The 144,179-nt window shown below is 43.5% G+C and overlaps 4 protein-coding genes across 6 annotated transcripts; 2 read left to right on the top strand and 2 right to left on the bottom strand.

The window, feature by feature from the left end:
• The first annotated feature begins 16,507 nt into the window (after positions 1-16,507).
• On the top strand, positions 16,508-25,501 carry LECT2 (leukocyte cell derived chemotaxin 2). The gene is made up of 4 exons (XM_010981789.3): positions 16,508-16,832; positions 18,293-18,389; positions 19,852-19,997; positions 25,200-25,501. The coding sequence occupies exons 1-4, from the start codon at positions 16,787-16,789 to the stop codon at positions 25,364-25,366; spliced, it is 456 nt and encodes a 151-aa protein (XP_010980091.1). The 5' UTR covers positions 16,508-16,786; the 3' UTR covers positions 25,367-25,501.
• A 4,768-nt stretch (positions 25,502-30,269) lies between these two features.
• Positions 30,270-64,007, bottom strand: FBXL21P (F-box and leucine rich repeat protein 21). Its single transcript, XM_031449077.2, has 5 exons — positions 63,950-64,007; positions 35,296-35,662; positions 34,716-34,838; positions 31,586-31,757; positions 30,270-31,234 (listed from the first exon to the last, which is right to left on the bottom strand). Exons 2-5 carry the CDS (start codon positions 35,659-35,661, stop codon positions 30,591-30,593), a joined length of 1,305 nt encoding a protein of 434 aa, XP_031304937.1. The 5' UTR covers position 35,662; positions 63,950-64,007; the 3' UTR covers positions 30,270-30,590.
• Positions 64,008-73,576: 9,569 nt separating this feature from the next.
• On the top strand, positions 73,577-76,675 carry IL9 (interleukin 9). Its single transcript, XM_010981731.1, has 5 exons — positions 73,577-73,719; positions 73,836-73,871; positions 73,957-73,989; positions 75,167-75,298; positions 76,471-76,675. Exons 1-5 carry the CDS (start codon positions 73,606-73,608, stop codon positions 76,579-76,581), a joined length of 426 nt encoding a protein of 141 aa, XP_010980033.1. The 5' UTR covers positions 73,577-73,605; the 3' UTR covers positions 76,582-76,675.
• A 12,114-nt stretch (positions 76,676-88,789) lies between these two features.
• On the bottom strand, positions 88,790-128,452 carry SLC25A48 (solute carrier family 25 member 48). Of its 3 annotated transcripts, none has more exons than XM_031449080.2 (8): positions 128,236-128,452; positions 123,279-123,322; positions 119,771-119,842; positions 117,478-117,736; positions 104,309-104,566; positions 101,869-102,002; positions 94,808-94,937; positions 88,790-91,700 (listed from the first exon to the last, which is right to left on the bottom strand). In XM_031449080.2, exons 1-7 carry the CDS (start codon positions 128,327-128,329, stop codon positions 94,815-94,817), a joined length of 984 nt encoding a protein of 327 aa, XP_031304940.1. In that variant the 5' UTR covers positions 128,330-128,452; the 3' UTR covers positions 88,790-91,700; positions 94,808-94,814. The 3 variants fall into 3 exon arrangements, with proteins under 3 accessions (XP_031304940.1, XP_031304941.1, XP_064340364.1); XM_031449081.2 differs by having other exon boundaries at positions 91,480-91,543; XM_064484294.1 differs by lacking the exons at positions 88,790-91,700; positions 94,808-94,937 and adding an exon at positions 100,673-101,670.
• Between the last annotated feature and the right edge of the window lie 15,727 nt (positions 128,453-144,179).

Genomic DNA, 144,179 nt, shown 5'->3' with positions numbered 1-144,179 from the left:
TTGCTCTGAGTGCCAAGCCTGTCACGGGGAATTGTTAACTTTGATGGCCATTATGTAACTTGTAAACATGTGGGTATATCGTTATGGACAGTTCTGAGCGTCACTTTCACGTTAACCAGGGTGGGGAATCAAAGTCTTCGCTGTCCCCTTCTATGAAGAAAAAAGTTAACTGCCATTATTCACCTCCTACAGATTAGAAAGTATGTAATCCCAAAGCCAAAAGGGATATCTGGTCAGAGCCATAAACAGAGTGTCAAATCTTGAAAGAAAAAACAAAAACAAAAACAAAAACAAAAAACAACTATCAAGAAGTGAGATGATGCGTTTCACCTGGAATATTTTCTTCTTTTTGTTCTTATCTTTTCAAGTTTGAGGGTAAAGAGAGGCATTGTGAGAAAATAAGCTTTTTTTGAAGAAGAGCATAGATTTCCTCTGAGGATAATTATACAATTTTGGTTTTATGCATTCATCTCACAAAATCATTATTGGCATGATGAAGTGAAAACAATACAGTTATTAACACATTGATAGCTATACACACTTAAAAATTTTTTTAATACACACTTTTAATAGTTCATTCACATTATAAATATGAAATGGAACATTTAGACAGTTCTTACACTGAATATCAATATGAAGACAACTAATGTAAGACTGATAAAAACAATAGCTCACATTTCTGGAGGTATTTCCCATGGGCCCAGTCCTGTGCTAAGTGGCTTGTATGCTTTATCTCACCAAACAGAAGGAGGCTCTATTATTATGCCCAGGCTCAGCAGAGGGAAGTGAGGTGCAGGCAGGGTACATCACTTGCTCAATCCGCATGGCCCGTGAGCCATGGAGCTGGGATTTGAGCTCAGGCTGCTTGCTCCAGAGCCCGTCCTTATAAGACTAGACTGCATAGCCTGGGATTAAATGAGACATAATGCATTAAGGGAGTTTAGCCCAAAGCTTGGCACATAATGAGCTGCCAAATAAAGGCAAAATGAAGGACTTTTACACAAAAACAGACTAAAGCAAGCTGCAATTCACATACCTTCCACATCACTGAAGGTGCAAGGTGCCTGGGAGGACAGCTAAAGTAATGAAAGTACTGGGACCATCTGGTCGAGGGTCCCTTTTTGCTTCTACGTCTGTTTCACAATTATTCCTGGGTTCCAGCTCTGAATCACTCCCTGATGGGCGGGGTAGCTTTGGACTAATCACTGCTCCTCTCTGGACCTGACACTCTTCTGTAAAACAAGAGGATTTGGCTGGAATGATTCTTCAACTTTCCTCTTGCTCTGAACTTCTACAATTTAAGTCACCTCTAAGATTTTGCCTGTGAAAATTAGTCCAGGAGCCCAGAGGGGCTGATACTTTCCTTCAATATGTAGAAAAAGATTAACCACCCTACTAAGAAAGACAGCAATGCACTATAAGGATCAGCATTTTCCACAAAGAATGAACTCTGTTTCGATGGCAACAGGCTGTCGTGGCAAAACTGCAGGCTTCCAGAGTAGGCATGACTCAAAACCAGAGAGCCAGGGAAGACCTTTAGAATAGCTGATGGAATCAAATTATGCCAACAACTTTCATAACCCTGCTGCATTTCAGACCCAAATGCGTCAGTCCTGATGGGAAATGCACGCAGGCTGCTTTCAAGGGCAGAGGCAGAGGTTCTGAAGTCTGCTTAATGGCGCCCACTAGTGGAAGGTCATGTTGTGGCGATGCAGACTTCCTGGTCACAAGGTTTCCAACAGCTTTACAATGTCCAAAGTCCACCCATGCTCCCCGGGATAGGGAAACAGGTGAAAGAGGAAGTGCCTTGTCCAAGGCCATCAGCTGGTTAGAGACAGAGCTGACCTCTTGGCAGCCATTTTGGTCCACACAGAGAAGTCATTTTCTGTACAAAACACTGATGGGTCTCTATCATAAACTATCATTTAACATTTATTTGTTGCAAGATACTGGTCACCATATTAAAAAAAAAGTGCAAATTTGCTCTATCCTTAACCCAAGGAAACATAACATATCTGGACAGAGCCTTAGGTCTTCTGATTTTGTCATCATTTAATTTAATAACTGTGCAAATAAATGTTTGGGATCCTCTCGCCCATGAAAATTTTATTAGAGTCAAGTGGTTCAGAGAGAGAAATTATTGGAAACAAGAATTATTTGACAAATACTTTGAACTTCTCATGAGTGATCAGGATAGCACATTGCAAACTCTCAAATATATAAAAATCTGACAAAATCTACTAAGTAGTCTCAAAATAAGTGTATGGTTGTAGCACCATTTATTTACTGGATGATCAGCCAATACTTTAAACATTGTGTATTATCTGTATTCAAACAATGTTTAAGCATGTTAGGGAAATAAAAGCAGCACGTGACTCAGGTCTTCTCCCCAGAAAGGCTGCATGTCTTCGCAAGGAAATGAGATATATACAATGGATATAATATATATGATTGTAATTCTGAAATAATTTAAATGCCCCAGAAAAGTTTTGAGGGAGTTTCGAGAAGGAACGTCAATAAATTTACAAACAGCTAGGAGAACTTCATGAAGCAGACAGGACTCGAACTGAATCTCAAAGAGTGGGAAGGGCATTTAAGTAGAAAGAAAGGAGGAAAAGTGTTCAGAAAAGGCAAACTCACAAGGATGCTTAGTGGTGGTGGAGGCAGGAAGGAGTTCCTTGGAGAGAAAGAGGGTGTTCAAAGAAGTTCTGTCGTGTCTCATTTCATTATGACTTTAGTCTCTCAAACCTCTCTCAGTTCCCAGCTGGCTTCTTTCTTGCCTCTCTGTCTAGGCTAGAACTCACAGTCAGCACTGCGAATCTAGCTCGTCGACCCTGTGCTTTAGTTACCTTGCAACCTTCCTCTGCTGGTCATGTCCGCTGTTCCCACTCCTGGGCAGCCAGACACTCCTGGAGAGTCACAGACACTGGCTTCCTGAGACCCCGCTGCTTGGCAACCTTTTCCTTCATTTCCTATTTATCAGCTCCCGTGGACAGTCCAAACCAGGCTTAATCTCATGCTCATGGTCATTTCCTTGCCAACCAGACATTTTCTACTTATCTCAGAAGACTGAGGCTATTTGACATGGACTCCAACATACCTTGTCCCTACTTTAAAATGTTTCTTTATTGTCACTTATTCTTCATCCACGTTCCAATGTTCCAGACTACCCTCTCACCTTCACACATCACTTCCTCAGGCAAGACTCTATAATAGGACCCCTGACTCCCCACATTTTCAGCCTCTTGGAGAACAGAGCACTGTCTTTGCTTTTAGGCATTCTATGTGTTAGGTGAATGCGAGACACATAAGGGAAAACCTCTATTCTATTCAATTCTGGGGCTCCTGTGATTCCAAGAGACCCGGGATTAGCAATTGTCCTAGGGAGACTGTCCTTGGAGAAAGGAGAATGGATGTAGAAGAGCGTCTCAGGAGTCGAGGCCAGACAGTCATCACTGCATGTATCTGAGCTTCAGTTTTGGCACAGATGAGGAGCAGGGACAAATGAGGTAGTAAATGCAAAAACAAAAAGGCGCTTTGTTCTCTTTCAAAGAAAGAAACACACCAAGGAATGAAGGACCCTGAATTGTTAAATGGACGATTTATGTGTAACCCTTCTAAGTGTGCCTTAGTAATGTTTTCTTTTCTTTCTCTCTGTCTTTTTTACAAGGTTTTGGGAAGAAAGGGACAAACTGTAACTTTTGATAATAAAAGGATGTTTCAAAATATTCGATAATGATCAAAAAAACCCTAAGTCATTTAGTAGGTGATTTTTGTTTCAAAAACTATGGGTCAGAAATCCCTTTTCTAACTCGCATTGCACTTAAATGATAAACTGGAACAGCTGATCATTTGCTATTTGCTATTGAAAATGCGGGGGTCGCAGGCTAACCTGAATGCATACTTCCTTGTGGGATTCTGTTTGCTCTCACACACCACCCACTCTTTGCTCTTGCTTGACAGCCCTTCTGTTTCTGTATGGTTTGGCACTGGCAAAATGCAAAGAGATGTGTAGAGTGCTCATGAAATGCAAAACATGCTAATGAAACGTGGGAATTAGGGATTTTCTCCTGGACTCAAATCATTTCCATTATGTCTTATTTCTCCTCTAACGCCTCATCAAAGGTTCTAAAAAAATTGAACAGACCATAAGGAAAGTTTTCAATGAGATTGTAATTGGGTATATAAAATATCCATAAATTAAACCAACAAAATGAAATTTCCTGAAGTCCCATGAAGGCTCCCACGGCATGCCAAGCTTTGCTTCTGTTCTAGTTTGGCTTTTGAAGTGGAAGCACATAGTTACATTTTTATTCCTGAAACAAAGGTGATGGATGTTGTGATGGTTAATTTTATACATCAACTTGGCCAGGCCACGGTACCCAAATATTTGGTCAAAGATCACATAAATGTCTCTGTGAAGGTGTTTTTCAGATTAACATTTAAATCAGTAGACTCTGAGTAAATTATTCTCAAATAATGTGGAAAGGTCTTAGTGAATCAAGTGAAGGTCTTAAGAGAAAAAAGATGGAGGTCCCTCAAGGAAGAGAGAATTCTGCCCTCAGGTGGCCTTCGGATGCCAAGCTGCAACATCAACTCTGCCCTGGGTCTCCATCCTCCTGCCCACCTGCCCTGAAGATGTTGGACTTGCCAGCCTCCACAATGCATGCACCAATTCCTTAAAATAATACATACTCTCTCTCTTCGGAATATAGTATGAAAAGGATTTTGTGTATATCTATTCTATATATAGAAATAAATACATTGTGTTTTGTATACACATACCCACACATAGAGCCTGTTGGTGCTGTTTCTATGGAGAACCCTGACAGACGTTCAATGTGGAGAGAAAACAACATCTCCAGCAGAAACAAACTCTCTGAATTTGCAATTACAAAAGATACTTCTGGACTAGGGCTGTTATATTTTCCCTGAAAACTTCTGTTTACCCTGCTGTCTGGCAAACAGTTCAGTTTAGTAGAGTAATCTACTCTGCAGGTCACACTTTCTGTTATGTCCAACGGGTCTGACCAAGTTCTTTTTCTTGATAGTTCCTATTTAGCAGTAACAGACAAATATTATTTTATATCTCTGATACACATCAAAAAACAATTTAGAAGTAAACTTTGAGAACAGATAAAAACACAAGTGTATCTTGTAGAAGTACTTGCACAAATATTTAAATATCCAGTAATTACTTCCCTATCTTCTCTCATGGTATCCAATATGAATATTCCTGGAGCAGTTGCAGATCTCCCTAGGTCAAGTGAAATTTTAAAATTCCATCTTTATTGTTGGAAACAAGCAAATCTTGGGAGTAGCCTAGATTTATAAGGCCCTTTGAAATGCTTCATGGGCTCAGACAACTACAGGACCATCAACACTCCTTCCACCTGCACTCACCCTCATTCTCATATCCAGGATTGACTTCTGCCATGTTCTCAGTCTTTCCTGGCTTGCTTGCCTCCCTACTCATCTTCACATTCTTATAGCGCTCAGTTTAGTGCCTTGCACAAAATATGCACTGAATGTGAGCTTGAGTCACTGAACAGTGAAGCAGTACTGTAACTTTGAGAGTCATTCATGTTGACAGTTCCCTTTTTAGGAGGTATTAGTGGCCAGAGGAACATTTTAGTCCCCAAACAGGAGAGTATCATTTCTTTCATTGTCATAATCCACTTATTACTTAGTTTAAGATGTTCAGCTGGTCTGAGTCAATCAGAACAATGGCGCCAAGAATGTGTGTGTTGTAACCTCTGGCAACGTTCTGATGATGTCTGTGTGTGGTGCAATTTCAGGGTTCAAAGCTCAGTGGGCCAATCACATCTGTTTACCACGGTCTGGGGTAATCTAAGTCTTTGTTTTTCTAGGTGGCCCTGGGATATTTGCTTTCTGTTGATCAAAGTACTAGCAGATGGTGAAACTGGGTGAGGAAATATGCCCACTGTGGATCTGTAAGTATCTGACAGACTAAGGACTGTCTATTGACTGGGCTTAGTACATTCTGGAACCCTAAAATCAAATGAACAGTCCTGACACTAAATTCCCTGGCAGGATTTTAAAACCAAGAGACTCTCATTTGAAAATGATGGATTTAAATAAAGAGTAGGTCTTCCATGATTACACATTTGTACGCAGTGAGATAAAGAAAAGCTTTAATGGGAAAAGTTCATGTCTAATTTAAGTCTCATAGGCTAGAAAGTGATCTTATTTTATTCTGTGTAGATGACCACCACTGTCTTTTAGCTATAAAAGTGTGCCAGACACAGAGAATCAATTGATTCACGAGAGTTCTTGAGGGAAACCTTGGGTAAAATATTAGTGGTAAGCAATGAAGGCAGACATTATAATTTATGAGTTGTGAGAAGCAGATTCCTCATTTTTGATCCTTTGCCCTTAGTACACAGTAGATAGAAAGAAGAAGGACCACTACATTCTACATAGGTACAAGCATTTCCCCTGAGGTCATGGTTCTGATGGTCAGATACAGGCACACAACTGACTGAGCAGGAGAGAATTCAATAGACACTGTCTGAAAAACCAGACAAGACTATGAAATATTAAAAGAACTAAAGGAAATCATGCATAAAGAAGGAAAGTGTGATAACAAAGTCTTACCAAGTAGAGAATTTCAATAAAGAATAGAAATTATACATAAAAGAACCAAATAAGAATTCTACACTTGGAAAACACAGTTACTGAAACACAAAATTCTCTAGAGGGACTCAACAGCAGATCTGAACAGGCAAAGGAAAAAAATCAGGAAATTTGAAGATATGTCAGTTGAGATTATCCAGTCTAAGAAACAGAAAGGAAAAAGAACAAAGAAAAATGAACAGAGGATTAGAGACCTGTTGGGAACCCGAAAGAATACCAATATATACATAACGTTAGTCTGAGAAGGGCAGTAGAGAGAGAGAGAGAAATGGGCAGAAAGAATATTTAAAGAAATATTAACTGAAAACTTCTCAAAGTTTGATGAAAACATTAACTTACACAATCAAGAAGTTCAACAAAATCCAGGTAAGATAAACTAAAAAACTTGAAGATTGGACACATCATAATCAAAGACAAAGACAAAAATAGATTCTTGAAAGCAACATGAGAGAAGGAATTCTTCACATACAAGGAATTCTCAAAGAGGTTAACAGCTGATTTATCATCAGAAATCAGGGTGGCCAGAGGCAGTGGTATGACATAGAAGAAAAATACTAGAAGTACCAGAAAAAAAAAAAAAAAGCTGCTAATAAAGAATTCTGTATCTGGAAAAATTATCCTTCTAAAAATGAAGGAGATGTTAAGACATTCCTTGATAAACAAAAACTTAAGAGAATTTGTTGCTAGCATATCTGTTCTACAGGAAATGCTAAGTTAGCCTTTCAGGATGAAATCAAAGGACACCAGACAGTAACTTGAATCCACATGAAAAAATAAAAAGCACTAGTAAAGGTAACTACATAGGTGAAAAAAGCAATAAATATAAATCCATATGTTGATGAGCATACAATATATAAAGGTAATTTGTATAACAAAGCACAAAGGAGGAAGGAAAGAGTGGAGCCATACTAGGGCAAAGTTTTTGCATACTATTACAATCATTTCAGTATTAATCTGAACTAGATTGTTGTAAGTTAAGTCATACTCACCAGGGCAACTACTAAGAAAATAACTCAAAAATATAAAGTAAAAAAAATGACAAGGAAATTATAAAGTGCAATAGAAAATATTTATTGAACACAAAAGAAGGCAGTAAATAGATGAATAAAAAAGATTATTTTCAGATGACATGAACTTGTATATGGAAAATTCCAAGGAATTCTTAAAAAATTAAAATTGTAAGAGCTAATAAACTAATTTGGCAAGATTGCAGGATACAGGATATATATACAAAAAGCAGTTGTGTTTCTATATGTTAGGAATGAATAATCTGAAAATGAAATTAAGAAAACAATTTCATTAATAACAGCATCAAAAAGAATAAAATACTTAGTAATACATTTAACAAATGAAGTACAAGATACGTACCCTGAAACTACAAAACCTGTTGAAAGAAATTAAAGACCTAAATAAATGGAAAGACATCATATGTTCAAGGATTAGAAGACTTTATAAAGCTAAGATGGCAATACTCCCCAAACTGATCCACAGGTTCAAATCAATCTCTATCAAACTTTCATCTGCCTTTCAATTTTTCTAGAAATTATCAAGCTGATTCTAAAATTCACATGGAAATACAATGGACCTAGAATAACCAACATCATTTTGAAAACAATTTTAGAAGACTCATTCTTCCTGATTTCAATATTTACTACAAACCTACAATTCAAGTCTGAGTGGTACTGGCATAGGTTAGACATATAAATCAATAAAACATAACTGAGAGTCCAGAATAGCCAAATGAATTTTGACAAGGGTTCCAAGAAAATTAAATGGGGAAATAATAGTGTTTTTAATAAATAATGCTGAGAAAACTGGCTATCTACATACAAAAAAGAAAAAAAAGAAGAATTTGGACCCCTTACTTCACACCATATACAAAAATGAATTCAAAATGGATCAAAGACCTAAACGCAAGAGATAAAATTATAACACTCTTAAAATAAAATGTAGACATACATATTTATGACCTTGGATTAGACAATGGCTTCTTAGATGTGACACCTAAATCACAAGCAGATAAAGGGAAAAAGAAGATACATTTAACTTCGTTAAAACTAAACTCTTCTGTGTTTCATAGGACACTATCAAGGAAGCAAAAAGCAACCCACATATGGTACAAAATATCTGCAAATCATCTAAATGACAAGATCTTGTGTCCAGAATAAATAAAGATGTTCAACTTCCCTGGTTATGAGAGAAATTCAATTCAAATCCACAATTATACACAATTTTACGTCTACTAGGATCGCTATAATTAAAAAGACGGATAATAATATGCGTTGGTGAGGATGTGGAAAAATTGAAACTCTTATACATTGCTGGTGGGAATATAAATTGATGCAGCCACTTTGGAAAATAGTTTGACAGTTCCTCAAAAAGTTAAACACAGAGTTACCACATGACTCAGTAGTCCCATGCCTAGGTATATACCCAAGAGAATTGAAAATATATGTCTACACAAAAACTTGTACATAAATGTTCATAGCAGCATTATTCATAATAGTCCAAAGTGGAAATAATCCAACTGATGAACGGATAAACAAAATGTAGTATATTCATTCAATGAAACATCATTCAGTCATAAAAAGAAATAACGTACTCACACATGTTACATATAGAAGGACCCTGAAAACATGACAGCACACAAAAGAAGCCAGATGCAAAAGATCACATATTCTATGATTTCATTTACATGAAACATCCAAAACAGGGAAGTCCATAGAGTGAAAAAAGTAGATTAACAGTTGCCAAGGGCTGGGGAAAGTAGGGAATGGGGAGTGACTGCTAATGTGTAAGGCTTTTCATTCTGGGGTGATGAAAATACTCTAGAATTAGACAGTGGTAATTAGTGTATGATTTTGTGAATATACTAAAAAGCACTGAATTGTGTATTTTAAAAGGGTAAATTTTATGATATGTGAATTAAATCTCAATTTAAAACAGATTAAGTTTGCTAGTAAATATAAACATACATATTTTGTATATATTTATATACAAAAGTACATTGTCATTATTCCTCTTCCTTTTGCCCCATTTCCAAATCCTAAAGAAATATTGACAACCTGTGTCACCATGTTACCCTGTGGCTTTCTGTGTTATCTGGCCGACCTCCAGGAACTCCTGGTTGAAAAACATGGCCTAGGGAGCTGGAAAGGGAATCAAGGAGCAAGAGGTTTATGGGCCCATTTGGTGTCATTCAAAGAGGAAACATTTTCTAGTCCACTTTATCATGGAAAGGGAAAGAGATTTCAGATTGGATCACACAGTTGGTTGAAAACACTTAAAATTCTTCATCTCTTTTTGCTCTCATTCCACATTCATCAAATCACTTTCCCAAGGGTTTTAACACCAAGAAGGGAGCACATCCTTCCATTAGAGAGCAATAATCTCCACTGAAAGTCACCTATCGAGGTTGAGCCAAGATGGCGGAGTAGAGAGACTCACAGCTTGCCCTCTCCCACAAATACACCAAGAATTACATCTACAAACCCACTGAATTGCAAAGAACACCTGCTGAACTCTGGCAGAGTGTCTCTCACTTCTGTCTCCTCCATTCAGAGGATTCTCACAAAGTCCGATAAATAACAAGTGTATACTGTATAGCACAAGGAACTATATTCAATATCTTGTTCTAACTTATGTTGAAAAAGAATATGAAAATGAATATATGTATGTTCATGTATGACTGAAGCATTGTTCTGTATATCAGAAATTGACACAACATTGTAAACTGATTGTACTTCAATAAAAATAATTTAAAAAGTCACCTATCTGTCTATCTGTCTCTCTACCTATCTATCTCTGTACATTTATTAGGCTCCCTGTAACTTGATGAACTTGAATCACTCTCCCTGAATCTGAGTCTTAGGCACTGAAAAAACTAAGGGCCAGACTCTGGATTAAGGTAAATTCACCTCAATCAAGGATGACAAGTAGATTTTAATATATATGCTAACTTTAATAATTAAAAGTTGGGAAAGGCTGTGATGAGCAAGATCGTGAGGACATGCCTGAGTGTAGTCTGACAGAACAGCATGCTTGACTAATAATGTCTACCTTGCATACAGGCAGGAACATAATGGTATATGTACTGCATATTTGCTAACCTGACTTAGCATATGCTCCCTCAGGGGCTTCTAGCCAGAAAACCTCCTGGCCACATCCCTCGAACCCTGAAGTACTGCATCACTCAGGTAATAAAGTTGCATTATGTATCCACATTTCACCAAAGTTTTTCACCTTCACTAGTTTACAACTTAATTAAAGGCAAATCAAACCTAATACTGACTCAACTGTAAGGAACATAATCTGTCCCCTCCATTATTTCATCAATGAAAAAGGAAATAGTTGATTAGAAAAGGCTTCTTTAGGTTCCTATCTTCTAGGATAAGTCAACTACTTCATACACTAGAAAATTTAGAGACACTTCTCTATATTAAAATTATTTTTGTAATCAAATCCTACCCCCTTGTTTATTTCACCTCCCAAAGCAGTGGTGACTATCTCATACTTGTAATTCTTTCCCTTCTTTCTGTGTCATCACAGATTGTGTGTGTGTGTGTGTGTGTGTGTGTGTGTGTGTAGGGGGGTTGGGACAGGTAGGAAATATGATTTCAGTGTTTACTTAGCTTTTTAAAGTCACAGCTGTAAGATGCCAAGTGAGGCCTCATCATTAAGCTAAGGCTCCCGCTAGCCACAATGTGAGTATTTACTGCCTTCTTCAGTCTAATCAGGACGAGGCGGACCTCAGCAGAGTGATTCTGGATGCAGTTTTTCAGGTTTCTCTGTGCATTTGGTTAATAAACCAGTGGCTTATTACAGCCTGCTGTTTCTAAGTAGGTCCGTTCCAGTGAAACACCGGAGGAGGAGGGAGGGAGGGAGGGAGGGCGCCAGTGTATTCAGTCAGGGCACCCAGGCCAACAACCTTTGGTAAAGCACATTGGCCTCACCCCTTTCACAAAGGCCTTCAAACTGAAGATCAAAGCAAAGATCAAAGACACTGAAGAAATGATTTCCATGCCCTCTCAGCCATTCTTCCTACAGCTAAAGAGAACCAAAAAGGTTTCATGTAAATTTTACCCAAGTGAAAACACCCAGACATACACAACAATTTAACTTTCATTATTTAGTGTTCTATTGAAATGCTTGGTCTTGCACTTTTAGTGCTACGCTCAGTTGAAAATAGTACCTATTTGATAAAACACGGGTATGTTTCCAATAAGAGCAACCAGATAAAAATAAAGAGAAGCATAAGCCTAAATGTTAGTGGGGAACTTATATTTTATACTCTTGGGAAAATTTTAGGGTAATTTTTGTAATAAGAATGCATTACTTATAAAATCAGAGCAATATATATAGCCACTTCTTAAAAATCCATAGAGATATTATTAATAGAAGGATATAATATCTCAAAAGGCTTTAAGGAGAGCCTTAAAAGAAGAAAATCAAGGGCTTTCTTTGGCTAATAGATTATCAGAGAGAAGTAAGAGAATAGGAGAGACACTGGGCAAGGAAAGAAGCCTACATACTCACACCAGAGGTTTAAACACCTGTAACATTTATCTAGCGGGAGGGTATAGCTCACTGGTAGAGTGCATGCTTAGTATGCAGGAGGTCCCAGGTTCAATTCCCGGTACCTCTGTTAAAAAAAAAAATTATCTACAACAGAGCAAGGGTCTCAGAATCAGTACTTGGACATGAGTATTTTTGAAGTGCACATCTCACATATAAACATGACCTACAGGCCACCAGAGTCTGCCCACAAACATGTCATTCTTATGATGAGATCGTCTCAGGGCTTCCGTTACCTATCCCAGCCACAGGACACTGAAAGCGGACTGAGGCTTACATCCAATTCCACTTACTAGAAGATGAGAAGGCAGAGCTATATGTCCATCAGCAAGAATAGTTCTGAGTCCTTCCTGTGCTCTAGTTCAGCCCCGTAGTGGGCAAACCCGGCCATCTGTGAGATGCTGGGCCATGGCCAAGGGCTCTGTCCCAGGTCAAGGACACAAGGCTACCTGACCCACACAGAGATCTTCTACGACACCAGCTTCATTAGCCCACTGCCCTCACCAAACGAAAGAAACAGTCTGTCTGATTTGAACTGGAAAACACTGCCAATTATTGACTTTCAGGAACAGCTGCCCCGTGCTGTGTTAATGGTTAGGAGCAACTGACACCACCAAAAATTAGTAGGAATTCCCTGGTCCTTCTCATCCTAACATAGTCTAAGTTTTGGGAGTTTGTCAATCTCTATTAAAGTAGAATAGAAAGTGGCTATTTCCATAGTGATGTGGGTATGGTTTGGTACCATTCAATTCCATGAACAATTGTCAAGGCTTTGTGTTGAGGTTTGGTGGCAGAAGCTTTTTCTTCATCCCAGTATTGAGTCTAATTTTTCTTTATTTTACGTCCCTTGTATTGAGGACATCCATTTATACTTGCAGCACATCAACGGTGGTGATAATTTCACTAATTTTGAACAGGTTTCTAGACTTGGTGAAAGCTGAGCATAGTTAGCGGCACACATGCAATGATGCCAAATACTGCATTCAACACAATATATAGGAGTGTGTGTGGGCAGGGTTTCCCCAACCTTTTCTTCTAGCTAATCCATTCCACTGTCTTATATCTCTAAAACTTTTCTCCCACAAACTCTGTATTTTTAATCTGGAGGAGAATAGGACCCTATGCTGGGAGGTCATCTGCAAATTTATAAGTTGGCCATCTCTATCAAATAGTTTCTCTCCGTTGTTTTCAGGTTAAGATTAAATATTAATCGTTCAATATTGTTATGGTCTAAATGTGTCTCCCCAAAATTGTAAGTTGAAATCCCAATGCCAATGTAAGAGTATTAAGAGGTGGGACCTTTGGGAAGTGCTTAGGTCATGAGGGTGGAGCCCCTGCGAATGGAATTAGCGCCCTTAAAAAAGAGACAGAGAGAGCTTCACCACCCACTTCAGCCATGTGAGGACAGAGTGGGAAGTCAGCAGCCTGCAACCTGGAAGAGGACCCTGACCAGAACCAGCCATGCTGGCGCCCTGATCTTGGACGTTCAGACTCCAGAACTGTAAGACATAAATTTCTGTGACTTATGAGTCACCTCATCTATTGCGATCTCTACAGCTGCCTGAACAGACTAAGACAAACACAAAATATTAACATATCAAAATCAACTTGTTCATAAACTCCTGCAATTTGGCCTATCTTCTCACTTGGCTATTTTGGCATGAAGTCACTATCCACCTCACTGGAAGCAGAAGACAGAGTTACAGAGAAGCAGAGACAGCGTGGGAGTTGCAGATCTGACCCTTGCAATTGGGTGAGCTCTTATTTTATCTCAAGCTTTTCTAACAAGAGATGAGAATCATGTGTTGAAAGTAACTTTTAGTTAATTTCAATATAGGAAAAATAGTTTTATCACCACTGCCATCAAATTTCAACTAGAGCCAGTTTTAAATACTTCCTCATCCTGGGCCCCTCTACCCTTGGTAAAAGTGCTAAGAAAAATAGAATGATCAATGCACGAGGCATGGGTTGGGGGATGAGGGGTGGGAAAGAAACATGAGGTCAATTTACAATGCTGTTTGCTATGTCTTGTAAAAATTAAATACCCATTAGTTACAGTAGCCCAACAAGTATCTGTACTTCCACATGTGTTTCTTCGTGAAGTAGAGCTCAGAGAAGATACAGGTCTCCTTCAGACTTGTCTATTAACAGATCAGTGTTTCTAATCAAAAGATCTCTAACATGCAGCAACCAACTGAACATTCCTTACAATCACTGATTATACACAGAAAACAGTGACTCTGGCTTCTGGCCCTGGGATCCCACTTCAAAATGGACATTTGCCCACCCTTGTTCAGAACAAATGTTCAGTTAGATAGCTTATAGTTGCTTTAATTCCCCTACTATTTCCTTAAACACAATGGAGTTTAATTATTATATTCAATAATATTGAAATCTGGTGATTTTCTAATGTAAGGATTATGGTGCAAGTAATTTAATATGCTAATGCCCATTGTAATATTCTTAAACCTGTCAGTAATCAACTAGGCAACTGTAATTAAACATGTCCTTCATTTGAGTTATAAACAAAATATTGGGCATACCTTAGATTAGAGTTTCTCAACCTTGGCACGACTGACATTTTAGGCCAGATTATTCTTTGTTGTGGGGTCTGTTCTGTGTCTGGTAAGAGGTTTAGCAGAGCTGCTGGCCTTAATCCACTATGTTCCAACAGCACCCCTGTAGACGGGACAAGCAAAAATGTCTCCAGACAGTGCCGAATGTTCCAGGGGGACAAAATCCTCCTGGTTGAGAACCAATGTCTTAGATAAATATCAGTTGTCTAAAAGAGAACCTCTTTGGATGATTCTAACACAGCAGAACTTACTTACTTCCCCATAGATTTGAATTCCAGATCTGCTACTTCCCATGTGATCTTGGGTGAATTTACCTAATCAAGATGTGCCTTTGTTTTCTCCTCTGGAAGATGGGAATTATAATAGTGCCTACAATAGTACCTTCATGAAGAGTAAATCAAATGACCCATAAAAAGTGCCAGAAGAGTACTTAGCAAACAGGAAGCCCTCAGTAAGTGTGGGCGGCCACTACTGCTATTGTTAATGTTTTCATCCCAATTTCAGCTTTTAGAGGTTCTCACTATGCAATTCATGAGCTAGGGCTCTCAGGATATTCAGCTGGAAAGTAAAAATTCTGAGTAAGGACCGCTGCTCCTTTGAACAAGCAATATGATGCAGGGGTAAAATATAAATTGTGGAATCAGAATATTAAGGTCTAATTCTCATTTCCTTGGGATTTCCAAATCCCAAACTTTCTATCTTTAGGAACATTATCTGCAAAACAGGGCTGGGAGGAACATCATCAAAGTTGTATTTGAAAATGAACAATAAAATCTCTACTTTTAAAACTGCTCTGAAAATTACTGCGACATGTGACAGTTGGCCATGAAAACACTGCTCCCAGGGTCCTGTCTAGGGAGGGTAATTTACCAAGGTCTCCAGCTCCTCTGTGCTTTGAAATCCATCACCTCACCTGCACCAAAGACCATATCTCTCTCTGGCTGCTCCCCAGTGATGACTGCACTGGAGGGAGGATACAAAGGTAGGCCCATTCCTGGGAGACACAGACCTCCTCCATCCCTGGCTCTAGTGAAAATGAAATAAGATAAGCACCGAGCGGAGGCCTGACACATACGCTGCACTGTGCAGTAAGTACTTGGTACTATACTTACAAACATTAGCCCAGTTCCATATGTTAATTCCTCACAACTTTTGTTCTTAGATATCCCATGAAGGAAAAAGCATATTTGAATTTAGTAATATCACCTTATTGCTTGTGATATTTTGCCACACACAGTTTCACAAATCTAAGCATTTACACATTTTGTATGAATGTGTTTGATATTACATTTTGATGGATTAAATTATATTGTTATACCCCATGTATGACTATATGATAATTCATCTTTTCCTCTACTTATGGGTATTTTGGATGCTGTTAATTTTAGATTATTATAAATAAGCAAATATTTAAAAGCACATATTTAAAGGAAAGAAATATAATTTTATCAAAATAGTAAAAATTATTTGCAAATATTATACAGATGAAACATAACTGAGCTGATAATCCAAAAAAATCCAAGGAATATACTAAAGAATATGTTACAGAGGGTCATACATTATTAATGGTCTTTTTTGAAATATGTCCTACCTAGGAAGTGAAAGATAGATCTACTAGCAGATAGTAGTAAATGTTCAATTTTTCACATGGATATTCTTCCCCCAGGAGACAGTCACTCTTCACCTAGCCTTATCACTTTCTGTTAATATTTAGTCAGCATTTCCAATAAAGTTAGCTTCCTCAGATCAAAAGCTTTTACATAGGACCTACATGGGAACCAAACAGCTATCCATGGAATATTAGAATCTGACTTCCTACAATCTCCTATTTTTTTGTGTCTCACACGAAATTAATGAGAGATGCAGAATTCTAAGGCTAAGTAGCTAGAAGATACTGAGTCAAACGTGATCTCTCAAGAGAGTGTGGGGGCAACCCTAATTATCAGAGGAAGAAACATCCAAAGGGCGACCAAAGCCAAATGTTTTCCACAGAAGTCCTCCTTCTGGCTGTTCTGATTTCTCCTGGTAAGTCAAAGTTACAATTTTAGAATCTTGGCTATTTCTTAAGAACCGACTTCAAGGATAGATCTGAAAGTCATTAGTATCACAATCACAACAGAAAGTTGTATATTTGGTTACCAAAAATGGAACAGGAAGGGCACACGGGGGGAAGGGTTGCTCTCAAGATTTGCACAGGAATGTTCTGTTTCTCTAATGAGAGAAACAAGAGTGGGACGGGAGGACTTTAAGAAAAGTCCATTTTAGTCTAGGACTTAATTGTAACAAAATTAGAAAGTAAAAAGTTTGTGTAAGAATCTGATTTAGAAAATTCCTGATACAGAGGCTGGTGCGGATTAGAACAAGGGGAACACTCCCTTAACAGTCATAGCAGGAGAGAAAAATGAATAAATTAAGAAACTGTCTAATACATGCCTCACTTTCCAAGAACTATTAGTTGTCAAAGTGACTTGAAGCTTGGCTCCAAGGTATAAGACTTTTGAAATCCATCTTTTATAAGTATATTAAAGAATAAGCTTACTGGCCATATTCTGTAGCTTCTCGTCATAGCACATATATTAAAGAATAACAAAACATCCTCAAATGAAATCAACAACTGAATTAGCAGATTCTTGCTTTTGCTTTTGTTTTTGTTAGTCTGTTCTGAAGTGGAAGGATGAGTCTGCTAACGCGTCTCTCTGTGAATGTTAACAATTGGAAACCTGGAAAACTGAATTCAATTGAACATTTGTTAAGTACTTAAGATATTACATAGAAGTTGTACTGAAAACAAAGGTTGCACAAAATACACTGAGAGCCAGCCCCTTCCTCCACATTTCACAGCTTCATAGTTTTTCACATAATTGTTTTACTCCCTTCCCCGCCTTCTCTTCTCACTCCATTCTAGGCTAAACTGGTTTGATATGTTCTTATTTCTAAGAATCTCCTCTTCCACGTTTGCAAATATGAAAGAGATTTATTTAGTGTTAAATAAACCAGTTCAGAGTTTGTTTCTCCTTTAATTCAAACATTTTCTTGAATTTGATTATCAGGACTAGCAATAAAGAGCATTTCAAAGTTACTTTAAAACTTCTAGACTTACTTGTTTAAGATAAGCTATTTGATTATTTTGTTTAACCTAAACGCAGTGGTCCCCATGCCAAGCCATGAGCAAAGAAAATTTGAAAAGCACAATCTATACCATTTATTAGTAGACAATCTGAAACAAACTACAACAGTGAAGGTTAATGCTTATAAGTAAACACATTTACAAATATTTTGTATGTCAGAAAACAGATTTCTATGGCCAGGGAAAAAGTCAATTTCATATCTGAATCAGGAGTTAAAGGAAGTCTACCCCATAAACTAGAGAAAATTAGAGAAAAAGTATAGTGAAAACAATTTCTAAATCCACTGGGAGACACAAGGATAATGGAGATTGGAGGTACATGGTCAGGAAATCTGCTTCTCACGTTTCTCCTTTTTAGCACTGGCTGGACCATGGGCTACTATATGTGCTGGCAAGTCTTCCAATGAGATCAGGATGTGTGACAGCCATGGCTGTGGCCAGTACACTGCTCAAAGGTAACGGGGTTTCACAAACAACCATAAACTCTTTTGGCTCCTAACTTCTTTGCTTATTAGCACCCTTGCCCTAAACATCTCCCTTCTGACAGCAGGAAAATTCGGAGATGAAACCACTTACATTACTTTGTTTGGAGCAACTTTCAAGAGCACTGCTCCAACTCTGGGCTCTGAACTGGGAACAGAGCACTGAATAAGGAAAAGAGAGAGGGGAGCAAACTGTTCCCTCTCAACATTTTCACACGTTGACTCATCTTACCTGGTCCTTCCAAGGTGAAAAACATTACCATTCCACTTCATAAATGAGGAACTTGAACTGGGGCACCAAAGGGTTAAGGGACCTGCTGAATACAGTTGGAGGTGGTGAAGGCTGGACAGGGAGTCAGGCTTTTGGATCCTGTTCCCATCAAACCGTAGTGTTACTGACCCAGGCTCTGGGATGGGAACTGAACACCAGAGGCTGGCCTTCAACAGGTAATTTCTTCCAGGCAATGGGGGACACTCTTGTGAATTTTCAATAATGCACAGTAACACCTTGGGAGAGCCACTTTCTGATGAAATAGCCATGTGTCCAAGTACATCACTGATCTCCATCCTAACCACAGCAGAACTCAACACTCATATAGATACTACATACAAAGCAACCTCAAATACACAGAATAGGGCAAAGAGATGGAACATATGGGAAAATGGCCTCTGAATTATCAAAATAAGGCTCAATTAGTTCACACCCTAAAGTTTATGCACTTGACTTTACAATAACTTACTGGCTCTTCACTTGGAAACTGCTCAATGTTGCTTTACACATAATTCTAACAATTTCAGTGAATCTGATTTTCCAGTAGCTTAATAGAAGGGAGAAGAGGCTGCAATGCATAGGTATCAACAGTGAGGACTGTTAGAGACAATCTCAAGAAACCTCACCATCTGGGATCATTTTGTGTTTGTGCTCCACACACTTTAATAAACACAAAAGGTATTACTCACCATATTAAAATGCTATACACAGTAAATGATGTTTATAGAGACTTCTGGATCACTGAGAGAAAAGTAAGACTAGGGTAACATATGATTCTTTTATAATAGGTTCCCATAAAAAGACAACTCTTTTCTAAGTGGTCTTGAAGGGGTCAAGGTTCAGGTAGCTACAAAATTTACTTACATGGATTGCCTCATTTCCTCCAAATGCCGTATAATAATAATGGCTAATAGTTTTTAAAGGCTTCCTGTGTACCAAATACTATCTTAAATGCTTTAAGTTTTACAACATGGTTATTACTACTTGCAAGGAGGGAGGGTAAAATTGGCTAAACAGAGTGAGGAAACCTGGGACATCCCAACATGTTCCAGCAGCTTCAATTTTTGATACCCTAGTCTGGGAACAGTGGGCTAACACCTTGTTCCTGGGCAATAAGGTTCCCAGGGCAGTCCCTCAGTCTGTTCGTTCTTATTTACTTCCTAGAAATCATAGGCTTCACCAGGGTGTGGATGTCTTGTGCTCAGATGGATCTACTGTGTATGCACCTTTCACCGGAATGATTGTGGGCCAGGAGAAACCTTTTAAAAACAAAAATGCCATCAATAATGGTGTTCGGATCTCTGGAAGAGGTAAGAGATGGTGTATGTACCTGGGACACATACTGGAAATAACTGATGCTTATTTATGTAATGCATATCCTATGCATAGAAGTTTCATTCTTCCTTCAAAATGACAAAACCTAGAACATAAAGGACAAAGGTACCAAACTAAAACAGACAATGCATTTTCAAAGATGTTCCACACTTTCCCTGAAACCATCTTCTGTATGCATACACTCCCCATCTAACTATAGTTGACTGAACGGCTTTCTTTCTGTGGCCCATGTGGCTTAACAATCTGTGAGTGAAATCACTCTCAGCGATATTAACTATAATAAATACTTTCATTTACCAAAACCCACACAATTCGAAAATGCTGGCATTTCTACCTCAGTTGATGTGAAGTATTTTCAAACGCTCTATGTTCTAGGTAAAGTTGGGTCTCCTAGACTCCAGGCACTGGGCTTGTTGTCTGTTTTGTTCTATTGAGGTAAAACACACAGAGCAAAGTGAACGGCGGAACGGCTCCCTGAATTGTCATAAAGTGACAACATTCTGGTTACCCTAGACCAAGAAAAAGAACATCAGGTGCAGCCCAGAGACCCCTTGTGTTACTTTTTAGTCATTATTCCCAGGAAGAGCGATCACCATCCCGCCATATAGTAGTTTTGCCTGTTTTTGAAAAATCATACAAATAGAATTAAACAGCACGCAGTCTTTTGGGTGGGGCTTCTTTTACTCCACGTAAGAGACTTTTACTCCACATAAAGAGACTCACCCGTGTTTTTGCATGTAGTTTGAGTGCCTTCACCCTTATCAATATACTGTATCCCACTGTCTGAACGTATCTTCATTTATGTAATCATTCTTCTCTAAAGGGACATTTGGCAGTAAAGGCGATTACAGAAATGCTCCTGTGAACTTTCTTGTACAAGTCTTTTCATGAATATAAACATGCATTCCTGTGGGGAGTGGGGCCGGAAGACACCCCCCCACCAAGGCTGTGAGAAACATGTCCTTGAGAAACTATCTGGTGGTTATCCTCTCTAGGCCTGAAACCATAAGAGAAACTGCTGCCATTAAATGGAGTTCACTTAGTAGCCAAGGCCAAGGTTACTGAACATGGTTACTGAACAGGGAGCAGAGCTGAAGCAGTAATCAGATTCACCAGAAGCACAGAGACCTGGGGTATTGCGTAGTTCATGATGGTGACCCAGAAATGAAGAGATGGGCAGCCAATGAAAGCCTTCTTTGATTTGTATAAATAGAAACACTCTAGTCCTGACAAACAGAATTCTGACTTCAATCATCACAATATTAGTTCTCAAAACTTTCCCCCCGCCCCCATCAGCCAATTCCCAGACTTGAGCCAGTTCACAGGCCCAGGGCCTCTTGAACGAAAGGAATGCTGAGTCCTTTTGAGGAAGGGATCTGTCATACAGCCAAAATGTATACTTCCAGCCATCCCCAAAGGGATCTGCAGCCATCTAACAGGATGACTGTACAATGGGGAAGAGGAAATAGGCTTTTTAGAGATTATTGGACACTTGCTCAAAACTGCCACTAATTCCTCAAGACCCAAAAGGCCACTGTGGTCCAACCAGACTAGGGGCTTCTAGGGTCAGGTGATCAATGGTGGTTTTTTTTTTACTAGGGTCCATCTTACAGTGGACCTAGTGCATCCACACATCTACCCTGAAGTAATCTCCCCAGTTCCAGAATATACAAACAGCACATACAGTATAATAACAAAAAACCAAACAACCCAATCCAAAATTGGGCAGGAGACCTAAACAAGTAATTCTCCAATGAAGACATTCAAATGGCCAACAGGCACATGAAAAAATGCTCAACATTGCTAATTATCAGAGAAATGCAAATCAAAACTACAATGAGGTATCACCTCACACCAGTCAGAATGGCCATCATTCAAAAGTCCACAAATTGTAAATCCTGGAGAGGCTGTGGAGAAAAGGGAACCTTCTTATACTGTTGGTGGGAATGCAGTTTGGTGCAGCCACTTCGGAAAACAGTATGGAGATTCCTCAAAAAACTAAAAATAGATTTACCATATGATCCAGTAATCCCACTCTTGGGCATATATCTGGAGGGAACTCTAATTTGAAAAGATACATGCACCCCAATGTTCATAGCAGCACTATTTACAAGAGCCAAGACATGGGAACAACCTAAATGTCCACAGACAGATGACTGGATAAAAAAAGTTGTCATATGTAGATACAATGGACTACTACTCAGCCATAAAAAAGAATAAAATAATGCCATTTGCAGCAACATGGATGGACCTAGAGATTGTCATTCTAAGTGAAATAAACCAGAAAGAGAAATACTATATGATATCACTTGTATGTCCAATCTAAAAAAAGAAAGAAAAAAAGAGGACACTAATGAACTCATCTATAAAACAGAAAGAGACTCGCAGCCATAGTCAATAATCTTATTATTACTGGGGGGATGGGGGTGGAAGGGATAAATTTGGGAGTTTGAGATGTGCAAATGTTAGTTACTATATATACATTTTTAAAAAACCAAATTTCTTCTCTATAGCACAGGGAACTATTTTCAACATCTTCTAATAACCTTTAATGGGAAAGAATATGAAAATTAATATATGTACATATATGCATGACTGGGACATGTGCTGTACAGCAGAAATGGATATATTGTAACTGACTGTACTTCAGTTGAAAAAATGGAATCAATATACTCACAATCGGCAGGATGCTGAAGGAGTGGAATCACTGGGTTACTTTGTATATGGGTATCCTCAATTTTAGCAAATACTGCCACACAGTTTCCCAAACTAGTAGTACCAATTTACACTCCTACCAGGAGTGTATGAAAGTCCCAGTTGCTCCATACACAGTACTTGGTGTTATCTATCTACTATTTTCATTTCAGCCATTCTGATGAGTATGTAGTAGTATCTCATTTAACCTTAATTTGTATTTCCTTGATGGTTAATGAAACTGGGCCCCTTTTCATATTAATTGATAACATGGGTATTGTCTTTTGTAAAATGTCTATTCATGTATTTCACCCTGGCATTTTTTGCCTGTCTTTTTCTTATTGGTACATGGGTGTTTTTTGTATATTTTGGATACAAGTCTTTTATCAGACATATGTATTGTTAAGTATCTTCTCCCATTTGATAGGTTGCCTTTTCACTTAAAAAATTTTTTTTAATGAACACAAATTCTTATTTTTAAATGCAGTGTTTCATTGGCCAGTTTGTTAATCTTCTACAGATATTGCACTGATTTAATTATCATAGCTTTAATATACATCTTGATATCTAACAGCATAAATCTCCCAGCTTTGCTCTCCTTTCTGAATGCCTTGGAAATTCTTAGTTTATTTGCATTTCCATATAAATTGTAGAATCAGTTTGTTAATCTCCAATAAAAATCCTGCTGGGACTTTGACTGGGTTTGCATTGATTATATAGATCAAATGGAGAAGAACTGATACTTAAAAGCAATGTCTCCAATCAATAAACATGCTATATCTTCCATTTATTTAGGTCTTCTTGCATTGTTATATTAGTAGTTACATTAGTATCAATGTAAAGGTCTTGCACATATTCTGTTTAATATATGTACATAAGACACACCTTATTGGTTTTACTTAGATTTCTATAGATGTCCAACAGAAGTATAATAAAAGCCACATACATAATCTTAAATTTTCTAGTAGTTTTCACATTAAGTAAAAAGAAACAGTGAAATTCATTTTAATAACATATTTTAACCTAATATCTCCATATTATTATTTCAAAATACCATTAATATAAAAACTATAAATATTTTACCTTTTGGGGGTACTGTCTTCAAAATCCAGTGTGTATCTTATACTTAAAGCACATCTAATTCAGATTAGCTACATTTCAAGTGCTGACTAGCCACATGTGCTATTAGTTCAAGACAATTCTTTGCCTTACTTACATTTTCTGTCCACTTGACCTGTTTTCGCTGATAGAAGTGTGTTGAAGTAATAGAAGACTTGTGGGTTTCTATCTGTTTCTCCTTGTATCTCCTGTAGGCTCTCCTTCACATAGATGGTTTCTGTGGTATTTAGCACATGTATAGTTGTAATTGTTATACCTTCATTGGATTTAGCAATATAAATTGTTCTCTTCTATCTTGTTTCAATGCTTTTTTGGCCTGAATTCCACTCTCTGGTAAAAGGATCATAACCCTTGCTTTCTTTTTTCCTTACATTTGCAAGGCAAATCTTTCTCCAGCCCAGAATGTTTAGCCTTTTTCAATTACTGTTTCACTGTATACAGCACAGAATTGGGTTTTGCTTCTCAAACTAATTGGGAAATCTCTTTTTTTGGGTATATACATATATACTTATTGAAGTATATATAGTCAGTTTACAATGTTGTATCAATTTCTGGTATACAGCACAATGTCCCAGTCATGCATATACATACATATATTCATTTTCATATTCTTTTCCATTAAAGGTTATTAGAAGATGTTGAAAATATTTCCTTTTCTATACAGTATGAATTTGTTGTTTATCTATTTTATACATATTAGTTAATATCTGCAAATCTGGAACTCCCAATTTATTCCTTTCTACTCCCGGTAACCATAGTTTGTTTTCTGTCTGTGAGTCTTTTTTTGTTTTGTAAATAAGTTTGTTTGTCTTTTTTAGATTCCACATATAAGTGAAATCATATGGTATTTTTCTTTCTCTTTCGGGCTTTTTAATAGATATAACTCATATATATGGTCCCAACATTGTTATATTATTTTATAATTATGCTATTATATTAATTCTCTATTTCTCTATTTGGTGAGTCTTCCTTGTTTTTAAAAAGTTTTCTTTTGGTATGTAGACAGATTTGTATTCTTGTGCCTATAATTTCTGTTTTCTTTGTCTTTAAAGTTTAATAGTTTTATTAGAATATGTCCTGGAGTTGACATTGTTCTAGGTCAGTTTTCTCAGCTACCTGGTGTTTTTCTGATATTTTTCAATGCCTTTATTAATTTTTCATTTGAGTCTATTCTTTCTTAGGCATCTCATAATTTTAGCCTTCATTTCTGATATGATTTTGTCATTTTTGTCTATTCCCTCATTGAATTCAATCAACATTCCTTTCTTTTTGTCTTTTTTTTTTCTTATTTCTGTTATTTTAAAATTTCTGATTCAAGGATACTAACACCCAGATAATGAATAATTCTACTTCTTTTCTTTCAGGTTTCTGTGTTAGAATGTTCTACATTAAGCCAATTAAGTATAAAGGTTCTATCAAGAAGGGAGAAAAACTGGGAATTCTACTGCCCTTGCAGAAAGTTTATCCTGGCATACAATCTCACATACATATTGAAAACTGTGACTTGAGTGATCCTACTGTGTACCTATAAATGGAAGACAAATAACCAGATCTTCTAAATAGAAAGCCATCTTCTTAAAACCTGGGTGTATATCCTGCTTTTCAAGTAATTTGTTTTCAAAAAGAAACATGATTAATGCAAGAAAGAAAAAAGGATTTTAATTTCTACTCATTGCTACTTTGATGTTTTGAGTGTCAACTAATTTCTCAGGGCTCTCTGATCTTTCTGTAAACAATGGGATCTGGTTTTTTTTTTTTTTTTTTTTTAAAGATTTCTCAGTCTTGAATACACAGGATAGATAAACACATGAATTCAAGCTGGTCAAGGCTCATTTTTGACACTTCTAAAATTAGCTTTCTGCTTGAAAATAAGGAAAAGCCTGAAACTGTTTTTATCGTACAGAAATAGAGTGTTGTACAATGCTAGACACACATACACACTTGATAAATATTAACTGAGTAAACTGGGGGCTTTTTTTTAAAGGCATTAAGAAATCCCAGCAATATCCTTAGGTTTGTCAAATTGTTTGGATGGTGAGAAGCTTATGTGAATAAGTCAGAATTTGCTGGTCTTTATAGCCACACATTCCCACACTCTGCATAAGTGGTAAGATCTTCGAGGTAATGAATGATAGCACTCCCAGGTAATACGAAGTACTCTACATTTCAGTAAGACTGAATTACAGAGAGTACTAGAAAGAGAAAAAGGTCTATCCTAACCTGAAGTATCTCATGGAAGTCAGTCAGCCTCTTCAAGCCATATGCATATCACAGACACTTATTTTTACGCATCATTGTATATCCCTATTATTCTTCCCTGGTTATGTTGACAACAGGTACTTAGGGGAAATAAGACCACACAAATGTTCAAGGGACCAAAAATAATATGACTCTGTAGATATTCATCAGTCAATGAGAAATGTTTAAGGTGAATTCATCACTCTGGAAACTTTCTTCATGAATTTTTTTCTGAAATCCTTTGAAGAATGCAGAAAACTCCAGCAGAATAACTCTATTTCTATCATAAATATGTTAGACGAAATGTGATCAACTGAATTTTATCACTGGAGAGAAAAGGCTGCATGTATAGATGGGAACATATTCAGATGAATGTTCATGATATCACTGTTTTGTCATACCAAGACCCGGAACAACTCAAATGCCTATCAATAGTAAGATGGACAAATTGTGGTTTAGTTCCAGAATGGAATATTATATAACAGTTATAATGAGTGAAACTTAGCTAAACATAACAAAATAGATGAATCACAGCCGTATACTTTTGAGTAAAAAAGAAGACCAAAAGATCCCATATAGCATGATACTCTTTTTATAGACAATTAAAGCCAAAACATAATTTTTAGGAACACATATCTATGTGATAAAAATATATAAAAAAGGAAATCAAGCAAATAATGAATCCTAGTTATCTCAGGACTAGATAGGGAAGGACCACATAGAAAAATTTAAGTTACTATCAATGCTATCATTTTATGGTTGGGAGGTGATTTCATGAGTATTTACTATTATGAATAAGATGTTACAGAGACAACAGGACTTGCAGGTGGGTGTCCAGGGAGAAGAAAGAGTCAGTGATGACTCTTGGACGGTTTAGAGTGTATACAACACAATTAGTACTTTCTTATATCTAGTTAGATACTACTCTCTACTGTGTTATAAAAGCTTCCACAAGGCTAGCAAATTAAGAATTTCATTTTGGTTAAAAGGAAGAAAACTATAACCAGCACTGTCTGGTTTGATCATCTACCTTATCCATCTCCTGAGTGCCAAATAACTTAAAGTTGTTTCCAAAAAATATGTTTGTTTTCAAAGGACAAAGGCTGTGCTCCCATTGAGAACACACAAAAAAGAAATAGCATAGACTCTAAAGGTAATTTTAAAAGGAGTTCTAAAATGTTTGAACAATTAAATATAGGTTTAGCCTCCTAAATAATCAAACTTCTGAAGTGATTGTTTCAAAGACCAGACTCATTACCTGGAATGGAGAGCTTCCCCAAGGCAGATAGGATTCGACAATCATTCTCATATCTGTTGAATGGAAATGCAAACTTCAGACTAAAGGACTTCTTTCTTAGGAAGCACTAGAATACAGCGCCCTCTGGTGCACTACATCAAAGGTTTTTTTTTGTTTTGTTTTGGTTTGGTTTTTTAGTTTGTTTTAATTTCCTTTTCCTTCAGGTTTGAGTGTCAAAATATTCAGCTTAAAGTACTGCTAAGGTTCAGAGTGGTGAATATAGCTCAGTGGTAGAGTGCATGCTTAGCATGCACAAGGTCCTGGGTTCAAACCCCTGTACCTCCATTAAAAAAAAAAAGTATTGTTAAGGTTCAAATGACAGAGAACTGTTACCACTGAGTAACTTAATTTTCCTTACTGAAAGTTATTATAATATACACTTAAAATTGTGGTGTCAGATATTAGGTTCAATGACTATAAATTAATAAAGTGAACAAAATCAATTTTTGTTTAGAAAATGTTTTGAGTTTTCTATAGGAAAGTAATTTAATGAAAGAACAAGATAAGTGGCCAGTTTAAGAGGTCAGGCACAGAGAGGGAAGAAATAGTATATCTCTGTGACATTTATCATACTTAGACCATATTAGCAACAATACACATAACTTTAAAATCTGCTTATCTCCCCGATATTTAGTAAAATACAAATGAGGCAAGCCAGGCTCATAGGATCGAAAAACAAAAATTTGAGAATCCTATTGTTGTGTCTCTTCAGTACAACCTACAATAGAACTCTTTCTCCCATGCTCTCCCCATTTACAATCTGCCCACAAAATTATCCTAACTTCTCCAGAACGCTCTAAAACATGCAAAAGAAATTTTAACTGGAACAAGTTTGCTTGCAGAACTAAGATATTTTTTAAAGGCTAAAGCTTGAAATTCATCTAATATTGAACTCACTCATTTATCTAATGTTAGATAAGCAGTACTTTTCATGGACTTTCAAAGTAATGGAGACATTTTCATTAGATGAAGTATCAAAAATACTCTGTATTTCCTCATCTTGCTTTTGGCTATCCTAAAAATCTTTGCTCTTCAATACAATAAGACAGACCAACCAGGGCCATTTAATTGAGTTGACTGATTTTACCCTGAGTTTTGCTCTAAGAGTCATTATAGCACTTAGTAAGTAGGTTTAACCACTGGGACACCAAAGACCATTATTTGGAGCAGCAACTTCTCATTTGATGGAGAAGAGGCCACAGGTACTCATTATCTCAATGCTGCTGGGCTACAGGGAGGAACGTCCTCTTGACCTCACCTCCTTCTCTGGCCCCTCTCTGTTTTGCTTTGCTATTCTCTGGTGCAAACACCACTGGCATTCTATCACCTTACCATTGAGGTATATACACTTAACACCAGGTGAGACCGGAGATGTATCTCTGCAGTATTTCCACCACTACTCCGATCTCCAATCAGACTGACCCCTCTATCTCACTTACACCATTTTGTCCTGTTGTTCTAATCAGACTTTAAGTTCCCTATTATATGCTGCTTCTGCACTCTCCTGAAACCTTAAGATATAGACTACATGATCTGCAACAGTAATAACTATCTTTAAGAAATGGGCTTTATTTTTTTAACAAGTAACATTGGCCCCCCCAACCCCAGCATTTATTGAGTAATCACTAGTGTACTACACACTGTTCTGAGAGTGTCCCACACAAAGGTGAATGAGATGCCTGCTCTCCCAGAATCACAGTGACAAAGAACATGGTACCGTGGTGAGAGTGTATGCCCAAGGACAGTCTCTAAATAAAGGAATACGAACTGTGCTATTGTTAAAAATCACCACTTACAAATCACAATGTATTTTAATTTCTTAATAGTTAAGAGTTCTAAAATTTTTTCCTATAAAAATATTCAAAACTGGAAAATAATGAACATATTTCTATTTTTTTAAGTTCAACTGATTTCTTAGAAATTTAAGATATTGTGGGGAGGACTTGGAGGAACGAGTTTGAAAAAGAAAGTACTTACATAGAATTTACTGAGTGCCTACTGTGTGCTAACTACTATGTTGGACACTGGGGATCCAACAGTGAGTAAAACCCAACACTGACCTTGCACTGATGGAGCTTCCAGCACAATGGCAGAAGCAGACAACAATCATAAAAGTAAGTAAGGAGCAAATTACAACAGTGATCAGAGCCACAAAAGGAAGTCAGGGAATGCTGAGAGTCCTGGAGGTTTCCCTGAGCAAATGACGTCTGAAGGAAAGAGCTGAGGGAGCAGTCAAAGTAGAAAGAAGAGTATGTACAAATGCCCTTGGACTAGAGGATGTGTGGCAGTCTTAAGGAACTGAAAGAGAATGGGAGCAGAAGGGCAAAGGGCAGCTTGGTGGGAGGACGTGAGGGCAAAGAAGCAGGGAGAAGCCAGACAGGCAGGGCCTTGTGGATCACTTTAAGGATATATATTTATTTTAAAGGCAATACACAGCCATGAAAGCGTCTCAGTCATGTTAATAATTAAATTATAAGATCACTTCTGCAAAGGATCTGGAATAGTTTCAGATGCATAGTGAGTATATTAAGTAAGTGCTGATTCCCTCCCAAACACACCATGAAAAATTTACTTTTTATCTCAGTAGTGTATTTAACCAATTAGTAATCACACTATCTTTATAAAATGAATTAGCATTATTTAATTTTAATCTAATGCCCATTTTCTCCTAAGATAATATAATATAGTAGAATTCAAAGTGCACTGGAAACTAGAAATTATTTATTGAATCATAATATGATCTTATATAGTGCTAAAAATAGAATATAATTAAGCCTGCCTCTGTATCTGTATTTTGTTTATACTCTTAGGTTCTAATACTAAATATTTTTTAAAATATGTAAGATGAAACAGCAACAATTAACAATATAAAGTTGTAAATGACACAATTTAAGATATCTAAAGCTCAATATTACACATTTATTTAGCAAGCCAAAATATGACTTCAAGGAAGGCTGAGGAACTTCTCTAGAAATCAACTGAAGTTTTCACCATATCAACTATCTAATCAACAAAGCAGTGTCTCTGCCCTATTTACAAGTTCTGGTTTTTCAAAGTTCTCACACTTTTTCAACTGTTTCTGCTGTAATCCAGAGAGTCTGCAAACGATAAAATATCTTACCTCAAACATTTCAGCAACGCATCTTAAAATTTACATTTGCATAGACAGAGAGAAGCTAATCTTGCTGATGAAAAAAAGTTTAAAATCTTTGATAGTCAGTTACCACAGAGGCATGACATCAGGGAACCACATTCTCCCCAGGCATTTGGAGACTTCAGTGTGGATTTCGTCTAGGCTATGATCACCATCAGGGATCAAAACTTCCTCCATTACAGACAGCTGGGTGAGCCTTCTCCCACAAAGTCTTACAAACTCAATGAATGCACTGCAGCTAACTTCACATTCACTGAGGCCCAAGGCTGTTAAGTTTTTACAGTGTTCAGCAATACAAATAAGTTCATCATCAAGAGCCTGAAAACCATTAGCACACACCACTAACTCGATCAGTCGTGGACAGTTAAGACCTATCTGTCCCAGAACTGCTTTGCTTACTGAACGACCAAAATAAAGGTGAGTGACAGGGGTTTCTTCTCTGAAGAATGTCTCCAATTCCTCTTCATATAAAAAGAAATACATAACAACATTAACTCCAGGGGAGTGTTTAGTAAGTGCATCCCAGCTTTGCTTTTTAATAGAATGAAATTCAATTTGTCCAGGATTTTGACTCACAACATCTATTCGAAGATGCTCCAGGTTAACGTGGGTCTCACTTGAAAGTGCCAGGAGGAGTTCATCACTTAGCATGTAATAATTCAACGCCAGTTCTCTAAGGCCTTGACAGTGATCAGCTACACAAAGGATTCCTGCAGGAAATGGGAGAAAATTCTTAAGAACAAAAAACACGTATACTGATGTAACACTTTATAAATTTAAATTTGATATTAGTTTTTCATTACTTGCTAAAATATTCATCTAATGATTTCTGAGGAGACGGATGCCAAGATATATATGATTAAACATATAATAAAATATAAATATAACTAAAATATTCTTAGGAGAAGCAATTTAAATTATATCTAGCTTGTACATTAAGGCTTCTTTTGAAAAAAGATTAATAAATTATGTTTCATAAGCATTTAATTTTCAATAGGAAATTGTATTATTACTACTACTATGATAAAAAAATCATGCAAGCTTAAAAAAACATAACCTACCATCAGATGAAACATGAGGACAGCTACTCATTTTGAGGTGTCTTAGAGTATCACTATTATTGGCCACGAGAATCTTCAAAGAAGGATTATCCACTGGTGTGTCTTCAATTTTGACTGACGACAATGATTTTGAGTTGACAAAAACAACTGTAAGCGCTGACACAAAATGAGACTTGGATGGCAGTTAAGAAAAAAATTATAAAAACATTATTTAAAAATCTACAGCTTCAAGTAAGTAATTCATTAAAACTATTTATATCAACATATGCTTATAATACTGTAGCAAAATAGCAATCAACCTATTACTGCTTTTCATAGAGCCATCAGCCAGTAGAAGACACTTCTTTAACAAAGTATAGTTTTATACTTTTACAACTGATAAATGCAATGGTGAGAAAGGAACAAGTTTCAAAGAGTTCATAAACATGTCTTCCATTATTTTCAATCTTAAGGATTTCTTTTCAATATTTAAAGGGCATAATTATATTTATTTCCTAGAATAGAGGTTGGCAAGTTATGGTCCACTGGCCAAATCCAGTCCACAGTCTGTTACTGAACGGCTCATGAGTCAAGAATGGCTTTTACATTTTCAAATGGTTGGAAGAAAATTTTTAAAGAGTAACATTTTGTGATATGTGAAAATTACATAAAATTCTTCCAGTGTCTATAATTAAAGTGTGACTGTAACACAGCCATGCAGCGCTGTTCATGACTACAGTGTTAGTGGTAAGAAGCACTGCAGCACTGGAGGTGAAGCAGAATTGTATGACCCACAAAGCCTCAAACTTCACTGTCTGGACCTATTCAACCCCCTGGCCTAGAAGAAATAGAATTCCTATCTGTTTTATTCACTCCTGCATTTCCAGCACCTAAAACAGTCTCTGGCACATGTAAAAGGTCAGCACTTACTGTTAGTGAACAAATGAATAAATGATGTCATATTTTTCAGTGACATGCTTTTTGCTAGCAAATTATCTAAACAGATACATTTTGAAAACTTTTATTAATGTTTGGAAGGTAGACAAACTAAACTTTATTTTCAGTTTGACCTCAAAATGGGTAGAATTTCACAAATTTCTAGACTCAGCATTTTTTTCACTCAAATAGAAAGTATAGAAACCACATTCAGGCGTGCTCATGTTTTCTTTTTCAAAATTAATTTGGAGCCTATCCAAGGCTCTATTGTCCCTATCAGAATGACCAAATTGGTTCTACGTCTTAATTCATTGATTAAAAGACACTGGTTTATATTTATTGTAAACGGATTTTTATTGGACGGCTAGACCTCTTGATTTAAATTTTATGATGTCCAAACTTTATTAGAGAAGTAGAAATACATTATTCTGTTTCCTTAAGAAACAAACATAAGGTTTATTTTCCCTTTAATCAACTCTCAATGGTCTCTTTTAGTCCTGAAGGACACACTTAAACACTAGAGTACATATTTCATTATAGTAATAATATATTAGTATAGGACTTCTTATGACTAGCAAAATGCTTTATTTTTACATTAATTTCCCTCGGTTTACAAATGAAAAAAATCCCTCAGAGAGATCCACAATTTTGCCAGAAGCCACAGTGCTTGCTCATTTTGCCATGGACGCAGAGCTTGAAAGGAAGGCTGCTCACCAGTGGTGCCTCACCCTGGTGACTGCACCCGCTAACCTAGAAGCTGGCAGTGCAACACAAGAGAGAGCTCAGAATCTAAGAAGTCCAAGCTCACCTGATTCCCTAGCTCGTAAACAAGAAAATAACTGTTTCGAAGCAGTAAGTTTTTATCTGATTACTCACATTACTTGAATCCCCAACTGACCCATTTTTACTGTGTATCTCTTGAAAAGATTAACAGGCTAGCAGAAGTGCTTGCTAATAGACAGCCATGACCCAGTTTATGAGAAAGAAGATGCTACTATTCTTCCATGCTCTTCTACAGGAAGGTTTCCATTAGCCAGTTTTACTGACAACCTGTTTAGTGCTTACTGTATATCGGGCACTACTCTAGTTCTGAATTTATAATGGTAAATAAACAAGACAGAATCCCTGTCTTCAAGGAGTTCATGTTTTTGGTCTGAGAACAAGAGAATAAACATGTTAAATAATTTCAAGTACTGACGAATGATATAAAGAAAACAAAACATTATAATACAGCAGAGAGTAACTAGAGGAGAGGGTACTATTCTAGCAAAAGTGGTCAAGGAAGGCCTCTCTGAGGAAATGACAATCAAGTTGAAGCTGAATGAAGAGAAGACAGTTCCTGTGGCAGAGACTGCTGGCCGCTTCCTAACAACCATCTACCATCCTTTCTTCTTTGGTAACCTGGTTCCAATTTTTGTCTGGGCACACTGCCACCCAGCTAAAAGACCCTCCAAACCTCCCAGAAATTGGTGTGGCCACAGAGCCAAGCTGACCAATGAGACAAACAGAAGCAGTATGTGGGACTTAGGGCAGGTCTTGTCATACTGATGGCTTGAAAAGGGGAGGGCATACCCTTCTCCCCCCATTTCTTCCATCCAGCTGTCTAGAACAAGGACAGGATGGCTAGAGCTCACAAAGCCATCTTGGACAATGAAAAGGAAGAAAACACCTTGGAGAGCACAGAGCCTGGGTTCTAAATAACTTCATAAGAGCTACAAACTGTGGTACCTATGGATTTCTTCAGTGTTAAGAGGAATAAACTTCAGTTATGCCTTTTAAGCCACTGTTGTTTTGGAATTTCTTCTATAAGGACTCAAACAACATCGTAACCAGGACAGTACATTAGTTACATACTACGTTGTCCCACTTCCTAAGGAGAGACCATAAAATCACAGGAAGGACATCCATTGCTTGCCCCATACACGCTACATTCAAAGTAACAAGTAAACTGGAACTTGAAAATTCTAACATTTAAATTTTATAGTAATGACATCTACTGTGAAACAATTATTAAAATTACAAAATATATTTAAAGAATGAAGCCATGCATAAGCTATTTGACAAAAATAAGTGCTAGCCAACAGAAAACTGCTTTAAATAATTCTTTGAATACAAAGAGGGTTATGGTTTGTTTTCAGGATAAGAATTCTTTTTGACTAGTTCGACAATATTTAAGGATGCTAGTATATCTCACAGAAAAGCCTAGCATCTTTACCTTTGACACATTCATAAAACTTGGCTTGGCTGTTGAAATCAAGCCCAAGGTCTGGACAGAACAATTCACCAGCTGAGAAAGTATGTCACAGGCAGCTTCTGCTGACTCAGTACTACTATCAACCTGCAAAGACAATTTAAAAGTCTTAATTTCCTGAATGGAACTTATCACAGTGTTACTGGCAATTAACTATTTAATACAATTTAATTGCAAAACTGTACTCATCCCTTCAAGCTATAAAATAAATTAGTATTTTTTATCTATACATGATGTCTCAGAGGAAAAGCGAAAAGTGGAGATGATGACAAATGAACCTTCTAAGCACTTCATAGTTCCAAATCTTGTACAATTTCCTGCATTTTAATAATGGCAGCCACATGAAGGAAATGGAAGTTTAAATTATTCAACTCTAGCTCAAGTTCTACATCTGAATCAATGCAAATAACAACAGATAAGTAAGAAATAGTTTGGGACAAAAATTCTGCAAAATTCATTGGCTGCTTCAATATAAAGATGTAGCTATACAAAAATGTTAACAAAACGTAAGTCATTGTTTCTAGTTAATGCTTATTTTTCTTACCTTAAAGCTGACATACTGGAGATGGGCAGCATGCTTTTTAATGATCTGCTGAATGAGATCAGGATGCGTGGAGTTTAAGTATGAAGTAGCTGACTGGTTCAGTTCAAACTCAAACTTTCTCCAAAGGTCAGGAATATGAAAAACCTCATTCCATCTCCTACATACAGAAGATGCACGGGCCCGGTCTATTAAAGGAAGATACTGAAAAACACGTAACACCACATGGTGAGGCAAACTGCCCCAGTCTAGCAGAACAGTGTACACATGAGTCTGGTTGAGAGAAGAGTAGAGCCCAAGTTTTGGCTGTTTCACTGCTGGTGAAGACTGGACAACTTTATTTACAACAGATAAATTGTTCCTCTTCATTCTGTAAGCATTAAAAAATGGTTAAGTGACAATCTCGCCCACATTTCCGTCATATATTTGTGCTTTAATTGTATGGAGTAACAGTAACAGAAAATGAAAAACAGTTTAAGACAATTTTAACAGTAATCCTCCACTTTCACGCATTGAAAGCTACTACTATGTGCCAGGTAGGGATACAGAGGTAAATAAGAAGGAACCTGTTCTCAAAGAGCTATGGTGATATGGTAAAATACAGTGGCATATGCCATCACTGAAGTCAGCACAAGCTGCAGTGGAAGATTAAGGCAATGGCATGTGTTTGCGTTTGTACATGGGAGGGGGTGGTTGGGGAGGCTTCCAGGAGGGAAAGTTCAAGGAAGCAGTGTATGTGCCCAGTTTACTTCTAGTCACTTATTGTATTCTTACTATCACACTGCAATTGTGCTAAGAACTTCTGGGGGTCTGGGAGACAGTAAAATATAATTGAAAGCATAGATCTGGGTAAGTCCTTGCTCTGCCATTTACTAACCATGTGATCGTTTCTGAGTAAATTAACTTAAGCCTCAGTTTCCTCATTCTGAACAAATTTCATTACATTATTTAAATCTGAGCACAATTCTAACCAAGAGTCAAATGACCTGTGACAATTTTCAGATGGCACCCGGGACGGGAGCTCTAGAGAAGCTGGATGTAGCAGGGACAAAGTCTGTGTGAGCAGCACACTGGGTTCTCAACAGCAAAGGCATGAGCATCCTTCCCCAACAAAATAAAAGGGTGACTCTCCAGGTATCAGTCAGCTTGAGATACAACTAAGTGCCAACAAATTCCAGGTCTAGATATTCTGGAGTATGTAAGGTTATCTTGTACATATATTTTACATAAGAATCCAAAGAGTTTTAAGTATACAATTATTTGAGAGATAAAATAATTATAAGAATAGTTCTGAATTCTCTTTAACTTTTGTTCACTATTTAACCCTCTTTTCACTCTTGAATGTTAGGAATGTATATGTGGAAGATTTAGCGTCACAATTTCAAACATACCTTCAAATCGAATGAAATAGCTATTTAATATGTAAATATCTGTGTCTTGTGAGTCACTCTGTCTGATGTGAGATATTTCTTAACCACAACACAGAGTTGGATCCCAAAAGCAGGAATAACCTATAAAGTCACTGAATAAAATGAATGGTCATCTTTAGGGTTTGGGGGTAAAAAAAAAAAGGGGGAAAAATGTATCTCAAGCATCAGGCAAAAGAGCTACTACTACGTACGTTTTAATCTGACTAATTCAGTTATGTGCACATAACTGAGCAATACAATGTAAAATATATGACACTCAAGACATCAATAATTCAGATCATATGTTATTCTTAAAGGGCTAATTCCCTAAAATGAAGTACAATGGCCTGGGGAAGGTAAAAGAATGTGTGTAGGGCACATTAATTAAGATTTTGCTGGTAACTGTTTTATTTGGTAGCCTACAGATCTGACAGTTAAAATTTCACTAGCATACTGTCAAAAAAAAGTTATCCCTAATATAGCCCCTCATTAGAAAAGCAATGAAGCCAAAAATAAAAGACTTCATCCAAATGCTGGGTTAGCAAACTGCCTTGGAGTTCTAAACAAAGGGATTGTGCTATATATTAAAAGTGACTGCATACAATACAGATTGAATGTTAAAATGGTTTGTTAAAATCATTCAACTGCCAATTCACTGACAGAATCACCATAAAATAACTAAAGGATATTATGTATCAATAATTCTATTAAAAATGACATCTTAATTTCCTTTTTTCTTGTGTACATTAGTTTTCAGAGTATAAAACCCATCCACAAATCAAAATTTTTATATAAAATAATTTTGTATCAATGAGCATCAGTAAAAAATATTTTATAATGCAAGACAAATTGATTTTTATTAGCTTGAAAACCCTGATATAAAAATTCCTACCTAAACATACGCAATCATTTTTCAAAACTGATCATTTCTTTTTCAAATTACCAGCTTTCTTCCCTAAAGAAGTCTTCCAAGTTATAGCTCACTCTGAATGAATGAAATGGAGTAAGTGCTGCCATGGGGTACTCACCACCATCCATCTGATTTCACTTCCTAGCTTGGCAAAACACCACTAGAACACACTCATCAGCGTGTGTAAGTAAAATCCAATAATTTTTATGCCTAGGATACTTATATATCATTGTATACATTCAAAGATTTTCTCAGGAAATTGATTCCCAAACTATTTTTTTTTAACTGAGAAGAAAACTGGTCCATTAAAACAAACAAATAAACAAAACCCTAGCCTTGTGAGCGGAAATACTACAACACTTGCAGGAATTACACGTGAAGCTCTACTCAAATAGAAGGCTGTGGATCAAACAGTCAAAGGACTCTGATAATTCACATTTTAATAAACATATATGGGGAAGTATTACAAAATGTTCAAGGTAGTCCACGATTACATTTTTATAGGCTGTGTAAATCTTTCAGTTCCAGTTTTCAACAGCACACAACATCACTTCAGTTATAAAACAGGCAGACATGACTTCTATCATTACCATATGAATATAGTTTGACTAGTCTGCTGCTAACATAACATGAGCTTCTGCGGTTTTTACACTTTACACTTATATTGATAGATACAATTGATTCATTCATAATCCATTGACTCATATTCTCTTTGTAGTTTGATCAATTTTAGGTAGACTTGTCAGAGTTTGGAGCAGTCTATGAACATAGAAGAAAACTGTAACAGGTCTACACCAGGATAAAACTCACTGCCTTGGCATGATGAATAAATGTCATAAAGTAAAAATAAATAAATAAATGCATTCTACTACTTTTTAAAGCCTAACTCAATTAGGGTAGAGGAGGCAACCTACTATTCCACTAAAAACTTCTCTTAAATCTCTACTGCTTACCACCTGTCATCTCTCAACTTCTCTCTGAATCCCACTCCTAAAATAGAACTCTGGGGGACAGACAGAGGAACTGAGACAGCTCAACATCCACAGTGATTTCCCCACTGCCATGTGCTGTTCTCTTATTATTCAAACCATTGTCTTCCAGATAATGGCAAGATCAGCTCTCTCCCCTTTACATTCCACTTCAGAAGTAGGCAGGAAGGAGCTATCGGGTACACTTTCAGAGAGACACCACAAATAAGAGAGAGACAAGCCAAGTGACTTGTATTTCCCTCATCAGATGACATACAATTTTACTTACTGCAGAAACTTTTCTACTGAGTTATCAATTCAGCTAGTTCTGTGCGTGCAGGCCAGTCTTCATGCTAGAGAACACCAGAGAGATCTGATAAGGGTTTGTAAATAGGGAATCACTATCTAAGACTCATTAGAAGGTGGTGCACAAGCCCCAGTCTCAGATCAGTTCAATGGAGTCTTAAGAATCACATGAATTACTTCCCTGGTTGCTGAAGTAACTTGACTGCTGCTCAAGTTACTATATGAAATTGTGAGGGCTAGTAGAAGACAAAACCAGAATACAGGACCCCATCAAGTGATAAGCCATACTTTGGAAAAGGAAGAGATGAACACACTTACACTGATCACAGTTCTAGAGTGGAGAATAAGTTTATTAGCATTTGGGAAAAAATGTAATGATGACTCAAAGTCTACTTGGTGGTTTCACTGACCACCCTAATCCAATTTCCTTTTTCTGACATGTTTATTAATTTGGTGGATAGGGTGACCATGTGAATCAGATCCTCTAAAAGTATCAAAAAAAACTCCCACAGTGTTCTTGAGGGAAAGATAAAAACATGTTAGACCAAGGACTGAATATCCAAAGCCAACCTAGTGGCAACAATGGAAGCAGCTATCTTCTGCACCATCACCAGGTTCTTCCAGACTTGTTAAATGAACACATGGAAGGCACTTTTTAAAGTTTCAACTTATTAATAGTCACACTAGAAATCCTGTGTAAATATTACAGATAACAGAAAAAAGATCCAAAACTATGGAAAAGGTTAGATAACTTTGTTGGAAGCAGCAAGATGACAATGAACAGGAACAGAATAATGAGCAAATGGCCTTTATTTAAGCTACTTTTCTAAGGTGGCACACTGAGAAATCAGATTCCTGCCATCACAGGCAGATGGCCTCTACTAAGGGGACTGAAGTCCCAGTCATCAGTGCAATGACCAGGGAAGTATGGCCTGGACGGGAGAGCTGAAGATTTATTCCAAAATATAGCTTTGAAACACACAGCCTTCTAATAAAAGAATAAACTGTGCTTAGGGGCAATATCTCCTCCCACTAAATATAACCAGAACAGAGGACAAAATATAATTTTTTAGGGATGTTGTTAAAAATATTTATGTACTTTGCAGCCTACATGTCCTGTAAGTTCCCTGCTAAATCTTTTTAGAAAATTATATCATCATCAAAGTTTCAACAAGACAAAAATAACTTGAATTTATGTCAAACAAATCTTTCCTAAAGCAGTGATTGCCAACTTTTTGGTGTTCTCACATTTTTTCAGTGATTTAGCAATTTTCTATACCCTCTCAATAGTCTCTCTGTGGTACTGAGACATATTTATTAAAAAAACAATAAACTATGAATGTTAAAATAGGTATGTTTGCTTTTAAATGATTCATATGGAACTTTAAGTTTTCAAAATACATGTGGATTCAAAACACCTTTTGAGATGCAAAGAGAGGGGTACATAGAAGGTGAACTGGGCAATCTGTTAAAATCCTTGAATGGGGGCTCTCTAGGCAGCTGTTCATACCCCTCCATCACCACTTTGGAAGACAGGGAGAAAGGAGGCCCTCCACAGGGAAGCCTTCCAAAATGGAGAGAGCCTCATCTCACTGTTGGATACACCAAGGGATCTAATGATTAATACAAAGGGTTCAAGAAGGCATCTTGCAACATTCTTCTGAGAAAATAATCCTAACTGTTTCAACTCCATATTTGGGGGAAATTTTCTGGACACATGTGCTAAAGACAAAACCAGTACACCTAAAATAATTTAGAATTTTCCAACTCACAGGGGAGGTTCGAGTCCACTTTTCTCTCGGACATGCCTTTGTAAATATAAACTCTTAACAAAATCCTCCTGTAAACTCAAACACTTCAAGTAGTCATGCAAAAGCAACTGCATGTATCAGTAATCACTTAGCATTTCCAGCAACTACACATATTCAAGACGTTAGCTAATGCATTTTGAGAGAGGTTAGGACTAATACAATCCTTTCAATGCTTACCCTCCAAGGATGAACAAAATTCGGGGAACCTGTGTTCCAAGCTGGACCCCGTAGGAAAACCACAGCGGGAAGAAACGAGCCACCAGAGGCTAAAAGCAGACAGAAGACCCTACACCTCAGGACAAATCAAACATGAGGTCGGGTGTTGGAGTTGGGATTGGGTGAGGTTGGGGGAGGCGCGGAATGGGGTCGCTGCCAGGGGTCCCCCTACCCTCTCCCCGCCTCGGGCGGCCACCGGTGGGCAGCACGCCGGCTGAAGATGCCAGGGCACGCCTCCCTGTTCCCGGAGAAAGCGCGTTGGCCGCGGGGGCCTCCGGCTCCCCAAACCACCACCCACCCGAGACAGGACCCCCGCTCTAGCCCGCAGCTTCCTCTAAGCCAGCTAGGGTGCAATTTTCGCAGAACGCCGCGCCCGCCAGAAGAAAAGGCTACCTTGAAACATAACCGCATGCCTTTCCGCGCGTGCCCCGGCGTTCGCGGGCCGGGCTGTGGCGGCGGGTCCCGGCCCGTCCCGTCGGCGCTCGGAAAGGTTGCTCTGAAGCCGGCTGCGCTGGGCAGAGGCGAAGACTCCAGCGCCCGCGGGCGTTCCTCAGGCCCACCCCCAGCCCTGCCCCGGGACACCACGCATGCGCGCAGCTTCACTTATTGCTAGAGGTCCTTACGCACCGGCTCACACCAGCTCAGGGGGTCCCGGGGCGCCCCCTTAGGTGGTGGGTAGGCGGTTTTCTGCCTGTCGACCTTCACCTAAATCGCTGTGACCACCTGTGCGGTGAAACAGATGACCAGCCTCCCCGAATGGCAGTGAACTGAGAGTTCCAATTTCTAGAACTTAACCTCCCCGGCAAGTGCACCCATAATTAATATGCAAATACTTGAAAGGAAACTTAAAATATCAAAAGTGGTAACAGATCTGTGGTAAATATTTCTGTTATCACCGTCCTGTCCTGTGCCACATCCCATTCCATAAGGATAACCACTGTTCACTGTGTAAATTACTAGACCTTCGGTACACACACAAAAGTATCCAGTGGAAAACAGACTCTATCACTCTTATTTGTTAGTTTGAAGAAATCTGAGATAAAACTATATATATATAATGTTATGGAACTTTTTTTGCATACTCTTTCACGGACATAGTTCTCTATCAACACACATCGATCCCCTAATTTTTTTTTTTTTTACAAACATCTTTATTGAGGTATAAAATAAGCTGCACAGAATTAAAACGTACAATTTGGTTAAGTCTGGACATCTTAAAATCATCACTGCACTCAAGATAATGAATATATGCGTATCTCCCCAAATTTCCCTTATGCCCTTCTGTAATCCCTCCTTCAGCTCCTTCCCCATCTGCTTTCTGACAGTATAGATTAGTTTGCATTTTCTAAAATTTTATGTAAACTGAATCATGGAGTACGGACTCTTTTTTTTGGGTCTGGCTATTTGTCCTCAGCATGATTATTCTGAGATTCATCCATGTTGTTACATGTATCATAGTTCATTTTCTTCTATTGCTAAGTAGTATTCCATTTTATGGATACACCATGGTTTGTTTATACATTCACCTGATGATGGACATCTGGATTATTTCTAGTTTTTGGCTATTATAAATGAAGCTGCTAAAACATTACCATACATACCTTTGTATAGACATATGCTTTCATTTCTCTTTGGCAAACACCTAGTATAGAATAGTCGCATTGTCTAATAGGTGTATGTAAGATTGCCAATGTGTTTTCCAAAAAGGCTATTTACATTCCCATCCACAGTAGGAATTATAGTGGGCATTACAGCTCCATTTCCTCCACATCCTCACCCACACATTTTAATCTAATAGGTGTCCAGGGGGATCACAATGCAGTTTTAATTTCTATTTCCCTAACGAATAATGCTGTTGAGCACTTTTTCATGTGCTTATTTACCATCTGTATGACTTCTTTGGTGAAGTGTCTGTCATAATCTTTTGCCTAATTTTAATTGGGTTGTCTGTTTTCTCATCATTGAGTTTGGAGAATTCTTTCTATATTCTACATTCAAATTCCCTATCAGATATATGACTTACAATTATTTTTTCCAGTCTGTAACTTACTCCTACTCCACTTTTGAAGAGCAGAAGTTTTCATTTTTATGAAATTTATCAATTTGATCTTTTATGGATCATTATGTCAAATCTAAGGAATCTTTGCCTAAGCAAAGTTCACAAAGATCTTCTCCTACATGGTTTATAATTTTAGATTTTATGTGTAGGTGTATGATTCATTTGAGTTAACTTTCATGTATGGTGCGTAACTTTTGTGTGTGAGTTGAAGTTCACTTTTCTGGTATATGTATCTCCAATTATTTCACTACTAGCTTTTGAAGAGACTACTGTTTTTCTCTGTTGCTTCTGCATATTTGTGGGAAATCAGTTACTCATGTATGCATGGGTCTATTTTTCAGACTATTCTGTTTAATTGATATATTTGCTCATCTTTATGTCAATAACACACTGTCTTGATTTCTGTAACTTTAAAATAATTACTGAAATTAGGTGGTTTTAGCCCTCCAACTTGTTCTTTTTCAAAGCTGTTTTGGCTGTTAAATATTCCTTTCATTTTTATTTGCATTTTAGATTCAGTTTGTCAGTATCTACAAAAAGACTTGTTGGGATCTTGCTAGAGACTGCCTTAAAACCAGAAATCAATTTGGGGAGAACTGACATCTTAAAAATATTGACTCTTCAAACCAATGAACACAATATATCTCTCCATTTACTTGAGTCTTCTTTAATTTTTCTCAGCAATCTTTGAGTTCTCATACAGGTCTTGCACACATTTTTTTTCAGAGCTATCCCTAGATATTTCATAATTTTTAATAAGCTATTGTAAATAGTATTTCTCTGTATATTTTAAGCTCTAATTATTTGTTGCCAATATACAGAAGTATACATTGATCCTGTATCTTGCAACCCTACTAAATTCACTTTTTAGTTCTAGGATTGTCCATTGGAATCCAGTACATTCCATTGGATTTTCTACATGGACAACCGTATCACCTGTGAATAAAGACAGTTTTAATTCTTCCTTTCTAATACACATGCTTTTCTTTTCCTTTCTTGATTGCACTATACCTACAGTACAATGTTGGAGATTATTGGTGAGAGCAGACACCCTTGGCTTGTTCTTGATCTTAGGAGGAAAACATTCAATCTTAAACCAATAAGCATAGTGTTACCTATAGGCTTTTCATGAATGCCCTTCATCAGGTTGAAGCTCCTTTCTGTTCCTACTTTGCTGAGAGCTCTCTTCTTTTTTTAATGAATAGGGGATGTTTGATTTTTTCAAATGCTTTTTATGTATCCATTGAGATGGTCTTATGCTTTTCTTTTTTAGTTTGTTAAAAAGGTGAATTATATTATTGCTTTTCAGATGTTAAACCAACCTAGCATTCCTGAGATAAATCTCACTTGGTCATAATTTATTGTCTTTTTATCTATTGTTAAATTCAATTTGCTAATTTTTTTTTTTTAGAATTTCTACAGCTATGTTCATGGGAAATGTTGATCTGTAATGTTCTTTGTTTATAGTATTCTCAGATTTTGATATCAAGAAATACTGGCCTCTTAGAACAAATTGGGAAGCACCTCCTTCTCTTCAATATTCTAAAAGAGTTTGTGTAAAAATGGATTATTTATCCATTAAATATTTGATAGAACACACCAATGAAACCATCTGGGCCTGGAGTTTATTTTGGGGGAAGATTTTTATCTACAGATTCAATTACTTTCATAGATACAGGGCTCCTCATCTTATCTGTTTCCTCTTGAATGAGCTTTGGAAGTTTGTGTTTTTAAGGAAATTTCTCCATTTCATCCAAGTTGTTAAACTGACTGGCATAATGTTGTTCATATTTTCCTATTATTCTTTTAATGGGTGTAGTATCTGTAATGATGTCACCTCTCTCATTCCTGATACTGGTAATTTGTCTCTATACTCTCTTTCACTCTTTCAGTCTGGCTAAAGTATTGTCAGTTTTATTGGTTTTTTTCCAAGAACCAGCTTTTGGTTTCATTGATTTTCTGAATTGTTTTTTCTCTTTTATATTTCATCGACTTCTGTTTTGATCATTATTTCCTTTGTTTATTTTGGTCTAATTTGACATTCTTTTCTATAGTTTCTCAATGTAGAAGTGGAGTTCATTCATCTGAACTTTTCTTCTATTCTCATATAGGCATTTAGTGCTATAAGTATTCCCCAAATACTGCTTTAGTGGCATATCACAAATACCTAAGTTCAAGGAGTTCCCTAAATTCAGCCTGGGTTCCTCCTTCCTGTATAGTAGTTGAGAAACTCTCTCATGGCAGTAAAAGGGGGGCACTCATAGGGCTTCTGATGTCTTGTGTCTTGAAAGCTGTTGTTTCTAATATTTTGTCTCCTCTCCTTCCACTTTTTCCTCCCAATGAGGGTAAATCCAGTTCCTATTTCTCTATCTTGGATGAAATGAGAGGTCTCCTCCTCTTATTTTGTAGTGGCTAAATGAGACGTTCCCCTCACGTGGAAACATCACAAGTCCTTTAACTATTATCCTACTGCTGATATTTAGTTTTTACTATTATGAAGATCATAAGTCTTTATGCACTTCTGTGAATACTACTGAAGAATATTTCTAAAGTTGGAATTATTGGTTCAACTACAATAGATTTTGATTCATATGGCCATGTCTAAAAAATAATGTTGGCCAGAAAATTGTGATATACTTCATTTCAAACTAAGGAGCACAAAATTACACCAATAACATTTTTTTAAAAGAGCATCTCTGTATAGTCCTTTCATAGGAAGTATTATTGTCATACTATGAGCAAATACTGATTCTGGTGGTTTGAATCAGGGTGGTCTGGGTTATCTACAGTAACAACTGCAAATCATAATGTTTTAACACAAAAGTGGTTTGATTCTCAGTCATGCTACATTTCTCTAATTTTCATAATTCAGCTGGGAGCTCTGGTCCCTGTTGTCTTCATTCTGGGACCAAGGATGATGAAGCAGTTTCTATTTAGAAAGTTATCAGTCTGTCACACAGGGGAAGAGACATTGTGGGAGGCATACACTGTATCTTATGTGTCTAATCACATGTCAATTCCATCCTCATTTAATTGGCCAAAGCTAGTCAAAATGGTCACATTCAAATTTAGGTGGCTGAGAAAATGCAATTCTATACCTGGAAAGAAAAACCCAGGATATCTGGGAACAGCGCTAATGACTGGCCACATTTGTAAAGGTGTACAATCAAAATTTCACCAAAAATATTTTCAAGCATAAAAACATGTCTCACTTTGAGGAATTACAAAGTTCAGGAAAGGATAGTCCCTAAGACTGCAGTCACTTCTGACACCAACTGCAGATATCTGGGGTCCCCGAGACCATCTTGCCTCTGACACCATTCAGGGGTCCTCAAGACCTCCCTCAGATTGATAATTTACTCTAAGGACTCACAGAACTCACTGAAAGCTGTTATACTTATGGTTACAGTTAATTACAGTGAAAAGATACAGATTAGAATCAGCCAAGGAAAAGAGATGCATTGGGCAAAGTCCAGGAGAGTTCCACATGTGAGTTACAAGTTGTCATCTCCCAGTAGAGGCATGGACAGCACTAAATTCTCCTGGCAACAATATATGACAATATGCATGGAGTGCTGCCAACCAGGGAAGCTCATTCAAGCCTTGGTGTCCAGAGTTTTATTGGGGCTTGGTCACATAGACATGGTTGACTGCCTATGTGACTGATTATTCTCCAGCACCTCCAAAGGTGGAGATGATACCATGTGGCCCAAAGCCCTCATCATAAATCACACTGTTAGACTGTTTGGTGTGGCCCAAAGACCCAGGCAAACAAAGACACTGTTATCAGGCAGGACATTCCAAGGACTTAGAGATCTCACTGCAGGAGCTGAGGGCAAAGAGCAGCCCTCTCGTTGGGTAAGGATAACTCTGTACTACACAGGGATTAAATCATATTTGATTCAACATCATTTTAGAGCCCTACAATGAAATTGTTTCTGTATCCTATTGGAAGAAAAATACATTTGAATTATATCAGTAATATTTGCTACCTAATAAAAAGTCTTTATTTTGGTAACATGATGGAAAAAAACAATGCCACATTTGCCAAACATATTATCTAGATAAAGACCCTCCAAGAGTTGTTTTTGTTATAGTTTGTCCCAATTGAACCCTAATATCAACGTAATTATCCTCTGAATAATAGTAATAATTATCCTCTATCCTGCCTTTTATTAAAAAATTGTTTTTTAATATTTTAAAAGATATATAATCAATTTTCTAAATATGTTAAGACTTTATGCTTTCACTTCATATTCCTTTAGACTAAGCTTTTGCCAAAGGAAAATAGTAAAGTAAAAATTAAGGCTTTTCATTTAAAAATCAGAAATGCCAGCTAGTGCGTCTCAAAATATTGAAGAACTTTCTGCTGTTTGCACTGTATTCAAAAACAGTATGAAGCCCCTGTAAAAAGAGGAATTATGAAATACGCATTTCTAAATGGGTCAGGGTTAGTCATCACTGATAATACTGATTCAAAGGCACTACCCTGTTTTGAAAAGTGAATAAAACCAAGGGGATTGGGGATTGCATGGAGCTCAAGGATTGATAAACATCATGTTCTATCTGGTGTAAGGTAGCTCTGTCTTATGCCATCTTGTGAATCTGAACTCATTTCTTAAAATGGAGAAGAAAAATGATTTTTAACCTATTGTTTTTCAGTAACGCTCTTCTCATCAAGCTTTATAATGCCATCTTTAAAATAAAATGTAACACTGAATTATATTTTCCAACTTTATAGATTACCTGATTTTAAAAGCTGTAACTCAAGTAAAAGATTCTGCAAATACATTTTGTTTTAAAAAGAAATAAATTAATTTATTGCTACCTTTAAACATTTTACAGAGATAATTTATTAATCTAGAGATAATTTTCTTTAGTCATTTTATTTATGAAAAGCAAAATGTATATTGTTTAGCAGCACAAATCTGGGATTACTAAGAGAAACAGGGTCAGTCATCCCAAATCATTTAATAGAAGTGGGTTAGTCTGTCGTGTTTTATAGCTATTCTGGTGACTGGCAATTTTTAAAGGCATTCCAAAAAGTGGTCATCAGCAAAAATGAAAATGTCTTAGATTTTTTTCACAAAAGGAAAAATTTAAAACAAGTATTTTTCTTATAAGGGACAGTAAACTCTTTCAATGTACTAAATTTAATTTTCTTGTTTATGACATTTTCCTGTATTAATTTAAAATCTTTGAAAAAACAACATATATCTTAAGATTGAAAATTAAATAAATAGTAGTTAAATTTGACTTACTGCTTTTAGAAAGAAAATGTTTCAAAGTGGATTTTTTTTAGTGATTATTATTCATTATCATATGGGATATACTGGATTGCCAGTCAATTCCATTGAGATCATAAAAATGGAACAACTGTCAGAGGAAATAGAAAAAAATACTATAATATGTAATGGAAGTGATTTTTAAAATGCCACAGCATAGCAGTAGAGTGGCTGCAAACACTCCAATCAAGGGCCTAAACAGAAACAGGACAGCTATTTTTTGCCAAGTTACTAAGGAGACACCAACAAAAAACGGGCTTGCAACTACCAGAAGAATTGTCAATTAACAATGATGGTAACCAGTCTAGGACAGAGAATAGTGTAAAACAACAACCTGTGAGTCACAACAGTCATCTGGGCAACATAGCCAGGTGCTCATGACAATAATGACAATCATTAACACTCACATCACCGCTGAACACATACACCTACTGCAAGGGTGCCTAGATGGCGGTATTAATTAAAGTATTACAAAAGCAGAAATTCAAACAGAGCACAGCATGTCTGGTTTTTACATTATTCTGTGTGGGCTCAATCTGTTGAGTAAAATTAAGAAGCTCAATATTTAGAGGGAGAGTTACATCTTTAAGTCTTTCACATGTGTATTCTTATTTGAGCCTTACAAAAATGGGATGAGGTATGCAAAACACATCCAATAAAAATCTAAGTGAAATCACCTTCCAGGCCACATGCATACCTAGCACTAGGTGTGGCGTGGACTCTAAGGTGGGGTTTGAGGAAGAGTCTAGTCTTTAGAGAATGCAAAAAGCCCTGGGTTTAGGAAGAACAATTTTCCTCCAGGAGCGGGGAGTAGATCTCATGTGTGAGAGTTGGAGCTATTTTCCTCCCATGATGATGGTTCACAGCACGTGTATTCAGCTGGGATGAATCTACTAAAAGAGTTATTTTATATCCCAAATCCTTGCAGAGTATTTTTGCCCTTATGTTTAATAAAAGAGGTTTTCTCTCAGAGAAAATTTTGTCACTCATTTTTCTTTATCAATATTGATCACACCTTCTTATCTTTCGGGAACTTTTCAAATCTTTGAAAGGAAATCATGACACCATCCACTACTGAACAAAGTGTGTTTCATTAAGAGCAAACTGCTGGTGAGTCATACCCTGAAAGTGAGTTGTTCTTTTTGAGCAGGATAATTACATGGGTGCTTCAGAAGAGAACCCAATCAAACTCTTATTGTATTGATGTATTTCCCTTTGGAACAGAGTTTTCATTTTCAGTCCAGAAAAAAATAACTAATATTAAGCTTGTAGACTGCCATATATAGGTGGACTTTAACAAGTGATACTGAAGATATACAACTACTTCATTGACCCCTGAGTGTAATTTAGTTGCATTTCCTTGAATTACCTAGAATATCACACTAATAAACCATAGTATTTCTTACACAACATTCATGACAACCCTAGCACTTTTCCTAAATGGTCTCAGTATACAGTTGTAATATTATCCATAAAAGATAATAGATATGAGGAAAAGGTCCTTTTCACAAACTCAAGATTCTCCTATATTACTAGAAATTGTGGGAAAAAATTTACTTTCAAATAGCCTAAATTTATTTTACATTTTTATTTTTGCTAATATTCCATAGAAATACGCTGAGTACTGTAATGACTTTACTATTGAATTCTGCAGAAAAAAAGTCCCAAATAGTTTTAAAATCAGATGCTTCAAATTTTAAACTGGTGTGCAGCTTCTTGTAAAGTAGAGGAAATGATGGAAGGCATCACCTTTATCTGATTGAAAGGCATCACATTATCCTATTTTTTCAGCTTTGGTTTGTTCTACTCTCAGCCCAAATCACAGACATTCTTCTAGATATAGGACCATAATATGTAATGATTTTTTGAGTACACTATTTATTTAATTACATCCTATTCCATGGCAAAAGACTCTGGATGCCATCTTAGGTTCTTCCTCCCTGATTGCTCTGCTCTAGCCACTCTTCTCCTGGTTGGTTCCCCCCTCCACCCAGTACTGCAGTCTCCTCAACCTCTCCACAGTAACATGACCGGGCTCAGATGGAGGGGCAATTCTCTCTATCTCTGCTGATTCTCCTGGTGATGTCAACTCTTCTCGAGGCTTTAGGCTCAATCTATATGTTACTGTCTCCCAAATCTAGATCTCTAGTCCTCAACTCTCTCTTAGATTCCAGACTTTTATATCCAATTCCCTATTTGACTTCTCTTGAATTTCCAATAGTCATCTCTAATTTATGTCCCAAGGGACTTTTATTTCTTCTTCTTCTTCTCCTCCTCCTCCTTCTTCTTCAAAACCTGGTTCTCCTGCCGTTTTCCTATCTCAGTAAATAGCAATACCACGTTTTCACTTTCACCAACCCCAAACTTTGGAATTCTCTATTTTCTTTCACATTTTACCTACAATCTATCAGCAAGTCTTCTCAGCTCTCCCTTCAAAGCATGTCCAGAATCTGAATACTTCTCAGCAACCCAACTACCACAGTCCGGGTCCAAGCCACTATCATCTCACCTGGCATGTGCAGTGGCCTTCTGACCGCCTCCCTGCCTCTGCTCTTGCTCTTAGGTGTATTCTTAATGCGGTGACCAGAGTAGTCCTGTGAGAATGTCAGCCCATGTCACTCCCCTACTTGAAACCCTCCAATGGTGTCCTTCCACTCAGAGTAAAAGACAGTCCTTCTAAGGCCCTAAGAAGCCTCCATGCCATCTGTTCTGTGCCAGCCCATCTCTTTGACTTCATCTTCTACTACCACCTCCATCCATCCCTCACTCTCCTCCCTGTTCTTCAAACCCTCCGAGTACACTCCTGGCTTCAGGCCTTTGTTATGCACTTTCCCCTCTACCTAGGATGCTCTTTCCATAGATATCTGCAGGGTTTACTCCCTTTTCTCCTTCAGGGTGTTACTCAAATGACACCTGCTTTATTTTCTCCTTAGTACTAACCACTGTATAATATACTACATGTTTTGCTTATCTATTGCTCCCACTGGAATGTAAGCTCTAGGCAAGGCAGAATTTTTGTCTATTTTATTTACTACTGTATCCTCACTACTTAGAATAGTGCCTGGCACCCAGTAAATACTCAGTGCATAATTGTAGAGTGAACGAGTAAATGATGTCTTGTCATCTCACAAAATTGCCCCAGTAGACAGAAGATGGATGGATGGATGGATGGATGGATGGACAGAGCAAGCCTATACATAGATAGGCTGGTATAATCTGTCACTACCACTCCCCAACCCCTACTCCAGGAAAAGCAGCACAAGCACCAATATAGAATTACAGACAGAACTTCCCATTTTAGGCTAAGGACAGCATATAATCATGTTACATTTCATATTTCTTAGAAATTAAGTATTAAATAATACCTTTCATTTGAACATCTTAAAATATGTTTTAAAAAAAGAGGACCATAATTACAGGTACTTGTGCATCATTTTGAACATTAGGTAGTGGTAGGAGGCTTAATGGATTCAAGATCTCACTGGCTTGTGACACCTTTGTATTGGAAAAGAAAATGCAAGAAGAATCCAAGCAGCAGTTTGACATTTACAATATGTCACTTAAGACTTAGAAAGACTATTGTTGTCTTGCTTATTAGCATAAGAAAAAAGTGAAATGACTTGTAGACTATCAACAGAGTGCTGTGGTGACCTTGGGCCAGTCAGTTACCTCAGTTAACTTCACTTGCTTCTTCCTATCTGCTCAACACATCACAGTTGAACAGACTGCGCAGAGCAGGCTCCCAGAAGGAAGTGGGTTTCACTCTTGGCACTTTTTTTTCTTAACCAAAAGTGTTTTCCTGAGGTCAAAGTGTGAGTACCACATATGCTTTGTGTTGACCATACTTACAATCTAAAGACAAGTGTTCTTTGTGAGACTGAGCCCCTACTGAGTTGCCAAATCCTGAGAATGTGGCTTTGGTGTCCTGGTCTCCTGATGGCAAGCCCCTAGCACCCCAAACCCCTTTTCTAATGCCCAGGACCCTCACTCTTCTTTCTTTCAAAACTAGCACACAGGAAAGCTTCTGATTACAGCTTAAACAAGCTGCCTTTTCTAAGATTGTTACAGGTCCTTTTGGAGAGATCAAAGGCAGAAGCAAAATGAAGTGCCAGTGCTGAAGTTTCAGGAGTCAACAAGCCAGGCTTCTGTGTTTAGGGAGCAGGACTCTGACTGCCTACACCCTGGAGACAGCACCGAGAAGGCCAAATACTCACAACCCCAGCACCCCAAGCATCTCCAGCACCTCACTGCTCTACTCATTAAAATAAACTCTGCCCCAGGGGTCAAAAGTCTGAAAGAAACTCCAACAGGCCTTATCATATACACACAGACTTTTGGAGGAACTTAGGAGTCATTTAGTCTAACCCTCTCATTTTATAGGTGAGGAAATTGAGGTTTCTGCTGTCCTGTGAGCCTCTCAGTGCACATTCCACATCTTACTTTTGTCTGTGCTTGGAAATGACAGACTGCATTTCTTGCAAAAGAATAATTCAGCGTAGTCATTCTACATATCCTCTTAGTCAAAAGCTGTGATATCTGATTGAGCTTGTCAACCAGGATGCTCTAAAAATGCTCATGTTCTAGGAATACAAATCATATAAACTTACAAGGAGATTTTCAAGTTGGACCTGAGAGGAACTAACCTGTCATCTGCTTCCAAATTGGAGTATCCCATGATCTCAAGCACCAAGTGGTAAATCAGTGTCACTTGTTTGAGGGGGAAAAAAAAAAAAAAAAAAAAAAGCAAAGGTGTGGGGAGGTGTGAGTTTTAGCGCAGATTTCGTCATAATCTAGCCATTTAACTTTGGGCAAGCACCTCATCTTTTGGGGAGATAAAAACCCTCCTAGTAAGTAACCAAACTTACTATCATCCGCTAGGACTTGGCAGAGAGATGAGCAAAGCAAATGGGCCATAACTTTACTTTAAAGGTGAAATGCTCTCCGGTTCTGTGTCTCATCGATCAGAGGCTTGGAGAAAGAGATGTCTGGGAAGGCTGAGAGCACATTTCTGCTACCCCAAGACTTTCTAGCTCTTTTCTGTGGCCAGAAAATGAACACTAGGATGGAAACCAAGAACCTTCCTTCCCCCAAACCAATTTCAGTGGTAGACACATGATCCATACTTGGACAATGATAGTACCTACTGCCTTAGCAGCAGAAATAGGGCCAAAGGATAGCCATGTGACCAAAGCAGATCCATGCTCAGATTTCCTCAGATTGGTATACAGATCTTGGGAAACAGTAGTCCTTTTCTCTAGAGTTTATAACCAGGGTGATGCAAGCATGAATTACAGTGGCTGTTTCCTTTGGGCACACAGAGGAAGCCCATCTAAAGGAACAGCAATGAGCCCAGCACAGAGATAAGCAGAGCAAAAGAAGAGACAGTGTTCCACTGATGTTGTCTAATTCCTGGATCCAGCCATGCCTGAAGATGCTTGACTTGAAAAATTCTCTTTTCTGCCTGAACTAGCTTTAGCTGGATTTCTGTCACTTTTGATCAAAAGAATCCTGAGTAATAAATCCTCTAATTTTTCATATGAGGAAAGTGAGGCTCACATGGAAGGAATGATTGACTCAAGGTTACACAGCACATTGGGGACAAAATCTGGACCTGAAATCAGATCTACTGATTTCCATTCCAATGCATTTTCTACTGCACTCTGCTTCATATACTCTATCTTGCAAATTATTCAACATTTTTTGAATGATAGTACAGGTCTTTTTCCATACCATACGGCATCATGGCAAAATCCACTTACTTAAGCAAAAGATGGAGGACGGACAATTTATCAAAGATTCTATGATATGAGAAGAGAGCTTAGACTAACTGATTTCTGTCTAGGTTAGTCCAAATAAAAAATTCAACCATGTCAGGGTCAAAGGTATAAACCATATACTTGATTTTTTTTCTTTTTTCTTTTTCTTTATTTTTTTCTTTATTTTTTCTTTTTCTTTTTTTTCTTTTTCTTTTTCTTTCTTTTTTGCCAGTGGAACATCTACTGTATTCCAGGCACAGAACAGGGTCCTTTATAAATGTTTTCATGTGCAGCTGACTCATACTGGGCTTCATGCATAGTTGAAACTCAACAGACATAGGAAGGAAGGAAGGCAATACAGGAGAGAAAGAGGAAAGAAGAAGAAAAGTAGAGTGGGTTTTAAGTAAAAATTGTTTTTTCTACTGCTCAACAGAGCATATATTTAATTAGTATCTTATAGTAATCGCAACACATGTCCATGAAACCTAGTCTGCTGTGCAACTACAGCTTTTCCTAAATTAAACAGAAGAAACTGTGAGAAAAGAAACCTCAAGTCGGAGCCTCAGACCACAAGCCTATCTTAGGAGGACTGAACATTAGGAGCAAATGAAGTAGCAGAAGATGATGACTCCCGATAATTGTCCTAATTGTAGTAGTTCCGCGAAGTGTTATGACACGGCTCAGTCACAATCAGTAATACTCATTTACAAGGGCTGTGGAGTAAACTGTGTGAAAGTGGGCAGTTCTGGGATTTAATAACACAATGAATAATGCTTTAGAAAACCTGAATGCTTGATGACGAATAGATGTTAAGATTATTTTGTTTGAATTATTGTTTAGTATAAGTTATAAGTTATATCATTCTTTGTGATCAGACTTTTAAAACCACAAACAGGATGCAGACAATTGGAAAAAAAAAAGTTTCAGAGTCAGAAAATAAGACGGTCATCAGGAGGATGTGCGTTGCCTGGCTTTGTAAAAGTACCCAGCCACATTCAAACTTGCTCTTTTCTAGTTTTAATTCAGTAATGAAAGACAACACGCTGAAAGATTCCTTAGTAACATAATCACACAACTGAAGGGCATCTTTTACCATGTTATATAATTTAGACATAAAAAGGAAGAGGGGGAGAGATTTCACTATCAACCTCATCAAATTAGCAAAACAGAGTATACTATGTGAATTACTTGTTAAATAAGTTTTTCTTTAGGTAAGAAATCCTCAGCCTAACTCTTAGGGTAATCTAGACATCAATAGTTTCCATCAATGGTTTTATATTCCAGGCAGAGTACATTATAATCACTATTTTTGAACTTAAGAAATATTGGTAAAATTTTACTTAAGAATGACTTTTATTAAGATTCACTGATGGCTCTGATGTCAACCTGCCATGCTATTTACTACTGAAAAGTTTATAACATGAGTGCGTGGTTCACTGTCTGGCAAATTGCTCACTGGTTTCCTGTGTTTATTCTTCCATCTGTATGCATTTAAGGCTTGGCTTTGCCAGTCAGCAGTTTGCAGTCTTTTTATGAGACACCTACAACAGCACCACATGCAATCTTCATCATTCATTCTTTAATTCAAACGTCCATTCAAAAAATATATGCCATTCACTGTTTGAGACTCTGAAAAGAGAAGTGGACCAGATAAAAATGGTCCCTGCTTTTGGAGCTTTTATTCTTGAGAGAGGAGACCAATGAATATGTGAAAAAGAAGATTTTAGAGGTTGGTAAATGCTATGGAGAAAAGAAAATAGGTAATATGATAGAGAGTGTGGGAGGAAGACAGTATGAATAGGGGCATTTAGAAAAATCCTTACTGAGAAGGAGACATCTGAGCTCAAACCTGGATGACTAGAAGGAGCCAGCCTGCATTTTCCAGTCTGAGGGAATAGCAGGAGCACAAAGAACAGACTGGCATCCTACAGAAGAAACAAGTCAGCGTGACTGTGAGCATGCATGATGAGGCTGGAGAGGTGAGCAGAGGGTCCCAGCATGTAGGGCACCATGGGCTGCAGGGGCAGGGGCAGGGGGATCAGAAACTCTGTGCCAAGGGTTTGGAGAACACCAAGGGTCTTCAAGCAGGGCAGTGATATCCGATTCATATTTTTAAAAGATCACTCTGACTGCCAGTGGGTGATGGACCATAGGGTAAAGCTTAGGAGTGAGGAGGGCTGCTGGTTCTGTTTTTGTCATTTGGATTCTATGCAGGGGAAGCAGGCAGAGCAGGTGAGCAGGGTTGTAATCCAGTTTTTGCACCACTCACCAAGCCCTGCATCCAGCATGGGGCTACATTGACCTGTAGAAAGGGGTATCTTTTTCTACCACACATAATGCTCCATATAGGTAGGAAGCAGTCCCACTAATGAGAACGGGGGGAAGATACTGTAATAGTCTTTGCAAGGATAACAGTTAAGGTGGAGAAAGACAAGTGGGTTTTGCATATGTCTGAAGGAAGAGCTGGCAGGACTTACTGATGGATTAGATGTGAGGGGTGAGGGGATAGGAGAAATCAATGGTGATTCTTAAACCCATGGGGCCTGGTGCTGTCACTGACTGAGGTAGAGAAAACTGGGAGTAAACCAGGTGTTTCTTTGTGTATTTGTTGGTCTTTTAGGAGAGGGGTCCAGAATTCAGTCTGGGCTAGGATTAGTCTAATATACATGTTAGATGTCTTTTAACAGTCAGATTTATGAGTTAAGGAAATTTTTGGTTCCATTAAGTGTAACTCAACGATGCAAAGAAATCACAGCCTCTTCTCAGATCTCCTTCATGATTCCTGACCCATGAGGGGATGGGGGCAGGTGGAGGAAGGGAACTAGAGTTAACCTAGTCTGGGATTCTTCAACTGAGGGAAGAATTTAAATAGATTCAATCTCTCAGATTTCCACCTCATCACTCCTCTCTTCCTCAAGATGGTAGGAGCCCACGGTGCACTCCCAGCAGTACCTGGAAGGAGTCTTTGTACCTTTTGGTCCCTCTCCCTCGTCTGGACTCTACCGCAGTGCACCCTGTTTGCATTTCCCTGGTCACTGCTTGCCCCATTGGTGTACCCTGCTGAAGCTGGTAGCCAGTGGCTTTGTGAGAGCTCGGTGAAGGCTCTGGGACTCCCTGGATGACTCAGCCTCTTTGTCAGCTGGCCCTATACACCCCCTGCCACATGTTCCGCCCAGCTCCTGGCCTGAATGCACATCATAGCCCTATGGACGTTTACTAGCTCTCTACTCAGCTGTGGTCCATGGACACTTTGGAAACACATGGGAATTTCTGAGTCCCATCCTCACTACGTGGGAACTGAGGGTAGCTTTAGAGAGCTACCATCCAGCACCATCTCTGCCTGACCATGCCACACCACTGATTTCACTCTGATATGTTTGTCCACCATCTGTACCCCACCACCCAGACTGGCGTAAGGGTCAGAAGAGTGATGTTTTCTCAGCCTCCAAAGTAAACTGGACAAAAACTCACAGCATTGCACTTAAGAGCTATAACACACCTCCCCCTGCCTGGGCAGAAGTTCGGAGAGGGAAGATTAGCACTCATGTATCTGCCTCTTTTGCCCCACCTTCTTTCCCCTACAATCCCTTGGTACCAGAAGAGGCGGGCTTCCAACTTTCATTCATCCTGGTCCATTCTTCTCCTGCTCTGGGGCAGCAAGCATCACAGCCTAGCAAGCAGAGATGGGGAGGGGGCAAGAGAATCTTCTCTTCATATATAGAATTCGACTGTATTGAAGGATATAAAAATTCTTTCCAGTCACCTTGCTACACCTTGATGGCTGAGGGATTACGGGAAATGGTATATGACTATTCACAGGGAAACAAAATCTGGACCTTTTTAAATATGGTACACTTATAACACAAGTTTGTAGCTCACTGCAGCTGTCAGTGCTGGAGATACAACTGAGAGTGACCAGCATGTGGGTGGTGTAAAGCCAGGACTAAAGGAGAGCATCTAAGTCATGGCACAGAAGAGCCAAGAGCCCAGAACTGAGTGCTGGAGTGTGGAGAGGCTGGAGAGAGGGCCAGGAGCCAGCAAAGGACACTGAGAGGTAGTGCATGAGACAGGAAGAAAGTCAGGAACTGTGCTGTCCCCGGGATCACGAGAGGAGCAAGCTTCCAGAAAAAGGGGGTATTCGCCTGAATCAAACATTCCCAGGAGGACAAGCCTATAAAAGGAGCCTACCCACACTCTGATCCTGACCCTGATCCTAACCAAGACCCCCAACTCTTCCTTAGAAGGATAATGAGGACGAGGTAGAATGAATGATACAATACCTTATCTAAAAGGGCCATCAGTAACACTACTTCATAAAATCATGTAACCATTTTTAATTAAGAGGATACTCTGCTCAGCAAAGGCTGCACTCTTTGAGCCAAACTGAAACCCCACTGGGATGACTGAAGTGATGAACACTGGCCATGGGGATCCCCTGCTGTTACTGAGAACTTTTAGAGGCATTCTGCAGGATCCTCCAGTCTGCCTCTGACGCAGCATCATGAGCAGCAAAGTGGCTGTTTCCTTCTTTGCTTTGCTTATCTTTTTTCCTGAAACTAACGCGGAAACACATTACTCTTTCCTTCTTTTAGGCAGACACTAACGCACATGGTTTTGTGGGCTTGGTGTCCCAGGCATTCTGGAGACAACAGAAATATAACCAGAAATGATGCCTTTTTTTCCACCAAAAGGAGCAGTGAAATAAGCCCTTGGGATGCTCAGGGTGTCATGTCCTGCTGCCTCTTCCCACCATTGCTCTGAGGCATGGTGCCTGCCACCCTGATCTTGACTTTCACTCACACACGATTGTGACTGTGGCCATGTAGAACTTTTATTCATTTCCTCTATTCCATTTTTACCTATTTAATCAAATTAACACTATCTAGACTATGGAAAGAACAACAGAAACAGTGTTGAGTCTGAATTATCTATTCACTTTAATGGTCAACCTGAGAGGCAGAATGAGATAACACAAAGAGCATGGGTTGACTCCTGGCTCTGCCTCTCACTAGCTGAGTGACCCTGGAGGTCTACGTAGTCCAGTGGGCTGGGGAGTGTGTGGTGAGAAACCTGCCCTCTAAGTTGGGCTGGGTTCCTGTGACCTGTCATTAGCCATGGAGGAGCAGGGCTTGCCATGATTATGAGGAGACTCAGTAAGGAACCAAGGAGACAGTCATTTTGATGCATTCCATCCAAGGCAGCAGGATGGAGAGGTGGAAACGGAGACAGAATCCAACAGTTTGCATTGGGGGCCAACTAGATAGAGTTAACAGACTTGAGAGGGTGCGTAGGAAGTGAATTCTACTACAGTCCTAAGGTGCTGATACACAGAGCCCTGTCCCCTTTGAGACAGAGGCTGCAGCTGGATGAGTCAGCCAATCCTGGGGTGGGGAGGGAGCTGCTCAGGGTACTGGGATGCTCAGACATTGGAAAGTAACCTCACTTCTCTATACGCCAATTTCTTCATTCAAAAATTCTGGGTAGTAATGCCTTCCTCAAAGAACTGGTTTAAAGTGAGATAATATATATAGAAAATCTAACTTAAGAGCTGGCTTATAGAAAGTGCTAAAAGAATGATTATTGAGCAACAACTGACTGAACACTTTCACCTAAAGCTCTTTCCATAATTTCAAACTCAAATTCATGGTATCCAGGACTAAGGCAGTGTCTTAAGCCCACTTGTCTTACATGTGTTCTTTCCCAACATCCTACAGAAAAAATCCAACCATACCAGATGAAAAATTATGTATCCCAACTGGAGATGGGAGTAGGGTCTCATCCTTACATGTGGTAGGTCAACTTCTAAGATGGCCCCAATGATCCTGTCTCCCGTTATTTATGTTCTCGTATAAACTTTTACCCTTGAGTGGGAGCTGGACCTAGTGATGGGGTGTCTTTTCTGTAATTAGGTTGTAAAAGATTGTGCTTTCATTTTGCTAGCTCTCTATTGGCCACTTGGGTGAAGCCAGCTGCTATACTGGAGAGACCCAAGGAACAAGAACTGAGAGCAGCCTCAAGCAAGAGGTGAACAAAAATCTTCAGTACAACAACCCCTGAGGAACTGAATCCTGCCCAAACCATGTCGGCTTCAAGGCAGATCCTTCCCACAACCGAGTCTTTGGATGGGACCACACAAGCCTTTGCTGACACTTGATTGTAACCTTGTGAGAGACCTGGAAGTAGAAGACCCAGCTAAGCCATGCCTGGATTCCTGACAGACAGAAACTGTGAGAGAATAAATGTGTTGTTTTAAGCTGCTAACTTTTGGAGTAATTTGTCACACATCAGTAAATAATTAGTACACCAACCTTGTCATCTGATGAGGTTTCAGTTTGGAATGGCACAGGGAGGAGCAGAGTGAGGGGAGGGCTGATCAGCTACCACACCATGAAAGGAAGTTCCCCTGGGGGTAATTGAAGGGATCGCCATTCATGAAACCCCGTCCGGGAGCTAGAGACAGAGCAGGCTACAGAAAAAGCAGTGAGCAGAGATGAAATTCAACTTTTTTTGAGTATTCTACCTAAAGTACCTATGGCAGGTGCTAGAGAACAAGGGGAGTGAAGTCCAGTCACCTCGCTTATAATCTGCATCCTTGAGGCTGCAGAGGGCAGGGCTTGTATTCAGAAAAGACTCTGTGAGGTCAGTGATGAGCAAGATGCCACCTAGAGAGAGACTCTGCCAGCTGATGTCCAACTTCCAAGACAAGGAGACTTTGCTCTTGAGCTAAGGTGAAACCCCACCCAAGCAGCTCTCAGCCCTGCTTACAGTACCATCCCTGTCCTGGACAAACTATTCAATCTCTAAACTGCTAAAGAAAAAAGTATACATCTGTTTGTCTTCTGTTTTTGTTAAGGACAGAAAAATTACATTGGCTTACAAAGTCTCTGCTGGGACCCATCTCAGCTACCAATCCTGATTATCTTTCTGAAAAGCCATCCATATGCATCAACAGAGCAAAAAATTACCAGATAAATAAAAATGCTCAGTGGTTTAAATGGAACATTCAGAGCAAATCATCCTGAGTGTAAAAGCACTTAATAACAGAGTTCTTCTCCCTCATGTTTCCTGTGTATATGTTTTTTTTTTATAATTCTTATTCTCACAGAAGGCTGTTAGGGAAAGGAAACAATATGCAACAATTCTTAAAAATAGAAAATATAATTGCACACCTGGAAAAAAGCCCAGTAGCACTGAGCACATCTAGCTTCCATCTTACTTTCTAATTCCACTTCCCAGTAAAAGGAATCAGTACTCTTTGGAGAAATGGCTGATCCTAAGACTGGGGAAGCAAATAGACAAGATGAGCCTGGAAAATCTTATAGAACCAGAAAGTAATACAGCACTCAAAATACAAAAACAAAAAAAAGGCCACATTGATGGGGTCAAAAGGGACACAGAAGACAATTAATACAGCTCCCAAGTGGCCAAAGCTGGAAGAATTTGAGCAACAAAATAAATAAAGCAGTATTGGATTATAACCCAAAGTGTAAAGTAAATATTCATGAGTCCATACTGAGATACATAAATAAGGAGACAAACCTCCCATGCAGAAGAATCCAAATAACTTATGTAGATACTCAGCTTCAAGGAAATGGAACATACCTCCCCACTCCTTAAGAGTGGGCAATGTATGGTGACTCCCTTCCAAACAGCACAGTATGGAAAGAGGGAAAAAGAGTAATCCTACAGTAAGAAACCTGACAAACGCTACCTCAGCCAGATGGTCAAGTCACCATCAACAGGGCTAAGTCACACTGATGCATGTATCATGGATACAATGTGATGAAAATAACATTTTACTTCCGTGGTCTTCCTCCCAAAACACACAACCTCAGTGTAATCATGAGAAAAACATAAGACAAATCTCAGTTTGAGGGACATTCTACAAAATACCTGACAAGTACTCCTCGAAACTGTCAAGGTCATCAAAAACAAGAAAAGTGAGGACTGTCATAGCCAAAAAGAGCCTAAAGAGACATGACTAAACATAATGAGGTGTCCTGGATGAGATTCTGAAACAGAAAGAGGAGATTAAGTGAAAACTAAGAAAATCTGAATAAGGTATAGACTTTCGTTAATAATAATGTATCAATGCTCGTTCATCAGTTGTAACAAATGTACCATGTGTAACAAATGTAAGATGTTAATAGTTGGGGAAATTAGATGTGGGGTTTATGAGAACTTCCTGTGCTATATTCATGATTGTTTTGTAAATCTTAAATTGTTCTAAAATAAATACTTTATTAACGATCAACAAAGATGGAAAGAAACAGGTAAAGTATGGGGGAAAGTAGCCTGAACCAAAAAACTGATTTAGGGTCTCGCAGTAGGTGTCAGATTTTGGAGAAAGAGAAATTGGATGGTTGCATCCAAGGTAGAAGAAATTTAATAGCAATTAAAGTTTTGGTGGAATTTTTAATCATTTTTTACAAAAATGGTGCAAGACGGACTTCATGAGCTTATTACATACTTTTTGGAGTGCACATTGAAAACTTTAAATTAAAATGTCCATTGGTGGGGGAAATAAAAGCCCTCAATAGACACAGTTAAACAACAGACTGGATTCTGGAGATAAATGAATTGGGACTTAAAGGACCCAATCCAAAAGTTCCTCCAGAAATCAGAAGCAAAAACAATGATAAGAAATTTAAGGGAAAAACAAAAGCATGAAGGAAAAAAAAAAAAGGTTAGGACATTTCAACATATGTACAATAGGAATTTTAAGAGAAGAAAAAACAAAGGTTAGAGATTAAAAAAAATAGAAAAGATTTTAACTGGAAGAAAGATTATGATCTTACGATCAAACGAGCTATGTGCTAGTCAGGAATAAGAAAAAATACCCACATTAGACAAATTCTGGTGAAATTTCTGAGTTTCAAGGATGAAGATCATGCAGATAGGAAGAAACAAAAAGGTTTCATACAGAGGAAAAACAATAGAAACTTCATCAAGGAAGAAACTGAAACTGAAATGACAGATCATTAAGAAATTAATGAGAATGAGCAAACTACATACCAAAATCTATGCAAGGCTCCACAGAATGTGTTCAAAAGAGTGGTTTCTTATCTAGTAATGTGATCCTGGACAAGTTACTTAACTTCATAAAGCTTTAATGCTCCATCTTTAAATAATAATGTCAACTACTTCCAGGATGCAAATTATGTGCCAGACACTGTCCTAGGGGCTTTTATGTGTATGATTTTATTTATCGCCTATAACGTGGATAATATGATTATTCCATTTTACAGATGAGGAAATAGAAGCACAAGGTCACAAAGGTATAAACGGCAGCAACTGTAGCTCGAGTCTGCACTCACAGCCACTCTGCTCTAAAGACTTCTTAAGAGGCCTTATGGGATGTTACAAGTGTTCATGGAGACAAGGCAAATAAAACATGTAGCATTATGCCTGCCATACAGTGTACTCAATAATTGGAGCTACTATTTGTTTAAAAAAATAAAGCAAACATATGACTCAAGGAGCTAGAAGACAAACAATAAAATAAATTGAGTAAGGAGAAGGAATTAATAAAGGCAATAATTACTAACCTAAATTTAGCATTTTTGCTAAATTAGAACGGTAAGAAAAATCATTCACTGTATTGATAAATAGAAGTGCAACTTGACTGAAAATAATCAAATACACAAATTTCTTCTACGTTTTATCAAAGAGAAAATGTGGGTAAAACGAACAATAACACTACTTTGTTAGCACAAATCTGGGATAAATTTCTAGGAAAATGTACATTAAAAAGATCAAGATGTAAAAAACCTAAGAGAGCACTAAAAAGATAAAAAACAGAAAATGCCAAAGCATTAACCTCCAAAAGTCATCAGATTCAGATTTTATGGACAAGTTCTATGAGAATATTATTAGGTAAATATTCTTCTTTTTTTTTTTTTTCTTAAAGAAGTGGTTTATTTTCTGTCAGCCTTACCTGCATTTTCTGTTGAAGAGTCCATGACAGAGCAGCTTAAGGAAACTCGTCGGACGTCCCTACCCCTGGCCTGCAGGGCCGGCCTCTGAGGCGGGCTGGCTCAGTCTTGAGGTGAGAACCGCTGACTAGGGCAGAGGACACCTGCCTGCAGCCCAGTCAGACTGAGGAGCCGTAAGGTCGTTAAGTTCTGCAGCTGGAGCAGTCCGTTCACCCTGAAGCTCCTCCTTGGTCACAGCCTTTCAGCGGCGGCCTGCTCGTCTCCTCCGTGTCTTCAGCGTCTGCGTATAAGGAGAGCTCACGCCGGGGCTCATGGGAGATGGAGCTGCGCAGGCGCAGAACTTCCCCGGCCAGCATCCCCTGTATCAGACCCACAGAGGGAGCCCCGTGGCTGCTATGCAGGATGGTCTTGTCCACAGGTGCAGAGGAAATCTGTGCTACACAGAACAATGGGAGGTGAGTTAACATAAGATGACTCTGTGAGAGGCGGGTAGCTGGCCTTAGGGTCAGTAACCACCGGTAGTCACGGTTCCCAGAAGGCTGCCTGGATCTGGTCGCTGAAGTTTCCAGGAGCGGAGCAGCCAGCAATAGCACTGGCCCCAGTGGCTGCAGCAACCTTCAGCACAGCACACTGGCTGGTATTCCTGGAGGATATGACATGACAGCAGCTGGATATGCAAAGGCAACAATGGCATGAGCTGCTAGCTGAAGCTTCTCCCGGGAGATGGTGGATGCTTTTCATTGTGTGAACATACTGTTCCACTTGAAGGTCAAGGCTGGTGTCACTAAGTGAGTTTCCACTGCAAGGGATTTGAGGACATCCCCCTCCTTCATTTCAGGACACCAAGAGCTCCAGACATTGTAAAAGTTTCCCTTAAAATCACGACAGGAACCCAGAACAATGCCTTCGGCCTCTCTCTCTGGGTAGCATGGAAAGGATAGCAGAAATTCTAACTGCTGTGTCCTAGGCACTTTTGTCACTGGGTTTGTGAAAATAGGAAAAAATCCCCTGCTTTCCATAGAGGAGTGAGGGAACACCGAAAATGTTCATACTAATTAAACTCCTCCAAAGTATAGAGAAAGGTGGAAGGCTTCTTAGCTCACTTTATGAGGATAACATAACCCCAACCAAAACCTGAAAAAGAAAGCCACAAAAAGGGAAAATTAAGAATGAAATCACTATGGATGTAGATCATGAATGTAATGTGTTAACACAATCACTTCCCCTTCTGAAATTTGGCCTTTCCATTAATTTTTTAGTTCTGTGTCTCTGAAAACCAGATGAAGGTAAAATATCAAGTGGGCCTGCTTGGCAGAGGGTGTCTGGACTGGGAGGAAGGTAAGTGAACTACAGATTCCTCATGGGGACGCCACAGCCTTGGGCTCCCCTGAATGCAGGGGACTTGGAAGCCCCACCTATGGACCTCTTCCAAGAGACATTTGCTTCTACGGACATAGGCCTTTAAGCCACGACCATCCTCCCCCCTCCCAATGGAAGTCTTCATTCTTCACACCTGAGCCATCTCATCTGGCGGGTTATAGGAATGGCTCCTGGGTGACTGTGAGGACCACTCCCACCAAGAGGAGCAACTAACGCTGCCCTCCTGTAAGTTATGCCCATCCTCTACCCTTTGGAGTAAACAGGTACTGAGTGTAACCTAGGACAGTTTTGTGAGTCTGAATGGATGCCTAAGCCTAGGAAGACCTCCAGTGTGCATTACAAATAAAAAAATTCAAGATAAAGGAATAGCAGATTGAATCCAGCAACGTATTAAAATGGTAATGTAGTATGACCAAACAGAACTTATTCCAGGAATGTAAGGATGATTCAACATTTGGTAATCTATTAAAACAATTTATCACATGTATTAGTGAAAAGATACAACTCATGGTCCTGACAGGAACTTAAAAAGGCATTTGATAAAATTCAGCAACTATTTCTAATAAAAACTTAGTAAACTAGACATTCAAAATTACTCCCTGTTATGAAATCAATAGCAAACATTTAAATGGAAAACACTGACAGCATTCCTTGTAAAGTGAAGAAAATGGCCACATGGCTTGCTTTGACCACAACTGCATTTCCTTATTTCTAGCTATGAAATAACAACAAAAAGAAATAAGACATAGTATTTTACAGGAACTGATTAGAGCAGCAAACTTGGTCTGGCAGCTTTTTTTTTTTTAAATGAAGTTTTATTGAGACAAAGCCACACCCATTAATGTACATAATGTCTATAGCTGCTTTCCTGCAATAGCAACAGAATTGAGGAGTTGTGACAGAGACTATATGGCCTACAAAGACTGAAATATTTACTAGCTGGACATTTAAGAAAAATTTGCTGATCCCTGGACTAGAGGATTATTATTTTCAGGTGAAAACATCTACTCAAGGGAAAAAAAAGAGAGAATCAACCGAAAATCATTAGAATAAGCAGTTTCAGTAGTTAGCTGGTGGGTACAAGATAAAGACGCAAATATTAATAACTTTTCTATTGTGTTGGATTGCATCATTTGGCCCTAGTTCCTCACTCCTCCCCATATCCATGTTCTTTCCCATGTGACTGCTGGATGTCCTTTCACTGTGGGCAAGGTGACCTGTTTTACTCATTGATCAGCCCTACGGCTTTCTTTGGCAGTGGTATGTAGGCAGAAGTGAGGCAAGCAGAGGCTTGAGATGAATCTAAGCATTGGACTTACTCTTACACTTCCTTTGCTACTGTAAGAAGAATATTTCTGGATTATCCTACTGGTCTCAGGTATGTGGGAGAGCTAAAATGCTCCATTCAGGCCCAACCTAGATTAACCAACTACTGCAAACCTGCAGATATATAAGTGAGCCTGGGCAAGATCAGCACAGCAGTTCAGTTAAACCAAGCTGAAGCTCAGAGACATGAAATTAGTAATTACTGCTGCATGCCACTAAAGTGTGGTGGTCTTTTATTACACAGCAAAAGCTAACTATTATGTCTATATGTTAGCAATAACCAGTTAGAAAATACAACCCTGTACCCAATAGCTATTAAAACAGAAAACACTTCACCTCTTTCTTTACCCTTTTATATCCAGTTACCTACTCAACATGCCCGTGGATACTTAAGAGGCATCTCAAACTAACCATATCCAAAACAAAATTCACCCTGATACTGAACCAAACTTGGGTCCACTCACCCACATGCAGTAAAGCCAATCAATTGACACTGGGTTGTGGTAAAGTGCAGCATTTATTCTAGAATGCCGTACAAGGAGTCCAGGACAGCTAGTGTTGAAAAAGCCCAAACTCCTCCATGAGTTTCAGGAAAGTGTTTTAGAGGCCAGGTGAGGGAGGGGAGTCCCTGGATATGTGATCAGCTCATGCACAGTTCTCTAATTGGTTAATGGTGAGGTAACAGGGCAGTGTCACAGGAGTTAACATTATCGATCCTTAGGTGCTGGTAGGTCTGGGGGCTACGTCTCATGGTCACGTAGTTAATTTCTTCCATTTAGTGGTGGTTTTAGCATCTGTAAAACAACTCAATAATGTGCATTGCATACTATTATCTGGATGCTTCAGAGAGGAGCTGAAGCAGAGGATATGGGGAAGGGGTCTGCCCCAGAAGACCCCACAGGGCCCTGCTCAGTTACAACCCACTACAACTCCTCCACTCCCATGCCTGTTTCTTCTGCAGTCTCCCTTATCTCAGTTAATGACCCTATCTCTTTCTCCCACCATCATATCTATCGGCTTTATCTTAAACATATATCTAGATTCTGATTATTCCTTTCTACCACTATTGATACCACCTTGGTCCAAGCCACCATCAGCTCTCACACAGACTATCTCAGTAGCAGCCTAACTGATCTCCTAACTGTAAAAGGGGATCAAGTCCTCCACTCTTGTGCCCCAGCTATTGCCCACACAGCAGCTATTCTTCATGACCTAAAATATGGGCCAAATCACATTATTCCTCTGCTCAAAGCCCTCCAATGGCTCCCACCTTATTTAGGGTAAAATCTTAAGTCCTCCTCTCAGCCTATCAGGCTCTAAAGGATTTCCCTTCTGGCCCCCTCTCTGACCCCAATATTTCCATTCTTTATTTCCAGTCACTCCGCTTGAGAAACACTGGCCCCCGTGCTGTTCCTCCTGCATGGCAGACACACTCTAGCCTCAGGGCCTTTGTGCTTTCTATTCCCTCTGCCTGAAACGTTCTTCCCCAAGACCCCTGCCTGACTCAGTCACTTACTTTCTTTGGGCCTCTACATAAATCACTGTAGCAGAGAGGACTCACTGGCCACCTTAAAGGCCGTAGCTCCCACACTCTACCACTCACTGTTTCCTCACCTGCTTTTGTGCTCATGGCACTTATGACCACCAGAAATTTACCATTGTTTTTGTTTATTGACTTTTTCTGCTCTCTAGAATATGGGCTTCCCAAGATCAGGCACTTTGTTTTGCTCACTGCTTTGTCTGAAGAGCCTAGAACAATGCCCAGGATATAAGAAGTTCTCAATGAATATTGCTGAATAAATAGGTAAACCTAGGAATAAATTTCACAAAACTATGCAAAACCTGTATGAAAAAAGAACTGTAAAATTAAGTTCAGGGAAATTTTAAGAAGGCTACACAGAGACATCATCCTGGATGGAGAGATTCAATATTTTAAAGATACCGAGTTTTCCAAGTTCCATTTATATTGAACACAATCCCAATCCCAGTTAAAATCCTAGTAGTATTTTTTTCTTGAGGAAACTTATCAAAAGGATTCTAAAGCCAATCTAGAGCTTTAAATGTTTGAAACCATCTAAGACACTTTTGAAAATGACAAGCAATAAGAGGCAGGAAGATATTCCCAACCATATAGTTTGATATTCAAAAAGCCACAGAAACTAAAGATCACCAGTGTAACAAAGAGCTTATTGGGACAAATCAGAGAGTCCAGAAACACAGCTAAGCAAACTGGAAATGCAGTGCTCAGTAAAGGTGGTATTCTAAATCAGTAAGGAAAAGAGATATTTAGCCAATAATACTATTGACCAAACTTAGAAGAAAAATAAATTGGATTTCTTTTATACTCTCAAATAAACTCCAAAGATTAGAGATGTCATTGCTAAAAAAAGAAATAACTGAATAATGAAGCCCAGAAAAAGAAGTGTTTTATATCGGTCACATGAAAATGTCTACACAGCCAAAAAAACACTACGACCAGAGCAAATAGAGAAAAATAAATGCATTATATCTGAAAAACAAAGATATACAGGGAACTCTTAGAAACCAGTAAGCAAAACAGAAACAGAAAACTGGGTACATTCAGGTAATAAACAAATAAAGAAACACAAATGAGTAATAACTAATTAATTAGACATATATTAGTATCTATTACGTGCCAGGCACACTGTCCAAAGTTAATAAAAAATCCAGTGTTGGCAGGGGTGTCAGAAATTGGCATTCTTAAACCTGACTAATGAGATTATAATAAATTACTCTCTTCTATCACAGAACAACTTTCTGGAAGGCACTTTGGTAGTATGTGTTGAAAATGAAAGCATTAAAAATGCTGGACCTTCAGTTCCAGATTAGAGTTTATATCATCATGTCTGGATGTGAGATCTGGACCTAAGGCTTGCAGCCACCAGGGGACACACCCTGAAGACAAAGCCAACCAGCGGAGAGACAGAGTCACCTGAGTCTTTGTCCTCCAACCCTGGAGACCACCCTCGCCACAGATTTGCTCTTTTCTGAGATGGCAAATTTCCTCATCGTTTAAGCCAGTGTTAACTGGGGTTCCTGCCATTTGTGGCCAAAGCATCCTTGATGACACAGGGTCTGCCCAACCCTTCTAACCTCCTAGCCTTCTTCTCTGCCTCTTCCCAACAGCCACCTCTGCAGGGGTCAGGCTGCTTCCAGCCCTGCCCACACCTTGATTTCAGACCTTTGGCCTCTAGAACCACGAGAGAATAAATTTCTGCTGCTTTAAGTCACCCAGGTTGTGGTACTTTGTTATGGCAGCCCTGGGAAACCAATGCAGCTGACATCCAGAATCTCCCTCCTCCAGCCCCAAAGCCAACTTTGATTTTCTGATTGTATTAAGTGGTCTTGGAATATAGGCCATATAGTTGGGTCAGCAGAAATGGAGACTGATGTACGGTACAGGAGATAGGAGCACCGGCCTTGGGTCAGATACGTTCAGTTCAAGTTGCCAGCTGTGACTACAGCGACTCTCAGCCTCTCTGAGCGTCAGTTTCCACATCTATAAAACAGGGCTGATAAAGATGGTTGAGAGGCTTGAGTCAGATCATATACATCAAGTGCTTAATATGTTACCGTGTGTATAGTAAGGGTTCAGTAAATTCTAGTGCCTTCCCCAGTGTGCTTCAGAACAGAAGTCCCTATCCTTTCTTAATTAGATGGACACCAATAAACTGGCCACAGGAAAGGGGGCCCCACAGTCTCTATCAAATGTAGGGACAGGTTTTAGGTCATGATGGACTGTGAAAATTCCATTTTTAAGGATAGCTTGGATTCTTATTCACCGACAGTGAGGAGGAGGAAGAGGAGGGGAGAGGGAAGGAAGGAGAGGGTCCTAGGTCCTGGAGCTCTGGAAACTGCATAGGAGCCAATCTGCGAGCAGCAGGCCCTATGTTCTTGGGACCCAGAATTCGCTTAGAAGGGATGCAAGGGGAGGGGTGCAGGGCACCAGCTAGAACTCACCTCCTTGGGGGAGAAACCACTACAGGGATGGCAGCACCTCCAGTGGGGTTTGCCCATCACATTTGATTGGGAAATACTAACCTAGAAATAACTATTTGATTAAGAAATTAGTGCTTGAAGATTCTCATAACAAGTTATCTCTAGGCTGCTTACAGAAAAAGGTAGAGTGGGTTTTACTTAGAAGTTTAGTGCCTTTTTTGGGGTGTGTCATATTGTGCTGTGGCTTCCTAGAACAAATAACCCTTTTGCTTTATTCCTAGAGAAATAATCCATGACACATGGTTTTTTATCACAAAATAAAAATGTCAGACTTTATCTTTAGAGCAAAATAAATGGTTGAGTATTGTCATTTGTCATTTATTGTAAAATATGTTATCTATGCTAAATCTTGGTAAGCATCTTACTCTTCAATCTCCTTGAAATTTGAAATAGGTGAGTAATTAATTTCTGAGCTTGGTGTATTTCCTCTGTAAGAGATTATTTGCATACTTACATTTTGATATGGAAAGAAATCCTAGAAGCTAAACGTCAAAAGTTTTAGACTTTGCGTAGATAAACATCTACTATCTTAATTCTGTTTTGAACTGCAGAGCTACCATTTCAATACTCTTTCCTTTTTTATAACAGAGGGGGTGGGGAGATGGGAAAAAGTTGTAAAGAATACTTACCTAGTTCTCTCTTTCTATTTCATCCTTTACAGAGCTCGAGTTCCCACACCTGATGTGCCTCCCTCAAGCAGTTCAATGAGAATTGAAACAGAGGAGAGAGAGACTCACTTTAGATTTCTCAGGAGACTACAGAACAGGAGGATTTGTTTCATTAACTGCTGAATCACTCAAAAACTTTCCTGGCTCAGGTTTTTAAATGTTATTCCCGCTCTTTTTTTTTTTTTTTTTGGTTACTGATCCACTGGGAACATGTACGGGTCATTTCATAAATAATATAAATTTAATAAGTTTTTACAAAATTAAATTTATTCGTCATTCATTCATTGCACCGGTAACTGCTGAGCACTTAATATACAGACCGTGCTCTGGGAATACAAAGATGAACAAGAGTCAGTCATTACATCAGCTCTTATGGAACTTATGTCCCAGTAGGAGGAACAGACGCTATGACAGAATCCTGCAGATTGCAATGATTACTAGAGTCAGGGAGGGCTTCATGGAGGAGGTGGCTTTTGAGTTGAAACCTGAAGGATAAGAGCGGGCCACAAATGGAAGAGCTGAGGAAGAATATTCCAGGCAGACCTTAGCAGGAGCAAAGGGCATAGATACAGAACTCTGTAATAAAAGTGTTTGCTATAAGCTGGGAGGCCTTTGCACCTTCTTCTTAGTACCTGCAGAGGACAGGCTTGGAAGTCAGAGCTGCAGGAGGATTTGTGAATTTAGCAAAAAAGCTAATTTCTTTTTACCTTGTTTGCCACCAAGATACTTCCCTTTTGCATAGTTTAGCCAAACACCAGTGATCCATCACCACTCCTAAGGAAAAACATGCAATGAGAAAAGCAGTAACACCCCACACTCTCACAGCAGTGGTGAGAAATCCTATGGGTTTGTTCCCATTGGCCACTATGGCATAAAGTACCAAGTAAAAGAATCCCCATCTCTTCCCCATATGTAGGAGACATATTTTCTCAAAGCACACACACCTTCAAAAATGTACCCTAGAAACTAGACTTGAAACCTAACACAATCTCAGTTTATGTGCACCTTTCTCACTACTTCAGAAACTGTTTGCATTAATGATTTGACCCAACAAGCATTTAGTGATAGGCCACTGTTCCCCAGGCACCTGAACTAGACTCACAGGGGGCATATGTCCTGATGGGAGAGGCAGACAAAAAACACACGGAGAAGCAGGAAAGCCAGAGGATTAAGGGCTGAACCCACGAGTCAGACTTCTGGGCTTGAACACAAATTTTGTTTCTTTCTGGTTGTGTGGTTTTATGCAAATTATTTGCCACTCTGTGCCTCAGTTTCCCCATCTATAAAATAATGAGGATAACTATAGTACTTACCTCATAGAGCTACAGTGAGACTGCTTTCTGGCTCACAGTGATAAGAACAGCTCCATCAAAGGACTGGGAAGCTAAGAGACAGACAATGTTTTAAAAAGTAAAAATTGAGGATGACAAATTAGTACATACCTCACTTGGCAGCTGTATGGATTACATGCTCTATTCATATAAAGTGCTTAGAATTGCAATGATGTGTAGTAAGCACTCAATAAATGTTAGCTATTACCCTATCTCAAGCACAGAGTTTTTACTTAATGTTGCCCAGTGCTATGTAAGTTCCCTCAAGACATTAAGGAATCTCCAGACCAGTTTTAACAGGTGCTGTTGTTGCATTCTTGTGCTTACAGCTGAAGAGTTCCTGCTTTAGACACTTGTTCAAAGATGCATTTGTATGAGGTGGAGAATCTGGCCCCAGGCATCAAAGACATGGTTCAGATTTGGGAGTAAGATTGAGGTTGCAAGGACGAGACTGAGCTGGCAAAAACCAAAAGCAATCCTGCACTATTTCTCATCCTCCCTGCCCCACTTCGTTAGAATATCGGTGACTGGCTACTATATCAGCATTTCTAATAAAGTAAGAAGGGGAAAATACAGATCTGGGCTTTCATGTAAAGTATTTTCACTCTCACAACCAGAATCTTTGCCTTAAAAAAAATTACGGTTTTAAGATCTCTAGCTTTTCCTATAGCATCTCGGTACCCAACTTTTTGAAAAGCATCTTTTCTGAGGAATGATATTTCCTGTGAAAATGTAATGCAGTCTTTGTCAAGTGACTCAGTCTGAGATACATACACATATACATTTTTTTCAATGTCAGGTAGCCCAAATTTACAGAGAAAAAGTGGGCATTGGTATCAGTTTGATGTCAGGGTTTTTCCATGTTTGTTGGAGAGCTTTAAATACGACTCAATTTGAAGGCATCTGAAGACCAAGCTCCAGTCTCGAGTCAAGATGCTCCTGTCCGTGGTCCTTGCCTCGGCCCTGCTCCTCTGCTCTGTGGCCAGCCAGGGGTGTTTGACCTTGACTGGGATCAAGGATGCTGAGTACCTCATCAACAACCTGCAGGTAAGCTGCAGAGGGGGGCGCCAGTGGGAAAGGCAGCTGTTGAAAATTTAAGTGAAGTATAAGAGGGTGGAAAACACACCACTCATTATGGGTTCTTATCTCTTTACTTACTTTAGAAACATCCACCTTCAAAATGCAGCTGCAGCAGCAACGTGAGTAAATGCTCTTTTAAGAACTTTCCAAACCAATTTTAATTTTCACATCTGGAATCTTCACTCTGAAACTTCTCTTTTGCAGGTGACTGACTGTTTGTGTCTGCCCATTCCTTCTGTAAGTATAGTAAAATCATCTTGATCTTGTGTGTTTTTTTTAAAGTTTTTAGGAAAAAATTAATTGCTCTAATTGATATTTTAAATAAGAAAGTGTGACTTAATGGCAATTGTTACAGATTAGTATATCCTTTTAAAACCTTTGAAATCTTAAAATTCCATACTATATACATTTCTTTGTATTTGGTCTCCTTGAGAAGTTTAAACACTTTTCACCATTTAAAAAAGAATATTGAATGTATTTTTAGATTAGTGGCCATGTGCACAATTAATTCAAACTGGGGCTCATATCACATTGCTAATTCATTTGCTGGTAACTCTAGGGTTGCAAAACAATGTAAATAAAATGACCACCCTTTGTCCTTCTTTCGGCCTTAACTGTCTCTGTGCGGTGCCTCCTCCCTCCTTTCTATTTGGCTGATTTAGAGTGGCTATTGCAAGGTTTGAATGCTGTCCCCTAGGGGGACAGGGTGTCTGAGGCTGTGGGTGGCGGGGAAGTAAAAAGGATTTCCTGGGGGGGGGTGGTTATTCCCAGAGGGGCAGAGGGGAAGTGTGGCAGGAATTTCCTGGTTAAGGGTAGGAGGCAACCTTTACCAAGGTGCTGTTCTGCTTTACTCTCTTACAAGCAAGACTTGGGAGAATCTGAGCCTCTTCCCCCAGCTGAGGTCAAATGTCACACACAATCACGGTCCATCCATTAGATGAGAATAGTGTATGGCGCCCTCTGAGGAGGGACCACACATTAACAGCCCAGCCTCTCCCCTTATTTATATCCCATGATTTGAGCTACTGCTGAAACACTGGCTGTATTCAACTGGCATATCCCATCTGGCTGATGTGAAAAGGCTTTTCCTTTCTCTGTACTTTCAAACTCACTATGACAAGACTTGGAACAGGTCCTTTGAAAAGCAGACTCAGGACTGGCTGTTTTCCGGGGTCCTCAGGCCTCATGTTCCCTGGATGGAACAAACTGGAAATCTTCAGGGAGTGTCACTGTGGAAAAATGGCCTCACCTTGAAATACTGAAGATCATTTACTCTGCTAGCAAGGGGCCTGACTAAAAATAATGCAAGTTTAGGTTACATTGGTTAAGTTAAAACAGTCTCTAAAAACATTGTCTCTGTGATTCCTACTCAAAACTGCCCTGTTTCCTTTCCTAAATCCTTGTTATTTACCAGGACAACTGCACCACGGCATGCTTCCAGGAGGGTCTGACACAGATGGCCAACACAACACTGAAAACAAGATTCCCCCTGATTTTCAATAGGGTGAAGAAAACGGTTGAAGCCCTCAAGAACAACAAGTGTGGCGTGAGTGTTTTTACCTGTGATGTGCTCTGGTTGGTTATTTTCATGTGAATGTCAATGCCAACTCCATCTGAATAACAAGGGACAATAAAGTTGGAACTGGTAGTTAAGGTTGATAAGGGACATCTAAGAATTAATCAGAACAATAGAATTAAAGTGAGATCTGCCCAGGGAACTCACTGTTCCCTCTTATTTAAAAAAACACTCACCCATATATTGGCTTTTACTTCTCTCCATCTCTTGAGTGGTGAAAGAATCCATCCTCATTGTAATCAGAAGCTAAAATCTAGAAAATCAGGGCGATAGCCCATGCAATTCTAAATTATTCTAGAGATTCAATTTGCTACCTGAGTGGATGTTGTGGCCTGTAAGTTAAAGGTTTTCATTCCACTGGCTAAGGAGGTGTTTGAAGGAAGACACACTCACAGCCAGGTGGAAGCTTGTCATTTGCCCTAAATGCCTATCAGCACTTCTTCAGTGTACACCTAGTCGCTGGAGGAAAGGGGAGCGGGGCAAACTTTTTCTCATTAATGTCGCCACAGGAGGGCCCCTCCTCACTCAGCTATTTGATTGCAGGAGTTTCTGCCCTCAACAGCATTTGGTTCTAAGGGCTTAATACATCCTGTTTCATTGAATACCTACCTTAAAGATAATTGTCAGACTTAACCACCCTCACTTTGTAGCAGGGGAAGCTGAGGCTCAGTGAGGTTAACTAATTTGCCAAAGGCTATATATTTAGTAAGTGGCAGTGTTGAGATTTGAACTCTGGTCTATGTGATCTCAAAGTCCTGCCCTTAGCCATTGTGTTATAAAATGACCTTGGAAAGACAATCAAAAAGGGTAATAATAAAATTTAGGCCTGAAAGAATCCCAAGAAGATTTCCCCTAATGAAGAAATTTAGAACCATTTGATAGGGTGTGTGTGTGTGTGCGCGCACTTGTGCGTGTATGTGAAGCAGACCCCTGAAATCCTACCACAAAGTCAACCACCTACACTGCCTACACAAAATGCTAGCCCTGGACTCCCTATCCATTAGTTCCACCCCTTCCCTTCCCCCATGCTTGTCTCTCCCACCCCCTCCCCCACTTACCAGGCTCTGGGTAGGGTGGCTCCTGGGGCTGCTGGTTTCCATGCTGTTTTAGTCACTCTGCCTTTGTTAACTTTGTCCCCACAGTCTTTTTCCTGTGAACAGCCATGCAACCAAACCATAGCAGGCAATACACTGACATTCCTGAGGAGTCTCCTGGAAAGTTTCCAGAAAGAAAGGATGAGAGGCAGAGTGTGAAGATGACATACTATTTATTCTATTTATTGAATTTTAAAAGCTTCCTGTTTAAGTTGTTGCAGTTAAAAAAATCAAATAAGCCATGCTAAAGCAAAATTAGTTGTAATAATTTGTTTAAAAATTTATGTCTTTATTTTGGAATAAATAGATATGGAAAAATCTCAGTCTGGTCTCTGGTACTTACTTGTTCTTTGTTGCTCAGAAAAAAGAAAGCTACAACTCTGTCAATGGGCTGATGGGTCAAATACTCCTGTAATAACAGGATTCGTTACCCTGAACACAGACTGGAAGCCTCATGAACTGTGTCTGGGGCTGTTATGAAGGGGGTGTCTGTGGACAGTCTGAGGGCTGTTGTAGGGGAGGCCAAAGGCAGGCCAGAGGTGCCCCACCTCCGGGTGCTGGTGGAGGGAGGCTCAGAGCATCACCAAGGCATTTAGGGTCCTGAGAAACCAACTACCTGAAATGGGTGAAGGCAGCAGCTGGTTAAGTCCAGATGAGAGACACTCAAGAACATGGGCATGTTTGTATATAAGAAAGCAAAGTGCTTGAACTCGCTGAATCAGAAGATCATGGAGCAGACCCTCTGGGTCAGAGCAGAAAGCAGATAAATCCTGGGATCAATATGTTACGGAAACGACAGGCCAGTCAAGAAACAAGCACCACTCGGAGGGTTGGAGTACTCAGATGTATTACGCTGGCGGGCTCAGAGGGGCTTCTGCTCCAAAGCTCTGAGCCCCTCCAAGACGTAAGCGTAAGGTTTTATAGGGTAAAGTACAAGCTTGGGGTATTCGGCCAATAGGCATGGAACAGCTTTAGCAGCATTATCATCACAAAAGTGGAGGCGGGGAGGCAGCAAACCAACATTCCAAAGCCAGATATGTATCTTTGAAAATCCAGCTGGCTAGCAAAAACACATAAACAGCAAACCAACACTAATTAACCTAGATTTACAAGTTAGTCTAGCAGAACTCAGATCAGTATTCCAATACCTAAGATTTGTGAGTTACCTTGTTAGACCAGCCCAGCCTCTCCTTCACAAATACAGTCATCGATTCCCTTGGAAGACCCTCAGCTAGCACCACCTTGTGCCTGGGATGCAGAGCCTCACGGGTGTACACCCAGGGAATTCCTGAACTAGGCTGTCTGGCTGCCACAGGGAGACAGGAGGGAAGGGGGCAGGGCACAACCAGTAAACGAATGACACAGCAATTAGCACCACGATGGCAGGAGGTTCAACTCCAAGCAGACCTTGAGCTTCATTGTAATACATCAGCATGGTGAATGGCACTCCCACAGGCGCCATGACAGTTCCAATACTGATCATAAAAGGTCAAAGGTGGGTGGGGCCCAATTCCTGGGAATCCCTGCCCCTTCCCTAGAGTAGTTCGAATAATCCTCCCACTTGTTAGCATATGAAATAACCAAGCCCATAAAAACTAACAACCCGACACGCCATGGCCACTCTCCCTCCTGAGTGAGATGGACCACACTCTGTCTAAGGACTGTGTATCTCTGAATAAATCTATCTTCACTCTACTATGCCTGGCTCAGAATTCTTTGAATTCTTTCCTGCTCAAAGCCAAGGACTCTCACGTGGTAGGGCAGTTCCCAGGGACTCAACTGAGACCTGGGACACCGCCATCCTCTCGTGCCCCATTTTCCTGTAGTGATCAGTGACAGTAAATGTGTGTCAACTTGCCCAGGCCCCAGGGTGCCTGATATCTGACTAAATGTTATTCTGAGTGTGTCTGTGGAGGTGTTTCTGGATGAGATTAGCATCTGAATAGGTGGACTGGATAAAGCAGATGCCGGCCCAGTGTGGGTGGGCCTCACCCAATCCACTGAGGGCCTGAAAAGAACAAAAAGGCAGAGTAAGAATTACTGGCTCTCTGCCTGATAGCTTGCGCTGGGACATGGGTCTCCCATCCCCAAACTGGGACTTACACCACCAGCTCCCCTGGTTCTCAGGCCTTTGAGGTTGGATTAGAAGAACTACACCACTGGCTTTGCTGGGCTTCCAGCTCAGAGACAGAAGATAGTAACTTCTCAGCCTCCATAATTGCATGCGTGTCCAATAACTTATAATAAACCTGTCTATCCATCCATCTGTCCATCCTATTGGTTCTATTTCTCTAGGAAACCCTGACTATTAAACTACCCATCTCGTCTTAATACTCAACCTGCCCCCAACTCCAGTATTCCTGATTCTGGTTTCTGTTCCACAGTACTTGTCACCTTCTAAGATGCCCTTCCACTTATTAATTTATCATGTTTGTTGTTTACTGTTACTCCCTGCTCAAATACCAGCTCCCTGAGGGCAGAGAACTTTGTTTTGTTCCCTGTTGTGAACCAAATGCCTATCCTGGGCCTACACCATTCCTGTACCAGTCTAGGTGCTCTATAAATATTGACTGAGCAGCCTGCCAGCAACCATCCTGCTTGGCCTCCCTGGCTCTGTGTGATGAGTAGGGAGGAGGCAGAGTTAAGGTGACAGTCTTGGGGTCAGGGACATCTGACAATCAGAATGGCCCTCTCCCTACTTCAAGGCTTGGCAGCTTGGGAAAAGCTTAGAGGAATTTACCAAGGATGGTCTTTTTCTAGGTACTGGTAAAACTAAAATTGCTTTTCCTCCCTATGAAGACAGAACATCCTTTGGTACTTTGGATCTCAATAATACATAAAGTTCAGAGCACCAAGAGACCAGATTCCTCAAAGGGATTTGCTCAGTTTATCTTCTATGAATTACAATGTAAAGCAATGTCTGATGTGACCTGCGCAGCAAACAGCCCTTGGCCAGAGGTGAGGTTCTGTGATGACCTGGGCAGCGCGGTACCTGGATGGCAGAGGCACGAGTTTCACCCTCGGGCTGCAGCCAAGACCCTCCTGCATAGGGAGGTGAAGAGGTTTTAGCAAAGGGAATCCAAGTCAGGGGAGTGTTTTATTAACTTCTTGGGTGCAGAAATGGTGGGTCCATGGAGACATCCGGCCGTAATTTTTTAGTCTTAGTGTGGAGAGAAAGAGACAAGATGCTCAGTGATAATTTACAGTGACATGTGTATCAAAGGATCACAAGTGGGATGTCTGGGTAGAGAAGCTTCAGAAGGGGACCACTGGTTTAAACATCCTTCCTCAGTGCTGGAGTCCATCAGGCATTGTGCAGGGGGCACAGACCTTCAGACAAACAGACAACAGTCACAGTCTGCTGACCCACCTGCTTCCCAAGAGAAGTGAAACATCACATGGCAGGCGGGTGAGGGTGGGGCGTAGGCCCTGTCGCGGGAGGTCTTCTCGGGATCTCCAGCAACAGTGGGTATGAGAATCCCTGCTCCAGCTATTAACGTTTCTATACTATTTTCTGAGACGCGAAGTCTGACCACTAAGTGTCCTCAGTGCCCTCCCTCTTCACGGACAGCTCCTGGGGCTGGAGGCCGGCCCTGCACAGTGCGCTGAGCGTCCGGGCCAGGCTGTGGTGCCAGCTCCCTCACTCGTCTGTGGATTTCTCTGGACAAGGCGCTGAGAAAAATGTCTATCAAATAATATATCTATTATTATTTATTAATATTAATCCTGTAATTATTCAGCCCTTACTCAGTAGGTACTAAGCATACTTTATCTCATTTAATCCCCTAATAAACCGTGGGAGGTTGGTATTATTATCTCTGTTTTACAGATAAGGAAATGAAGGCTCAGAAAGGTTAAATGACCTTCCTAAGGCCACACAGCTGGTGAGCGTTAGAGATCCAACCCCAGCTGTCTCTGATTCCAAAGTCTTCGCCCTTCCCATTCTGCTCTTTTCTTATTCTGTGTATATCAAGTGTGTGCGTTGTGTTCCCTCTGACTACAACCTGACGGTAAAATAGATTTATGACAATACATTTCAACACTCCTTTATCCCCAAACCTGGGGGCTAGAGAGTTTTCAGAATTCAAACTGCTCAGCCTTTTGGAAAGAGAACACACCGTTCATATGCCATATATTACACAACATCCACAGCAGTGCCTGAGGCAGGATTCCGTAATTAAACACATTAATATTCTGCAACAAAACGCAGGAGCAATCTCATGAGGTAGTCAGGTTTGGCAGCCAAATGAGTCTCACCAAATCTTGGGCTTTCAGAGCTGTGTGAGTTTCAGAATTGAGTTAAGGGATTCGTGGGCGTTTCTTTAGCCCTGGCCCCACTTACAAGAAGAGGGGCTCGCTCTGTTTCCCAAGGGTCTCTGTGGGCTGTGCTGGGCATCTCCAGGAGGGACAGAGGCTTCTGTGGCTCCCCAGACGGTCCACCACATGACATCTTAGGTCACGGCAGCACACCTTCTCCTCTCCTGTCCTCCACCTGGGTTTTCTGAATGACTGGCCTCTGACACGGAGCTGTTGCCCTACACCACGTGGTTGACAGCCTACAGCATCAGAAGCCGCCCCCTCAGCCATGCTCACCCCACATGGGGATCACAGCAAGGACAGATGTTGGTGGTTAGCGATGGTTTCAGAACACAATCTGGAGACACAGTCAGCTGCCTGAGAAGATGCGTGGAGAGATAAGCCTCGACCCACTGTTACAGCTTATTCACCAGCAGAGCCTGGTGGTTTCCCTCAGCTTTTCTCCAAAAGTAGCATACCCTACAGCATGCGCCCTGTGGCCAGCTCAAACCAAGACTCTCAGGGTGGTGGGAAGGTGCACAGTCATTACTCGCCTTCTGGTGCCAGGGAAGTTGAGATTTATGTGAAGACACCTTCGAGAAAAGAGAAGAAGGACTAACACTTATTGAGTGTTTACTATGTACCAGGCACTCTGTTAAGCATGTTTTGTGCAGAATCGTGCTGGATCTTCACAAGAAGCCCATGAGGCAAGTGTGGAATTATTGTACACAATTATGCTCAGTGCACAGACGAGGAAACTGATGCCCAGAGAGCTGGTGCACCCTGCTCACAAATGGTTAAGCCAACTCAGAGAAACGACTCTACAGCTACATCCTTAAATCTGACCCACAGGAGGGTGGCGGCTCTCAACACAGCCAGCTGCCTCATGTAGGTTGCCAAGCCCTGGGTAGAGTTGTTTCCAGGAGATTCCAGACCAGGGCACACCGCTGCTGGCCAAAACCAAGCTCAGATACTTCCTGCCTTAAGGTTGGCCAGTCACATCCATCTGCCTGTCTCTCTGCCTGTCTATCCAATTTGAGGCAGGAGGATACTGAGAAGTCCAGCCCTGCAATTCCCCCCCTCCCTGCTCCCCTCCTCCTTCATCCCAGACCAACACCTCCCTTCCTCTGGAGAGGGAACGCTCAGCAGAAACGCCAAGACCATTCACCCACCGTAAGCATACAACTCAGTGGTTTTTAATATATTCACAGGGCTGTGCAACCATCACCACGATCTGATTTCAGAACATTTTCTGAAAGAAAATGGAAAAAGCCCTGCACACAACAGCAGCCATTCCCTATCCTCCCTTCCCCCAGCCAAACCAACTAATAATCTACTTTTGGCCTCTATAAATTTGCATCTTCTGGATTTTTCCTATAAGTGGAATCATATCATAACTGTTTTTCTGGGACTGGCTTCTTTGATTTAGCATATACTTTCAAGGTTCATTACATCATAGCATGTATCAGTACTTCATTCATTTTTACAGCCAAATAATATTCCACTGCATGGATATACTGCGTTTTATTTATCCATTCATCAGCTGATAGACATTTGTGTTGATCCCACTTTTGGCTATGATGAATAATGCTGCTATGAACATTCATGTACAAGTTTTTTGTGAGATCATGTTTCATTTCTCTCTGGTATACACCTGGGAGTGGAATTGCTGGGTCATATGGCAATGCTGTGTTTAACTTTTGAGGAACCACCAAACTAGGTTCCAAAGCAGCTGCACCATTTTACACTTTCCCCCAGCAATGTATGAGGGTTCCAATTTCTCCACTTCATTTTCATCACGTGTTATTATCTGTCTTTTTGATTATAGCCATCCCAGTGGGTGTAAGGTGGTAACTGGTTGTAGCTTCGATGGGCATTTCCCTGATAACTAGTGATGTATCTTCTCCAGTGCTCACTGGCCACTTGTGTATCTTCTCTGGAGAATATCTATTCAAATCCTTTGCCCATTTTTCAATTGAGTTATTTTCCTTTTTATAGTTGAGTTGTAAGAGTTCTTTGTATCTTCTGGATAAAAATTCGTTATCTGATACAGGATTTGCAAAGATTTTCTCCCATTTTGTGGGTTGTCTTTTTTCTTTTCCCCATGGTATTGGTAACACAAAAGTTTTCTGTTTTTTTTTTTAATTAAAGTATAGCAGGTTTACAATGTTGTATCAATTTCTGGTGTACAGTATAGTGACTCAGTTATATACATATATATTCCTTTTCATATTCTTTTTCATTACAGATTACTACAAGATATTGAATATAGTTCTCTGTGCTATATAGAAGAAACTTGTTGTTTACTTATTTTATATATAGTAGTTAGTATCTGCTAATCCTGAACTCCCACATTATCCCTCCACCCCTCTTCCCCGCTGGTAACCAAAAGTTTGTTTTCTATGTTGTGAGTCTGGTTCTGTTTTGTAAATAAATTCATTTGTATCATTTTTTTAGATTCCACATATAAGTGATATATGGTATTTTTCTTTCTCTTTCCGACTTACTTCACTTAGTATGACAATCTTCAGGTCCATCCATGTTGCTACAAATAGCATGATTTTATTATTTTTTATGGCTGAGTAATAGTCTATTGTATAAATATACCACAACTTCTTTAGCCAGTCAACTGTCAATGGACATTTAGATTGCTTCCATATCTTGGCTATTGTAAATAGTGCTGCTATAAACACTGGGGTGCACATATCTTTTCAAATTAGGGTTTCCTCTGGATATATGCCCAGGAGTGGGATTGCTGGGTCACATGGTAAATCTATTTTTAGTTTTTTAAGGAATCTCCATACTATTTTCCACAGTGGCTGCACTAAACTGCATTCCCACCAGCAGTGTAGGAGGGTTGCCTTTTGTCCACACCCTCTCCAGCATTTATCCTTTGTGGACTTTTTTTTTCTTTCTTTCTTTAAACCTTTTTTTTTTTTTTTTGAGCTATAGTCATTTTACAATGTTGTGTCAAATTCCAGTGTAGAGCACAATTTTTCAGTTATACATGAATATACATACATTCATTGTCACAATTTTTCAGTTATACATGAATATACGTACATTCATTGTCACATTCTTTCACTGTGAGCCACCACAAGATCCTGTATATATTTCCCTGTGCTACACAGTACAATCTTGTTTATCTGTTCTACATTTTGAAATCCCAGTCCCCACCCCTGGTCCCCCTGGCAACCACAAGTTTGTATTCTATGTCTATGAGTCTGTTTCTGTTTTGTATTTGTTTTTTTATTTTTAGATTCTGCATATGAGCGATCTCATACGGTATTTTTCTTTCTCTTTCCGGTTTACTTCACTTAGAATGACATTCTCCAGTAACATCCATGTTGCTGCAAATGGTGTCATGTTGTCGGTTTTTATGGCTGAATAGTATTCCATTGTATAAATATACCACATCTTCTTTATCCAGTGTGGACTTTTTTAATGATGGGCATTCTGACTGGTAGGAGGTGATAGGTACCTCATTGTAGTTTTGATTTGCATTTCTCTGATAATTAGCGACACTGAGCATTTTCCCATGTGCGTATTGGCCATTTGTACATCTTCACTGGAGAAATGCTTGTTTAGGTCTTCTGGCCATTTTTGGATTGGGTTTTTTTTTTTTTTTTTTTTTTTTTTTACTGAGTTGTATAAGCTGTTTGCATATCCTGGAAATTAAGCCCTTGTCAGTCGCATCATTTGCAAATATTTTCTCCCATTGTGTAGGCTGTCTTTCTGTTTTGTTTAGTTTTCTTTGCTGTGCAAAAGTTTGTAAGTTTAATTAGGTCCCATTTGTTTATTTTTGCTCTTATTTCTATTGCCTAGGTAGACTGCCCTAGGAGAACATTGCTAAGATTTATGCCAGAGAATGTTTTGCCTATGTTTTCTCCTAAAAAGGTTTATATTGTCTTCTCTTATGTTTAAGTCTTTAAGCCATTTTGAGTTTATCTTTGTGCGTGGTGTGAGGGAGTGTTCTCACTTTGCTGATTTACATGTGGCTGTCCAGCTTTCCCAACACAACTTCCTGAAGATACTTTCTTTTCTCCATTGTATATTCTTGCCTCCTTTGTTAACGATTAATCGACTGTAGCTGTATGGGTTTATTTCTGGGCTTTCTATTCTGTTTCATTGATCCATATGTCTGATTTTTGTGCCAATACCACACTGTTTTGATTACTGTAGCTCTGCAGTATTATCTGAAGTCTGGGAGGGTTATTCCTCCAGCTTTGTTCTTTTTCTTCAGTATTGCTTTGGTGATTCTGGGTCTTTTGTGATTCTATATAAATTTTAGGATTATTTGTTCTATTTCTGTGAAAAATGTCCTGGGTAATTTGATAGGGATTGCATTAAACCTATAGATTGCTTTTGGGAGTATGGCCAGTTTACCAGTATTGATTTTTCCAGTCCAAGAGCATAGGATATTGTTTCATTTCTTTAAGTCATTTTGTTTCCTTAATAAATGTTTTATAGTTTACTGCATTTAAGTCTTTCACCTTCTTATTAAGGCTTATTCCTAAGTCTTTTGGGTGGTTTTTTTTTTTATGTGCTTTTAAAAGAGATTTTTTTTTTTTTTACTTTCTTGTTTTCTTACTTTCCTTTTCTGATATTTCATTGTTAGCGTAAAGAAATGCACCATATTTCTGAATGTTAAGCTTGTATCCTGCTACCTTGCTGAATTTATTTATCAGCTCTAGTAGTTTCTGTGTGGAGTCTTTAGGGCAAAAGTTTTACACCATAGTCCAACTGATTATTTTCTATTTTGTTACTTATGCTTTTGGTATTCTAAGAAATATTTGCCTGACCCAAGGTCACAAAGACTTACTTCTATGTCTCCTTCTATGAGGTTTACAGTTTAACCTCTTACATCCAAGTTTATGATCCATCTTTGGTTAATTTTCGTATATGGTGTGTGATAAGGTTCCAGCTTCATCCTTCTGGAATGTGCATATCCAATTGTCCCAACAACTTTGTTGAAAAGACCATTCTTTCTGTATTGAATTATCTTGGCATCCATGTCAAAAACCAATTGACCATAAATGTAAGGATTTCTGGACTTTCAACTTTATCCCATTGATCTACAAGTCTACCCTTATGCCAGCACTGTGCTGTCTGTAAACTTGTAGTAGGGAAGTTTGAGCCCTCCAACTTTATTCTTCTTTATCAAAATTGTTTTGGCTATTCTGGGTCCTTCGCATTTCCATATGAATTTTAGGATTAGTTTGCTTTTTTTTTTTTTTTAATTTCTGCAAAAAAAAAAAAAGCTAGCTGGGATTTTGAGAAGGATTGAATTCAATCTGTAGGTCAATTTGGGAAGTAATGCTATGTTAACAATATTTACTCTTCTGATCCATGATATAGAAGATCTACTTATTTAGATCTTTTAAAATTTCTTTCAACAAGGTTTTGTAGTTTTCAGCGTAAAAGTCTTGCACTTCTTTTATTAAAATGTGCCTAAATATTTCATTTCTCAAATACTATTATAAATAGAATTGTTTTCTTAATTTTATTTTTGGAATGTTCATTGCTAGGGTGTAGAAATACATTGATTTTTTTGTAGGTTGATCTTATAATCTGAAACCTTGCTGAACTTGTTTATTGGTTCTACTAGGTTTTCAGTGGATTCCTTAGGATTTTCTATAAGCAAGATAATATCATCTGTAAATAGAAGTTCAGTTCTTCTCCAATTCGGATGCCTTATATTCCATTTTCTTGCCAAACTGCCCAGGGTATAACCTCCAGAACAATGTTGGATGGAAGATGCCAGAGTCTTGCTCCAGTCTTAGTAGTAGTGAATCTAACCTTTCACCAAAAGTTTGATGTTGGCTGTTGACTTTTTATAGATGTCCTTTATCAGGCTGAGGAAGCTCCCTTCTGTTCTCAGTTTGTTAAGTGTTTTTATTGCGAACAAGTACTGGAGTTTGTTTTTCTGCATCGACTGAGGTGATTGTTCTTTACATACAGACATTACTAACAGACATTAATTCTTGGCTTATGAATTTCCAAAGGTAAAGCTCCCAGCTCTAGGGAGAGGAAGTGACAACTCTACAGACTGTGGAAGGAAGTTAGAGAACAGAGATGGTAGCAGACACTGGTGAGTGCCCGGCCTCCAGCTGAGCTTCCAGGGGTGGTGGCAGAACTCCAGGGAGGGCTGAGCACCTGAGAAGAGAGGTTCCTAAGCCAAATCTCCTGTGTGCCCTGGAGATGACAATCTGAAGAGAAATTGCCTCCTGCCACCCAACACACAGTGTGGCACAGGGAGCCCCAGGAAGGTGGGCCTGTCTCAGGCCCCTGAGTCGTTCCACTGGGGAAGCCAAGGCTTTTCCCACAGGACAAAGAGGGGCGTGGACATGTCACGGAGCACGTCAAGAACAGAAGGCCTCGGGGTTGGCAGATATGGCATGCAGGGACCAAGTCATCAGGACCAAATGGGAATAAAGATGCTCCCACAGAAGCCACCTGCAGAGAAAGCCATGCCCTGGGAACAGACAGGAAGAACTCCAGGCCAGGATGGAGCATCTCCTGAGAGCCAGAAGCCTCTCCCTATACCCCAAACCCCAAGCACCTAAGTCACCCCAGGAAAGGGAAGAGAAGGAGAAAATCCTGAACTGCATTTAACTTGGAATTTCTGAGTTTTACATCTGAAAGGGCAAAATTACTTTTTCTGCCATCAGGTAGAATAGAGGCTTGGAAAAAACTAAACTTAATTAAAAAAAAAGAAAAGCTTCTTTTACCCTTTGCACACCTAAGATGTGGCTGAATCAATGGGCAAACACCAGTAAAGTATGGAATTAGCGCCAGGTACTCAGCTCAGCACAATGGCGAGTAAGATGCAGTGGCATCTTCATAACCTACAGGTGTGGAGGGAGAGACCTGGTCTGTGCTGCTGGGAGGCGGGAGGCATAAGCAGCTGGGGGTGGGTCTTGTCACTGGCAGGGGTGACTGAGCCCAGAGCACACTGGCCCCTCCCCACCCTCAGCCAGAGGTGGGAAGCAGACATCTTCTGGCTGGTTTTTCTGGCTCCAAGGTGCTCATGGGCTCGCTACTCTGCTGGACCAGATGTTTCCTGGAAACTTGTTTGAGATCAGCTTGTTAGAGAGGTGCAATGGGAGTCAGAACCCTGGAGGACTTGAATCAATGACTCATCAGACATCCTGGGCATCACAAAGGTCAATTTAGGGTCTGCATCCACCCAACCCAAGCATGCATGTCAGATGTCCACTTGTAAATCCAAAGACCTAGGAGCCAAGCATCTCCAGCAGTCAGTGTTTTCCAGGCAGAGACAAGGTCCAGGGACCACTGCCGCAGCTACCCTGTGTCACCTGAAAAACGCTAACAACCCAGACTTGGGGGAAGGCAGGCTGAAACCAGAAACAAGAGCACTCACATAGTGCCCCCTCACCTTCCTCTAACCCCTATGTTTTACGCTTCAGTTTACAAAACCACTTCAGCACTAGATTCTTACTGAAGCCCTGTAAGGTAAGTAAGGAAGGCCCACTCAGTGTGGCTACTTTACAGATGAGGAAACTGAGGCCCTGAGGGGCCAAATCTTGCCAAGATCACGCAGGTAATATTGGAACCCAAGGAACTAAAATCCAAGGCGAAGGTCTCCCTAGTCTGAAGTTTATTCCACCACAGGGAAGTAAAAGAACGATGACAACAACAGAGAGGAGTGAGACCCAGAAAACAGGAAGAGAAGTGTCACAGGGCCCAGATGTTCTCACCACTGAAGCCAAGGTCACCAGAAACCGGGACTTGCTGTGCGTTTAGCTGATCTCTGCTGCCATCTAGCGGCGACTCTACAGTTTATCAACCATGAGACCCTTTAGATGACTGATTTTTTTAGATCAGTTCTCAAGGGGATCCCTGGGGTCAAAACTATTTTCATATGACACTAAGATGTTATCTGCCCTTTTCAGTCTCATTTTCTCACAAATGTAAAATGGAGTTTCCCAAAAACTACATGGCAAGTGATATCACAACAGATTGAAAGCAGAAGCAAATACAGAATCCAACAGTCATCTGTTTAAACCGGACACTGGGAGATTTGCAAAATGGTAAAACAGTACAACTCTTCTCATTACTTAGTTTTATTTGGAAAAAAATTATTATTTTCATTAAAATACGCTATTATTTAACATAATAGATTTATTATAAATTAACAAATATTTTTAAAATTCTCAGTTTTAATTTTTGTAAATGTTATAATCTATATAAACAAAAGCTCCTTGAGGCCCTCCATCATTTAAAAGACCGGTGTGGAGAACCTCTTTTGTAGCATAATGGTTACTGGTGCTCTTTTCACCATCTCCAATAAGGTAAAAGGGCACGTCTGAAGTTCCTCAAGTGCAGGATGCTGACACCAAAATTTGTGCTTCGTGTGGAATTCTTTTCTGTCTCTGGCCTTTCTTAAAAGAGGACTTCCATTTGTAAAGACATTCCTGACGCTGATACAGAGTCGATGCCTGTGCTAAGCTCCCCAAGGGCAGGGTCTCTGCCATGGTCACCCAGCACCTCACACAAGCACTGGGCACAGTTGAGTCAGAGTCAACACATGTGTTTTTGGTCGAATGAAAGAAAGGCTATGATGTGTGGATTAAGAAAAATCCCCACACTGCTGGCCCCAAGTATTCCACAAGATAACCTCCAGCAGGAGAATCTAAGAGGAAGAGGGGCTGTTGCTGGCTGGCGCCTCCCAATACTGGGTCAGGGTCCAGTGCCTTCTTTAAGATTGAGTTGCATCCTTTTCCAGCCCAGGTGTTTGTGTGTGTGTGTGTGTGTGTGTAGAAAGTGTGCTGCAGGGTGTGTATAATCAGCACGGGGAGTGGGGGGGGAGCAGGGCAGGGTGTGCAGAGGAAGGGCTGTTACTCAGAGCCTGGTTGAGGTTGGCCAGTGCAGCAGAGCCAGCAGGAGCCTGAGAAACAAGTTCTCAGCACAGAAGCTGTGCTTGCATTTTTAAAAATTATAAAAGCCATATATGCTCACTGTAAGAACTGAAGCACTATAGTGGTACACTGAGAAATCACCATCAACATCAAAGTCAAAACTGAAAGCCTTTCCCCAATCTCATATTCCCCAAATAGCCACAACTAAGATTGGTGTGCACCCTTCTAGATTCTTTTCAATATCTATATAATTATGCATATTTAGAATATACTTATATAAAAATTTATTTTTTTAATGAGTAACTTCACACATACTATTCTGCCACTTCATTTTCCCACTTAACATACTGCCAACACAGTATTTCCATTTCCACTTAGCTCTTTCTATCACCGAGAGGAGCCCAGAAGAGAACCTGGGGGGGCTGTTTGTTGCTGGGTCTCACCCTCCTCAGGAGCATCCGGCAGGAGACCCCAGCCAGCCTTGCGAATATAGCACTACCTCCAAACAAACAGGCAACCAGGACCAGCACCAGGAAATGGTCTAGTGGAGGAGGGCTTAAGAAACCCGTTCAGGAGTGTGTCATAGAGAAGACTTTGGGTTCACCTGGGTTCACCTGGGTAGGACTAGATGTCAGTCAGCATCTCTTCACCAGTATCCACAGTGCCTTACCCATCAACGCATATGGACCTGTCTCTCCTGTCAGCAGAACCGTCTCTAATACCCCAGAATGGAAGAACCGCAGGGGACCCCCATGGCTGTCCCCAACACCACAGATAGCGTCTGCATAGAGTGAACGCTCAGAAATGTCTGATGACCAAAGGAAGATGCAGGTGGGATGGGGCGTTTAGACAGCAGCCTGCAGAGCTGCCCGGGGACCCCACGGTGCCGGGGCAGGAAAGGGGAAAGAGACCGTACTGAGGGCTGCATTGCAAGGAGGGAACCCTTGGCTACAGTAACAGGATGAACTGAGGAGACTGAACGCTTTCAGCTTTGTGCCAGAGCCATGCTTTGTCTTGGTGCCAGGTCTGCTGGGGTGGGGGCTTTTCAGAGACACGTTCCAAATCACTCAAAGAGGGTGGGAGGCGGTGGAGAAATTAGGGAAGACCCTTTCAAGGAGGGAAAAAAGGGTAGGAGGAATCTAAGGATATTTCCCAACCAGGATCCAAGCCAAGAATGGCAAAGGGATTCATCAGACTGGCTGCTGGTGGCATCCCAGGGCACTGTGTTGAGAAGGATTCTGAAGCTACATTCAGCTCAGTGGGAAAGGGCTGTATGACTGATTAGGGGCATTTGCTGTGGGAGTGACATCATGGGCACGTACCACAGAACCACAGAACAACCACTTCCCCACGGGGTTCCAATGAGAAGTAAAACTGAGATGAATGACATCATAAAGGAAATCAGACCACGGACAGAGAGTTTGTTTTGTTCTGTTTTGCTCTCCACGTGAAAATAAGGCCCAGGGAGCGCCCACCCCACCTGCGCTCAATGCTGCCACCCTAGAGGCGCTGTACCAGCCGGTGCCACCGTTTGGGCAGGGAAACCTACAAGGCTTCCTCGCCTTCTGCTGTCCTTTTCAACCACTGTGCCCTCCCTGCCCACCTTCGGGAGCTGGGAATAAAGAAGTGAGGATGCCACCCTGAGTTCCTCTCACCTGCATGCAGTGGGCTCTTCTCTGGGCTGGTGACATCTACGAGGGTCTAACAGAGGGAAGAATGAGGGTGGCCAGTCTCCTGGAAGCCAGGCAGAAGCATCTGATACAGAATGTTTTTATATGGAAACTCAGAGACAACGTCGACTCCTCCGTGAATCCCCAGCGAGTTTACAGCAGTCGCAGGTGCAGGGTCTATCTCCTCCCGCTTGTTACCAGGGGCCAGTGAGGATCTGACACAGATGGTGATGGCTCCACGGTCGGCCCCAGGCAGCAGCTCAGGGCTCCGGCCTGCAGGTGAGGAACAGAGTGCTTGCAGATAGGAAAGAAGGTATTCCGAGGGGAGCATGGATAACTGAGGGTTGGAGGGGAGACCTTCTTTCTCTTCAGTTAATTCCCCACTGCATCAGCTGTAGCGGAAGGAGGCCCTGGTCAGGTGATCCTGGCGCTGGGGGGAAGGAGGAAAGATAAGACTTTCATCTAACTGTTACCAGTCAGCAAGATCTAGGAGTCAAACAATCCATCTGGAAACTGTTTTTGTGAAGCAAACTTGGCAGAGTATTACTGTGAGAACAGACTGGGGAGAGGCTAGGATGATGGTAAATGTCCAATAAAAGACATTATAAGAAAACCGTATCTTCTTGCCTTGAAAATGAGTTTTCCTGAAGTGAAGACAAGCAATGAAGTTTGAAGGTCACGGCAGAGAGCAGACCAGTATCACTCCAGGAAGGTTCTGGGAGCAGGGGATCGTGGCGGGCAGGGAGGGATGGTGCAGGTGAATTCACAGGCCTCGGACGAGCCTACGAGCTGACCATGCACAGCGGCTGGGACCCCACTTCTACCACCGAAAGTCACCTTCCTCGTACTCATTCTGGTTTCTCCATGTGAACCAGTAAAACTAACCACATCACAAAACAACCACCTTACGTGGTGTTTACTGGGTTTCGGATGGTCCTTGGGTCACTCATATGTGTGAACTGGGAGAGAAAGGAAGCATGAGAGGGGAGTGTTCTTCCTCCACGGGAGTTTGTGGGAGCGGGGGTACAGCTCGGTATCTGGTGGTTGGAAGGAGGCTGGAGCTGCTTTGAACTGGATTCTGCTCCCTGCAGACAACTGGAAACAATTCCATGCCATTCCCACCACCTGCAGCTAGACAACATCCTAGGACTTCTTAGGAACCAGAGGGATTTCTACTTCTCTCATTGCCTCATCCCACTCTGTCCTCAGTCTAGGCTAAGAGGCTGACACTGGCTGCCATGTCTTCAAAGAGCGGGTGGTACTGCTGCTTAGAGCACGTCCGGCCCAAGATCTCAGTGTTACTTGGTAAATTCAGATTCCAAACTTGTTAAAGGGGCCTGGTATTCTTGGGTTAGAGCAGGAAGTTGAACTCCCTGGGGAGGCTGGTTCAAGATGAGGCTCCAGAAAAGTCACTGGAAACCCCCACCTCCACCTGAGAGGCACCAGCCCCCTCCCCATCCCAGCAGAGGGAAAGCAGGCAGGCATCTATGCTCTTTGTCCTCCAGAACACCTTCAGAAGGAAAAGCTTCCAACTGGGGCGGTCACTGCTCAAAGGCCAAGTCCAGGACAATCAGGACTGGGCTTGCTAGAAACGTCTTCCTCCCTCCTGAAGTTGCCAATCACCAGGGTGGTCACAAGTGGCAAGGTGCCATGGCTCAGGCAGGCATCCATCTACCCTGGGATCTGTGGAGCCTTGGCATTAAAACCACCTTGCGGCTGAAGATTTAATGATATGGAAAAATGGCCCTGAACTATTCAAAGGGAGGAGTAAGTTATAAAATATTGTGTAAAGTAGGATCCCATTTGGGGGATAAAAAAGTTAGAAGAATAGTAACAAGGTCATGGGATTACAGGTATTTTTCTTTTTCTTTTTTCTCTCTGTTTATTTGTATTTTCTTTTTTTTTTTTCCTACAATAAAAATGCACTGATTTTATGACAGGATTTTTTGTAAAAGTCACTTTCATTTATTAAAAGGGGGAAGTAGCCCATATCTGAGCACAGCTTTAAAAACCAGACAACTTTTCTTCCCTGTCTTGGACATAACCCAATACCGTGACTCTTCACCCAGGATGTTTAATTATGCAAAATGTGTTGCTAACCTTTTCCTTTTGTAAGAGAGGGACAAAAGCCAGGAAAGCTGTGAATGTGGATGCTTTAGTAAAAAGCTAAAGTATTTGATTTAAAGCCAGCGTCTAGGGCTGGGCCTGGGCTCACTCTCATCAGCCTGCTCCATCCTGTCCTGCTCCTGGGTCTAGGGTCTGGCCCCATCCATGCTGCCTAGCAGGGCTCTGATGCCCCAGGGGAGGGAGCAGGGAGGCTTGCTAGACCTTCCTGATGAGAATCTGCAGTCACCACAGCTGAAGCAAAATGGTTTCTTGTTGACTAGAAAATTCAGTGACTTACCTTTTATCTTTTGAGCTCTACAGATAACTAGTTTGAGGCTTTAGAAAGACAAACAAGGGAGAAGAGGAGGAACTGAGGGGATATTGGAAGTTGATCATCCCTCTACTCAACGATGTTTCTTAGTGGCCATTTTTGTACCAGGCTTTGTCTGAGGCACTAAGGATACAGGGGTTAAAAAAAAGTCCCAGTTCTCCTGGAACCGTCACGCTGGCTGGGGAGTGAAGAAAGCTGGCAGGCAGTTAGGATGCAGAGGGATATGGTAGGGGCTGAGGAGCGGCTGTGGGAGGGAGCCTAGAGCAGGAGCACCTCCTCCTGGCTCACACATCAGGGTAGGCTTCTTGGGGGAGGAGACTTCTAGACCAAGATCTACATGACAAAGAGGAGCTGCTGAGGCCAAGGACAAGGGTGAGGGGGGAGGCCTGAGAAGAGGGCATCTGGCTGGGTCAGCATGCACAAAGACCCAGAGTGAGGATGGTATGTTTAGGATGCTAGTGAGGACAAGGCTGTTAAGGAGTGACACTTAACCTAGTGGGCAATGAGGAGCCACTGAGGGCACTGGAGCAAGGGGGTCACTTGCTCAGTTCTGTTTTTAAATGCCCCGGCTGTGGCTGCGGTGACCTTTCTACAATGAGAAAGGGAAAAGGAGAGCGTTCGGGAGGCAGGGATGGTCGCAGAGGCTGTCCTCTAGAGCTCTGGGAGCCTGTTGGTGGCTCTCAGACTCAGGTTCTGAGTTCAGCAGCAAGGTGGGGAGATGCTGCCTGTGTAACAGCAGGTGGGCACCCTGGTTCGAGTCCTCACTCTTGAGCCTAGGTTATTGAATTTGGACAGTGAAGCTAAATGCACTTCTCTCCAAGGGCTGTTGAAACTGCTGAGTAGAAACGGATAGGAGAGCTCACTACAAACAGGTAAGTTCTGTGCCGACCTCAGTTACTAAGCACTCAGCTCACCACCAGTCACAGGTGGCCATTTCAGAAGGACTTTCTGACAAGAAGGATGCCAATTCTAGCCCAGAATTAACACAGATTAAAGAGGAAAGAAATGACAGGTTATTTCAGAAAGCCACACCATTTTCATGGCCAAGAGAGACTCAAGCTCCAAGAGGGCACAACTGGCTGGGAAGGCGGTGCACTGACCTGGCGCTCATGGGCTGGTCACCACGTGGTCCCCGCGGATCGCCTGCAGCGAGAGCTCGTAGCCCAGGAACATGGCCGCGCTCATGGGGAAGCCCCGCACGGCATTGACCGTGATGCCTCTGAAAAACACCTTTGGCGGGAGGCGGCGTTACCGCAGGGCACCCTCTGCCGAGCGGCCACTGAGGCCAGAGAAAGGGCTGACGATGCTGCCCACACACGCGGGCACCCTGTCCCAGGCTGGACCCTACAGAGCCCAAAAGGCCATCCAGGCGGAAACCCTCCGAGACACCCCAGCCACGCCCCCGCGCTCACCCACGTCACTTCTCGCGGGGTTTCCCTTCCCAGGGCCCATACGCATGCGCTAGATACGATGCGCCACCTGTTTGAGTCCCACAAATTGCCGTTCTCTCGCGCGGGTACAGGCGCACACGCACACACGTGTGATTCTTGGGACTGGAAGTCAGAGCTCCACACACTTTGCCATGGTAGGCAGAGGACCTGGCCGTGACAGGGCTTCAGAGGACGTCCCCAGAGGGGCAGGGTTGGGGGGAACCCAAGCCGTGCTCAAGACAACAGACGTGGAGTCCAGGCACAGCTTTGCCAGTTAGTAACTGTGTTACTTGGGCAAATGGCAAAGTCTCTAGAACTCAATTTTCCCACCTGTAAAATGGGGGTAATACTACTACTGACCTCATACAGTTGTTGAGGGAATAAAGGTGATGTTGCTTTTAAAAACATTTTCACAGTCCCTGCCATGCAGTAACCACTTGTTAACTGTTGACAATCACACCACTATCCTTAACATCAATAGTCACCAATTCATACAGAGTAGCACTCCACCTCGGTCATTAGATGAGTGCTGAGGGGTATTAATACAAGTGGCCTGCACTGACCAGGTGCTAAACCCCACCTTTAATATAAGAAGACTATCTGTCTTCACCCCTAGGGAATATGGTAAGATGCTTCCCTTCCACCCTGAACCTTCCCATCTGGTGCTGGGTAGACACTGACCTATGTGATGTGGTTCCAGCCCCTGGGAAGTTTATAACCTATTAGGGGAGATAAGCCCTATTCAGGAGTAATTACAGTGTAACCTAGAACTTGATGAGAACAAATAAAGGACTTGGTGAAGGGTGGGGTGGGGAGGAGCTGTGATTAAATGTCTTCTCTGGAAAGAGATCACACATCTGAAGACAAATTGCTACCCAAATGTGAACTGCCTGATAAGTGTCAGGTATAAGATAGAAACCTGCTAACTGGCTCCTGTATAATTTACTGTTCACTGACAATGTGGTACTGTAATTTTAAGAAGGTAGAAATCCAGCCCCTTGCATGTCCCCAGTTTCCTCAGTTGTTGGACACTCTGGTGTCACAGTAGGAGCAGGCTACTGTCATGGGGCAGGACCTGAGCTGACATCCCTTCAGGAGAGGGAAGAGAAGGGGAGGGAATGACCTCAGTGAACTTTCAGGGAAGGGAGCTGGCCAGGATCCCCAGAGGTCAGCCAAACCCTGGAGTGATTCAGGTAGGGGGCAAGTGGGCTCCTTGTAACATCAGTACTCCTCTCTAATGTCTAACCTTTCTGGAATTCCACAGGTTCACCCAGGGTGACTGAATAACAGCAAGGAACTAGGTCAGGCTCTGAGAGGAAAATTCCATGCTGGGTGCACACAGAAGCTCTCGTGTGCACCTGGGTTTGGCGCTGCAAGGCCAGGCAAGCCAGGCAGGGCCCAGCTTGGCGTGTGATCCTCCTCTCTCATAGTGCTGGGCCATGCAGGAGCTGTGGGCCACCTCAGACAGCCAGAGGTGACTTCCCTCCCAGAGTGGCCTGCTCTGCTGTGAGGCCCAAAGATGCCAAACAAAGTGCTTTTACCCTGTCTTTTGGAACACAAAACATTAGACCGAGTCTTCATGAAGCCTAATGGCTCCCCACTGCCCAAGGTCAAGACCATACTCTTCCCTGGCCTGCCAGGACCCACACACTCTGTCCCTACACTTTCTCTAAGCTGCTTCTTCAACTTGACACTCTGGACAGTATATTGACCTGTCATTCTTCCTAAGGGGCCAGCTTTCTCCCACCACTGAGCCTCTGCTGGTCCCCTTTACTCGAATGCTCCCCAGACCCAGCTACACCCTCTGGTAGCCCTGCCAGGGCCACCCCGGGTAGTATTATGGCCCCTTGCCTTCTGTGCACTCAGTATCTCTGCCTCACAACACTTCTCACACCATCCTTTAATCACCTGTGACTTGTCTATCTTCTTATTAATAGTCCCAGTCAGGGTAGTGAGAGCAGGGCTGTGTGTGTGACTTACCTTTGAATCTCCAGCACCTGCACTGTGCTTGGCCTAGAGGACCCTCTACACATGGTACTAAATGAATCAGTGGATGGATGGCTGGATGGCTGGATGAATAAACTCCTTGATGTGAAAAAGAATGGTCTCTGAGCTGACAGAGTCCCGGTGGTGGCTATGGTAGTGAGGGATTCCTGGAGTGGAGGGAGGTCTCCAAACCCTCCAAATGGCAGACCAAAGAGCAACCAACCCTGGTGCCTCAGGAGGCTTGTCTACTTAACAGATATTCCTCTCCATCCCTCCTAGGAGTCAACCAGTCTCACCCCACTGTCACAGACCCCTTCACAACAGTCACCTCTGTAGAGCAAAAGGACATCAAGTCACTCCTCCAGCCTCCTTATTTCAGATGACAACTCTCCAAGTGTGAGCCATAACCCACGTGGCACAGGACGGTCCTCACAGCAGGCAGAGAATGGATCCAAAACTACCTTGTCTTTCTTCCATTCTGACTTGGGGATGCCCCCAAAGTCCAAGGATGTCTAGTTTCCCTATCATAAAGGCTGCTTTACTGAATAATCACAGAGTTACAAGGGGCTACTAAAATTAGGCACCATTGTCACTATTTCACTCCTTTACTATCACTGAGTTCTCCCATAGAACAGTGGGAACAGGTTGCAGTAAGACTGTTTGGGAGTGGGCACTCCACGTAGCCAGCACCCATGGGGACTGGAGACATCCCTCGGCCCTGCTGCTGGTGGGAATCTGTGAGATAACCCAACTTTCCAGGGCTGCGTGGGATTTTTTTCTCTTTGTTCAAGTTTGTATTTATATGAGACAATGGATGTTTGCTAAATATATTGTGGTAATAATTTCATGATATGTGTAAGTCAAATCATTATGCTATACACCTTAAACATCTACAGTGCTATCTGTCAGTTATCTCAACAAAACTGGGAAAAAAGACAGGTGAGACTCCTAGGAAGATGGCAGAGTAGGAATCTGTCTCTGCACCTAGACAGCTATTACACTGACATAATCTGTCAGATGTATATTAGATGTTCTAATTATATTAGAACTCTGGAGTTTATGGAAGGGTTTGGGCAGTGGTTAATTTTGGTCAATCTCAGCTCTTAGCATAGTAGCAGCTACCATCCCCTATCCCAAGCCCTTTGGAAGGCAGTTGTGCACATGTTCCTGGAACAATCTCCACACAGCCTGTGGGAGCCAGTGTGGGCAATGAGAACCTTGTCCTCCAAATACTGAACATCTGTTTTCTGGTCACTGGTTGCTGTTTCTGATCACAAAGTGCAAAGAGGAGGGCAGTCATTTTTGTTTAACCTCTTACCGTTTTGCAAGCCCTTCTCCTCTGGCTGAAGTGACTTCCAGGGAATTTAAATGGATGGTGCCCCTTTCCCCTCCCTTCATTTTTCTCTTTTTCCTCTTTTGGGAGCCAGACATTAAAGACTAGCATATTCCAAACCAACTGCATAATTGGGGAAAATTAGAAGGTGTCTGTGCATGTGCAGGGAAAGGCATAGGTTCGGAAAAGACCTGAGAAAACCTTAAGTTTACACCTTGAGTTGATCTTTGGGATGGAGAAAGCCTACAACAACAACAAAAACAATAAAAATAAAATCTACTGAAAAAGAGGGAAAATCTAATTTCCATAGTTACCAGATTATTAGATTCAAATGTCTTGTTTTCAACAACAAAAAAAATCACAAGGCATATAAAGAAACAGGCAAGTATGGTCTATTCAAAGAAAACTCAACAATTTCCCTCCAAAAGACCTGATAGCATATCTACTTGACAAAGACTTTAAAACATCCTTCTTAGATTCTTGAAAAACTAAAAACAGATGTGGAGAAGGTAAAAAAAATGATATGTGAACAAAATGGAAATATTAATAAATAAATAGGAAACCCAGAAAGAAATCAAACAGAAATTCTGGAGCTGAGAAGTATGGAATGAAAAACTGAAAAAATTCACTAGAAGGATACAATGATTTATTAGAGCAGGCAGAAAAAAGAATTAGCAAACTTTGAATATAAGACTGTGGAAATTATTGAGTCTGAGGTACAGAAAGAAAAAACATCAAAGAAAAGTGAACAGAGCCTAAGGGACTTGTGGGAAACTATACATATTATAAGAGTCCAAGAAGGAGAAGAGATAGGGGGCAGAGAGAATATCTGAAGTAACAACGGCTGAAAACTTTCCAAATTTGATGAAAGATGTAACTATAAACATCAAAGAAGGTCAATGAACTCCAAGTGAGATGAACTCAGAGACCTATACCAACACACATTATAATAGACTTTTGAAAGGCAAAGAGAGAATCTTGAAAGCAGTAAGAGAGAAGTGACTCATTACACACAAAGGTTCCTCAAAAGACTTTCAGCAGATTACTCAACAGAAACTTTAGAGACCAGAGGGCAATGGGCTAATACATTCAAAGTGCTAACAGGAAAAAAAAAAAAAACCTGTCAACCAAGAATCTTATAACCAGAAAAACTATCTTTTAAAACTGAGGGAGAAATTAAGACATTCCCAGATAAACAAAAGCTGAGAGAATTCATTTACCACTAGATCTACCCTGCAAAATATGCTCAAGGGAGTCCTGCAGGTTGAAATACAATCAGTAGACAGTAACTTGAAGCTGTATGAAGAAATAAAGATCTCAGTAAAAGTAAATATATGGGGAGAGTGACATCAGTATTATGGCAGCACGAGACGGCCCATGTTTTGTCCCCACTTCAACAACAAAAATTCAGCATCCATCCATGAACAAAAGTGCCTCTGTGGGAGTTGTGGATCCAGCACCACACACCAAGGGGCCCAATAGGAGTCATGTCCTCCTGTGCATCAGGTAATAGGCAGCAGATCCTCTGTACTGGCAGTAAAAACTGCAGTGGCCTGTGAACTGGTCCCAGCCACCCTTGGCTGTAGCCCAGGAGCACCTGGGGAACACTGACTTGGATAGTCACACACAGATGAGAGAGTGTGGAAGTCCAGATTTCCAGAGGAGAAGTTCCAGTACCCCACTGGAGAAGAAAGAAAGAAGGAAAGAAGGAAAGAAAGAAGGAAAGAAGGAAAGAAAGAAAGAAAGAAAGGGAGGAAGGAAAGAAAGAAGGAAAGAAAGAAAGAGGGAGGAAGGAAAGAAAGAAGGAAAGGAAGGAAGGAAGGAAGGAAGGAAGGAAGGAAGGAAGGAAGGAAGAAAGAAAGAAAGAAAGAAAGAAAGAAAGAAAGAAAGAAAGAAAAAGAAAAGGAAAGAAAGAAAGAAAGAAAAGAAGGAAAGAAAGAATGAAAGAAAAGAAGGAAAGAAAGAAAGAAGGAAGGAAAGAAAGAAAGAAAGAAAAGAAGGAAAGAAAGAAAGAAAGAAGGAAGGAAAGAAAGAAAGAAAGAAAGAAAGAAAGAAAGAAAGAAAAAGAAAGAAGGGAAGAAAGAAAAAGAAAGAAGGGAAGGAAGGAAGGAAGAAAGAAAGAAAGAAAGAAAAAGAAAAGAAGGAAAGAAAGAAAGAAAAGAAGGAAAGAAAGAAGGAAGGAAGGAAAGAAAGAAAGAAAGAAAGAAAGAAAGAAAGAAAGAAAGGAAGAAAGGAAGGAAGGAAGGAAGAAAGAAAAAGAAGGGAAGAAAGAAAAAGAAAGAAGGGAAGGAAGGAAGGAAGGAAGGAAGGAAGGAAGGAAGGAAGGAAGGAAGGAAGGAAGGAAGGAAGGAAAAGAAAACGCATTTGGATGCACTGGAGCGGGCAGTTATACTAACTGGAGGGCTTGTGATGAGGCAGCCATGTGAGAAAAGATCCAGAGCTCAGTAGTAACATTAATACTATTAAAACTACTACCACTACTATGTGAAAGATAAATGGTTAACTCTTTCCAAAAGCGTATGTGTTATGCATTAAACTGCACACTAATTTAATTTAACCTACAAATATCCCTGCTGTTCATGGTAGGGATGATTATTATCACTGGAGAAACTGAAGCCCAGAGAGGTGAAGCTTGCCTGGATTCCCCAGCTCACAAGTAGCCAGGCCTGGCTTTGAACACAAGTCTGCTGACTATAGAGGCATGCCAAGAAAGGTGGGGCCCATTCAAGGAAGAGCAAGCATGAGGGTGCTAGGGGGTGTCATGGGAGACAAGACAGATGGGGATGAATTCATTTAGAACCCTGGACACCAGATGTGGAAATCTGATCTTCATTCTGGGACAGCTTAGAGTCAAGAAGAGGCTTGGGTTGAGGACCAGCCCTTCGAGTTCCAGGAGGAGAAAAGAGGAGAAGGGAGACAAGGCCAGGCTGGAAGCTGCCTCAATAGCTGAGACCAGAGATGATTGGACTGGCATGGGTTGGAAAGCAGAAGCCAGATCAAGGAACTGGAACTTAAGAGATGTGATGACCACCACAGAGGTGGTTCTGTGACTTCTCACTTGGAGGAGGGGAGAGGGTGAGACACTGAGCAGGGAGTGAGGAAGGAGCTTCCAGCCTACCTGATGAGGAGGAAAGCTTTGGTGACACAGATAGCAGGAGGGGTCTGCCAGGCACCAGCTAAGTGACCTCGGGTTGGTTACCAGTCCTCCCTGAACCTGTCAGGTGGAGAGTACACCCAATTCTTCTACCAGCCCAAAGCAAGGTCTGGAATAGACAAGGCTTTCTTGTAGTGCTTGATTAAGTGGTAACGACCAGGACCTCAATTCCCTTCTCCGTAATCTCATAGCCCCCAGATGTCTGACCCTGACTTCCAGGGACTGACACTGACCCCACACGAGTGCTTTGGGGCTTACTTTAAGACCTTCCTTCTGGTAACTCTGGGAGATACAGTCCAGGACACCTTTGTATTTGTTCACATAAACCCCATCAGCTTGCAGTCGACTCTTCACAACATCCATAGGAGTTGCTGTCCCCCAAGAAATTGCTCCTGTAAAGAGAGAGACAAGTAGGTATCAGGGGCTGGTTGGGGTTTGCAGGGGACCTGGCTCCCTGCAGATTTCTGCCGTTCGAAGGCTGGACAAGCTGCTGGGGAACGTGGAAAGAGCTCAGGGTCAGGACCTATGAATGGGGCCCTAATCATCCCTCGCCACTTGCTGTGAGACTCTGCAGAAGTCTCCTGCCTCCTCGGGGCCTTGGGTTTGTCATCTATAAAATGGGCCAGCAGTACCTATCTGGGGGTGCTGTGAGGACAAATAAACTGAAGCACGTGCAGCATTTAGCACCGTGCCAGACCCACAGCCAGTGTTTCCTAAGTGGAAGCCTTTATTAGCAGCTTTTACTGGGGGAACAGGAACAGGAACAGGCCCTACAGTGCTTTGTAGCATCTTTCTGAGCACACGAGAGGGAGCCCAGGGTGAGGCCTGAGGCTGGAGGCTGGCAGCTCTCCACAGGCAAGATTTACTCTGAACATGGAAATGCGAAACAAACACTTGCAGGTAGACTGCTTGCCAAGGAAGCGCCAGCCTAGGGATGGCAGAGAAGACCAGGGGCAGCTCTTTAAAAAGCTCTTATCTTTCCCAGTGATGTGGAATAGAAGCCTTGGGACCAGGTGTCACTGGGTTATCCTCATTGGAAAAGCCCAGGCGCCCCGGTTTGAGAACTTTTGTGACTTTAAAGGACTCTAAGAAAACAACACCAGGTTATTGTGTAAACACAGACATTAGCACATTCTTTGATGGGGAGAGAAAAACAGACTGATGCCAAAGTCCAAGGCAGCTGGTTTGCAAGGTTTTGTAACTGCTGCGCAGCAGCTCCCAAAAGAGGCCCTAGCCTGTCCCAGCCCTCTGCCCATCCCGGCCTCCTGTCCCGGTCCTCTGGGGACCCTCTGGACCTCTCCTCCCTCCTGCCACTTTCCCTGAAGTTGGCCCACAGGCTGCCCTCGCACACACTCTTGTTTCTCAGCCCACGGGCGAGAGAATTACAAAACCAGGTTTGCCTGCCAGGCCACACATACCTGCTCTTATCAGAAATGAGAGCAGCTGGGATGTTGCTCTAATTCTCCGCTAATGAGTGCTTACTGGGAGCCGGTACAGGCCAGGTCTCAGGCACGTGATGGAAGGGAAAACACTGGGGTTTGGTGGCTAAGATGTGGGCTTTGTTACATGTTTGCTAAGATTCAAGCACAGTTGCTCATGGTGATGAGGAGGAGGAATGACAATTTTCTTCTCTCTAGCCGATCTTTCCCAACAAACATGCCATGCTGTCAGCCTTCTTAAGAAGCAATCCTCTCTTGACTTCTGTACCCCTCTCTGGCTATAGCTGCAGTTCTCTCTTCCCCATTACAGCACGGCCAAATCCTTCGGGTGAAGGGTTGTGTGTACTTGGGCTCTCTAATTTCTTTCATCCCATTCTCTCTTGATCCTACTTCAGTTAGGTTTTCACACCCTTTTTGTCATCAAAATGGTTCTTGTCAAAGTCCCTGATGACCTACGCACTGCTTAACCCAAGCGGCAGCAATAGCAGTGCAAAGGCCCTGTGGTGGGGAGAGAGCAGCACACTCAAGCTGCAGCAGAGACCACTGTGGTTGGAGCAGAGCAAGTAAGGGGGCAGTTGCAGAAAATGAATGCAGAAGAGTAATAGGCAGAGGGCCCTGAAACCATTGCAGGGTCATTGACTTTTACTCTAAGTGAAATGGGGATGCAGCTGGGTTCTGAGTAGGGAGGTTATAGCTGGACCCCCAGTTCAGGGTCACAAAATGACTAAGTGTGGATTTGAACCTGGATCTTTCTGACTGCAGAGTCCCAGCTATAGTGTCTGCACTAGCTGTGTGACCTTGGGTTGGTAACTTAATCTCTTTGAAGCTGAATTTTCTCATCTGAAAAATGGGGAGACTGATTCCTACCTCATGGAGCTAATGAAATCCTCACATGAGAAAAGTTTGTAGGGTGCCAACATTCAACAAAGGTGGATTGTGTTAACAGATTTTCTTTTCAAAGCTCAGTGATACCTGGAACAATGTGAGTCATAAAATATATCTTCCAACTGAAAGCTTAATGCGTCCCAATAGGGACTCAGAGGGAAGTGGATGGGAGGAAGAGAGGGGACCGACCCCATTCTGAGCCCTTCCTCTGCATGGTTAGGTCTGGCACCTAACAGGTATTGAACAAAGTATTGTGGGATGAGTGGCTGGGTGAATCCTGCCCTTCCCTGGGGCTGAGAAGGGCACGGTAGGCTCCCCAGCTGTCTCTCGGTGGTGGTCAGCACAGGGTCAGGGATCAGCCACACTGTCCTTACCTGCCATGCCGCCTGCCAGCCACACAGCACAGGGGCTGGGGCCTGCATGGGCATCAGGCGTGATCCAATCACTCAGGAACACATAGGGGATGAAGTAGAGGCAGTAGCCCGGGACGTCCCTCAGCAGCATGGCACTGGCGCCCCGGTACAGCCCTGCCAGGCCTTCGGTTCTCACGATGGTTGCGATGCAATGCACAGGCCCTTGATAGGCTGGCTGCTCCCCAAGAGCTGCCACCCGGGGCTTCACTCCAAGGCTGGCTGCAAGGACAGGGTGAAAAGATGGCAAGTGACCTGGGGTCAAGAGCCAGGCCATTCTCTGGCACTGGAGTCAGTCCAGCCCATTGACAGTTCCCATTCAAGTCACCAGTTGATTTTTACCAAACCTTCTGACCTTCTTGGCAGCTCAGATGCAGATTCTGAAGTCCCAACAGGGAGCCCCTGCCAGCATGTGCAGCCAGATGAGAGACAGTCCCAGCCAGGAGATAAAGCAACCAATGCCTTAGAATACCCCAAGGTTCCTGGTCAGCCATCACTATGTCCTTCTGCAGGACATTCTGTGTGACTGCAGAATGTCTAAGATCAAATATGATGAGCCAAACCCAGCTCCTTCTTGAAGCAGAAGCTCGAAAATCCAACACACTCGTGTGTGTGTGTGTGTGTGTGTGTGTGTGTGTGTGTGTGTGTGTGTGTGTGTGTGTTTGTGTGTGTGTCTGTACTTGGGCACAGCGTGGTGAAAAAAAAGTATATGAGACAACCCAGATTGTCCTAGTTCCAAATCCTGGCCCTGCTTACCAATTTTCTGACCTTGGTAGGTATCTTTTCTGCCTGTGTTTTCTTACCTTTAAAAAGAGGACCGACCAATACTGTATTGTATACTTGAAAGTTGCTAAGAAAGTAGATGTTAAATGTTCTACACACACACACACACACACACACACACACACACAAAGTGGTAACTATGTGAAGTGATTGATTTATTAAATAACCATATCTCAGTAATAATTTCACTGTACATACACACATCAAATCATCACATTGTGAGCCTTAAACTTACACAGTGTTATATGTCAAGTGTATCTCAATAAAGCTGGAAAATTATATTTTTTAAATAAAAACAAGAACAGACGGTTGTGAGTATCCATAAGGTAATACCCATAAAGAGCTCAGCATGGTGCTAGGAACACTGTAGGGGTGCACTAAGTTGTCACCAGATGATACTGAGACCGAGCTGATTGGTGTGAATCAGGTGCAGGATGCACTGGCTGGCGGGCTGGACATGTTCTCACTCACTCCAGCCCTGGCCAGGCTGTGCCCTGGAACAGCTGTAGGGCAGCACCGGTGCCCCTGGCCCCTCAGAGTCCTAGGGCACAGGGGCTGTCTCCTTGTCTGACCTCTGGGTTCTTTGCTGACAGATCATGGGTTATTATGTCAGTAGCTTCTTCTCAGGATGTATGTAACCAGCAAGTAGTGACTCAGTCTCTCCCTCTAATCCTTCCACCTGGCTCCCTCCATCTCTGCCTCTGATGCTCACCTAGTCTGCTACGGACCCTTTAGCACAGCTTTAACTTGTAGCCAGAGACCTCTTAGTCCCACTGCAGGTCAAGTGTATTCGTATTCTCAACTTTCCCTTCTTGAAGAACTAACATGACATGACCAGGACTGAGACAGAATGAAGCGTGCCTGTGATCACATGCCCATTTTGCCACCTGGGTTTAATTCCATGTAAGCATCCTCTCAACTGGGTTTTGCATACAGGCTGTATTAAAGACCTGCTGGCTAAAAGACAGACCACTTCCATTATATAGTTGAACTTCCAAGTCCCCACAATAGCCCCAGCTTGACCAGATGAAGGTCAGAGGATAATACTAAGCTTCATGATGCCACAATCCAAGCTGGACTTTTTAAGAGTAAAGTACAACCTGTCCTTTTCACTCATCCCAGAAGGAGACGAGGCCAAGGGGGGAGGTTTCTATTTGCTCGGGAAGTATGCCTGAAGAAACGAACCCTCTATTTACTTTCTGCGTCGGGGGAAGAGGGGCATCATGGCCATGTGCATTAGGCCAACTACAGCGTGGGCGGGAGGCTGAGTCCCGTTCACCTGTACAGTGGATCCTGCAGGCAGTGAGCAGGGGTGGTGGCCACTTTTGGGGGCACAGGGGCCTCTGAGCTCAGAGCAAGATCAGACATTATGGTCTTTGAGAGCCCAGTGGGAGGTCACTGAACACCCCTTCCTCTCCCAAATCCACTATGATACAGCCAGGGTCATCCTGGGAAATTCTGACATTAGACCAAACAGATATAATTGTCCCAACATATAAACCTTGCCTGGGCCATGCTCATGTTGAAGTAACAGTGACCTATCCCAGGAGCCAAGGTTTTCACAAATCAACTATGGGTTTGATGTAGCTTTCAGAAGTTACTGATTGTAGGAGAGTGTCCTGATAACATTCTGCTTGTTTGGAGGTACAGATGTTGAAAAAACTACTTGTCCAAACTCCAACTGGCTTTGTCAATAAAAACCTATACTTTTTTCCTTTTCTTTTCAGGATAAGCAAGAAGGAAATTCTCTCACACCCTCTCAAGGTTGTAACATTCAGCAATCTATCTTTTATTGCCTGAAAATGACCCACTTATGACTATTACTGCAATGTAATTGTCATGGAACTGGTGGCCAGGGCTTTCTAGACATAAGTTGATAATGTGAAGCCCTTGGAACGCCTTCCAGCTCCCTCATTCCGCAATATTTTTTAAAAAACTTTTTATTTGGAAATTTCAATTTTTTTTTAAAAGTGCAAAAAAGGAAGAACACATTGACCCAGATTCACCTACTTTTACCTCATTTGTTTTCTGGTTTGTACGCTGTCTCCCTCCCTCCCCCACCCCCTTCTCACTGAAACGTGCGTATGCAATTAAACTGAACAGATGCCACTGTCCCAGTGCAAAAACTTGGCCTGGGCCGTGTTCATCTCCAGGTAATAGTGACCTGACGTGGAGTCAAGGTTTTCATGAATCAGCCGTGGGTTTGAAGTGGCTTTCAGGAATCACTGATACAAGGAGAACGTCTGATAAAACTGGAAAAAGGCCTGCCAGACCATAAACTGGCTTTGTCATCAAGCCCCAAACCAGAACCAAACCTGTGCTTTCAGTCTTTTTTTCCCCAAGATAAGCAATAAGGAAATTCTTTTTCACATACATACATACATCATTTTGTTTTCCAAGCCATTTCAGGGTGAATTACATACAAAAAGGCCCTTTACCCCTAAATACTTCAGTCTGTGTTTCCTAAGAATCAGGATGCTATCTTACAGGCCGTAGGGCAGTTGCTGGCTTCATAATCTACGTGGACAATACTTGTGTCTAAGGCACTGCCTGTGCTCACACTGTCACATGATCTCATCGTGACCTTTAGAGTGATCCTCCCCCGCCCGGGGACAGGATCCAGTCTATCAGGTATTGTATTTAGGTGTCCTGTCTCTTTAGCTTCCTTTCGTCTAGAGCATTTCCACAGCCTTTCTTTGTTTTTTATGACAGGGACTATTTTTAAGAGTACACCAACCCCCTTCTTGTTAATTGAACGTTCCTTACCTGGGCTTTGTTGAATGTGTCCTTGCTGTTACACTAAGACGATGCCTTCTTGGCTGGACCTCTTCTCCACTCTGTTCTTAAGTCTCACCTCTTTTCCCAGGAGGACCATCACTCTCAAGAGCCCCTGTCTTCTCTGGCCCCCCCACACTTGTTTTTCTTACTTTGTTTTTAACTGAGGTATAATTTACAATCTATCAAACGTGTAGCTTGTAAGTGCACAGTTGGTGAGTTTTGACCGTGGCATGCACCAGTCACCACATCCTACTGAGAAAATGACATCTTACACTTGAAGTAAACTGTGTTTGTGGGTCACTGTTCACTCAAGCAGAGCAAAGATCCCAAGCCTACTGACCCTCTCCTGCTTTTCAAGGTAAAGGGGTTCCATGACACCAGTGATGGGTCACTAGGTGAGAACCCAATCTCTTTTAGGCGATGGCTGTTACAGGCCCATCTACTGTAGTAAGATAGTGGTATGAACGATTCATAAGGGACCACAAAGCAGAAGACAGCAGGAATTCCTATCAGTTGCTCAGACCACAGATGCTCTGTGGCTCAGCGGGGGAAGGTGTGGCCTGGGGGGCTCTCAGCAGCTAGACTTATCAGAGTTCTCGGTAACTCTAGCAGTGGACCGATTTTATGTAGTAGAAAACAAATTTTGATGACCCTTAATAACTGACTCGGGAGATTGCTGGCAAGCAGCTCTTGGAAATATGCAAGACTGAGATTTGTGGACTTGTATGTCTTTCTGCAAGGAACCTGAGGAAGGAGGTGAGTACTCCACACACACTGGACAACCAACCCTCAGCCTGTTGTTCCAGAACTTTCAGGGCTTGGGCCTGGGCGTGTGCACATGCATGGGAAGTGATTCACATTAGGTTTCTTTCTTTCTAGGGTGAAATATATTTAGATTCCCTAGTGAGAATTTTTGGTTCAAAAATAAGCATAAAATTATGAATCAGATTTTTTCATTTCTTATCATGAGCACTTTGCCCTTGAGATCATTTCTGGCTGCACTCTCTAAATTAAGAGCCTTTTACAATGATAGATATATAGCACTCAGAATGCCTGTTTTGATTTTTCTTTCCCAAATTCGATTAGGATCAACTCAAGCCCCCTAACACCAAGACTGGCAGGATGTTCAAAGTTGATAAAATTGGCCCCACCCTGCTCCTAACCTTCAACTAGGAGCAGAAGGAGGCCCAACCAGTTCTAAAGAGACCCCTCCTCCAAGCTCCCATGCCTTGTCCAGCTGTATCCCTGCCATTGCTCCTTGGACCACATGCTGCGGCTGTCCGGCTCTACTGCGCTGCACCAGTGTTGGTGTTTTGCTTGCCTGGGCCAGGAGGTCCCTCTGAAGGCAGGTGCCTCTGCAGGTGCCTCTGCAGGGGGTGGGTATTTCTAGGTTTGGCCAGGTCTAATGGGACATATGTAGCCACCTCCTGGAGTCCTCCTACCCTAGAGAGGCTGAACTAGCCCAGATATAGGCTAAGGTCCCCACAGATCTGCCCCTACTGGCTTTCTCAGAACCCAGCGACCTGCCACAGCATCCTGTTGCACCCTTCCCAGACACAAACATGAACGAGCTTCATTTCTTTCCTTTCTTGAAGGCAATGCTGTTCAATTTCTTCAATGGGTCATGACCTTGGAGACAGGAAAGCCAACTGAAACACAATGGCTGATCAATGATCCTCTGAGTTAGTAAGGAGGGCCAGCCCTCAGGAACACAAAGGCCTGACCACTCTCTGTAAGGGGGAGCGCCACCAGACCTCTCCTGTGTGCCTGTGTCAGGGTGGGACGGAAACACAACATCATCTCTCAACAGGTCACTTTCTTCAGAAAATCCTTAACAAGTCGACCATCCACAGAGGGGGACCGGCTGGTCCTGGTCAGTGATTGCAGGCTTACCAAGTGTTCTGTATTCAAATACGTCTGGGCCAGCAGGCTCTCAAATGGAAGGTGGGAGCATGGAATTATTTCAAGGCACCCACAAATTCATAAGCAATATAGATGGACAGAATATCTCACATACATATGTGACCATTTTTCTTCCATGTGTAGGTGCTATTGTGGGAACACAGTAAACATTTGTTTATACAAATAAGCTGTAGTAGCTTGTTGTCATGGGTTTTTTCTTAATCCATAGACACAAAATAAAGCCGCTGTTTATGGATTGGACTCCATTTTGTATATTTAAAAGGTACTCATAGAAAAAGCTGGGACCCCTAGTCCACGCCAAGGCCGTGCCCCCTGTTATGGTCTGTCCTGGTTGCTTCTGCTTTCTGAGCAGGAGGTTTTGCTCTGACTCATGCAGTGAGTTTCCTGATGATGGGAGTCACACTCTGGGGCCTGTCACAGGCACTGTGGCCCTCAAGTGCCTCAGCATCTATCCAGGGAAGTCCTGAGCATCTGACTGACAGCTCTAGCACCAGGGCCTCCCAAAGCTTCACATCCCACACTCAGCCTTCTTCCAAACCCAGCCCTGTCTGGTCCTTGTGCCAGAGGCTATAAATGCTAAAAATTACTTCCAAATCATGGTCTAAGCTGCTGCACTGGTTTACATGCTACGGAAGCATCCAGAAATGTGGATGTTCGTCCTCCAGCAGCCAGGCTGGGGATAACCTCTGTGGTTTGGGTTTGAGCAGGCTGGGGGACCCCTCAGTTCACTCCCCCAGGATATTACTAACTGGGAATCTGTGTCCCAGTTCCTACTTCTAATGGGTCCAGCAGTTTCCTCATGGTCTGAGGGTCTATGATAGGCAGACGTTGAGCAGAAAGAGCCCAGATTAGGAGCAGTTGGGATTTGCTCTGCTGCCCAGTTGCTATTTCCTATACAACCTGGGGCAAAGGACTCAACCACATTGGGCCTCGGTTTCCTCATCATCTACACAAGGAAGAATTAAGTGGCTTGTCTGCCTCATTCGGCTTTTGTGAAAATTAAGTAAGAATGCTGGCAAATATACTTTACTAAAATGCGTGCAGTACAAATGAACTTTATTTGAGGCTAAGAGTTGTCCTTCTTGTCTTTGTTACCTTGTCCTGAGGTGACTTCAGGTTCTGGAAGTGCTACACCTGCCAGCCGCAGGCAGTCGTGCCCTGCTGTGACCTGCCATGACTTGCAGAGAGCTGCCAAGCCTACCGTGGGAGACTGTGGGTGCCCACGTGGTGCTGAGAACCATCAATACCAGTGTCGAGGCCAGAAATCAGGATAATACTTGCCCATGTCAATTGATTTAAAGAACAAATGGGCGTGTCCCCATCGCATGCAACTTGCACAGTGGTGCATTATGGTGTGTGCACCTACATTAATCTTGGCGAGCTATGTGGGACCACAGTTTGAAAAAAGATTCAAACCGCCCAGAACTCAAGGATGCCTCCTGAAATTGTGTGGCTATATGCCTGACCTCTTCACAAACCTCCTCCCTCTACTTTTGGGCCACTATTGCTCCAGCCCTCACCTCCTATTGCCAATCCACAGCCTACTTGAGAAGAAGGCCCCAGCTGTATGGTCCTGGCTTGTCTCCAGGTTTTTGTGCCCTTTAACATGCTCCAAGGGTTCCTGCCTTCCCACAGGCTTCCTTATTCAGAAGCTGAATAGAGCAACAAGTGTCCCTTCACAGAGCTTAACATCAAAAATTCCTGCCCTGAACTGGGAACGTCTTAGAAGCTCCACTGTACCAAAAGGAAGACCCTCCCCAGTGTTAACCTGCCTTGGGAAGAGCTTATTTCCTAGCAGCCACACATCTTTGTGGGAGCAATAAGACTATGTTACCAAAGACAGACTAAAGTAGTCAGGGCCTCTGAGGCACAGGTGTTGACCTTCCCAGCTAGAGATTTCTGAAGACACAGGGAAATCGAAGAAATGGTTGCATGCCATTTTGTCATCATGCAGATTCTTGGGCTCAAACAGGCTTTACGTTCAGGTAGGTAGTTAATCATCTCGCCTGCCCAGATGCACCCCTCGGCTGGCGCTCCCTGCTGTCACCATCCAGCCTGGCTTGTCTCCTCTTGACACATCCAGGAGTTAGGACCTTCTTCTCCCTGAGTCCTGGCCACATTGTGCCCTCTTCATTCCATTCAGATTACCTTAAATATGGGAGAGCCAAGCTCCCTCAACTTCCTTCCTCTTGTCTCAAAATTCTCACTCAAATGTCTCTTCCTTTTCCTTTCCCAACTTGGAAAAGAAAGTCTTCTCCCTTCTCTAGCCCTTGGTCTCCGTCCCCACTGTCACCCTGACTTCAGCAACTCTCCCCTCTTCACTCTCCTTCCCCAGGTTGGTGACCTATGTCTCTCAGGACTCTGTTCCCAGGGTGGGGAGCTGCGTGGCCTGGGGCAGAACAGCACAGAGAGCACAGACAAGTCACATAGGCCCAGCCTCAGTTTCCCCACCTGCCAAAGAGAGAACGACAGTGCCTGTTTCAGCCACAGAGCTGCTGCGGTGACTGCCTCACCGGACGTGCGTTAGCGCAGGGCCCGCAGCAGGGCTCAGGGCTTGTTAGCAGCAGCTGTTAGTGCCAGTGCAGCCCTTCCCGAACTCCTCTGCGATGTTTTCTCAGTAACGTTCATCCTCTTGGTTTCTGCAGCTAACTTCTATGACTTCAGCTGTCACTTCTCTGTCTGTCACACCTGTCGAGACCTCCAGCCCTGGCATTCCAGCTGCAGTCCCTCCCTCAACAGGAACCGAGGCAAAGTCACCACGTTCTCACTCAAGCTACCCTTCCGGCCAGGGTCCAGATCAGCAGCAGCAACCACGAGCACATGCTGCTCACCCCTCCACGCCAAGCTCTGTCGCGCTCACTTCATTGGCTGTTTCTTTCCCTGCATGGGAGGGGCCCCCCTCCTCAGCGCCACCCAACTTGGCAATCTGGGTCATTTTCCACACTTCCCTCTCTCCTCCTTGGCCTGCTGGTTCTGCATCATCAATGCCTCTTCCAGCTGCCACCCCCTCTGCTCCCCAAGGCCACGGCCCTGGGTCGGGTGTTCCTAGCCTCTTGCCGGGTCTGTGGCAGCAGCCTTCAAATCAGCCTTCTCACCTCCACCATTCCCACCCCCTTCCACCTCTTCTCAAGGCCGGGGTCACTTTCCTACCACGTGGTGTTGCTCAGGTCCTGCTGATGTCTGAGACGCTCCAGTGCCCCCTGAATGGCACCGAAACCCCTACTCAGCTGAAATCCAAGCTCTCCACAACTGCCCCCATACCTTCCAGAGCCCACCTCTCCCTGCTCCCCGCATCCTGCCACACGCCTGCCTTTCCTGCCACTGACTCCGTCTCTACATCATTCCTCAGCCTGAAACAACTCTCCCCACGACATCCCTACCTTTAAATGGCAGCCAGTATTCAAAGACTGGTCAACAGCTACTTCCTCTCTGGAGCCTTCCTGATCTGCAGAGCCAGATTCAGAGGTTCCAGGGCCTTCCCCAGGCCCTTCTCATTCTGGTACCTACCTGATTCCCCACCAGACTGTGTGCTCCATGAAGGCAGGGCTGTGTGTGTCACACAGAAAATGCTCCTGAATGAATGAATCAGAGAGGTGTAACACTCAGCCTTTTGCCTCCAGCTGGGCCTGGTCAGGGTCAGCACAGAGTTAATGCTGAGTGCTCCTCTCATCCCCCAAACTCTGGCCTCCTGTGGTGTTAAGGGCTTTGTGATCTGCACGTTAATCAGGCTCTTAATGAAAATACAGACCTGAAAGCTCCCAGATGGGGGAGGAGTGAGTGTCACTGGCTGTCGGTCTCCAGGATGTGACTTCGCCCAGGCAGCAGAGGGACTGCTGGCCTCTAGGACCTCAGCCCCCATTTCCAGCTCAGGCCCAGCAGGGAACCCAGTGAGGCTCCTGCCCACGTGAAGAGTAATGATGACTTAAAAAGGGAAGGTCTCTTCCCAGCGCCTTACTATCAAGGCTGCATCCGACTGAACTCAGGCCAAGTGACAGAGGTTTCAGGAGAAAACCTCTGTGAAGTTGGAAGAGTTTTTGTGAGTTTCCAGTGCTGTTCAGCAGGCACCGGAAGGTGGTGCCAAACAGAAACTCCCTTTAAACTTCAACTGACGATGTCATTTGTTAAAACGCTTCTGTATAACAATTTTGCAGTACGTACCAAGAATCTTAAAAATGACCATTCTCTTTGACCCACTCACGAATTAGAGCCCACACATTTAGGGAAATGAACCCCAAATGAAGGCAACTCTTTATGGACAACTTTGCTGATCACATCACTATTTTTAAAAGACGGGAAACTGTAAACAAGCTAAATGTTCGTCAGTTGGAAGATATTTGAATAATAAGTGTAATTGTATAGCTAACATTTATTTCATGTTTGCAATGTACCAGACACTTGCTGAGATCCATGTGTTATACACTGTCCCATCCCATCCCAGTTATGAAGTAGCTACTCTTGTTAGACCTTGTTTTGCAGGTGAGTAAACTGAGGCTTGGCGATCATAGGCATCTTGTCCAGAGCTTCCGGACTCTGGTGGAGATTGGATTAGAAGCAGGTAGTCAAACTCTAGAGACTGAATTCTTACCAGACTATATCAATCCTCTCAAAATGTGTGTATATGTGTGTGGAATTTTAATTTTACATGCTATTTTAGTAACATAGAAAATGTTTCTGTTATAATGTTGAGTTAAAAACAGGATATGAAATTGTGTATAACATGAGAACAACAGCTTAAAACATTTAATCCATACATATAGAAAAGGGAAAGGAAACACAGTGATCATATTTAGGTGGTTGGGCACTTTTTCCCTCTACATCCAATGTTCAGTATTTCATACATTTCCAACCACAGGTCACCACTAATAGACAATCAGAAGGAACTCAATGGCTTTATATTTGCATGTCTCCAACCAGATGAACTGAGCTCTCATCTCGACACGGCCTCCAGTCTACCTGACACAAGCCTGAAAGCAGAGAAGCCAGAAGCCTCCAGCACCTGGCTTCAGGACATGGCTTAGTCTCTCATCACCCATCATCACCCATCATCACCACCCAGGAAGTGGACTGGCAATTCTGGGCTAGAGCTGTAAGCCATGAGCAATTCCACAAGCCCTGCACAAGCTGGCCTAAAAATAACCATTGTGGCACAACAACCATGCAGAGCAGGCCTGACTCAGAGTAGAGACCACGAGCTTACAATGAGCCACAGCCCCACACTGCTCAGTCCACACAGTACTTGGTGCTGCCCCCGAGCCTGGCTGAGACGGCAGCCCACTGCCTCCCACCCACCCTGTTTTGAGTGGCCCAATTTCTGTCTGCCTGTCTGCTGGACAGGACAGAGCACCACAAGAGGGACAGGACAGAGTATTTTGTTCACCGCTGTGTCCCCAGCACCTAGCCCTGCGCCTGGCACACAGCAGGTGCATAACTATTGTGTGTTGGATACATGAACAGGGCTAACAGTCAAGCCGACCTCATGCTGTTGGGGTGGATATTACATGAGCTGATGCACATACAGCACTTAACTCAGCACCAGGCACACCATGAGCACTGAGCAACTTTGTCAGCTACCAATGGAGGCTGCTCAGCTCCCCAGAACAAAGGCTTCTGCACACCCAGCATTGGGGCCTTTCTTGGGTCTGACTATTCTCTAGCTGCTCCTATCCTTCCTCCATCTCCAGAGGCTTCTAGTCTGGCCTCAGGACCCCTGTGGCTCAGGCCATGGCCTGCCAAGTCAGCCACTGTTCTAGCACCGTCTGCAAGGAAGGTGGGGGTAGATGAGGGCAGGACAGAAGATGGAACCAAACACTGCCAGGAAAGCTCAATAATTAACATGCCTCCAAATGTCTCAGGCACCTCTTGAGAAACATCTCCCTTGGTGTCCAGGCTAGCTGTGGGTCCCCTCACACACTCACATGCACGCTGCCCCCTATTTCCTCCCCTGCCACAGACAAGGCGCCCAAGTTGTGAAGGAGGTGGGGCTGCCCCCAGTAGCCGAGGGGCCTCATCACTGAGACTCTTCCAACATCTGGACTCCAAAGAGCTTTAAGGCTTATGGAGAGATTTCCTCTGCACCTGAGACTAAAACAGCTTTTCTAAAGTTGACAGGAGAGCACAGAAAGCCAGCCCGGGGGCCAGGACTCCTGGATTCTAGGCCTGCTCGCGATGTCCTTCATTTCTCTACATTTTGGCTTTTGCCTCCAGGGTAGGATCAGCTTCAAACATTTCTCACAGCTGCCATCCTTTGATCAAACCGAACTGTACGAAGACATGACTCAGCATGTCAGGGAGACAGAGGTGGGGATCCACCTGCCCTGTGGCCCCCCAGGCTGCCCCATAGGTTGTGCTCTGTGACCCCTTGGATGATCCAGCCTGCTTGTTGTCCTGCATCTCCCTGCATGCTGATGGTGACCATGGGCCTGGGGGCACTGAGTGTCCAGCTGGTATGACTCATGTTCTTGGGGCAGCCATGCCCCAGGCTGTCCATGTACCCCAGTGAGGAGCATCAGCATGGAGGATGCTCGGAGGATGTGTAGTCCTGGCCTGGGCACCTCCCTGGTCGGGCAGGGAGTGCAGGCTGAGTAGAGGCACCCAGGCTGGGGGTATGAGAGGCACTGGGCCCTAATGCTCCTGAGACATGGGGCACAGCTGACTCCTAGCCTCTAGGGCAGAGGGCTTACATGGAGGCTATTTGGAAGGCCACCAGGGAGAGGGGTCCTATCCACAAGAGCTGTCAGGTATATATCTGAGGTGACGGGAAGGACCATGGATCTAGTCCTTCCATTATACAGAAAAGGAGACTGAGGCCTGGGAAGGGACAGTATCTTCCCTAAGGACACACAGTAAAATGAGAGCCAAGAACCAAACCCCAAGTTATTGCAATTTGTCTTCTAAGACCCCCAGCTCATCCTTCCTCTAGAGCTGACAGCTTTAACTCTGTACACAAGTGCCTTCCAGTTCTTTCAATCCTCTTTTATCAAAACGGCTCCCAGGAGAAGAGGCAGCAACCTCTTTCCCAGCAGGGAGAAGAGGACAACTGCAGCTGGGGTGCAGGACTAGCTTCATGGCACACAAGAAATGAAGTTCTAATGGAATGTCAGGGGCAAGAAGGGGGCGGCCTGCTTCACGGCCCTGCAGCTGGTCCTGCACGGGGCCTCCCTGGCTGCATCCCCTGGCATGTGGGGCAGGTGTGGGCCTGAGACCTGGCAGTCACAGAGGGTCCATCACCTGACTTAATGCTCTGCTGTTGCCCTTCTTAAATTCTTACTAATTTTTGAACAGGGGAGTCTTCATTTTCATTTTGCATGGAGGGCTGCAAATTACGTAGCTGGCCCTCACTAGCCAGTCATTAACTGTGTATCCTTAAATAAGTACCTTAACCTTGGGAAGCCTCAGTTTTCTCATCTGTAAAATGGCAACAATCACAACACCTGCCTCACAGGATTGTGCATGAAGAGAACACGTGCAGAGCTCGATGCAAGTGCCTGGCGCATAGTAAATCCTTAATCGATGGGAGTTACCACTATAGATAAAATAATATGACAGAGATGCCCTGCTCCATAAAAAGGATGTTAAGTGTATCCCAGATCGACAAACCAAGAAAGGGTCACAGGTGCCCTGATACCAGGCTCCCTCCCCTGGCCTCTTACCTTCCTGAAATGGCTGTGTCTGCATCTGCAGCCGGATCTTGATGAGGTCCACGGGTGCTCCCAGCCCGACAGAGACCACACCAGCCACCATGCTGGCCAGGAGCAGGTCAGACAGCACATGGCGCGGACCAGCCTCGGGCTCTTGGCACCGATGGTGGCTGAGGAACCTCTGCGTGTTGCTGAAGACCCCGAACACCACTGAGTTGTAGACGGTGATGCTGGCAAGGGGGAAGGACATGCCCTTGAAGAAGCCGAACACCTGTGGGGAGATCCGGGGGGAGGAAGCCTGAGGGCCCGGGCTGCCCTTGGCAGAGACCCTGCCCTCCTGGAGCCCGCAGGCTGGTGGGGGAGATACCACAGGAAAAATCAACCAGTATGTCCGTGGAGAAAATGAAAGAGGATGATGATGTGAGAAGAGAAACAGGGGAGGGTGAGAGCACCCTCGCCCTGAAGAGGAACTGGCTTCTGCATGGAGCTCTGCTTCCTGAGCTGCAGGATGCTGGGCCTGGAACCTGCATTTGTCACCTGAGTGGCAGTGTTCCTGGACTGCGGCCGAGGGGGAGCCCCAGTGGGTAGTGGGCTTGCCAAGCATCATACACTCCCTCCTCCTGCGCCACTCCAACAAAAACATCCTCTGGGCACTGGCCATGTGCCAGGCCCTGGGGACAGCAAGAAAGAAACACTCTCCACCCTCACTGAGCTCACGGCGGGGGGGAGGGGGGGGGCTGGTGGGAAGGAAACCCAGATAGACAAACTGACATGTGCTAAAATAAGCCTGTGGTGAGGAGGTACGAAGGGCCCCACAGCTCCTCAGGGCACCTGGGTCAGCATGTAGCTGGGTGCCCCTGAGCAAGAGCATCTGTTGGAAAACAGCTAGAGAGGGTGCCCCCGGAAGGACAGCACCAAGAGGCTCCTGCACAGGATGCAGGAGGCTGAGAGAGGCCAGGGTCCCTCCCACACTGTATTCTCAGTGAACACCATGGATGCTCCACTGAAGTGGGAAACTTCCATAGGCATTTAGAAGAAGGAGTCAGGGCAACACAGATGACACCTAAGACAAAAAAGCACTCGGAAGCTGTGGTAAAAACTCCACGCCATGCTCAAACCCACTAATCCTGCCCTGCATGCGTGGACCCTATTTGCCAGGGGCAGGACACCACACACACACCACACACACACCCGTCCACACACACATGTGCATGCATACACACTCACATGTACACACACACCATGCTTCAGGCTCTTCCTCTACAAGATCCCTCAGACAACCTGGGGCATCGCTTAGCCCTGAGCTGTGATGCCTCAGAGGAACGCCCACAGTCACCACAGAAGCCTCGAAGCTGGGACGCTGGCTGGTAGACACTGCAGGGAACATGGGCCAAAAAGGAGAATCAACAGCTGTCATTCAGGGGCTGGAGCAATTGCACAACATCTTGTACTGGGTTTGCAAAGATCACCCTGATTTTAAAGCAGAAGGTGGAGGCAGAACAACAGCTAGACATAAGACATCCTTCATCGCGGGAGAAACTCCAGGTGTGGGCAGGAGTCTTCCAAGCTCCAGGGCCCGGACTGGGAAGAAGCCTGGTAGGGACAGCGGTCAACAATGGGGCCACATCTCCAAGGACTCAAGGAAAAGCTCAAGGCTGCCACGGGGCTTACCCCTGACCATTTCTTTAAATCAACAGCTCATTTCTTCCTACATTTTAAAATTTATTTTAAATTCCCCAAGGAGGAGTCTTAGAAAGTCTTCCCAAAGCATACGTTCATTCTCAAGAAGGGTACATGATGCTTCTTGCATAAAATGATATTTAGATGTTCCTCTTTGCAGGAAAAAACCCTTGGTCCATGGTCTGGAGTGACCGGCAGCACAAGCTTGCCCTGGTGTCTGGGGTCAGAAGAGCCTGGCCCCCATTCCACCCAGATAAGGGAGTCTGTGTGCATACAGTTTAACTGTCACTCATTTGGTTTTGAAAACCTGACAGGTCATCCTGTTTTTGCAGGGATTTTCCCCACTGTGGCTCTAAATTCCTCAGAACTTCTCCAGGGAAGTTACACAAAACCAGCTTTTTCCCTCAATAACGTCGCACTTGGTGGGAGGGTTGAGTTTAGGTAACACATAATATTTGAGGAGTGCTGTGAGATGAACAGGGAAAACTGAGCCAAAGGTAATGAGCGCTAATGAACAGGCCTCCTGCCAGATGGACAGACAGACATGCTGGTGAGAGGGCTGCGACCTCAGTCCCCAGGAGGCCCCGGGAGGTGTGGCCCAGTTGCCCTCGCAGCGACCACTTACACTCTCCCTCCTGTACACGGTGCGGATGCAGCTGAGGGTGCTCCCGTAGCCATTGCCAGCCTGCAGGCGGGCCTGTGGAGAGAGGCAAGGGTGTGAGGGACCACGTGGAGCCAGGTCACGTCCCCACGGCCCCCAAGACACTGAGCTCCCAGAACGGAGGCCCAGAGAGGGAAAGGCCCTGCCACAAGGGAGCCAGTCAGGAAGGAGGCCTGGGCTTCCGCCCTGGCCCGGCTGACCCGCTGTCCTCTATCTACACCACCACCTTCCATGTCCCACTCACACCTTGCTAAATGCAGCAGAAGCCCTTTTGGTCATAGAGAAGAACAAAGGCCAGTTTGTTGTGCAAAAACAGTGCTTGTGTGGGGACATAAGGTTCTGCTGCATCTTGAGTACAAAAAGCTAACCGGTGGCTCCCGTCCATCTGCAGTCCATCACTCTGCCGTCCTCAGTACTCCTGAAGGCAGCCTGTCCTTTTCACCCCCACAGCCCCTTCATCTCTCACCTGGACGATGGGCTGGTCTCCTCACTGGCCTCCTGCTGGCCCCCCTTGCTCCTTTGCCTGTGTCTACACAACAGTCAGACTGATCATTTCCAAACAACAGTGAATGGTGTCACTGCTGTTTCAAGCTCTCCAGTGGCCTCCCATCAAACTCAGAATAAATTCCACACCTAAACAGCACCCATTTCCTCCACACCCCTGCCCTCTGTGCCCACCACACGGCACACTCCCACTCTCTGAACCATCAGTTCTTTCCTGCCTCCAGCACGTTCCACCTACGTGGAAGGCTCTTTCTCCAGCTCATCTTTGGGGTCTGAGCTTACATGCTGCAATGATGTCATCTGTTTGTCTTTTTACTTAGGGTCTATTTGGGCTCCTGATCTGGGGCAGGGTCGTCTCGCATTTCCCTCTCATCCCCGGAACTGAGTGTGGCCCTGGCACTTGGCTGTTTGCGCTGGCTGACCAAGGGGCTAGAAGGTGAAGCCGTGGTGTCCTCTAACAGAGGCTGACTCGGGTGACTGGGGCCATCTATAGTCAGGGAGAGGGTCTGAGTAAGGCTGCAGAAGAGCCCAGGGCACCCCTCACCCCGGTCTTGACCAGAGCAAAGTTCTGTCAGCCACACCGAGCTCTTGGGGAGGCTGCAGCTGAGGCCAGCAGCACAGCTCAAGTCTCTGGGGGCTCCAACTGCAATAGGAGCTGGCATTTAGGGTGCACCAGCTGCATACTTGGGGAAATACTGCGCATCATATGGAACTTATCTCATAGATGCACAGCACAAATGCTATGAGGCCTGCACACAATTCCCATTTTACAGATGGAGAAAGCTGATTCCCTGTGTGTGTTCCCTACTTCTACTGTAACAAACTATGATAAATTTAATGGCTTAGAACAATGCAAATTTATTCTCTTACAGAGCTCTAGCTGGTCTCTAGCGAGCTGAGCTTTGATTAGGAAAACCTGGTCACACTATAGCAGATATAAACCTTAAATGCACCAGCTGTGCCAGGAGCCAGGGAGCATCTGGACTCCAGCTCCACTGCCACCAAGTAGCTAGTGGCTGGCTCTCTCACCTGTGATGAGGCACCTGCACCCAGGGAAGGAGTCTTTGACCCAGGCCAGCAGCCCAGATCCTTCTAGCTTGGCTTTTCCAGGGGTGAGGGACAAGTCGCTCATCTGTTTCCCTATACCCCAGCGTGTGTGTTCATCAGGACAGGAAGGGCCCTCTCACGGCTCTATCCTCGCTGCTACAGTGACAATCTTCATGACAGCCCCACCAGGGAGGTGTTCTTTGCCCATTTTACAGATGGGGAAACCAAGGCTCAGGGAGGTTAAGTGCTGTGCCCTAGTCACGGGAGAGTAGGTGGGAGGCTGGGACTGGACTCCAGGTTATTGTAACTCTGAGGCTTTTACCTGGACCTTTCTCAGTAAACGAGGACTCTAGAGAAAATGCCAGCCAGAAGGAAGGAAGGAAGGAAGATGTTATAGGGAGAAACAAGGGCTGGACCCATAGGCTGGTCATGTAAGCCAGCATCACCAGGCTGGTACCCGCAGTGGGGAGGTTCTCAGACTGAACAGAGACTAGATTTTACATATCAGGAAAGGTTCCCTAAAGAGGTTCAGGAGGCAGAGGAAAGAGAAGAAGGAGAGTCCTGCCCTTTTCAGGTGATACACGGTCAAGCACGGGGTGGCCAGGCTTACCTGTGCAAGGGGCAGGGGTGGGGATGGGGGTTCCAACAAGCTCCACCGACCCCCAACCAGGCTGTGGGTGAGGGAAGGATGCTCTACCAAGGAGGCACAAAGGCTGCCTGTGTCAGAAACCTGGCTGTTAGGCCTGAAGGGGCAGGGACTGGACTTGCTTTGTCCACCACCACTGCCCTCCCATCCCCACGGCACTCAGGATGCCGTGTCCAGGATGCGTATGATGTACAAGCAAAAGGCTGGGCTTGTATGAAGGATGTGAAGAGCCAGGGACTACTTTCAACCATTTAAGACAAGGAGGCTGATCTCCCCATCAAGAAGACAGCAGGCCTGGGCTCTGACTGAGGAGGGGCCCATGGTCACACAGGGAGGAAGATGGGAGAGAGGAGACCACAGCAGCCATCAGAAGAGGACCTGAGAGGTGCCTCTTTGCACATGATTCTGCCAGAGCATTGATACGAACCTGGAAGTCAGGGTGAGGAGGCTCTATTTGTGGTTCTGTTCTCAGGCTATACCTCTAAGTGCTTCTCCTCATGGCAGGCAGATGGCAGGGGGACAGGTGGAATCAAAGAATATCCCTTTGTAACATCTCACTTCTCAATGATTTGATGTGCTGTGTGATCTGCGGCTACATCTTTCCTCTTTCTGGGCCAGTCTCTACATTTGCAGAACAAGGGGCATGGATGATCCGAGTGCCAGATGGCTTGGCTGGCTCCATCAGGTTAGAATGGCTTCCCATTCCCAACCTAAGCCCAAAGACCTAATCTGATAGTCAAGGCCTCCAAGGACTGAGTGCCGACCTACCTGCCTTTCCTGGATTCCGATCTGTGGCTGCTTTCAGAAACCTGATGCATCAGCAGCACTGGCCATGCTGGCCTTTCCCGAGCACGGCACCCAGGTAGTGTCTCCACCTCAGTGTCTTTGCCCGTGCTGTGCTCCGGGCCTGGAATATCGTTTCTCAACACCCAACCTTAAATTGTGGGATCCGATGCCACCTTACCCTGGAAGCCTTTCTGGTTCCTTAGTTCCAGAAAGACTTACAGAACACTCACCAGTGCCCTGGCCCCCTCCCTGGCAGCTCATGAGAATCTGGAGGCAGAAATGGAACACTTACAACAACAAAATGACTGCCAAGCAATGAGGGTAGAGCATTCCAAACCAGGCCTCCTAGCATTCCACCCCCACGGGCTGGCACAGGGAGCCGGCCCTGGGCTGGAGACTTTCTGGGAATCAGAAACAGCAGGCAAATTCCTGGAGGCAAACTCACTACAGACCCCTTTCCTGAACGTAACAGCAACATGGCTACTGTACCTTGACCGTGTCCAGAGGGTGGCCGACAATGACACTGGCTGCACCTGTGGGTCAAAGAAGAACACTTGGTTACTCAGCTCCTGGACTCCTAGCTGGCACCAGCTGGCCCTCAGGAGAGAACGAAGGGCTCAGACACTTACAGTCACTTACTTGGTCAGTGCCCAGGCACCAGAAGGGCCCCCCAGTGTGGCAGGCACTGGGCCACCCGTGGCGAAGGCAAAGAAAAATGGAGTAAAACCTGGTCCTGCCTCAAGAAGCAAGCACCCTACAGAAAAGGAGTGAAGATGCTGGTATAACTGGGTCTGCACGTGCAAAAGAATACAGTTATACCTCCACCTCACACCTACACAAAGCTGAACTCAAAATAACCCAAAGGCCTAAACAGAAGCAATAAAATGATAAAAATCATACACTAAAACACAGGGGGAAATCTCCATGACTGTAAATTTGCACTAGATTCTTAGGCATGACACCAAAAGTGCAAGCAACAAAAGAAAAATTGGGTACATTGGATGTCATGAAAATTAAAAATATTTGTGCATAAAAGAACACTCTCAAGAAAGTAAAGAAACCTAGAGAATAGGGCAAAATATTTGCAAATCATACATTTGATAAGGGTCTAGTATCCAGAATATGTAAAGAACTCCAACAACTAAAAAGAAAAAAAAATGTTAAAGGGCAAAGGAGTTGAACAGACATTTCTCTAAAGATATACAAACGGCCAACATGTACATGAAAAGATGCTCAACATCATTAGTCATTAGGGAAATGCAAGTCAAAACCACAGTGAGATTCTGCTTCACACCCACTAGGATGGCTATAATGGAAAAAAAAAAAAAAGGAAAAGGAAAATAACAAGTGTTCATGAGAATGCGGAGAAACTGGAACTCTTATGAATTGCTGGTGGAAATGTAAAATGGTGCAGCTGCTGTACGAAACAGTTTGGCTCATCACAAAGTGAAATATAGGATTACCGTATGACCCAGCGATTCCACTCCCAGAAATATACCTAAATGAACTGAAAACAGCACTCAAACAAGTATGTGGACACACGTTTGTAGCAGCACTACTCACAAAAGCCAGAAGGTAAAAACAGCCCAATGTCCATTGCTGGAAGGATGGCTAAACACAATGTGGTATATCCATAAAATGGAGTATCAGTAGGCCTAAGGAGGAATGAGGTACTGACACATGCCACAGTGTGGATGAACAGGGAAAACACTACACTAGGTGAAAGGCCAGAAGAAACAGGTCACATATGGTATGATTCCACTTAGATGAATTATCCACAATAGGTAAATCCACAGAGACAGACAGCAGATTAATGGTTGCCCAGGTTTGGAGGCAGGGAAATGGGAATGCCTGCTTAATGGGTCCAGGAACTTCTTTGGGCAGGAAAAAAAATGTTTTGGAACCAGACAGATGGTTGCACAACATTGTGAATGTACCAAATATCACTGAACTGTACACCTCCAAATGATTAATTTTAGGGTATGTGAATTTCACCTCAAAAATGGGGGGACATGTGAAGAGATAACCCAGAAACTTTTCAGGTACCTGCAGGTTATTTAGCTTTTCTACATCTCCCTTTTAGTATGTGTAGTGGGAATAATGTTAGCACGTACCTCACAGTTTCATTTGAAGAATGAAATGAGACAATAAACCTAAAGTACCAGCAGAGCCTGGCACTTACAGGATGCTCTAAAGGGGCTGCCATCACTATTGATTTTTTTTTAAGAGAGCCTCTTTGAAAAGGTGATGGATACTCTGGATCTTTTTACACACAAAAAATGCCCATACACATGCATAGTCACAAGGGCTGAACAATTATGGAGGCAAGCAAGGCTGCCCTGAGGCCATGTTGCAGAAAGCAGTGACAGTGAGATTGAAACAGGAGCCATCCTTCTGAGACAAATTCCATGTCATGCTGATGAGGAAGGAAGTGCTTCTGCTAGCAGGAGTGATTTAATCAGGTAAGGCAGGTAAGGGGTCCTGGAATATTGATATTTACAGGGGCAGAGGAACCAGCTATTCCAGAACAAATGTTCCCTTGGTCTAGAACCTTCAGACCCCTCTCAGTCCCTCGTCCCACAGAACTGGGCAGAGACAGGAAGATGACAGGCAGCGAGCAGCTGGACCATTCACTCTTCAGGGGAAGGAAAGAGCTCTGGTCCTCAGGCTCTGGCTACATCCTTCACTACAGGCATCACTCAGCCCAGGGCAGCAGTCCCCAGATGCAGCCTTGAGCCAGTATCTCCCTGCACCATCATTAGCCCAGTCATCTAAAAGCAGGGGATGCAAAGACAAGAAACAGGATTATCAGGTCAGGGGTTTTCTGACCTTGGGACCTCACAGACCAGTAAAATTTCAAACTGTGAAGGATGTAATGCTGAAATTTTATTATGCCAGGTCACTAAGGAAGAAAGTAGCAGTAGATGAGTACAGGGGTTAACATGGCCCTAGTACCAGACTGTATGGGCTGGAATCCCGTTTATGCTAGATGCATGGCCTTGGGCAAGTCACTGAATTTCTCTGTGTATCCATTTCCTCATCTGTAAAATGGAGATGTAATAATGGTAGCTACCTTGTTGGAGCTATAAAGAGATGTACATAAACACACATGAGCCCAGATATCGTATGATTCCATTTATATAAACTGTCCATAAAAGGCTAATTTATAGAGCTAGAAAGTAGATTAGTGGTTGCCCAGAGGGAGAGGATGCGGTTTAACTGCAAATGGGCACGAGGGATCTTATTGGGGGATAAAATGTTCTAAAATTAATTTATGCTAATGGTTGCACCACTTGCTAAAATTGTTAAAAATCATGAAATTGTACATTTGAAATATGTGGATTTTATGATATCCTGATAAAATAACCTCAATAAAATTGTTCTAAATGTATATATATATAGAGAGAGAGAGAGAGAGAGAGAGAGAGAGAGAGAGAGAGCGAGCGCACTTAAACAGCATCTGGTACCTACTAAGTATTCACTGTTATTACACTTATCTTCATGGAAGCAAAAAGAAAAACAAACCAACAAGCCTATTTTGTCTCATATAAGTATTGCTACTCCCACTTTCTTGTCATTTCCGTTTGAATGAAATATCTTTTTCCATCCTCTCACTTTCAATCTATGTGTCTTCTTCACTCTAAAGTGAGTCTCTTGTAGGCAGCTTATTGTAGGCAGCATATTGTAGGCTTTTGTTTTATTATCCAGTCGGCCAATCTCTGTCTTTTGATTGGAGCATTTAGTCCATTGACATTTATAGTAATTATCGATAGATGTGTGTTTATTGCCGTTTTGAACTTTGTTTTCCAATTGATTTGGAATTTCTTCTTTGTTCCTTTCTTTTTCTTTGTCTTTTTTTTTCTTTTTGTGGTTTGATAATTTTCTTTTGTATTAACCAGGTTTCTTTTTGTTTTTTGTGACTCTATTGTATGCAAAAGGTTTGTGATTACCCTGTTTTTCAAGTATGTTAACCCATTACTATATCTGTTTGCTTTAGACTGGTAGTCATGTAGGCTCAGACACATCCTAAAAAGAACAAAGAAAAACCCACCAAAACTGAAACAAACCAGCAAAACCATGTTAACATCAACAACGTAAGGACAATCTCAAAATACAGAACCATCTACTCCTTGCTGTGTGAGTTGGGGAGGGTCTCTGTGTCAGAGGCTGAGCTACCCTGACAGCCTTACCCTCCAGAACATTCCTCAAACCAAACCCCTGGCAGCCCTACTGAAGTTGGTCTGACTACTTAAGTAGCAGGTGAGGAAAGGTTCTCCCTTCGAACTAAAAGGTTGTCCAAAGAGGGCCTGGCCTGGTGGGCCTCTGGGTGCAGCCCCATGGCTGGCAAAGTTAGGAGAGACAGGTCTCAGCGACAGAACTGACCCCAGTGAAGGGAATCCTATCTGCTCAGGATGATGAGCCACCTGTAGGGGCCAGACATGTACTCCAACTAGGTAGGAAGGGGCCAGCAGAAGAGGAAGGACCTGAGACCCTAGCTGTCTGGTTGCTCTTTTTGTTTTTTTCCTTTCTTACAACCTCCCTGGTCTCCTTCATACCTAGAACCTGGGGTGGGACACAAACACATTAGCCATAGCCTCTGCCTCAGCACCTCAGTATTTTGTCTTTGGGAGGGGGCTGCTTTCGCCAACATCCCTTTTCTGATGACCCCCCTTAGATGGGACCAAAAGAAAGGTTACATTTTACAAGCAAAGTCTCTCACGTCGCCCCCTCCCCGCACCCCACAATAGCTGAGCAGAGAGGAGGGGTAGACCCATTGGAAAGAGAAGACTGGAAAAACAAGGAAATGGATGCGACTCTTGCCCATGCAAACCCAATCCAAGCCCAATAGAGAGTGACACCAAGAGCGGTAGGAAGGGACCAGGGGGCCCAACTGTGCCTGGAGAAGAGGCCTGACAGCTGACAGCGGCTGAAAATGTGAGGGGTTCCTCTTATCTGCAGGTGGGCACCTGCAGTCGGTGCTGGACCCCCGGCTGTGGGCTCTGCTCCCCGCAGCCAGGATGCCCCTAGAGCCAAGTTCTGCATTCCTTGCTGCCAAGCACAGGCTCTCACACCCGAGTTCCTGCAAGCAGAGCCGGTGTCCCCAACTCAGATGCGCACCAGTTTGCTGAAGGGTGTGTCCGCGCCAGGACGCTCCATTGGCTATCAGCTTTGACGCGGTTTAATCATTACCGGATCAAGATCCGCGGATCCAAACTTTTAGGCAAATCACAAGCTCAGGATGGAGCAGCAAGACCAGCCCCGTGGCTGGCGGCGCGCACTCGGGGCGCGGGTGGGCAGCACTGGGGCGCGGACCTCACTGACCCAGCACGGAGTGTCAGCTTGGACCACGCAGCGCCTGGCCAGCTGTCTCTCTTCCTCTAGGGCTTGGGTTGTCCCGTCAGCACACTCACCTCCAGGGGTCCCTCCCGTCCGGGGGTGCTCTCACCTCCAATCCAACCCGCCACAAAGTCTTCCAGCTGGAAGCTGCCCATGGCCCGGGCCGCGGCTCCTCGCGCTCCTGGAGCCGGGTCGGTGCCCATTCAGAGTCTGCAGGGCATGACCAGCGGGCGAGCGCACCGGACAGGCCAAGTCGGGGACGCAGAGCCCCGCGCAGGTCCACCTCCACTGCACACCCGCCTCCAAATCGCCTCTAGCACCGGCAGCCAGGCTCCTGCTTACAATGCCCGCGGGCTGTTGACATCACGCCCCCAGTGGACCTTAAAGGCACAGCGCACTGGTCCGGGCGAGGGAGTGTCTGCCTGCTGTTGTTCACATCTCCTCACATCTTGGAGACACAATGATCTCAGGGACATTTTTGCAAAGTTCATGAAAAGAGGTAACATGGGAGGCTTTATCCGAGCTCAGGAATTATTTGATAACAAACACTAAGGCCTATCTGTGACAGAATTGCTTAGCTGGTATGACATATCCTCTTTTAAGCTAAAAACAGACCTGAAATCATTGTAACTGAATGTCCAGCTAGCAGATAAACCACAAGTTCTTAATTTCTTTAGGAGCTGATTGAAAGCCATGGACAGCTTTGCTATAAAATACGCAGGACACACAATTTTTCATGATAGCTTTAGAGATCAGGGCTCTTCCCCCACCCCACCCTCCAAACCTCTCTCTAGCCCCCAGGTTTCAGAAGCTTATCTATTCCTGAATCACTGAAAGAATGTGTGGAAAACATCTAGCCGAGGGGTAGGCTCCAAGTCAGCTCTAAATGAACACTAGCATTTAACAATGTCCAACGTTTCTTGAGCTCTGAAATCCTGCCCCACTCACTCACCATACCTGGGCTTACTCCTCACAACAGCCCTGTGAGATAGCTGTTACTATTATTCCCATTCCTAGATGAGAAAAATGATTGCATATCCACATAGATTTTCATCACATAGATTTTAATTTTCTAGAAAACTGGCCCAAAAATTAGGAGATGAAAGTTGTCACACCTCAGTTATAGGTTTAGCTGTGCAAGAACAGATTTGAGCTTACTCCCAAAGACCTGGCTGCCCCAGAAGAGAGCCCAGGGGAGACCCCACCCAGAATTGAAGGTCCCACAGTACCCCCTACTGAGAGCACACATCCCCCTGCTGAAAGCAGCCTGGCCAGGTGAAAATTTCCAGAGCCCTGAAAACTCTCAGCTTGCCCCTGGCCAGGGGTGAAGCTAGACTGGAAACTTCCTGAGAGCTGCCTGGGCATGAGGTCTGGGTGGCCAGGTAGCATATTGTGCCTCTGGAATTGCCTGCCTTGTAGCTCCCAGAAGCCACTGATGCCTCACCCATAGCACCCCACGGCCCTCTGGGCCAGCCCCCACCCCCTGCCAGCAAGCAGGCCCAAAACCCAGTTCAGCCACCTTGGCTGAGACACTACCACTTCCTAACACACACCTCTCTGTCTCCACCCGCTCACTCCAGACAAGCACTTGGATGCCAGAGCTGCCTTGCCCTGAGGGTATTTTCAAGCCAGAGTCTGTGCTGAGTGCTTTGCACGCAGTCTCACTTCCTCCTCACAGCAGCATGAGCAGGCACTGTGTCACCCCAGTGGGTGCTCACGTCTCCCTGGGCCCATGCTGATCCCCATCTTCCCCGTCCCTCCCCCAGGCAGTGATGCTTACTGCTACCCCAGCCATGTCCCCCTCAGGGCCCTGGGCCCAGAGCAAGCCAGACCTGGAGGGCCAGGGTCATGTCTAACTCTGCAGGGGCCCAGCCCCCTCCAGGCTCAGGCTCAGCCTGCACTGTCCAGCCTGGGCCTCCCTGGGAGGCGGAGGGGTGGCCGTCTTCCCCTCAAACTCCCCCTCTTTAGGCAGGCCCTGCACCAACCAGGCCCCAGCTGGAGGTCCATGCTCACTGGGGGATGTGGCCTGGCCTTTTGGTCTAGTGAGATCTACCCGGCCTCCATCCAAGAAGGAAGAGGATTGCTGTCCCCCAGTGACCTGCTAGTTTCCAGCAGGAAGCCGGCCTTAGCACTCGGGATGGCAGGAAATGGTGAGGGGTAACGTCCAGAGGAAGGGGCTTCTGTTGGGCCCCCTATTCTCCTGCTGGCACATCTGTGTCACATCATTCAGGTCATTCTGCTGTGGCAGCTGCCCAGGGCTCCTTCTTTCACAGAAAGACAGAGTTGGCCACTGAAGCCTGATCCTAAAAAGGGCTGAGAGGAGTGGGGACTACCAGCAGCCTGGCCCCCCAGGCTGTGCCATGCCGTGCCTCTGACATGTGCCAGGACAGTTACAAGAAATGGAAGGTCTCCAGAGACTGGCCATTTTGTGGACTCACCTTGGAGCCTGTCCACAGGTGGAGAGCCGGCCAGCTCCCCCAGGCCCCCTTTTGTGGGACCACCCAGTGGGTGCCGGGCAGATGCTCACTCCCTCAGTCCCGTGTCACCACCAATTAGCAAGGCCCTGAGTTGGCAGTCAGACGCCCTGGAGCCCCGGCACAGCCTTCTAAGCCCAGAAAGCGGCTGCCTGAACTGCTAATGAGCTGCACCAGAGCGGAGGGTGTGGGTTCCTTTCCAGAAGGAAGCTCTGTGCTCCACTCCCAAATGTGGACCACAAATCTGCCCCTGAAGCATATCACCGAGGTAGGCAGTGGGAGTACCTGGGTCTTCTGGCAGCCAAGGGCCCGGCCCAGAGAATACTAGACCACCGCACTGTGGGACCCATCAGAATGCTGCCTCTGGGGAGGGGATCTGGGCTGCTACTTGTTACTGGCTTCCCTGCTTTGGAGCCGATTTGTAATGCTGACATGCACATTTGTATTCCATACTCTGGAGAGAGCAGGTAAAGCAACTGAGGTACAGAGAGATCAACTCCTTGGGTCACTAGGGCCAGAAAGAAACCCCATTTCCTTTCTTCCTCAGCTCCGTCCTAAAAGGTCACCCCTAGAGCATCCTCCACCGCAGTGAGGATATGCCACTGTCAGAGAGGAGACCATTTGCCTGAGATGCCACATGGAAGCAGCTGTGAGAGCCCTGAAGGGGTTTATGTGCCAGGCAGCAGTCAGGGAAGGCTCCCAGGGCTGGAGACTCCTGGCTACACACCTGAGTCTATCTAGCCCCATGGCTTCACCTCCTCCACACTCTCTCAGCCAAGTGCAGGGTCCCTACCTGCACCCACCTGCTGAGCCTGAGCAGCAAAGGCCTGGGCCAGCTGCTCCTACCCCACACCCCGTGGCAGAGACTCGGCCCTGCCCCTGCTCTCTTCTCTCTTCTGGATGGCTGCCCTCACTCGGCGGCATTTCTCCCTGTCCCTGCTGCTCTCTCAATCTGCGTTCTCATCTCCTATCTCCTCCTTCCATGTGGGCCCTCATCTGGACCCTCTCCCAGCCATGCCTTGTATGGTGATTGAAAGATCGTTAATCCACATGCTCAGAACTCAGTAATTAATCTTTGTTGAATTCGTTATGCATGTAGTGTGTTCGGAACACGGAATGTCACGGTGAGGGAAGCTATGTAAATTATATATCTTTTTGGTAGAACTCGCACCAAGAGGATTTTTCTGTGCTTTCTGCCTCATTTTGGAAACTGGCCTTAGGAAAAAGATGAGAAATCAGAGAAAATGCTTCTAGGTGTATATATGCCTTGTATTCCAGCCATGCCCATCATTTCTCAGCCCACAACCCCCACACCACGTCTCCAATCCATCTCTGCTCTATGCATCACCTCTACTTGGACAGCCCCAGGCCATCTCTAACTCAGCACGTGCCTTGATGAACTCTAACTTTCCAAAGTGTGCTTCCTTCAGTGTCCCCACCCAGCAAGCCACCCAAACCAGAGCCTGGATGTCATCCTCTATACATCTCTTCCCCAAGGCCTCCTCCCATCAGCCACGAAGTCCTGAGGGTCTGTCTCCTCCATGGCCCTGACAAACAGCCCTCCAAACAGTCTTCAGATGAGGCTCAGCCCACACCTGCACCACTGCCCCTGGGCCCCTCTGCCCTAGTCCCCTGTCCCTCCAGCTGCTTCCACAGTGAGCTTCTGAGACCTTGAATCTGCTCCAGCCTCCTCTGTAGAGTGGCCTCCCCATGGCCTTGATCATAATTCTACTTCCCCAGCTTGGCCTGTGAGTGTCTGTGGGCCTGGGTCTGGCTGCCTTTCCACTTCTTACCTCCTACTACCTCAGCCTTCCCCTCAGGCTGGAGCCCCATCAGTGTGGTGTGTCCTCCACACCCCACACGCTTTCCACTGTGTGACTGCCCACGTATTCCCTTGTGGGGAACACCCCTCCCCCACTTCTCCTCTAGCTGACCCCTGCACCAGCCTTAGGCTGTAGGAGCTCTGGGGTCCCTTCCCTGACTCTGATGAGTAATTTTTCAAGGCTATTAGAGTTTCTCATTTGGGGCGGGATTCCTTCCTTTACTGACAGTTCTTTGAGAAAGTCTATTCAGAGCTTGTTCTGACTGTATTTGGGTCATTGCCTATTCAATTTGACCTTCCAAGTCAAGAAACAGAGGCAAATGGCTGTGAAGTGAGGAGGCAAAGCAGCCTCGGGGAGACAGGGATGCCTGGGCTCTGCTTCTGGTGCTGCTGCTAACTGGGCACTTTGGGCAAATCCAGGTCTCAATCCCTCCTACTCCCTGCCTTCTGTAGAGTAGGAGTGAGTCCCCTCTTAGTCAACGTCCAGAGAAGTCTGAAATTCTAGGCCAGGGAGACAGATGCTGTGGGTGTCTTGTTGAGATACACCAGGAGAGGGCGCTGCAGCACAGCACTTCGAGCTCTCAGGAGGAAAGAGCAGCCCGGCTGCCCCAGTGTGAGGTTCCTGGCCCAGGTTCCTGGCCCTGGGCTAGCAGAGTCAGAGCCAGCGCACACTTGGGGAATGAAAAAGGTGCTGACACGAGAGGCTCCGAAGGAGTCTGAGGGGCTTGATGAGGACCCATTTGAGGCGTCTTAAGAGCTGACTGTGTATTTGGAGGCAGAGCACCCCAGTAAGGGGAGGTAACACCCCATCTCTTCACCTGCTTTGTTTCATCAAGGCCTCACATGTACCAGATTCTTTTTCACTTCAGGGCTCCAGGCTCACCCAGTGCTATATGCTCTACCTACACCATCACATCGAATTCTGTAAGGCAATTCCCCATTTTCCCCGAGAGGAGAATGAAGCTCAGGTTGGGTAAGCAATTTCTCCAAAACCACACAGCCTGTGAGTGAAGGATTACAGATTCACACCTGCCGTTTGACCCCAGGACCCAGCTCTTAACAAGGTGCTACCTCCTGGCCAAGCCTCAGAATTGGAGGTGACTTTCCCCAAAGCCAAGGCCCTACCCCTGCCCTGGCCCCACTGCATGGATATCCTAAGTTCCCTGACTCAGTTTCTCCACCAGCAGTGAGATGGTATTAACATTTGCAACTATGCTCACATTCTTAGGGCTGCAGAGGCCTGTCATCAAGGGGAGGAGCCCAGGCTGCCTGCTGTCCTTTCCTCCCTGTCTAGGTCCTGTGGGCCGAGTTGGTTCTGTGCACGACTGAGAACAAGGAAAGCCTGGCCTTTTCTTCACAGCTGATGGGCACAAGTGGGCTCATGCTGAGGACAAGCAGAGGCCAGGCAGGGCCCAGGAAACCTGGGTGGGGAGATCTGGGGTTGCGGGGTTTCTGTAGGAGAAGAGAGGCATGGGGTGTGGGCAATGGGGGTGGGGAGGAGTGTTGAGGTCACATCCAGAAGCCCCTTCTGAGCACCTGCTGTGTGCTGAACTGCCTGGCGTGTGGAGAGCTGGTGATGCAGACAGTGAGAGAGGAGTTTGTGTTGGAATGGTTGGCCCAGCCCTGCCCTGTTGGCAGGTCTCCACCACCAGGCAGCATCAGACTTCAGCTGTAGGGCCCCAGGAGGAGACCAGGAAACCTCATACCATGCCTGAGCTGAAAAGAAGAGAGGCCAGACTGAAGTTTCAGGAAGGAGCTGTTCCTAAAAAGACACCTGGATTTTGTCCTGCAGAGGGCAGAGCTGAGTGATGCCAGTGGGGAGACAGCAAGGGAGCCTGAAGAGCTTCACCTGCTGTGGGAGAGAAGGCTGGAGGCACCTGCTGTGGGAGAGAAGGCTGGAGGCTTGGAGTCTGATCCCAAGGACCTTGGCCAGCAAGGTGACTCTGGACGGTGGCATTTGCTGGTTATTGGTGGTCCCCAGTCCTCCTGCTGCTGCCTATGAGTAGACAGAGGATCTGTCCCCAGGCCGGCTGCATCTCACCTGGCACACCTCCCTGAGGTGGGCTGGGGCTCCCTGCACAGCTGCCTCGCTCTCTGTGGGGACCTGGTGGGCTTGCCCAGGGAGGCTGAGGTCTGTGCTGGTCCAGCCTCTCAGAAGGGCTGTGGTGTCCCTCCCCACACCCGCCTGAGAACCAGCCATCCACCCTCACCCAGGCACACACATACTTGTCGGTCTCTGAGGGAGGTTGGGGGGCAGCTCTGAGGACCTGGGGGCAGGGGGCGGGCAGTAGAACCATCAATACGTTCCATCCCCAGGGACACCGCAGGTCTTCCCCCTTGCTGCGTCTTCTTTCCGCAGCTCACTTTCTCCACCTACTAAAAGAAAGGCCAGACTTAAGAGCTGTGACAAAACCCTCAGTTCTGAACCCACCCAAACCCGCTGCTCTCTGCTCCAGGGTCAATGTGGACATGGCAGAGAGGGAACTTCCTGTTTTTAAGAGGGGAGGTTTAAAGGACTCCAAGGACATCCCATTTTTGATGCAAATACAAAAGAAAACACTTAAAAGAACAAAATCCCCAAACCATATGGATTAGATTTTCTCCAAAACAGACAGAGATTTCCTAAGTGACAGAAGCTGTGCCCAGGGAGGAGGCTGAGAGGAACCAGCCTTAAATGAGGTACAAGTCCACTTGGGGTGGGCAGAAGGGAAGTTGCCCACTGTCCTACGCCTTCCATGGCTCATGGTTCTGCTGCAGTCGCGTCTCCCAGCAAAGCAGTAGAGCCTGGGCTCTGCTCCTGCCTGTCCCTTCATCCAGTCCTTTCCACCACAGGAACGCTGCCCCAGGCAGCCCCACCTTCTCCCTTTTGCATACAGTCTCACACATTCCATCCAGGCTACTCATAATGACCAAGGCAACTTCCATCCCCCTTCCTCCACTTCTCCCCTAACTTTAGGCCCCATAAAACCAGAATGTACCCCCTTTTCTGCCTTTACTGATGCCTCATCCGTCCCAACAATTAACGCTTGAGTACGCACCATGAACTAGGCATAATGCTGGGTGCTGGGGATACAAACCTTTTATATTAGCACATCCCTCCCAAGCAGAATGTTAATGCTGCCTCCCTCTGACTCCCCCAGCCCCACCTCCAAGGCCAGCTTTGGTGAATGAGCTCTCTCTCCTCAGAATCACCAGAATTTGGCACTATATGTTATAGGCCCACCCTTTACCCAGGATCTCTCCTGCCCTGGATCCTTCCTGCATACCACTCCCCTCTACAGAGTTCTCAGTCTTGAAAACCTCAAGGGTACCTTCAGCCCCACAAGCCAGTGAGGTTCCTCCAGCTCCCTTGGGAGCTGCTGGCACTTGTCTGCAGGGCTCCCAGCCCTATTTATGCTCTAGAGCCCCCCCCCCCCCCCAGGAAGAGGGAGCTGTACCTTGAATCCAGCTTGGAGTCCTTGAGACGTGAGTGGTCCCGGCTTCTAACACGCACCCAGACACCTCCCAACTGTTTCTTTGAGGGCAGTGAGGGCCCCAGTATGCCAGCCAACACAGACCCAGCCCAGACTCAGCCCTGATGTGAACACATGAGGGGCCAGGCCAATCCCCACATTCCAAGAATAAAGCCGAGAAGTCTTTCAGCAAGGGCACCTAGATTTCTTCCATCACTCCCAAATCCAAGTCCCCTAGCCCAAAGGGAAGTCATAGGAGGGCCTTGGAAATAATAAGTGGATTTTTTTTTAGAAGATTCTTCAATGTACCTGAAGTATGACTGATTTCTTTTCCTTCCTCAGGAGGCATGGGGAGCTAATGAAAGCATTCTCCTGGGTGGAGGAATAGGAATCAGCCGTCAGGGTGTGCACATCAGAGGAGGGGGACATGGAACCAGCACCACGGGTCTAGTCCGTGTATGACTGGGCACTAAAGGATGCTTGCAAATAGGAGCCGACATTCAAGTGCTCAGTCTGGGGAGTCAGTGGGGTGGGTGGGCACACATTGTCCTCATCCCATGTGCTTCAGCCTCGGGGCCCTCTGCCATGGCATGGAGTGATCCTGGAGTTAGGGGCTGGGCTGGGGCATCAGCAAACATGTTCACAGTGTCCAAGAAGGCAGGGCCTCGACACATGTGCGCTGTGTCGCTGTCCCCTGTGTGCTGCTCCAAATGGCAGGAAGCCAGGGAAGGAAAGGCAGAGGGGCAGTGGGGAGAGGAGAGGTGGAGGCGAGCCCAGGGGAGCCTGGTGGGCAGCAGTGGGCTCTCCCCTTGTTGTGTGAATGCTCACCAAGGAGGGACACATGGGGAAGTGCTCAAGCACCCAGGCCTTCAGGTCAGACCAAAGTGGCTGGGAATCCCAGCTCCTCTGTCTGTGAGCTGTATGAGCACGGGGCACACTACTTAACCTCTCTGAGCCTGTTTCTTCAACTGTAGAATAGTGATGACACCAGTCGTCTGCCCCTAAGGATTAGGGAGATGTCTCTAGAAAATGCCTAGTACATAGTAAATGCTCAATAAACAGAAGCCACAGGTATTACTCCAAAGCATCAGATTAGTGCACCAGCTCAGACTCTTGTAGTGGAATGATTTATTTACAAGGCAGGCTCTGATCTCTGTACCTCACACTTAGGCAGGTGGACCCTGCTCCCTCCCCTTTGTGGAGACACTTTGGAGACAGATGGTCTCCACTGGGCAGATTTTCCAGCTGGCAGAGCCTGGCAGGGGGCAGTTCCCAGGTGAACATGGGGTGCAGGTTGAGCTCTCCCCTCTGCTGAGGCAGATCCCGGGGTGGAGCTGTCCACTGGCAAGGTTTAGGGTCTTCTTTCTAGCCCAACAGGAGAGCCTGCTGGGGTTTGGGCTCCTCTCACCAGCCCTGAAGGCTGTGGGCAGTGGGCGGGGAAAATGAAGGCCTGAGGACTGCAGTCCCAGGCCAGCTCCAGGCCCCGGGCAAACAGAGCTCTGGGAACCTCACCCCCAGCCGTCTTCATCCTTTGCTGATCAGCTGGTGCTAGGGGCTGTTCTCTGGTGGTTCCTGCTGCTGTCAGCTCCTGCTCCCTCATAGTGTGGCTGCAGTGGGCCTGGGCAGCTTCTCTGTGGGCTCCTGGCCTCATGGTGGAGAGGCAGGAGGCCCAGGGCTTGTGTGCAGCCCCTCCTCGGGGGTTCTGTAGTAAGGCACAAATCCTGAAGCACAAAGGGCCTGGCTGCTGAAGGCAACGTCGCTGGAGAGCGGGGCATCCAGGCCACTGTCTCGGGAGTTCCCTGCAGAGACCAGCAGGATGGGGCAGCAGGTCGGGGAGTGAGGGGCCCAGAGATGAGGTCTGAGCCTGCAAGACCAGCCTGGGTCGGAAGGAGACAAGACAGTCAGCCGGGTTCCCAGGTTCAGCCTGCCACCCAGGGTTGGCCTTTGCTTCCACTCCACAGTAGTGGTAGGGGAAGAAGGCAGGGCCAGGCCTGTTTTATAGATGGAAGCACTCAAGATGTCACTCACCATGCTCAGGGCTCCCAGCTGGAAGGCATGCACCTGAGATTAGAACCCACTTATCCTGCCTCTTCTGTCTTTGCAGTCATAGGCCATGGTGCTAGCTTCATGGTTATAGGGCATGAGCTTTGGGTCAAATCCCAGGTTTGCTCTTGCTAGGGGTGTCTTTGGCCAAGTCACGTAACTTCTCTGAGGCTCATTTTTCTCATCCAAAAAATGGGAATAATAAGACCTATCTCATAGGACTACTATTAGGACAAATGAAAAGATGAATGTGAAATATTTGTCTGGGTACCTAGACTAAACAAGTGTTTCTGCAGGGGAACAGCAGGCTAAGCCTGCTGTACGTAATTCTCACAACGGCTGTCTTTTATAAGGAAACTGAGGCTCATGAGGCTTAAACACATTTCCCAGGCCACTCTCAGATCAAGTGGCTGAGCTGGGATTGAGTGAGGCAGCCCACCTCCAGTCTCCGTGCTCTTAACCAACGACACATTGCTTCAGGAGCCCCAGATGACCTCAGGGGACCTGGCCAAGCCTACGGGGGTCTGGGGCCTTGGGACAGAGGTCTGAAGGATGCCAGGGCACCTAGTGCTGCTCCCTGCACCCTCCTGTGCCTCCCCGACTCACAGAACACCCACTGCTGTCTGTCATCCTGCAGCATCTGCAGCAGCAAGCCTGCGTCTCCCTCCTGATCGGAGCCTGGGAGCCTGCACATGACCTGCCAGGAAGGGCCAGGCTGGGAAAACTCTCCTCCTTGGAGCGGTAGTAAGGGAAGAAGCCACTGGGTGGTCCTGAGTCCTGTGGGAACAGCCCCTCTCTGATGCTCTGGTCTCTTCCTCGGTCCCTGCAAACCTCAGGGGCCAACTCCTCCTCAGCCAGGAGCTGCCCGTAGGTGCAGAAGAAGGGCAGGGACTCCAAGGCCACTCGGGGCCCGTGGGAGAAGTCAAGGTTGCTGAGGGGCTCACTGCCCCTTGGACTGGTGGCCTGTAGTTGCTGGGATGGAGGCTCTGAATTGTCCTCCTCCAGGAGGCCCAGAGAGGGCAAAACTTGGGGCTCAGCCTCACAGCTCTTCTGGGAAGTCTGGGAAGAGAAAGGTGTTCCACCTGGTACTGCATCCAACTTCCCCAGCCCCTCCAGCTCCCTCCCCAACTCCTGCCTACGTTGGTGGCTCTCTTTGGTTAAAACCCAGCAGTGGCTCCTAACCATGGTCAGGTTACCCACAAGCCTCAGAGGACCCAGCCCTGCCAGCATCTGCAACCTCATGGTGCATTCTTCTCCCTGCAGGACACACTGACCTTCTTGCCCTTCCTCAGTCACACCAAGCAAATCACACTTTAGAGCCTGTACCTGGATCTGCTCTTGGACCCCTGAAGCCTTCCCAGTCCCTGCCTTCACTGGGTGACTCTGGATCACTCTGCCTTCACTTCCGCTCTGAAATGTTTTTCTTGGTCAATGGTCTGCCTGCTGTGTGCGGTGGTCTTGTCTGTCTGGTGCCCCTGGCTCACTGGAGGCACTCAACTGATACTTTGCCAACAAATGACCTGTCTAATCTGCTGACTCTCAGTGCATCTCACGTGCCCTTCACTCTAGCCAGTCCAGCCACACAGACCTTCTCTCAGTCTTTCTCACTCACCAAGCATCCTCTTGCCACAGGGCCTTTGCGCTTGCTAACGCTCCTGCCTGGACTCTCCCCCCTCTTCTTTTTCCTCATTGACAGCTTCTCCAGCTCTTGGCTTAAGGTCACTTCCCTAACTGCCCTGATTTAGCTGCCTCACTCTACCATGGACTCCCACCACCCTGATACCGCTCATTCAGAACGCAACACCATTCCTCTGCTGGGAAACATTCATCTGCATGATTACTTGATTAATACCTTTCAGTCCACTACTTACAAATTCTGTCTTCTGTATCCTCGGGGCCAGAACAGCTCTGGCATACAGTAGATACCAAATATTGGAAGAAAGGGAAGGAAGGTTGGAGGGAAAGAAGGAGAAAGAAAGAATACTGAACTGTACTTTGCCAGGAACAAAGTCCAATGTCACAGGAGGGAGAAGCCACGTCTTGCGGGGAGTGTGGGGTGGGGAGTGAGGAATTACTTCCCAGGCCCTGAAGGGACATAGGGGCCCAGAACACCTATCTGTGAAGAACCAGCCCATCTCCACCTTTGCGTGTCAGGGCCATGGGTACATGTTGGGGTTCATGGGTACACATGTGGCCTCTGGGTCCCACAGGAGTGACCTATTGTGGTCTGGCCTGGCCTCCTTCACTCTCACTGGGGCCTCTAGGCCTTGAGCCCTTCTTCCCCCATCACATGCCACGTGGTCCTTGCTGGCCTCAACTCCTGTGTGCAGTGTGACCACAATGCAAGGTCTAACCCTTGGTAAGTGCCTGCTGTCCCACAGACTGCGAATTCCTGAAGGTCAGGGACCAGGCCCTCCTCTGAGTCCTGCGTGCCCATCTCAAGCCACTTTGCAGAGTTTCTGCCACTTCCCACACACTCCATGGACTGTGCTGTACAGCCCTCTCTCTCCTGTAGCCCTTAGGAGGCCCATGAGGACAGACTTGTCCTTCCAGCTTTGCAGCACCAAGAAAACAGGACAGACTAGTGACTGTGCCAGGGTTTGAGGCCAAGTCTGCCCTGCTCTGAAGCCTGTGCTCTTTTCACTGTGACTTACGTGGCATCATGGGTTGAATCCTGTCCCCGATGAGATATGAGGTCCTAACCCCTGGTACCTGTGAATGAGGCCTTATTTGGGAACAGACTCTTTGCAGATGCAATCCAGTTAAGATGAGGTTCCCTACATCCAATGACTGGTGTCCTTATAAGATGAGGGAAATTTGGAAACAGACACAGGGAGGATGTCATGTGACAAGGGAGGCAAGGATTGGGGTGATGCTGCCACAAACTAAAAATGCCAAGGATGCCAGCAACCATCAGAAGCTCGGAAGGAGAGAGGCAAGGAACAGATTCTCCCTTTGAGCCCCCAAAAAGGAACCCTGCCCACACCTTGATTTTGGCTTCTGGCCTTCAGAACTGTGAAAGAATAAATCTGTGTTGTATGAAGCCATCCAGTGTGTGGTGACTTGTTATGACAGCCCGAGGACATGAGCCCATAGTGGTGGATGGATGGCTGGTTCATGAATGAAGGCACCTGGCACACAGATGAAGACTTGCAGGGCTCTGCCAGCACCCCCTGGTGAGCAGCTTGTGGGGAGAGGCCCATCGCCGTGACCTCGGGTTCCCTCTATGGGCTGGGCTCACCTAGGCCTTACCCTTCCTGCCATGTGGTGGCACTGGCCCTGGGTGGACCTGTGGTGGACCAGCCACTCTTCTGCACCTCACTCTTCTCCCGCCTGGGCCCTGGCTCCACTTCCCCAGCAAGTCCTGGATTGAAGGAGGCCAGGTGCTCTGTGACTAACTCCTCAGAGGGGCTCAGTGTCGCTTATGCTGCCTCTCGGACACCGCCTCCAGCTTCCATTCCAGAGTCAGCAGCAGCCCCTAATCATCAAGCTCTTGCTGAAAAGACAAAGCCTCACTCGGCAGGTCTCTTCCTCCTGGCCTCTTATTCCCCCTGGCAAATCCCCCTCTGCCTGTCAGAGTAGATTCCATCGTGAAGTCACAAAGCCTGGTGCCAGGCAAGAAAGCCAGATGGCTCCGTTGCCATGGAGACTTCTGCCCAAGCACACAACACCTGTGATCATCACCTGCCTCTTAATTCAGCTTAATCCAGATCCCCCCAGAGAATCGTGGACAAAGGGAAGGCTGACATCTTCTGGAATCAGATCAGTTCTCCACGACGGGGCCAGCAAGCTCGCTCAGGAACTTGTGCCCAGAGACTCATGGAGCCCCCCAGAGCCTCCGGCGCAAGGTGAGGAGGGTTCCCAAGGATCCATTCTGCTGCCCGGGGCTGTCCGGACCTCTCCTTACCTGGGTGCCTCAGTCCCCTCGGGGCTGCAGGTGAGACCTGGGTCTCTGCCCTCCGTCTCGGCGACCCCTTCTCTGTGGTTCTTCCCAGTCAGGAGTGAGCATGGGGTGAGACAGCCGTGCAAGGACGGACTGTGCCGAACTTTCTCCCGCGGATCCAGCATCCCAAGCTTCTCTCCCAGGTCTGGTGCTTCTGCTCAGAGGGAAGAGACCAGCATCTGTTGTCACCTCCTAGCGTCATACCCACCAGGTGATTCCCACACATGGCCGTCACTATAGACTTTCAAGTCAGGGAGTGCACCGCTGTTAGGCCATATTACAGGTTGGAGAGCTGAGTCTCAGCACTAGGACAGCCCGGAGAAGAGGGCTTCAGAGCTAGTCTTCAGCCTTAGGGCTCAAGGCCTGGGGGTCTCTAGAACCACAGGTTTCCCTGGTGCTGGGTTCCAGCCAAAGTGTGGCCCAGCGGGCTCCCTGGGCCCAGGCAGGGCTCCCCCATCTCTCTGCCCTGGAGCCCATGTACTCTGGACCATTTAAGCTTGCTTTTCTTTTTTAGTAGCCTTAACTCTTTATTCCATGTGGAATTTATCTTTTGTAAGTGGTAATAAATAAGGCTCTAAATTTATTTTATATTTTGAATGGTTAGTCAGTTGACTTAACATCATTTATGAATAATTTATTTCTCCCCAACCTGATTTGAAACGCCAAAGTATAACCACATTCTAAATTCTTAACTATTTCAAACTTAAGTCAGTTCCTCAAATTTATTTTTCTATCCCTCTCTTTGCCTCTCTTGGTACCAATACCATATTGTCTTGATCTCTTTAGTTTTATCATAATTTTAATTTATGTTATATAGTCATCTTTAAAAAAGTCAAATTTATTGAAGTCTAATTTACTTACACCATAAAGCACATGGTTCACCAATCTACACACTCATGTAACAATCCCAAAATTAATATATAGAAATGCCTCTTTCCAAGTAATCCTCTCTCTGCTTCCCAACCCCAAGCAACAACTGATCTGCTTTGTTTGGAGCAGGGAGGTAATTTGGTTTACTTATTTTTCTTTATTTATTTTTAATGGAGGTACCGGGGATTGAACCCAGGACCTTGTGCAGGCTAAGCACACACTCTGCCACTGAGCTATGCCCTCCCCCTTGGTTTGCTCTTTGATGCTACAGATTCATTTTGCTGGTTCTAGAATAAATGGAATCACACAACGTGTGTTCCTTGGCGTGTAGCTTCTATTCTTTTCGCGTTTTGGTTTTTAGACTCATCCTTGTTTGTGGTACACTGTTAGCTCCTTTTTGTCGTTGAGCAGTGTAACATCGCATGGTATGTAACACAATGTGTTTATCCACTCACCTGCATACAGAAATTTCTGTTGTTTCCATTATAACTAAAGCTGCTGTGAATAGTTATGTACAAGGCTTTATGTGGGCATAGCCATCATTTCTCTTAGGTAAATACTCCGAATTCCAATAGCTTGATCATATGGTAAGTGCATGTTTAACTAAATAAAAAATTGCCAAACTGTTTCCAAGGTGATTGGACCATTTTTACATTCTCAGCAGCAACGTGTGAAAGTTTTAGCTGCTTCACATTCTTGTCATCATTTTAAAATTTCTACTGTTCAAGTGGGTCTATTGTGGTATATAACTAAAGTTTTAATTTGCATTAATTACTATTGATATTTAACATCTTTTCAGGCACATGATGTGAATTTATGTGTCTTCATTTTTAAGTGTCTGAATCTTCTGCCAATTTTAACAACTTTATTGTTATCATGAATATACTAAAAATTGCATCTATTCAAAGTGTACAATTTGATAAGTTTTCACTTATGTCCACACCTGAGAAGCCATCACCACAATCAGGTTAACAAATATTTCTATCAAACCCCAAATTTCCTCCTGCACTTTTGTAATCTGTCCCTCCCTCCAAATCCATCCCCAGGCATCTATGATCTGCTCTCTGTCACAATAGATTACTGTACATATCCTTATCTTTTGAGGGGTTTGCAGAGCCTCTTGGATATGTCAGTTTATGTCTTTCACCACATTTGGGAAGCTTTAGGTCTTTATTTCTTCAAATATTTTTTACTAGCCTATTTCTCCTCATGGTCTAGGACTCCAAAGACTCATGATAATTTTTAAAAATATTTTTTCCCGCAAGTCTCTGTCCTTTTTTTCCCTATTTTTCTGTTCCTCAGATTGTGTAATTCTTATTGATTTCTTCAAGTTTGCAGGTTTTTTTCTCTCATCTTCACCAATCTGCTATTGAAATCATCCAGTGAACTTTGTAATTTCACATTATATATTTTTCAGTTCTAACATTTCCATCTGGTTCTTTTTCATAG

The sequence above is a fragment of the Camelus dromedarius genome, chromosome 3 (genome assembly GCF_036321535.1).
Source record: "Camelus dromedarius isolate mCamDro1 chromosome 3, mCamDro1.pat, whole genome shotgun sequence".
In the NCBI taxonomy this organism is placed as follows: domain Eukaryota; kingdom Metazoa; phylum Chordata; class Mammalia; order Artiodactyla; family Camelidae; genus Camelus; species Camelus dromedarius.
The sequence above is the reverse complement of the archived record's forward strand: the minus strand, read 5'-3'. Positions and strand labels throughout refer to the sequence as shown.

Excerpts from the sequence above, each read along its gene's own strand:
- LECT2 (XM_010981789.3), top strand. The coding sequence starts at position 16,787 with ATGTTTTCCACAGAAGTCCTCCTTCTGGCTGTTCTGATTTCTCCTG. Across the intron at positions 16,833-18,292 it reads GGCTGTTCTGATTTCTCCTG|CACTGGCTGGACCATGGGCT; the intron begins GTAAGTCAAAGT and ends TCTCCTTTTTAG. Across the intron at positions 19,998-25,199 it reads TGTTCGGATCTCTGGAAGAG|GTTTCTGTGTTAGAATGTTC; the intron begins GTAAGAGATGGT and ends CTTTTCTTTCAG.
- IL9 (XM_010981731.1), top strand. The coding sequence starts at position 73,606 with ATGCTCCTGTCCGTGGTCCTTGCCTCGGCCCTGCTCCTCTGCTCTGTG. Across the intron at positions 73,990-75,166 it reads TGTGTCTGCCCATTCCTTCT|GACAACTGCACCACGGCATG; the intron begins GTAAGTATAGTA and ends GTTATTTACCAG. Across the intron at positions 75,299-76,470 it reads TCAAGAACAACAAGTGTGGC|TCTTTTTCCTGTGAACAGCC; the intron begins GTGAGTGTTTTT and ends TTGTCCCCACAG.
- FBXL21P (XM_031449077.2), bottom strand. The coding sequence starts at position 35,661 with ATGAAGAGGAACAATTTATCTGTTGTAAATAAAGTTGTCCAGTCTTCA. Across the intron at positions 34,839-35,295 it reads TCCAGTATGTCAGCTTTAAG|GTTGATAGTAGTACTGAGTC; the intron begins GTAAGAAAAATA and ends TTGTCTTTGCAG. Across the intron at positions 31,758-34,715 it reads GTTTTATGAATGTGTCAAAG|TCTCATTTTGTGTCAGCGCT; the intron begins GTAAAGATGCTA and ends CTGCCATCCAAG.
- SLC25A48 (XM_064484294.1), bottom strand. The coding sequence starts at position 128,329 with ATGGGCACCGACCCGGCTCCAGGAGCGCGAGGAGCCGCGGCCCGGGCC. Across the intron at positions 123,323-128,235 it reads TGTGGCGGGTTGGATTGGAG|GTGCAGCCAGTGTCATTGTC; the intron begins GTGAGAGCACCC and ends TTTGACCCACAG. Across the intron at positions 117,737-119,770 it reads CCGTGTACAGGAGGGAGAGT|GTGTTCGGCTTCTTCAAGGG; the intron begins GTAAGTGGTCGC and ends ATCTCCCCACAG.